Raw genomic sequence first — 144,179 nt, forward strand, 5'->3', positions numbered from 1 at the left:
AGCATTTGTAAAATCTGATTTTAAGTTTAACGCAATGTTATATTGCGGTCATAAAATATCGAGTACGATTATTGTACTCAGACTCAGAATTCAACCAATCAAAATACTGGATTTGGTGTTTCGAACACAAATTTTGCACTCAAGTACTCAGTTAAGTTTTATGACCGAGAGTCTAGTAGAACGCAAAATAAAATAGCAAAATTAATGATGAAGTTTAAACTTTACGAGTTACGAGATTAATGCAATATCTGAAGTCAAATGCTTACCTAACCAACTTCTTCAATGCGACTTCATCAGAACGGACAGAGTGGTGCAGATGGCTCTCAGTATTAAATTGTACCAACAAATAAACGCCTTGACAGAAGCAATTTATCAATAATATAATTTGCAATTAATTTTCCAAAATGACAAATCATATTTCCGGCCAAAATAGTGAGTTGGCTTACAAAATACATCTTTAGTGTTGCAAGGTTAGTGGTTGTTTAATCATAAATTACATCAATTAAACAAAAACAAGATCGATATTTGAGGAAAGCAATGAAAATATTTTTAAATTACCATAAATTAAAATTAAATTGTTTAAAAAAATTAATTTAATCAAAATAAAATTATTTGTTTAGATTTCCAATTTATCAGGTAGTTTTTGGAGCATGTTGATTTTATTTAAAATAATAGTTTAAACTGTTATTCTTTTCGATACTACAAGTAATTGATCATACCTAATGACGCTTCAAGGAACACGTGCGCACCGTAAATCAGTATAACTCTATTGTTCTTATAATTCTATTATTATTATTATCATTTTCAATTATGGGAACATGGAAAATTTTAAGACAGTCAAAAGGGTAAAAAAGCCAGCAAAGTGTTTGTACAATGTATTTGTTAATAAACGGTGTAAATTGTTTCTAGAAAATGATTTTGTAAATTAAAAAGCTTTAAAAACCAATGATACCACACCCGTAAGGGGTATTTAATTGATAAATCAGTTGGAACCCTTACTATTATTTTCTTACTTCAGTTTTATGAAATACATTATTGGGAAAATAGCAAGGGTTGCGATAGATATTTTACAAATATCAATATCCCACAAAGACACAAATCTCAGCAAAAGGACGGAAAATATGTTTTCCTTTACTTGATTTCTTCAATACTTTGGCTGTGGTGAGAACACACAAACAAAACATAGGCATTGAAAAGAACCATTCAACTTCATGGCAGAGTAAACAAGTAGTCATTTACATAAATAATCTCCATTTACAACTGTCTGACTGGTTTGGCAGTACTGGGTGGTCTTGGTGTCTATGAAGGAATCACTTGCGCCAGTAATATTCATAATTATACGTGGTAGCATGTAAATACACAAACGACACTCTTACTTAGATAATAGCCAGTCGATATATTAATTCAATGTCATTAACAAATTTGGTGGGTTCCGTGTTGCTCAATTCAGTTTTCCATTTTGTGTTTTGTGGACCGTTGTTTGCCTTTTGGTCGTTTTTCTTTTGTTTTGTTTTGGGTTTTTTGTTTGTAATGGAATGGTTAGTTCTTTTTCGAGTTTGATTATCCCTTTGGTATCTTCCGCCTCTCTTTTTCATTAGATTGAAATATTTATCATTAAACCAATTATTTAAGTCACTGTCTTGATATCTAGGCACCAAGCCTAATCAGAGGTCTTGTTAGTGATTTTAAAAGTCGGAGAACTGCATAAAACAAGGTACCGCGTTTGCCATGTTTATGAGATGTGCATGCAAAATTGACGCTGTCACAGACCAAGCCTTCGGATTTGTATAGTATACTATACAAATCCTTGCACAGACAACAGAAAAGCAACACACTGTCTTGTTTGGGGTATTCGGTAGCAGAATGGATGAATATGTAACCAAAAATATATTAAAGAAATTCTTATTCGAGTAAATAATTCTGGCCAAATTAGAGTTGAAGGTCATTTATAAATTTCATTAGTGTTAAAGACGAAAAACGTTTTATTGACGTCAAAATTGCAATACAAAATTAGGAAGTGTGACGCAAATTTATAGTATTATCACGCACTCTTTGAAAATAATATCATTTTAATTTGAAAACTGAAATTTAGACTAAATAAATTAACCTAAAATGTGTGGGTATCATTACATAAAAATAAGCTTATTTGGCCACTGTGTTATGCAGAAAGAAAAGCAGTCTATGGAAGTTGCCTTAATCTCCCGCTTAGATCGACAATGTGTTCTGTGAATTTTCACATTTCTTTCCGTTCAAATCTCTAGCTGAATATTTTAGAACACAATTAGTTCGAATAAGACAAATAAATATATTGTCAGATCGATTCTTTTATGTCATAAATGTTTAGTACCTTTATTATGATTCAAACCTTTCCAACTGATTTTTACAGGTTGCCTATTCAAGTGATGTTGCATTGCTGTCCAAGACTAAGTTTAACGCTAACAAAAATGGTTAACCCCGCCACATTTGAATGTGACCGTCGCAAGATATGAGCCTGTAGTTCAGTGATCGTCGTTTGTTGCCGTCTGTCATAACTGTTTTTCGTTTAATGTTATAGTCATAAATGAGACCGTCATATGTAGCTTTTTCTGTTGCATTATTTAACATTTTGGTGATCCGGTTCTTTTGAAGAAATTACTATATATATACGGTTCGGGTTTTGCTCATTGTTAAGTGAGGGTTCGATGTAGTTGTTTACATCTTTGTTCTTTGGTCTTCTGGTGGAGAGTTCTCTAACACATTGACATATATTTTAAATAGTTTAATTTATTGTTCTTCAGACTTTCTCTATTTTTCAAAAATTTAAACAGCAAAAACAAGTTGGTTTTAAAAATCCATTACCTGCATAAAAGTGAATTATATAAAATCAATTATTTTTCTAAATTCACAATCATTCATTCGTTTTCTTAGTAAACTTTTGTTTAACAAACGTTTCTAGACAATTTTTGGCGTTGATAATGTCTTAGTTATAATACAAAAGACCATTCCACACGGGCGAGTTAATGTAGCCACCGCTGAGCAGCAGAATATAACGACTGATTTATTCAGGTTATACAGCCAGGCGCGTAGCTGCCTTTACGCAAAAAATCATTTGCTTGCACATTTTTTTTTACAAAAAAAAAAAATTCTGAAATTGAATTACGGATAGTTTTTAGTCTTTACAGATTATCGTGTCGGCGGTGTTTAAAGCCCAAATCTCTGATGTCGTCTCTAGCAGTGACTAATAAGGAACTATATATCCTTCAATATTCGCAATCTTCTCAATTCTAGTTACAATGCCAGTAACTACATCAACTACTGAACGGTCATTTAGTGCATTAAGGCGACCGAAAACTTCTCCGTTCAACCATGGTACAGGACAGACTATCTTCGTTGGCGCTCATACATGTTCACAAAGAAATGGATATCAACACCGAAAGAGTTCTGCGATCATTTGCCTTGGCAAAAAATAGATATATTGACTTTCGATATTAATATACTTTAAGTCTTACATGCAGTATTAACATTTAATAATACAGGCTCAATACAATCACCTTGAAAACATCTCAGATTTATTTCCCTTACTTATAAGTCAAGACTTAAAGGTGGCCGTTAGATTTCGTATTCCTATTGTCCGTTCGTCCAAAAGACTATTAATTCACCTGGGGTATCTGTGTCCCAAATGACCTTCTACCGTTGTCGTAGAAACCTCTCATTTGATTTGAGAATGACTTTCGTGAGAAACACTACGGGTGTCTTGCAAGAAGCAGTAACTGCTTACCCTTCCGGAGCACCGGAGGTCGCCACATTGTTGTTTTGGGTCCGTGTTTTTCATCTGTATTTAGTTTTCAATGTTGAATGTTTTTGTTTCTCCTTTTGTGTCTTATCTGTTCCCGGGTTTGTCAATTGTCCATTGATTAACGCTTCGGTTGTCGACTCTTCCTGGTCTTCCCGTTTTATAAAATTTATTTTATATTTGAAAATAACCATGTTACTAATATAAGCAGCAAATTACGGAACTCACTAGACTTTAACTTTCGTTTCATGAAAATATGGTATAGTAAGAAACCGATAGGGTATTTTTCATGTTCAAAGCAGTCACTGTAATTACTCATATGCCCGGAGCTTCATGGGGATTCGCTTCCCTGGACCACCGTATACGATGCTGCCCTGGATCCCCGACTAGGGTGCTACCCTGGACCAGTTGGGGACTTTGAGCGGTCCATAGCCTCCTCCCTTGCCGAATCACTATAAAGTCCACAAGTATTCACAAAATAGGAGTTTGGGCGTGAAGGAGTGATGTGAATTTCAAAAGCATGGCATACCGGGAAAATGCCCGAAAAAATTAATCATTTTCTGCATAAAATGGTCCAAAAAAAAATTTCGCCTCGCTTCGCTCGACGATAGTTATGATTGCACTTTATTTAAGTCCAACTACGCCCCTGTCAGCTTTAGGTAACATGTGAATTTTAAGGCTGAATTTTGTCACTTGCTTCCTTAAACGCTTTTGGTCATTCTTTTAGTTTGATTTTCGAAAAAAATTACAATTTTCGTTTACGGAAATAGTAAGAAAATTTAAAAACTAATCATGATCAAAATATGTATATAAATCATTACTTAACTGGTGCTTTTGTCATCGCTGTGAAAATCCATATGATCAATTAATATAAATTTTAGTCAAATTATTACTAATACAAGTAGTTAAAGTGATTAATATCCTATCATTCGTCCAATTTCGGGAATCTCATATTCATTTGATGACATTTAGTTTAAGCTTTCTTAGATGATGTCAAAACGACAGTTTTTAGTTTAACTTCCTAATCTTGACATTTTGTATCAGCTTAACCACACTTATAGTTGTTATGAAAATTCAAAATACAAAAAAAATTGTATCTACCATTTATTCAATTTAAATGTGAAAATACTGCTTCATTACAACAGTTATGAGCCAAAGGCGTATGTGAACTTGTAATCGATTAGGGACAAAATAATCCCTGTCTGAATTAATTGAATATATGTCCTCATATGCACCTTCTCCTTTAGCTAGAACAGCTTTTTGTCTGAATAATTTAGCTCCGTCACAACATTGTTCGAGTCTTTTGTTTCTACATAAAAATGCTTCTAATTGTAAATAACGACAAAAATACCCTAAACGTGAAAGATTTTCCACTTTTTGTGAATTTGACCATAATTGAATATTACTTGTTGCCAAATATCTATGCTTATAGTTCTGGTTATATATTGTTCCGCACCAATCACCAAAGTATATAATTATTGTTCCAGAATAAAAAAAAAAAAGGTTTGAACTCTGGATTAAATAATATTCCCCTACAACTGCACTTGCTAAAAGTGGCAACTGGCATCAGAAATGAGTTAGAATGTTCTTTAAATACATATGTGGAAATATGCCAAGCTCATGAACCCACAAAAAACTTGCAGCTTATCTTTCTTAGGACGTCCTTCTTGATACCTTTTAGCTTTGTGCCAAATTGTGGGCTGCATAAATGCACATTTCACAGCTATTTTGCCATATTGACTTACTATCATGCAAGTGAGATGTTTGGCGCTGTAAACTCGTTTAAACCATCCACTTTAATTGGAATGTGTCTGTACCAATTTTAGGCTATAAAAGTATATTGCCACTAAATATTATGAGATCGTTTGAAATGATTTCCTAAAAGTAGTGAGAAAATAAATACTGGTTTTTTAAATAGTGCATTTGCAATAAACCATTGTTACTACAACCGAGTTGATCTCAATGTTTCCCTTGGTGATGATTTTCGTTGATATATTTGTCTTTTTGTGTTTTTAGTTAATACTCTTTAACATCACCTATTTAAAGTGTTCTTGCTCTTATCTTAATCTTGAGACTTGTCATCTTTTCAGTAAAGTTGATGCACTTTTACTCAAATTTGTACCATTTTAAACATAACATGGGGATTCAAAACAAAATTTGTTTTTAAAACAGGAAAACATTGCAATTGCCTCATTTAAGAGATTTCAGGTATTGATGCTTCCCATTTGGTGGGTTGTGCCCAACCTGTTGATTTCTACTGGGAATATAGAATTGGTAATTATTCAGGTAATCCTACCTACAGAGTAGAACCCTCTGTAACAAAGTGATTTTAGCTGGTCATAAATTGTTATAACATCTTTGATTGTTCCAGTGAACAAAACTAGCCACAACCTATCTTGCATTCGTTTGATCCTAAAAAAAATGATTTTTTTATTAAATTCTTAACATTTCATGCATATCATATTTTTTATAAACAAGAAATTACTGTGTTATGGGTATGAAATAAAGATCAGTTGACATAAAAAAAATCTAGTAATTAGTTCAATGGGAAAATGTTGAAGACTGTATGAAACACTCTAATATTGTTTGTTTGTTTTGTTTTGTTTTTTTTGGTTGCTGTCTCAGAAAGGTATACTGAACATCTCCTTTTATTTTTTTCTTATAGTAAGATTAAAGCATTAAACAAAAAAATTGCAAAAATCTTTAGAGCAATAGACTGACAGATCAAAAGATCAAGTGCAAAACTATAGTCCTCTTCAGCTTTGCTTGTATGAAAGGGGCTTTTAAATAAAGAATACAAGACTTTTTCAAGTGAACTTAGAATCATTTGATGCACACTAGCTAGGTGCTGTGAACAACAACTGATGAATCAGATGTGGATACTCAAAAATTCCAAAGATCTTTTAGAGTACATACAATTTAAGACTCTTTCATCTTGCAATAGTATTAAAACATTTGACTTTTCTACACTTTACACAAGTATTCCCCATTCAAAACTAAAAGACAAATTGAAAGAGCTGATCCTTCTTTGTTTCATAAGAAAGAATGGCCAATGTAGATACAAGTATCTTGTCTTAGGGAGGGATAAATTGTACTTTGTGAAAAATCACTCCGATTCAAACAAAAAATTCTCTGAAACTGACATTATCAAGATGCTTGATTTCTTAATTGACAACATATTTGCTACGTTTGGAGGACATTTTTTCAACAAACAATCGGCATTCCCCTGGGAACCAAATGTGCTCCTCTTCTTGCAGACTTATTCCTTTATTCACATGAGGCCGACTTCATACAGGAACTCTTAGGAAGAAAGAAAAGAAGTTAGCAGTATCCTTTAACTTCACATTCTGCTAGATATAGATGATTTTCTCTCACTAAATAATTCAAAATTTTGTGACTATGTTGAACGCATCTATCCCATCAAACTTGAGATAAAGGATACAACAGATACTGTTAAGTCAGCCTCATATCTTGACCTACATCTAGAAATTGACAAAACTTTACGACAAAAGAGATGATTTCAGCTTCCCAATTGTGAACTTTCCATTTCTATATAGCAACATTCCAGCCTGCATACAGAGTTTCCATTCTCAAGTTTATATATCTCCCAGTTGATACGATATTCAAGGACTTGTATTTCCTATCATGATTTCCTTGATAGAGGTTTGCTGCTCACAAGGAAGCTATTAAACCAGGAGTTCGAAGTAGTGAAGTTTAAATCGTACCTTCGCAAATTTTACGGACACCATCACGAGTTGGTTGACCATTATGGAATATCTGTTTCACAGATGACAATGGATATGTTCAAATTGTCGTAACCACAATCCCATCCCCTTTTCCTCGAATGCGACCTACCGAATTAGACTTATCACCTGGTTTGTACGATGGGTGCCACATGTGGAGCAGGATTTACTTACCCCTCTGCAGCACCTGAGATCACCCCCTGTTTTTGGTGGGGTTCTTGTTGCTCAGTTTTCTATGTTGTGTTTTGTGTACTGTTGTTTGTCTGTTGGTCTTTATCTTTTTCAGCCATGACGTTGTCAGTTTATTTCTGACTCATGAGTTTGAATGTCACTTTGGTATCCTTCAACTCTCTTTCTCTGACATATCATATGATGAGAAATTGGATTAAAGCATTTTTGTAAAATGCTGAACAGATTAAACCGAACAAATAAACAAAAAGACTGCAATTTACAATATGAACTGTATTCATATAAATATCACAAGTTTTCACAGTATAAAGCTACAATGTCAGTCAAGTTTTGAAAGTACTGATATTTTGACTAGCCATGGACTGTCTGGTCTGCAATACCTCTGTAGATGTCTTCTCAACCCCAAAGTATACTAAAAAAAAATATAGAAAGCAATTCAATACATCATTGATATTCATTGCTTAATAAACTTACAAATTTCAATAAAAGTTTACTGCAATATAGTATAATTTGATTTTGTCTTTTGTATTTCAATTTTAGAAATTATAAACTGATATGATGGAATATATGTCCAATAATTGATTCTTTTTAATGTTTTGAATATTTACATGTAGCTATAGGCAATTCATGCAAAATACATGCTATGTGCTGTTGATGAACACAAAAAAAGGTTTTTTTCTATATATTTTTCATAATAACTATTGTTGTCAATTCGAACATTTTTACCTAACCTTTTACTTGGATAATCTTCCAAAAGATTTACTGGTTAACAGGTATTAAAGTTGATGGTCAAAGACAATGCCTGCAGTACTTTATATAAGCTGTTACCACAGATATATGTCTCGCCTTTTTGAAATTTTGATAATGCAAATGTTGAAATTAAAATAGCAATACTTTAACATGTAAGTTATGCAAATATTCAAAGTCGAAGAACCATGACTGAAGGTACATGGCTAAAAAATCTCCATGGAAATGAGATGTGCCAATGCTAATACAACTGCATACCAAATACCATCTACTTATTATAAGTCGTTCCCTTTAAACAAACCTAAACACAAACATTAACTTGTAAACTATGTAAAAGTTTCAAAGTCAATGAACCATGATGAGGGGGTGGGGCTATATAATCTCCATGGAAACAATACTTGCAAATGCCAATAAATTTGCATATAAAATATCATTGACTTAACATTAGCAGTTCATCTTAAACTGATCTATAATCACAAACTAATACATGTAAACTTAGCAAAAGTTTCAAAGTCAATAGACCATGACTGAAGGGGCAGGGCCAAATATTCTCCATGGAAATGGGATGTGCTAATGCTTATACAACTGAATACCAATTAACATTGGCCTACCACTAATGGTTCCCCTGGAACTGACCTAATCACAAACTAATACATGTAAACTAAGCAAAATTTTCAGTCAATAGACCATGACTAAGGGGGTGGAGCCAAATAATCTCCATGGAAATGAGATATGCCAAATGCTTATACACTTTCATAACAAATATCATTGACCTACCACTAGTGGTTCCCCATAAACTGACCTAATCACAAACTAATACATGTACATGTAAACTAAGCAAAATGTTCAAAGTCAATAGACCATGACTGAGGGGGCAGGGCCAAATAATATCCATGGAAATAAGATGTGCTAATTCTAATACAACTGCATACCAAATATCATTGACCTACCAATTGTGGTCCACCATAAACTAGACCTAATCACAAACTAATACATTGTTGACGCCACCGCTGACGCCGGAAACAGCATACCTATGTCTCGCTTTTTGACTCTGTTAAGGCAAGACAAAAAAGCACAGTTATATGATATGATGTATTGAAGTTTATTGAGACATCCTTTTCTAGATCATTAATAATGATTGTACGAGTAACATGGAGACATGAACAATACATAAATTATGTATTGTTAATGTCTCCATGTTACCAGGTTACTGGTACAACCCGTATACACACAGAAAGGAATTTCACAATTTTTGAATCAGCATTTTGTTTGAAATATGACCAAGTCTAACATTTACGTCCTAACAATATAAAGTTAAAATGAATTACTAAACTTAATCAGCAACTTTGATCAGCTTAAAACTGCTCAAAGGGTATTTATTTTACACACCTTGTAAATTATGTTTACTTAAGTGTTTGCTTTCCACATGTGTTGCTGTTCTGGCTTTGCAACTTTGTTTGGTTAAATTGAACAGTTCGTCTCTGTTTATCAATACAATAGATACCTTTTATGTGTGGTCATAAAAAACACGGACATATTTTCTCCTCTATTTGTGTATAAATGAATTATGTCCATCTTGTCATATCGAACATGTGAACACAATACAATTGTATACCTTTACATGACTCTTAGTTTGGTCTGAGAAATGAGTATGAGCTCACTTACTTAACCAGGGGGGTCGGGAGATACTCTACAAATTTCTTATATGAGCTTCGTATTCCAGATACAACTTTTATTTAAATGATTCTGTTGTATTTTACCTGTGTTTGGCACAAAAGCATTATTTTTGTTTGCTGCAAATTAAATATAACCTTGTGGGGGAAATGAAATACTTTATTTTTCAAAAATAGGCGCAAATGCAATGTGCCCTACAATATGTCTTTGTGCTAATTATTTGAGTAAATGTGGAATGTTTTCAGTGTTATTCAAGCAATCAATAAACTGGACAATTGATTTCATTTAGTGCCATGATCATCAATTTTAAAATTTAACATTGTTATTTAAGAAATAATTCATGGCAGCTATAGATTTGTTTTCATCTAACCATGGGTTGGGCATTTATATTCAATTATTTTATCCCGAGCAACAGCGAGGGGTAAAATATGAATATAAATGCCCAACCCATGGTTAAATGAAAACAAATCTACGGCTGCCACGAATTATTTCTATTCTAATAGGACAAATTCTGTAATTTTGTCAACCATGAAAGCCCTATACACATGATGCTGTTTTGGCTGTTCCGTCTTACCCCACATATAATAGTATTAATAATATAATTTTATTCAACAATAAATAAAAAAAATTCACATTCTTCACCTAAATTTGTTCTTTTTGTGTTATTTTATTACATTCTGAGGCGTACAAGAAGCCTTAAAATGCCCGGTGTTTACATTTGATGCCAGAAGCATACATATGATGTCACCTTGTTTAGTTGCCAAAGACGATAACATCATTTCGTGGAATTTTCGTTTTATGACATTTTACATCAAAATAATAACTGAAATAGACTCATTTGTTTATATTGCATCAGAATTGAGATAACCACATTGTATTCGAAGCTTGGCCCAAGAAAAACTTGGGATTCACTGTCAAAAACTGAGTTTACCTGGTCGTATAAATAAGAAGGGCGTAACAGGGACAGCTTATTTTGTGTATCTATGCGTCTGCGCTAAAAGTAGATATACTGTGATTATACTGGTTGACGATATATAGGTCGTCATATAAGAATTATGATTTTAATACACATTTATATCAAATTGATCTTCATTGAAAAAAGGTCTGATTAACAGTTTCATGTTTAACATTCAATCATTCTGATGGTTAACCAGATAACTGTTGACAACACTACTAATAATGATATATGTATACATTTGTTCATTTATCTAAAATTAAATTATTTCACATTAACTATTTGATGGCTATAAACTGAATTTCTTTTCAATCTGACATCATGGAAAATAAATGGGGAATGTGTCCATGGGACACAGATAATGCCCCCGCTTGCATATAACATTATTAAGGGACATAACTCAAGCACTGTAAAAGTGACACTACCCAAATTTGTAATTTATCTGAGTTTTGTGGTAATAAGCATTGTGTATAAGTTTCATAACATTTGGTGGAGGCAAACTAAGATTAGAGAACTGAAATGAAAAATTCAGCAATTTTTCCATTTGTAAAGGTGTATTACTCTAGAACTGTAAAAGTGACGCCACCAAAATTCATACTTGACCTGTGTTTTTTTGTTATAAGCATTGTGTATAAGTTTCATAACATTTCGTTGAGGCAAACTAAAGTGAGAGAACAGAAACGAAAAATTCAGCAAAATTTTTCATTTGTAAAGGGGCATAACTCTAGAACGGTAAAAGTGACACCACCAAAATTTTGTGGTATTAAGCATTGTGTATATGTTTCATTACATTTGGTTGAGGCAAACTAAAGTTAGAGAACGGAAACCAATTCAAGGACGTACGTACGTACAGACGGACCAGGGTAAAACTTAATGCCCCCTCCGCTATGGCGGGGGCATAAAAATGTATCACAAAAGATGATGTCAAGGAAAAAGTCACCTTTTATTTTACGTATTTCTTACATCTGGAGCAAAATAGTTCTCAAACCAGTGAAAGTCAAAGATTTAGCCAGTGTACTTTAAAACCTACACCACTTTTCCTCCAAAGGGTACTATAAAGCTTGTTCAACTAACAGTTCCAAAATTTATATTTTAATATATTTACAGTGAAAGTCATTATTAAATTTATAAGTGTTTAAGGCTTACAGATTTTTATATAAACTTGGTAAAATTGTTGTAATCTGCCTAAGAATCAGGCAGTGGTGAAAACATGACAACCAAAACAAGTTACATTAATTTAAGCTCAAAATGTATAATGATGCATAAATATAACATTCATTTCCTTTTCCTGTTCACTAGCGGATTTAGGGGGGTTTGGGGGGGGGTTCGCAAAAACCCCCCCGCTTGAAAATCTTAAAATATTTTTTGTATTAACTATTTCTTGTTTTAATGTTATCTTTACTATAAATTGAATATCCAGTACTGAATAGGGTGACACGTTGTCACTACACTCCTTTAAATATACACATATCATAATTACATTGGCCTGAGGGAAACTTAACTGATAATTAGAGGGTGAAAGGATTTAATTAAGACAATCCAAGGCTGCTATCCCTATATTTTATTAATATTACTTTGTTGGTTTTATGATTAAAACGACGTTTTCTGTTAGCTTGATTTAAAGACAAATACTTTTTCACCTTATCATATCCATAAGAATTTTTTTTTAGAAAATGACAAAAGCTGAATTTAAGTATATTGCAAACTTTATTTCCACATCTGTACCTATAGTGCTCAAATGTATAGCATTCTAAATGAAAACTGGAATCCACCTAGTTCTTTTCCTTTTCATAAACAAGAAATGTACGGGTTTAAAAGTTTGACGACAACCCCGGACAGTTTGTTAAATAACCGTTCAGAATTGGGTTAAGCAAATGGTGAATGTTAATAAAAAAAAAAAAAAAAATACCACCAAACAGCCTTATTAAGATCACAAGACTTGACCAACACACATGATAAGACTGCTAGTGGAATAGATGCAATGGCTGATACATCAATTGCAAAACGGTTGGATACGATCTGTAATTAAATAATTAAACTAATCTAAAAAGTTTATTTTGAGTAACCATATGCCTGATGAACAAAAAGTGTGCCAATTATTGAAAAAAACATATATTGTTTGGTATAACAAGAAAACTTCTCTAATGTTCAAAAACATTTCTCACAAAACCCCCCCGCTTTAAGCTCTGGATCCGCGCCTGCTGTTCATGTATTTCAAGATATGATTTGGTAAAATGCACTAGAAATTAACAATTAAGGGGAGATAACTCAATACTTTGCTATCATTCTAACCAAAATTTATCTAGAGATTTCTAGAATTACCAGACATGCAATAAGGAAAGACCTACCATTTATAACTCAAGATGAGGGTAATTTCAAAATAGGATGGTTAGGCCGGCAGGTTTTTTTCGGCCATGTTTTGTCATTCTGCTAAATTGTCTGATTCTTACAAAGACTGGCAATTAAATTGAACAATTTGATAGGCAAATTCACAATACCAGGTATTTGAAAAACTGTTCAAAATCTGTATAAGAATTTTATTTTTTTAATACATGTATGGTTTTTTATTTGTATGAATGTCATATTTGCAAGGTCAACATATTTAAACCAATACTTTATCTTTCTGTCATGTGTCTGTATTACAGTGTAGACAGAATTGTGACTGTGGGACAAGCTTGGGATGACACTTAATTTAAAAAAAAAAATTTTAAATGATTCACCACAACAAATAAAACTTAACTAAGTGTCTTAACATTATTACAGTCATGTACCAAAAGAAAAATCAATAACTTTTTTCTCAATAAATTCTAGTGCACTTTAAAAAACAAGTGACTAAGGTCATATGACATTAAACAAACTTAATTCCTTACATGTAACAGAGCTGTCACAAATCTGTTTGACATGATGGAAGTCTACCAGTAGATTAAAACGGGCTCTGACATACTCTACAGAAACAAACAGTTTAGTCATACACTGTTAACATGTCAGAAATATGTAAATAGCAGGTCAATTTTTTTCTTCAAAAACTGACTAATTGACAAATTATTTAGTTAATCATAAAGGATTCTGGGTACAATGTTTGAACTGCATACTGATGTACACTATTTTAGATGTATGATACAAAACAGGATTCAACCAGTCTTACCACCACATCAATTATACCAATGATTTACATTGCTTGTTTTAAATGTATCCACATGATCATTCAAATTTAGTTGGTCATACCATAGTTTATAACAACTAACCTTGCTATTTCTAAGGGAGGCATTCCTTCATCAGCACCTCTCTTGAATCCTAAGAAATGAAAAATAAAACAAGGTATTTTAATACAGTTACCATGGTTACTTAACTAAATGTGTACCAATGACAAATGCATGCATGTCATTTATAACTTATAAAAAGAAATGTTTAGACTTTTTGTAATACAGATATCATCAATATGAAACTCAGACATGCATGTAGTACCCTTTTAAGTTTTTCGCATATACATATCTATAGAATAGAACATACAAGACCATCTCAGTTATCCCATCATGGGACACAATTAGCATTCCAAAAAATGTACATTGTACTAGTCTTATTAACATACATTATTTTTTTTCCATGCAAACTTGAATAATATACTTTTATACCAAAAATCAGATCATTATGTGCAGACATAGAAGAAAGTAAGCACATCTGTTTCATTTCAGCAACATAAAAGTGCAGACATGAGAAACACTATGTGCACTAGTACTGGCAAAAGCATACAAACAATTTTGAGAAAAAAAAAACAAATTGACAAATCAGAAAAATTTTGAGCAAGGGCTTCCAATTTGATTTGTAGCATTCCATAATAAACTGCTTCTCTGAGCGCAGCTGGATACAACCACAGAGGTCCAACCCTGAACAGTTGGGGCAAAAATGGACACAATATTCAAGCTTGATACAGGTCTGAATTTGGATTGTAATTAAATATTTGATATATTATAAGTTTCTAAATAAATGTATTCAAAGAACTTGAAATTGTTGTGCAATACACTGTGCTGTTGCGCAATACTTAGTAAATCTGTTGTCAGACTATAAACAAATAAAATCTTATAACTTGGAAACGCAAAATCGAAAATTTATAAAAATCAAAAGGGAACTTACAAAAATAGATATAAACAATTTACCAAAGTTTCATAAAAAATGCTGAAAGCATTTTTGAGTTATTGTCCGAAAACTGGAAAATCCCCCTTTTGGTAATGAATAAAACCTCATAAATCGGAAACGTATTATCTGAAATTCATAAAAATCAAAAGGGAGCTCATGTCGATAGAAATAAACGATTCACCAAAGTTTCTTGCAAATTGGTGAAACTGTTTTTGAGTTATTGTCTCAAAACTGGAAAATCCCCCCTTTTTTAATGAATAAAACCCCAAAACTCGGAAATGGTAAATCTGAAATTTATGAAAAACAAAAGGGAGCTCACATCAATAGATATAAACAATTCACCAAAGTTTCATGCATATTGGTTACAGGGTTATTGAATTAATGTCAGACATGTTGACGACGGACAGAGTCGGACAGACGGTCAACGGTATACCATAATACATTCTGTAAACGGGCATATAAAAACTGTGGAAAGATTGAAACAAATGCAGAAAATGGACAGGAATCTCCATTTACAGCTGTTACATGTACATGTATTTGGTAGGAGGCATGCTTCATATATAATTATATATTGTAATTTTGTGAAAAAATTTGCATTTTGAATTTAATTATTTATATTTTGCCACCCTTTCATCCCCTTAAACATGATAAATGCAGAAATGCAGAAATCCTGTTAGGTAATACATTCAATTATTTTTTTTAAAATTCAATCTAACCTGTGGTTCTGATAAAGGCAGTTCAACCATGCTGACTGTGATGCTGATGCTTTTAACAGATCTAGAACATCTCATTAACTAGAGGCTCTAAAGAGCATGTTTTGCTCACATTGATCTATGTGCATCTCCAATGTACACGTTCCAACATTATGGACTTGAATAGAATTCATGACAAAAACCTATTTTGTTGATCTTGTATTGCTGATCATTATTCTGTTTACATTTTCTCTCTTATTTTATTTTTACCCAAAACACAAAAAAGGGGAAAAAATTGTCATTTAAGGACAATCCCTCCAATCATGCCAATTAAGAGTCTACTAACACTTGTCACAAGTTCAGCAAAATTTGACTTATTTATAGATCTTGTCTTGCTGATCATATTTGCTATTTAAAGTGTCTATCTTGATATCTAGTTTTAAGTAAATAGACAAAAACACAAAAAATTGGTAAATCATCACTAAAGAGCAAGAACTCTAATAAGGAGTTGACCAATAATTTCGTACATGGTGACTCATTTCTATATCTTTCCTTGCTAATAATTTTTGCTATAGAATGTTTCTTTTTATCTATTATAGTTTATAAGATATAAGGCAAAAATGAAAAAAAAAATGTGTCAATAAAGGGAAATAACTATACATAACAAAGTTGTCTAACAGAAGGAATGAAAACTAGGTAGATCTCAACATTTTGAATATTTTCTGTATTTGTAGCAGTTTTCAAGACATCAGAAAAACTTGCATTTTACCTTTGTTCTATTTTTAGCCATGTACATGATGTAGTTTGGCATATTTTTAAAACTAGATACCAAAATGACGATTGTGGCCAAGTTTGAATAAATTTAAATTAAAAGTATTTTCAGAGAAGATTATTGTAAAAGTTAAAACAGACGACAGATGACAAGTGATGAGAAAAGCTCACCTGGCAAAAAAAAATGGCTATATAGGATGAGATCCATACATGTATCTTATACACATGTACAGACACCTGTAATTTTTTTGCAAATTTCTAAGCCAAACAGTCATTTTTGTTAACTAACAAAAAAGAGTTGTCATGAATGTTTTTATATCATCTGTAATCATGGTAATCATGGTAATTTCAGACACAAATATGACCCTACATTTGTATATCAGCATAATATCCCTTGCATTGCTGACCATGTCTCCCTGTACTTTTGATGACATTGATACATGAAATTCTTTGAGAATTTCAGTTGCCAATATTAAGCATGTTAAGTGTAGGATAGCATAATTTCATATCAACAGGTGAAGTACTTTTAGCTTGCTTTCAGTAAACTATTAGACTATGGGCATTCTTTAATACAACTTTTTTTTTATTGTTTTGCTAGTTCTTGTGTTTTTTTGTTGCCTCTTAAACCAGTATTGATTGTATTATAAGGTTTATAGGGTTATGCGCCTTTCCTGTAGGCGGCTAAAGGCTTACTTTAAAATGTTCTCTATGTACCTTTATTCACCTGAACTACATTCAAAAAGGGGGAGGATTGAGACCTAAAAAGCACCCTGCCACATGTTTATGCGCATGTCCCAGGTGAGAAATCTAATCAGTGGTTGTCTTCAGTTAATGCTTTTGTCAATAAGGGATTTGGTATAATGGTGGATCTTTGATAGTCTCTCAAATTTACTCACACCTTTTCAAACTATGAGCATGATCATGATGAGAGATTTGGAGCTTGATATTTTGTAAAATGTCCACTCTTTGCCAATGAACGCCAAAAAATGACTGAAATTGGTCAATTATGTCATAAGTTTTTTTTGTTAAACATGTTAAAAATTGGCAAAAAAAATATTGACTTTTCAATAATGAAGACAAAACAATTGTATGTATACTTTCAAATTTCATGCAAACTAACTATGGAATATGCAATCAACGATTCAAGACATTCCTTAAACATGTTAAATATATGTTCACATATTACTTCTGTAAACATCTTGTATTATGACATTATACAAAGGATTTAAACTTTACTCTAACCCATAGGCGTAGCATGTCCAAAAATAATGGTACGGTTTTGGTAAATTAGACAGAAGCATGATAAGGGACACGAAGTGTATGTGAAGCTGCATTATGTCATGGGGTCTGGGGCCACTGAAGGCCCCCAGAAGCTCTGGGGTTAATAGCGTTAAAATCCTGCATTCTAGGTGTTTCCTGGCACTAAAATTTGTTTTTGAAAAGCAGTATTTTTTACTCGACAACTTGAATCATTTATGATAAATAAAAATATGTGCCTGAACGACTTTGTATATTCCTTCCAGCTTGTTGACAGACGGAAGGACCCAAACACTTCATGCCCCAAACTTCGGTAGGAGGGGTATGCAAGTGACAATTCTAAACATATAGATTCCTGATTTTATTAATTAAGAGTATAAGAATCATCACTGAACTAGTACAGTCAGGGGTACTACTTGTACAAGTAATCTTTATTTACTTGAAGAAGTAAATAAAATAAACTTATACAAGTTAATTATATTGTTTGAATAATCTCCCCTTAATTTTCTAAAAAATTTACTTGTATAAGTAAATTTTTTTTACAATCCCACAAAAATTCTCAGTTTTGAGATGTAAAATCATGCCTTTAACAATTTTTCTCAGGTTAGCTCATAATTTTTGATAAGAGTTCAATGTTTCATCTCATTAATTCAACAAAGAAACTGATTGAGCAAAGATCTTAAGTATTTGGGCAAGGCCTTCAAAAATTGCTCCTTGGGGGCTTGTAAATGAGCAGTGTTCTAAAGATAACAGACAAATGAGATTTTCATTGTCCATGAAATTACACTTAAATGAATAGTAAAGACATCTGCAAAGGACAGACAATTCAAAATTCTGTTATAGCAAAGAATTTCTAAGAATTCAAGAAAAGAAGATAGGATGACTTTTTTACTTGTATAAGTAAAAAAATCTGAATGTCTAAGGGACATAACTAGGCCAAAAAATAATTTACTTATACAAGTAAATAAAATACACTTGTATAAGTATCCTACAAATTTACTTATATAAGTATATTATAATTACTTCTTCAAGTAAATAAAAATTACTTGTACAAGTAGTACCCCTGACTGTAGTATGTATACTTTATCAACAGAATGGAATGACTGAACCCTGCCTTGGGGTGTTGGGGCCATGGCCTGTTGTTCAAGACATATATGTATGTCATGATTTCACACCACGAACAGCGTTGGTCGTTGTGACTTCTGGGAAATATTATACTATCAAGATACATGTAGCTTGCTTTTAAGGGCTAGGCAGTGTAACCTTTTAATATAATTATTCAAATAATATCATGTCAGAACAAAGTATATATTATCATTTGATTATCATGATTATTGTTATCTCTAATTCAATGTAATTGGATCATTCTATTCTTATAACATGCATGTATCTGTATTCCCCACAATTGGAAATAAAATATATAGACATTTGTCAATTGTTGATGACTGTATGTTGACTTACAGATGAGTTTTTGTGAGGCTAGGATGCTGTAGTCATTTATGACATATGGCAATGTTAATCTGACAGTGAGTTATTAATTATACATTGTATCTTGGTTTCCAATTGGTCAATCTGCTTGCTAAAAATAAATCCAGAGAGAGTTGGAATGACATTGATGGAATATAAAAATTTGAGTTTAAAAATAGAATTTTGTAACTCATTAGACATACTTCAAATAACACTCAATAGGTTTTTCATCACTGTATCTTTAATAAATTTACTATCTGGATGATAAGTTCTATTCAGAGAAAAACCAACAGGTTTTTGGGAAATACTTTTTATAATTAGTGGTTAACTTCGTGACCGGATGTTATTTCTCAAAATTATAAGTTCGGCACCTTGTGTTATTTTAAAGTATATAGAAAATTTTTTTCACAAACAAAAGCAAGTGCCTGTGCATTTGACCTTGAATGCAGAAAATTTGTGATATCGTATTAGCTTTAGAAGTTTTCTCCATTGTACACAGTTAATTGCAGTGGCGGATCCAGAACTTTTCATAAGGGGGGGCACTGGCTGACCTAAGGGGGGGCCCGCTCCAGTCATGCTTCAGTGATTCCCTATATAATCAACCAAATTTTTCCCACAAAAGGGGGGGGCCCGGCCCCCCCCCTGAATCCGCCTATGAAATGCAATTACTGACCTGTTTGAGGTGTTAACACAGCCATTATAGCAATTTTGCTAAGGGTTGGCATAATGCATAGTTGCCAACTCACATGATATTCACGTGTAATACACGCTTTTTCAACTGTTTACACGCGAAGAATTTGTTACATGGCATGTACAAGCTTTTTGCCACTTTACACGCTTTTTCGTTGTTTTGATTTTTTGGTTGTTAGTGATATCACGATTCTCAGGTTTTTTCATATATAGACGACAAATACCGAAAATTTCGAAGTATTCGTTGGGTCGCCATTGTTTATTTTTTGATATGGACGAACTACAAAAGCCCTTCAGGTAAGTTTGTGAGTAGTTTTTAAGGTTTTGTTACTTTTTTTCTTTCAAATTCACTTTGGGGAAATGTCCAGCAGAAAGACATTGCTTTTTGGACCTGTACCGTCGTTTTAAGCGAGAACGATACATGTGTACGTACCAAAAAAGTTGGGAGTCTGAGTATAAATGGATCAAAGGCATATTAATTACAAAGTATTATGCTTCTTAAACATTATCAATCATTTGCAATCATAACAACATGTGTGAGAGGAGTACTAGCTATTTGAAAAAGCATTCAATGGTATTCAGAATTATAAAATTATTTTTCTTTTTCAGTTTCAAATCTAGGCTCTAGCCATCAGATTTCCACAGGCCATAGGGGATGGGAATATCACAGAACTGTTGGATCAGTTTTCAGAGTACCAGCTGTCTTCTCCTGATGAACTACTCAGCCAGCTTTGACCAGGAAATAGCAACATTCTGGGGAGCAATGGCAGACATAGATGACATTTTTAATGACAAAAAACGTTATTACATGTACATTCTTTCAAAGCTTGCTAAAGCTATTTTAGTTCTGCCAAATAGAAATTCTGACTGTGAGAGATTTTTTTCAATTATAAAGAAGATTTACACTGAATTCAGATCAGAACTCAACAATAATAAACATTGTGTGCATTGTTACATTTGTACATTGTACATGTATCATGTAAATTTAACCAAACTGGCTGTTGTTTTGAATATGTGCCTAGTTGTGTTGTTTTGAAAGCAGCAAAACAGGCCACTGTTGAATACAATAAAAGTTTACAGTAGAATATTGTTTTTTATATTGAGAAATTTGTATAATGTTCATATTAAAAAGTCTGCATCTACGTCACACTTTTTCACATGCTTTTTGACATGTCATGCAGGGGTTCAAATTAACATTTGGTATTGGAAGGTCCAGGACCTTTGACACTCCAAACTGAAAGGTCCACAACATAAATCCCAGGTCCTACTTTATTTGAAATATTTCATAACTCAGTAATTTAAGATACAAAATTAATGTGTTTTTGGTCTTAGGTTAGCTTGTTTAATTATATTTGAACTGCATGCAATATTTTGTTAAGTTTACAAATATATAGCCAGGCAACCATATAAATGTAGCACTAAACTGTCAGAGTCACTGTGGTATAACATGTATAATAATAAATGATGTAATTGTCTTACAAGTATATTATGAATTCAAATAATCTTTTTTTTTTTGGTATTGGGGATGGTGTCACTGTGGGTGGGTGTGCTGTCTCAATTATTGGTAATTATACCATTATCTCAGGGCTTACACTACTTCAGAATTATAGGGAGAAGTGACTTCTCTTTTTTTAAACTGATAGGGAGAAATGGTGAGATTTGAAAGAGAAGTGCTCACTCAAGGCGCTACAATGTTTGATTTTTACTATAATATAAAGGGCTATATGTATCTTTTTTTATATTGTTCAATTCATAACCGAGTATACAATTAAAGTAACAGTTCAAATTCATAGCTGTTTAAGTTAATCATATGTTGCACAATTATATTAGTTCCTCTCTTGTTAGAAACTACCAACTAAATATCTAGCACTAATAAAGAAATAACTTTTTTAACATAAAAAAAAAGACAAGAAAGTGATGAATGCTTAATTTTTCCCTTTGGGATCAATATTCTTCTGTCAGATGTGCCATTCATGGGTCCGTAGTCATTATCCCTAGAATCCAGATTTCATTCATAGCTGGTCCGTTTCCCGACTCCGATCAGTAGTTTGTACAAATATTTCAATGTGTAGGTTCGTGGCTTAGTGGTTAAAACCGATGGCTACAGTGCTGAAGGTCCCAGGTTTGATCCTGACTCTGGGCGCTGGAAATTTCAGTACATTAGTAGGGTGATTTTCACCCTCCCACACACATCTCTGGTACCTAGACCGGAGATTAAACTAGAATGGGTACTTTGGGGGCCTCGGTTGGTCAAAGTGGCCCCTGACTTTGACCTGGAGATCAATCTATAGAAATCTCTTCGGTTTGTCTGTTCCCGCCGAGAACCCCGGTGGTTCTCTCCGAGTACTTCGGCTTCCTCCACCATAATAACAGACTTCCCTGTGTCTGAGACTGTCTCCTAACACTACCTCTGTGTTGGGTTGGGGATTGTCCTGGTGATGGGTTGTATATAAGTTAGTGACACATCTCCATTAATCCCGATAGGGAGTGTGCATGGATTCCACTGTACCCTCGCAGCAATGGAGGGGTGCTCCGTTCACAGAGGGATCTTCGTACACACATACATACATACAATGGCGGACGAGAAAATTTACAAAAATAAATGATGTTTGAAATGCTATTTGTAAGGGAATATGACGTTTTTAATGCAATGAATGGATTACAAATTTACTTAAGGCAACTTTCATTACTTCTAATGGGTTAACAAACTTATTTTGACGACAGTTAAAATGGTTTGAAGTACGCTATCGAGGGGTATACCATGTCAATAGTAATATGGCTTTGGAATGACGATACTGATGGTTAAAAAGGTCGGCAAAGTCAAATTTTATTTTCTTTCAAACCGAAGGTCCGTCGGGCGTAGCTAGTAACCAAAATGAAAGTCTGGTTGCAATAGTGGAAGGTCACGGACCTCGGACCACCGCTAATTTGAACCCTGTGTCATGTCATGACATGACATGATTTGTCATTGTCAGAGGTTGGCAACTATGATAATGGTACATTGTTTTAGTGCCTGCTTAGGTTTACTGCATGTTCAGGGAGGAGCTTGGCAAGTTGGTAGTAAATGGTACTATAAATCAGCTAATTACTGACATGACTGACCAAATAACAATTTAAATTACGATTTTTTCTTGTTTCTAAAACAAAAATTACCCATGTATAAAACTGTTGGAATGAATCCATATTGAAATGTTACTCTAACAAGTTTAAGAACAGAAGAAAGTCTCTTTTTAGCTTCTGGACTCATGTCTGCCATAGTTTCACTTTTAAGATTAATGTAAAAAGAACGTAAAGTTTCATTGGTTGAAGATTATTTTGTCCAATCAAAACCGTCCTTTCTTCTGTCAACAAAAATGTCTGCGCCCATACACAACAAATTTTCAATTATATCAAATTGTTTTTATTCTTTATCATACTTATCATAACTCTGCTATTAAAGATTTTAAAATATTGTTCAATTATTAAGTAAAAGAGTTCCAAACGACTTTATGAAAGAGAGATAAATAATAGCATTTGCAGAAACACGTCTTTTCCATTCGGAGTATACAAGTTTTTACGTACTAAAACCATGATCAAATGACCTTGAGAAAACATACGCATGCCCCTGGGATTTTTCGTTACCCTGTGCAAAGCACACAGAGAAACCTCGTAAATAACAAATAATGTATAAAATACGAAATGTCACCGGCCGGTTCCTATGCAGACAAACATTACAGGTATTTTCAAACCGTGAACAAGAAATCGAGAGAATGCTATTTCCACGAACGCAGTCACAACAGGAAAAGTCTGTCCCACAAGACGTTTATATAAGTGATATAAACTTCTTCTTCCAATACAGTGCAATCCTCTAATTGAGTATTATCGTGTGACAACAAAGGTGCAAGAAAATATTTACAGGTGCAAGTAAAAAACACTCTGATGGTGTAATTTGGGGATGCTGCAGCTCATTACCCCCTGCTTGAAAGCATCTAGTGAGGTACTATCCACCAAAGGTTGTGGAAGGCTGTTCCATATCCGTATACTGTCTGGGAAGAAGGAATGCCTGTATGTTGAAGTTCTGGCATATGGTACAAGGAATCTTGTTGTGTGTCCTCTAGCTATTGATGATGTATTATGTAGCTCTAGCATTGGTATTGCTAAGAGGCCATGTACTATTCTGTACAGTCATCATTACTGCTTTACATCTGGCCCTTCACTCGGCTAGTGGTTGCCACTGTAGAGTTTTTAGCATTGATATTACACTGCTGGTTTGTTGGTAGTCATTCATTACAAACCGGGCTGATCTTCTTTGCACACTTTCTAGTTTCTGTATGTTAAGGTTGGTGAACGGGTCCCAAACTGAGCATGCGTACTCAAGTAATGGTCTAACTAGTGTTGTGTAGCATACAGCTTTTGTTTGTTAGGGATAGTGGTACAGGTTTCTTTGGATGAAGGCCCTGGTTGAATTTACCTTTTTAGCTATGCTCTCTACATTGTATGTCATGCATGTCATGTGTATGTGTGTTCCAATTAATGGTTTTATGGATTGTTACGCCTAGGTATTTTGCTGAGTCAACCAATGCTAAGTTATGCTCATGAATGTTGTCACTTGTGGGATGTGGTTTCTGCTTGTTGGTTACGTGTAGATGTTGGCATTTGCTGGGATGAAATTCCATTTGCCAATCATATTCCCATCTGAGCAAGTTGTTCATGTCTTCTTGTAGTAGTTTTGAGTCTACTTCATTTTGGATCCTTCTGTACAGTACGCAGTCATCTGCAAATAAACGAACTGTTGATGCCTGCATGTAGTCGGGTAGGTCGTTGATAAACAGTAGGAACATGAGTGGCCCAAGTACACTGCCCTGTGGTACTCCTGATTGGACAGGTGTAGTGTCAGATGTTTTGCCATCCACAACGACTCTGTGATTTCTGGAGCTGAGAAAGACCCAGATCCACTGAAGTGTTGGCCCGCTGATACCATCAGTCAGGGGACTTATTGAAATAAGTGATTTTTAAATCACTTATTTAAGTAGCAAATTCGAAGTTTTGTCACAAATTGTGATTTTGTAGTTTTACCAAAATTTTAAACACATAGGTTTAGATAATATCTTTTCATTAGTAAAATTGAAAAAAATAAACTTTTTGCTTCTTTTAAGCAGCAAGGTTTATGCCTTTGATGCAATCATTTAGCTGCAAATTCTATTTTAGTTGAAAAAATGCTATGAAAATGGCTTTACATAATGAACTGATACTTTCTTAACAGATTTTTCCCAGCAGTGGGAATATTTTTCCTGTAAAATTCAAGGTTTCATCTTATAGATTATGTAATAAAATTCTACTGTTCGCGATCAAAATTTCACTGTTCGGGGGTGTTGAAATTAGTGGGGGTTATTAAAATAATGATACTTAAAGAAGTGATTTTTTGGAAGGAAATTGAGGTATGATACTTAAACAAGTGATTTTTATGTCATTATCCTAGATTTAGTACAAGGTCATCACCTGACATGACCCGGTCATCCTATCAACACAGATGTTGGTTCTGATAATTTTAGCAACATAATTAGTCCCTTGATCATTAGTATTCTATATTTAAAGCTACAATAAAATTAAATCACTTAGTCTAGTGATTAATTTTACTACTTAAATAGGTGATTATTAAAGAAAGACAACTCTTACTTCCAACCTTTATGGACATAATGTTACTTGATTCAGTGATTTAGAAAATCACTCATTTAAGTAAGTCCCCTGACTGACCATAGTACTTTGCTTTATCTTGTTTATAGAGAAGTCTCTCATGAAGGACTTTATTGAATGCCTTAGAAAAATCAAGCAAGATAAGGTCAATATGTTCGCCGAGATCTATGTTCTTAGCCGCCAAGTCCTGTATTGTAAGGATCCGTTGTGACTCGCAGGAACATTTTTTTCTAAATCCATGTTGAGCGTCGTTTATGATGCAGTTGGTTTCAAGATGTTTTGCAATACTACTGCAGATTATGTGTTCTAGGATCTTGCATGTGACAACAGTCAAGGAAACTGGACGGTAGCTACTGGCACGTGATTTATCTCCTTTCTTGAAAACTGGAACAACAAAGACTTCTTTCCAATCTGATGGTATGGTGCCTTGATTGATTGATGCTTGAAAGAAATTGATAAATGTTGCTGCGAGGTATGGTGCAAGCTCTTTGAGAAGTCTTGTTGGGATCTCATCTGGACCAGCTGCTTTGTCATGTTTGTGGATATTCAAGTTACTTAACAATTTTAGTGTTTCATTTTCAGTTACATGTATTTTGTTCATTGTTGGATGTGGACTTTGTCCCTTATTAGGAATGGTATTAATATCCTCACTGGTGTTGAATACTGAGAAAAATTGGTCGTTCATAATATTTGCCTTTTTTTCACTTTCTGAGTATTAAAGTGAGTCCATCTTTGAGAGGTGAAACTCCAACAGATTCGCATTTCTTACTTTTAATAAGTCCCAAGAATCTTTTAGGATTTGCTGATAATTCAGGATTAATGATGTCGTTAATCATGTTAATGTAGTCTCTATAAGCCTTCCTACATTCTTTCTGTGTTGAGATTTTTAGTAGATGGTATCCTGTCAAGATCAGATTTTCTTTTGGTCTTTCTTGCTTTTTCAAACCTCTTTTTCTGTCTTGTTAGTTTTTTGATTTTCTGGTTTATCCAAGGTTGATTAAATCTTGAGGATGAAATTTTCGATGGTACTGTTTCTTCAAGTATTGTAAGTAAGTTGGATTTAATAAATTACCACATTACAGTTATAGGGCTGTCCAGGTTAAGTTTCTCTTTAAAGTTTGCATTCAATTTCATAGCCTTTTCACCTTGTTCTTTAACATCTGCCTTTTTCCCAATAGATATTTTTCTCTTCACAGGTTTGTTGATTTTAGCTGTTATATCAGTGTCGACGTATACGATGTCATGGTCGCCAATGCCTGGTAATGGCTCGCATCGATTCACTAATGAAGGCCAGTTTGTTAGAAATATGTCTAACATGTGGTTTTTTCTTGTGGGAAAAGTGACTTCCTGTTCCAGGTTGTGACCAATCACCTAAAATGAATAAAGCTCAAATGGAATATCTTTTTCCAGAATTAATATGTTATTTTTTTATTTTAACAAAAGGATTTAAAAGAGCATTTTTAAGGTCAGAATCCCAGTCTGTTTACCCTATAGAATCAATAGACCTTATTGCTATCTTTGACTCTGCAACACTTAACCTGTTAACTATTCTTTAGTTTAGGAAATAGTCAGTTTTTTTCTTTGATTGATTTTATTTAATGCTCAATGGTCATGTGATAAATTCAGGGTGAGGGGACCAATACAATATAAACTGCATGAAAACATAAACCTACTATCGTTGATTGGTAGCTAGGTTTTGGTTAGAATGAAGGGTTGAAAATAGAAAAAAAAGTGGTAGAATTTTTTTCGATGCAAGATGTTTCAGCCACACTGCCAGTTCGTCACAGTCGTTTTCAGGAATACTTTGTCAGTTTGTTTTTAGCCATGGTTTTTATTGTTTTAACAATGTTTAAAGGGAGGAAAATATAATTGATAAAAATGTGTATCAATATTTGTAAAAAATATGTAAGTCCATGATGTAATTCAAGACCATAAAGAATGAATATCATGACATCTCCTAGATTCAAGTGAAGATAAATTAATTTTTTCATAAACTTTAATTCAAATGCTTTCTTCTTCAGGGATACTGACAGATCTAATAACATCTAACTTGAACTTCATAAAAATTTTTTTAATAATTGTTTACCCTCAAACATGTCAAAGTGAATATTTTTCACTTCAGGTTGCACTTTGTAAATGCAGCTGTTTCACAAACCACACTCCTTTTGGGGAGATATATAATGTTCATGGATATATTGTTTTGTTTATGTACTGGTTTTCAGATATGAACTCTATGTTTCATCTCATAGAGACATAACTTGGGAATGTTACCAGTATAGATACACATGGATAGCGACGAAATTGAATTCTGAGGAAGACCCAAAGTGAAGGGAGGGGTAGTACAGAATTTAAGTATAAGATTAAACTTTTAGAAGTTTGGGGCATATAAATGTTGAAAATATGCCGCACAGCCCTATGTTTTGACCTTTGAATAAAAATTAAAATAGTAGTGCATATCAACTTTCCATTCTAGGATATAATTTTTTACGAAACTTCATAGTAAAAGTGGCACAGTTTTAACCGTAAAGGGGGTTCCTATGGGAAATTGCATTGTCTATATTTACAACCTTCAGTGCAACCTTCAGGTACAACGTACTTGTATATTCTCTCAAAAAACTACAAATTTTTTTCTTTTCTTTTCTGAGCCAATAAAGGCATTTAATGTGCCAGGAGGGAATAACTCCTGTGCTGCTACAATGAGATAGAAAGGTAACCCTGTTGAGAGAGCAGCGAACTCAGGGATGCGATATCATTTCTACTTTTGGACCTGTTCATGTTCCTGCTTCATAACTGTTTGCCCTGGATCTGTTTAACCTGATTGTGTCCACTGTCACAGGCCTACCAGCCCAGGGCCACATGGCTTGCAAAATTTCTGTCAGGTCTGTGAGAATTTCTTTTACAGGCTAATAGATTCTATACAAAAAGTTCCAAAAAAACTAGTTCATGTATGATATCAAACCTATGGCTGTTCAAGTTTATTGTGAAGAATTCTATCTGCTTACATCAATGTTTTGTTGATTGTGGTCTGTTTTATAAATGTTTAATGATATAACTTGTGTAAAACATGTTAAATAAGCATGTTTAAATAAATTTTGATAAACATGATAAAGGCTCTTTAAAAGAGTCATGTTGAAAACATAGACATGTTTGGTAATCTGGTTTTGTTTGAAATACATTATTGAGTTATGAATAGAAAGAATAATTCAGATGGACAAGATTAACATGGTTATGATGTTGATAATGAAAAAAAAAGATTACTATTATTATTGTTATTATTACCATCAATATGAACCAGGTGCTACAGGTTTGATTGCATTTTTTTTTTACCTTTAATCATGCATGGACTTTCAAACAATTAGATATATATACAAATTGGCAGAAATGGGTATGCTGCTCTATGATGTTAACAAAATAATCCTTAAAGAAAAATAAAAACCGGAAGGAAATTTTTCTAGGGCCATAGTATACATGGTATATCAACCCTCCTACCATATATATATGCTCCCTTCAGGGATGTAATGAGTTTATCACAATGATAATTCTGTCAGGTGTTCTAGATTGGTATTGAAGAGGGTGTCTCACCTGTTGAACTGCTTTAAAAAATATGCAGATATTCAGTCAAGGATTTTAGTTTTACATGTATTCAAACCCTTTGATGAGTGTTAAAACTTTCTTGGTATAATCTATGATTAAACACATACCTGCTCAAATGTGCCAAGCTGTGAAAAATAATCTTGTTTTATAATTCATACCTGGACTGATTTGACTGATTCCAAACTGACTTGTTTACTTTCTATAAAGTTGTTATTTTAATTAATCAACCTAAGCTATAGTTACAACCATAGTAATCAAAGACATACTCATAATGGGCTTTCATTAAAATATTAAAATTAGAAATATCAAAATTAATTCTAATACAGCAATCCATTAAGGAAGTCGACAGCCCTGAGTGAAGAATAATTATTATAAAAAATTTCAAAAATGTATATTCAAGTTTTCTTCCATATTTTTACTTTTACCCTTATGTTAGGGAATAATTAATGTACATGCATTCATAAAAACCTAAATACCATTAAAATAAATGTGTTTTTAATTTTTTAAAATAGGGCAAACAAAGCAAGGGTGACTGATCTCTGTGGGAGACAGAACCCTAGGTGAATGGACTCTGGGTGACTATGTTATTGAGGAGAATTGACCCAATTCCTTTAAATCAAGAGTAGCTTAGACCTGGGACCAATATGTTGACAGTTATCCTTTTTCAAGATAGCAGCAACTTTAAATATGCTACTTTTCCAGAAACTTAATAAGTAGCTAGATTGATCCCTCTGACATGCCTGAAAACCTCCATCTTCTAAGGGAACAATCTCAGTAACACACAGGTATCAAGAATGTGTGTGATGGTATGTTCCTTTGTGATTAACTAACAAAGACATTAACCAAAAGTTGATGCATTTTATTTGATAATTTGCCCTTTTATTTTCCCTATAATCCCAAATATTGTTTTTGGCACTGTAGATATCTCCCAAATGGGTTACATGTATATATGCTACCAAACATTGCATATTTTTGGCTTTCCTAAATTTTGAATGATGAACAGAAGGATATTCTAAAAAACATGTATTGTTTTTGCTATCAACTATTTCAAATACTAAATATTGATATATGGTATGTTGTGATCAGGAGCTTCACTAAATACCAGAAAGCCCCGAAAAGATAAAACCACCACTTAATTTAAGTTGGACATCAGAACCACCACTACAAAAACAGTGTACAGAAACATAGGAGGCAAAGCATCAATAAACATGATAAAAGAGGAGGCAAAGCATCAATAAACATGATAAAAGAGGAGGCAAAGCATCAATAAACATGATTAAAGAGTACTTACAGCTCGTTCAAAGGCCAATTTTGAATAATTAGTAAATCATGTTTTCCTAGATTAACCAGAACACCTCCATGGAATTTAGTGATTAGACATTTAAAGCATTCTGAGAATAGCATGACCTTGTGGATGTCTGCCTGTAGGTTGACTAAAGAGTGTTCATCTGACTTTGACTTCATAAGTTTTTGCTTGAACATTTCAACCTAAAATTCAATTATAATCAGTATCTAGAGCACTTGCATAGTGCATAGTTTCACAACAGTTGTTTAAATAGATTAGTTGTTAGTTGGTCTATATGCTTCTTTTATAGAGAACTACACCAGTTTGCTGTAGATGTTTACACAGAGAACCATTAGATCAGTCATGGAAGGAGAAAGCAAAGAAGGAAATCAAAGGAAAAGATCCAGATGATGTACTGATTTGGAAGACTCCTGAGGTAAACAGTCATCATTGGAAATACATGTACATACCAGCACACTGTATATCGTTTTTTTTTTGTGTGTGTGATTTTTGCATGATTTGATGACAAAATGGACAAGTCAAAATTACACTATGTATTATTTAATTTATTTTTGCTGATTGGAAAAATGCAAACGAAAAGAATCATTGAAGTAAATTGAGATGTACACAACAGAAACTTAATTCACTGACAGGAAATAAATGACAAATAAATATGAGTACTACAAACAAAAATACACATAATTTGGAGAACATTCAAGGAATGTAATTTATGAACCATGTGGCATGCGAAAAATGGAATGTTTTGATAAGTTTTTGTGATAGTATAACAGAGCATATAATTTCTAAAGCATATTTATGCAAATATCGGTGTAAACGTGATTTATCTTTATTTATTTTACATTATTTGCAAATTGTTGGGTTATGACAACAATCAATTGGTTGTCGTTAATTAACATTTATGAACATGTCACTGATTGCTGTATTGTTAAAAGGTATGACATGTATGATTATATTTTAGATAATTTAAATATTATGAAAACAGAGATCTCGATAAAATATGCTCTTTCTTGAGATCTGTTGATCAACACAATAGACTAATTTTCTATGGAATGTTATTTAACATTTAGGATGAAAAGAGTTTAAATACTTATTTTGTGTTTTCCCTATAATTTACAGTGAAATGTATGTATAAAACAGTGATAAATCTTGGAATATGCTTTGTATTCAAATTTTTCTAGTTTTTTTTTTAGCTACCATGAAATGAACAAAGGAAAAACCAAACACTCACAAAAAAATTGATATAATATGTTTAGGGTATATTTGAGAGATTTGAATACACATATATCCAAAATTAAAATCTCTACACCAACTTCTGTTTTTCCCCTCAAAATGTACATATAAGAATTGTTGCTTTTTGCTGATGTTTTCAAGTCTTTGGACAATCTTCAGGAAGTTAGCTCTGAAATTTGTCCATGATAGAATTGAATTACCATATAGTCATGGTATTTCATAAGTTCATTATATAATTACTAGATAACACACCAGGGGACACAATCCAAATAATTTGTATTCAATAAACATGGCTAACAAGCCTCCAGTTTTGACCATTTCATGTCATATCTATTATACATCAGTAACTTTGTGATTTTTTTATGCCCCACCTACAATAGTAGAGGGGCACTATGTTTTTCGATCTGTGCGTATGTTCTTTCGTTCGTTCGTTCGTCCATCCGTCCGTTCGTCTGTCTGTCCCGCTACAGGTTAAAGTTTTTGGTCAAGGTAGTTTTTGATGAAGTTGAAGTCCAATCAACTTGAAACTTAGTACACATGTTCCCTATGATATGATCTTTCTAATTTTAATGCTAAATACGAGTTTTGACCCCAATTTCACGGGCATCCTTGTACTCTGGAAACATTCATGTTTCCATTGTGTAAATTTTAAGCGGAGTTGCACAACATACAAGTTAGTTTACAGTATGATGAATGACAGGTTGGCAAGCTCGCATGATAAAAAGGGTAACTGTTTTATGTGACTAAATCCCAGAGCCTTCAGAGTATACCTTGTAGTTGTGCACCGTTTTTGTGAACACAATTTGAGGATTTTTTCAGATAAAAAACTTTATTTGTAATGAACACCTACAGTTTTTAACTCAAAAGACCCTTACTTTCTAGAATGTAAATAGACATACAATGTGCACCTCACTACTGCTCATTTTGTGTACACCTTTGAATTTTTTTGTAGATGATGACACCTACTCTTCTTTCAGTAGCATTCTTGATGGAACCCAGGAGGGTACCCATTTTGTGTAAAAAACTGCTCTTAGGTTTTTAACTCTGAGACCTCAAACTTCTTAGGCTGTTTTTTTAGATGTCTCCTCACTTTGTATACTTATTAAGGTGATCCTTGCAGACTTTTCAAATGGTGAAATTTAGTCAATGTTCTTGATGGAAGGTATTATTAATTAGATTTTGTCTATACTAACTAACATCTCCTGGAGATTTATTTTTCCCTTGTTTTGCAATTTTTTTTCGAAATCAGTACGTAGATATCAACTTTCTTTACTAGCATTATGGAATTAATTCAGAGTAATATACATCAAAACAAATGTACTAACAAACAATTATGCATCAGATAATATTGCAGTAAAGGAAACTTGAAAATATCTGAAATTTCAGGGCATCAATGTTAAGCCAGTATACACAAAGAAAGACACAGAACATGTTGAGAAAGAACTGCCTGGACTATTTCCTTACACAAGAGGACCCTATAGCACAATGTACACATATAGACCTTGGACTATCAGACAGGTAAGTGGAAACATCAGGTCTGTATAGTGGAAAGTATTCATACAGAGTGTTGACCTTCAAACAGGATTCCTATTCAAACAAGGTCTCTATATTAAAGTGTATACATGCAGACTATCAGACAGGCTAGTAGACCTTTTTATAAGAATACTGTAAATTCAGAGTATTTGTGTGCATTTTATTTCGCCATTGTTGAGCAGAGAATGGACAAAAATATGAGATTAATTGTGATTCAAGAAATGCAGCATAGAAATAATGCTATCAGAATGAAAATGTGAGTTTTTATTTTTGTGAACCCTATCCCATCACAGTTTTCACAATAATAAAAACATCGTAAAATTTCTGGCAGGAAACCTATCAATCCAAGTCAATTAAGATCAGAGTCATAAGCACCTTGTCAGGATCTTGGTTCCAAATCAAAACTCCAGTGTTGACTGGGTACTGATCATTGTAGATGAACTAAGAACACTTGACCACTGAGGCCCTACATAAAAGTAACTTATTGTACAAATAAAACTTTATACATACAGACCTTATCAGACAGGTTTAATAGTGGATGTCTTGAAAAAGCAAACCTTATAAAATACAATATATACAGCTAAACATAGACCTTTGACCTTCAGATAATAATTGAAAAATTGCCTGAGTAGAAAAGGTTGGAAAGTACAATAGAAAATGAAAGGATATGGAGTAAATGTACATGGGACAAAATCGCACACAATACATAGAAAACATAGAAAATTATCAATGAACAGGGCTTTTATTCCTGTTCTTCATCTTGACAGTTGATGTAGGGTCTTCAACAATGAACGAATCATTCATACCCTACAAAGTACAATGAATACATACAGACTGTTGACTGTAAGGTACAGGAGTGAACAAATTACATTACATTACATTACATTACATTACATTACATTACATTACATTACATTACATTACATTACATTACATTACATTACATTACATTACATTACATTACATTACATTACATTACATTATGAAGGTTACTTTCTGCTTCTCTTATTTCCTATCAATAAAAATCCAAGTAACAAACATGAAATTAAACAAATAGATATGATAAATAGAAGCTATCAATACCAAATATGAAAACTCATATCAATCAAAGTTTGTCTCATTTTATAAGTATGCAGGATTCAGTACTGTTGAAGAAAGTAACAAGTTTTACAGAGACAATATAGCAGGAGGACAACAAGGTCTAAGTGTGGCATTTGATCTTCCAACACATAGAGGGTGAGCTTAGTTTATTTATTATATCATTTGACCATCACTAGCTGGTTTTTTATCAAGTCTTTTTATGCCCCCGCCGTAGCGGAGGGGGCATTAAGTTTTACCCTTGTCTGTACGTAAGTCCGTCTGTACGTCCCAAAGTTGGTTTCCGTTCTCTAACTTTAGTTTGCCTCTACCAAATACTATGAAACTTATACACAATGCTTATTACCACAAAACACAGATCAAGTTTGAATTTTGGTGGCGTCACTTTAACCGTTCTAGAGTTATGCCCCTTTACAAATGGAAAAATTACTGAATTTTTCGTTTCCGTTCTCTAACTTTAGTTTGCCTCAACCAAATGCTATGAAATTTATTTGAATTTTGGTGGCGTCACTTTAACCGTTCTAGAGTTATGCCCCCTTACAAATGGAAAAATTACTGAATTTTTCGTTTCCGTTCTCTAACTTTAGTTTGACGCAACTAAATACTATGAAACTTATACACAATGCTTATTACCACAAAAGACAGATCAGGTTTGAATTTTGGTGGTGTCACTTTAACCATTCTAGAGTTATGCCTCTTTACAAATGGAAATATTGCTGAATTTTTGTTTCCGTTCTCTAACTTTAGTTTGCCTCGACCAAATGCTATGAAACTTATACAAAATGCTTATTACCACAAAAGACAGATCAAGTTTGAATTTTGGTGGTGTCACTTTAACCATTCTAGAGTTATGCCTCTTTACAAATGGAAAAATTGCTGAATTTTTGTTTCCGTTCTCTTACTTAAGTTTGCCTCAACCAAATTTTATGAAACTTAAACATAATACTTATTACCACAACACTCAGATCAAGTACAAATTTGGGTAGGTTCACTTTTACCGTTCTTCAGTTATGTTCGTTTATAATTTTATATGATATTCAAGCAGGGGCATCATCTGTGTCCCATGGATACATTCCACATTTATTTGTTGCTGATTTGACCACAAAATCTAAATCATCAATTGTGTCTCTATCACAGTCTTGTATGTAATATTTAGACAACAGAATTTATAAAAAGTAAGTGTTTTACAGGATCAGGTATTATTTATTATAAGAGCTATTACCTATTCCTATCCCCAAAAATTCTGAAAAAAGTTGAATCTTTAATCCTTTTAAATTTAAGTTATTTCGATTGTTAAATGGAAAGGATGATTATATCCAGACAATTAATAACAAAAATGTTAGTTTTGATGTCACTTTGATGTCATAAAATTATTTAAAATGTTCAAATTCAGATATTTGACCTAAAATTGGCCAATTTGCATATAGATTTTGCCAAAGTTAGAGATGGACATGAAACTAAACTTCTGTTTTTTCAAGTAACATCTTATACAAAATTCCTTTGGGGAATAGAACTTCATCATTTGTTCTTTTAACAGAGATAATGAAGCTGTAATGACCATAAAAGGCTTCTCATCAGTTACAATTTTTTTGCCTCATACTGATGACATTGTTTATGTATTCAACTTCTGTTGCTTATGATTAATTACTAATTGGTGAAATGCACATGAATAATTAAGGGGGACAAGGGTCCTATTTTGTATTTGTATTTTAGTATAGTTGGTTTTTATCAAACACAGTACAAATTATATTTACTGTGACAGTTTTATAATGATGGAATTCTTGTTATGGATTTCTTGGTTTACACACATCCTGAATATCCAATGATGAGGGGCCTGATGGGTTATTTTCGTTCTTCGTGATCGGCGCATTTTCGCTAGCGTGATCCGTTTTTCTACAGATTTTTTTTTTTTTAATATTTTCGTGATCTGTGATCATGGAAATTTATTTTCTGTGAATCGTGATTGACAAAAAAATCAACTCGTGAATCGTGATGAGACCCCCCATCAGGCCCCTCAATGATATTCAATATTTTCTCAGAATTTATTTTTAAATTGGCTGCTTAACAGTCAAAGTAAGCACCATATTTGTGATATGCTAAACAAAACTGAAAGCAATAAGTATAAATAAATGGCAAAATTTGGCAGGTTTCAGCTCATTTTGAAAAACTCTGTGCGTATTGATGTCTTTTTTAGTAGATCTAAAATCACCAATTCAATTACCCACTATTACACATTAATTTCCAAAACATTTAAAAATTTAAATTCTTTAAAAAACATTACATATATTAAAGTTGAATGTTATTTTAGTTATGATTCTGACAACCCAAGAGTAGTTGGAGATGTAGGTATGGCAGGTGTAGCTATAGATTCTGTGGAGGATACTAAATTATTGTTTGATGGAATCCCTCTCAATAAGATTTCTACATCCATGACGATGAATGGTGCTGTACTACCTGTTATGGCAATGTACATTGTGGCTGCTGAAGAACAGGTGGGTGTAACATACAGGTTATCTAATGTGTAATATATAAGTGATGTAATGTATACTTACTGGTGTGTGTATATAGTGTGAATAAATATGTGTAATATATAGTTGATGTAATGTATAATTACTGATGATAATTATGGTGTGAGTAAATATGTGTATTATACAGGTTATATATATGTAAGGTGAAGGTGTAATTACTAGTGGTAATATGGTGTGAAGAAATATATATGTAATACAGTTGTTATGTAAATGCATAACTGTTGCAACATGTAGAAGACAAATAACTAGTATGCAAAATATTTCGGATAAAACTAATTTCTGAGGAACAAAACATCACAATTACGATGCTTGATCAAGAATGTATGTGTTGCCTTGCTACAAATATACAACTTGTACTGATCTGATAGTTATGCTGTTTTTATTTCACTAATGATGTTTCTGACATGAAACTCCAGCATCTTAATAAAATCATAACCTTCCTTGGTATGTGTGGTAATAGAAAGTTTTTTTTATTATCTCAAAGTGGATTTTCAAATCTTTGATACTTTGCCATCTACCTAATGAATCATTACTTTGTTATAAGAAATATTTTTTCAAAATAGTTTTTTATAATACCAAATAATATATCTTATCATAACTGTTGATATCTTTCAATGTCTTAATAATATTGTTTGTTCTAATGCTGACAGGGAGCTAAGCAGTCAGAGTTGGCGGGTACAATACAGAATGATATCCTCAAAGAATTTATGGTCAGAAATACTTATATATTCCCACCAGACCCGTCAATGAAAATCATAGGAGATATCTTTAAATACACATCAGAGGTAAAGTAATAGTTATTGTTGAAATTGAAATAATGATTCAGTTGATAATCCTTAAAAAAATGAAAAGAACACTCAAAGTGGAATATTTGAAAGCCAAGGATGTATAAGAACTGAAAAATTTAAGAGCTATATGACCGAAAAGGACCTACAAATAATAGCCAAATTCATCTAAGATTAACTTTGCCTGAGAGAGAGTTGAAATCTTAGTTTCTTAATAATTTCTAAATTTGTAAAGAATTTAAGAAAGCTTGTTATATATCATTTCAGTACCAAATTATTGACTACTGAGTTGATGATACAGACACTTCTGACAGGAACTGATAGTCCATTAGCAGTGGTATTGACCCAGTGCTGAACTGTCTTAATATTCTAACCATACAGATTTCATAAACAGATCTATATAGATATACATGAACAACTTTTGATAATCCAAACTTAAGGAATGCAAATATATGGCTTCAATAATAGAGTGTCTTCCCTGTATCATGTAACTAGACATGGAATTTCATCTACTATGTATTATGAGCATGATGGACTTACATGTTTTCATCTTTCAGACATTATTTTTTAATTTGTTAGGATTTAATTCAATTTTATGATACAGGGTTTCCCCATGGTCAATTTTTTTTTTCACCACTTCTTTCGCCAAAACAATATATTTATTGCCACTTTCAATTTTTTTTGGCCAAATAACATAAACATATTTTTCGTTTAAAACTTTCCTTCTTTCTAACAAAAAAAAATCAGTTTGCCGCATAGTTGTTTCTACAAATCTTTTTTTTAATCTACATTGTAATAAATAAACACTTAACATTTACTTTTTAAATCATCACCAGATTCATCTTCAATTTATCGGATATTACTTCCCGTCTAGTTGAAGAATAGACTACGGCAGAGATTTTTCTTTTTTTTAATATCCTTCGTAGCAACAGATTTCTTTTCCGGACAATTGTAAAAAGAACAATTCAAACCGTAAAACTATGCTTCAAATACTTGCGTCGTCAAAATGATTGTAAAGTATCCATATTTTTATCAAAGTTAAAAGATAAGTTTAAAGTCAGAGATTTTCTTGATTTTGAACATTTTTCGTCGTAACAACAGTTTTCTCTACCGGATCACCATTAAAAGAAAAAGAGGAGATGTAACGATATGCTTCAACCATGAACGTCCCTAAAACGATTGTGATGTACCTTTTTCAAAACAATTATTTCTATCAAAGTTGTAAATAAATCCTTAAGTTGACATGTGAAACCATTTAACCACACCAATTCATTAAACAATACAATCAACATCTTTATTAGTCCCCTACCGACGAAGTCGAAGGAGACTTTAGGTTTGCACTCTGTCCATCTGTCTGTCCGTCCGTCCGTCTGTCCATCCGTCAGTCCGGCAACTCAGCTTTCCACACTTTTTTTCTTCGTTCTTGAAGATATTGATTTGATATTTGGTATATAGTTTTATAATGACAAGTTATAGATCAAGTTCGAATTTTGTTCCGGTCTGATGATTTAGTCCAGAGTTATGGTCCATAAAAAAATCCATAACTAATGTAAGAGTATACTATGTCAAACTATATATCTGTACAAAGGGAGATAACTCATTTTTTAAAAGACATTCTTTGGTAAATTGTTTGAGGAATTTTGTGGCAGATTTATATGTTATTTTGTATAAACTAATTTTCTGAATGCTACATGTATATATATATATTTTTTTTTTATTAAGTGAAATCCTTTAATTAGATAATAATCTATTTTTATTAAAGTTAATATTTTATTACATTACATTGTGTAGATAAAAGTTGTTGACATTGGAACTATTAATTATATTTGATTGTAATTCAAAAATAGATATACATTGTATTACATCATATCTAATGTTAGAGTGTTATAGGTTTTTCACACTTTTTTTCATCATGCTTGAAGATATTGATTGACAATTGGCATATAGTTTTATCATGACAAGTTACAAATCAAGTTCAAATTTTTGTTTCAGTCTGATAATTTTGTGCAGAGTTATGGTCCTTGGACTTGAAAAAATTCTCTCATATATTCAGTTTTCCACACTGTTTTTAGTCATGCTTGAAGATATTGACTTGATATTTTCTATTTGTTTACACCATGACAAGTTATAGAACAAGTTAGCATTTTGTTCCAGTATAATGAATTTTTAACCGGTAGGGGACTTTGTATTGCCATGCAATACTCTCAGAATGCTTGTTAATTAGTTCGTTGTTGCTTATAGCTAAATGCAATTAGCTAATTATTGATTTTCTGTCAAAATTGTAACTAGTTAAAGGTGAATTCCCAGTATTGTCTGATCAGATTAAGTCCGAGAAACCTGAAAAAAATAAACAAGATGGATAAAATCGAACTGTTATATTTCTTTCGCCAAATTCTTTTGCCAATAATGAATTTTGATCGCCATAATTTTTATTTTTTCACAAAATGTGAAAATGGCGACCATCAGCGGAAACCCTGATGATATATTATAAAGGGTCACTATAGATCTTGCAATACAATGTTTTGAAACAAAGAAACATCTAGATATGTGACATATATATATAATATATATTTCATGTGATTGTAATAGACTAAGAACAAGCTTCTTTTGCATCCTTCATATTACAAAACAACATTAAAGTGATACACTCATATACCACAAAAATTTCAAGAACTCATGTAAATTACTTTAGATAACATACATAGGAGTAAATCATGATTTACAAAATAACTGGTATACACATATAGTTTTTTGCACACATAAAAAATTGTTATGACAAAAAACTCTTGACATTTATTTATTAAAAAATACAAGGAATTTACATTATTTCAATATATACCTGTCTGTAGTAATTGGTTTTCTTCTCAGAACATGCCAAAGTTTAATTCCATATCTATATCTGGATACCACATGCAAGAAGCTGGTGCAGATGCAGTTTTGGAAATGGCTTTTACTTTGGCAGATGGTTTGCAATACATCAAAACAGGTAAATGGAGGAATATTTTAGACAAGAATATGGATAAACAGAGAAGAGTGATAAATATCATTGAGATATCAACCCAACCAAACAAGTTTAACAAAAATATACAAATAAATGATTTATAGTAACACTTCTTGAAAAATGTTTTAGTAAAAGTAGACATCAAAATAGTGATAAATTATTGCTTTACAACTCTCTTGTTTTATTTAGAAATAAAGAGATATAAAAGGTTTGTTACTTGAGCATAATCTAATGACTCTTTCCTTGAAAAAAGACGGTTGTCTTTTGAAATACCTTTTTATAGCCATTGTAGAATTAATTATAACCTTTAATCATACATGAAACACTGAATAACTGAGTACAACAGATTCATATACAGGATTTTTAAGTTTTAGTGTTTTTCAAATGAATTTAAATTTGCATAATTAGTATATCAAGGTATTTTTTGTATCGGTTAAGAGGACTTTAAGTAAGTAAGTAATCAGGTAAATACTGTAGAAACATTAATTTTCGTGGGGTTAAAATTTCGTGGTTTTGTCTCTTTATAAAATTTCATGGGGATTTTATTTCGTGGTTTCCAGTAAATGGAAGTGATATTATATGTATTTTAAATTTTAATGGGGGTTTTAATTTCGTGGATATATTCTTTCCACGAAATAAACGAAATTAAATCCTCCACGAAAATTTCTGCTTTTACAGTATTTAATTATAATGTCACAACCGAGTATTATACAACAATACTGTACATCAGATGAAAGCACTACAAAAATTATATTAGATTCCTGTTTTAAAAGACATGAGACACTTAAACCTTTACCCATTAAATGCATTCAGAATTTTGAAATAAAGCTAAATGTTAAAATATTACTAAATATGAATGTAACTAATTATTTACAATTGATAAGCATACTAAGAACAAATGTGCATTCCTTGCAATTCAGCACATGAAAAAACAAACTCACAAAACGAGATAGTAATTGCAAGAATATAGTTATGAGCTTTCCATGTATTCTCCATTTTTTTAAGTAAGCACTTTCAGTTTTAAAGCTGCCACAAATAGTTATATTGGAAAATAGACAAAATAAAAAGCTCTTTCACTGATTTTTGGTATGGTGCCCTTTTTAGAAGATGAAAACAGTTTCAACAAAATGAGTTTGAAAAATTTTTAGGATGAAGATTTTGTCAGCTAGGCTTTGAGACATATTTTTCAAAGAAAATTAAGAATTAAATTTTTTTTTTCATTATTTCATGAGGCAGTACAAATTAACTATGTGTTCTGATGAAATAAACAGTTTAAAAGAATATATATTTAGAAACAAGGTGACCCTCAAATACATTTATTTTTCAGGTTTAAGCAGAGGTCTTGATATCGATAAGTTTGCTCCACGTTTGTCATTTTTCTGGGGAGTTGGAATGAATTTTTATATGGTATGTCTTAATAAAACTTTAATAGTATCTAAAAACTTTGAAACTGAACTACACCAGATACTATGTAGGCCATATGCAACTATTCCAGTTTTAATTAGGTCCGATAACTCTGCATGTTACTGGTTAATTAGGATTATGTAAAATTTACTGGTTACCCGTGTGATGGAATAATTTAGAAAATTGAAAAATATAGACATTTCACCTCAGTTAACATCCATTCAAGGTTATTTTTTATTAATTTAAAATAATATCATTAAATAATTTCATTAAGAATCGTACAAAACTACATAGGTCTTGTCAAAACTGTGCATTGCACCTGATCATGGTGTAAGTGTAGAAAAGACATTGTTTGTTTTCTTTGATCACGTCGGTGTTATGACTTAACATCTCCTTAATCCAGCTATGTATTAGGGTATTATTAGAAAGACAATTACATGTCAAATTTAATTGCAATATTTACACCGAAATCAAATATAAATATTTGCATGGAAGAAATTAATGTCTAACATCGTCTACGTTTGAAAATTAATTGGTCGCCATGTTTTTCATAACTTCGAAATTTTATCACAACGAACAAAATGAATCCACTTTCTCAAAAAGAAACATTGTTTGATTCTATGCTGCTTTTAGGTAAGACAATGACTGAAAATGTATGCATCCAACAGTTATTTGATTTCCATCGTAAAAATCCTATAAAATATCTTTTCACAAGTCGAGTTACGATGTCAATGTAAGTCATGTAAACAGTGCACGATCGATGCATATAAATCTTTATTTTGTGTGCGAGAGACTGTTTATTTCTAATATATATAAACTAAAGTGAAGGTGAAATAAGTAATTTCTTAAAAATAATAAGACACACTTTAAATATTGCAATATTACTTTTTAATTAATAATAAATAAAACATGCTGTGTTGTTGTTTACGTCCAACAGCGGCCGCCATTTCCTAATTTTGCTAACGAATGCCAAAATGTGAACTTTTCAATCGAAACAAAAAGTTTATTGCCTAAAGTGATTTGGTTTTCGATTTCTTTGAAATAAATGTATTGTGGACCTTTTTAGGGGTTGGAAGGATATTATTTACAATAGAAAAGTTGAGAAAATTGATTATTTAAGAAGGTCCCATTGCAATTTTATCGAGTTTTAACGAGGAAGTTAATGGAGGCTGTGTGGTTATGGCACCTCAATTTTCAAACTTAATTTGAAGCAAGAAGTCATATTTCTGAACTGAATTTTAGAACATAATTAATTGTTAATAGGAAAATTCTTAAAAACGAGGTGTTGGAAGGTAAAATACACAATGTAATAAAAAAGCTATGATCATTTAATTTATGAGGCCTGTTCATTTTCATTGATAAAACGATTGGCCATAAATGATATACAACTGAATTGTAAAAGTCACTTGATGACCGCGATAGTTGGATATGTTTCCAGCTGAAATTTTAAAAGTTCAAAAAGTGATAGCAAAATGATGTGAATAAATAACTATCTTCAACAACAATTCAAAACGGCTATGTAAACCGTAATATTCCATTCCGTTACAGAGATTTTGAATATATCGTAAAAGCATCCACTTTATACATGTATTCTTTTTTGTTTAAATTTTTACTACTGGTTACAAGTTAAGAGCACAAGAACCATAGATCTTAAAACCTATCTATTTAGATGTAAATAAGTTTTATTATTGTGAGTGTTAATGATCTACTTTTGATAAACCATTTATATTTTGAATGTTGTTACATTAGCATCTAAAATAAATGTGAGACATAGGTACATGGTCATAGGGTTGATGGAAAAAAGTTTTTGTCTGTTTTACAGAAGGATTGTACGTTAATAAAAGTTACTTTTTGTGGAGTGAAATGAATAAGGATTCAAATAATGTATGATTTATCTTCCTAAAAATAGATATTACAATTTTGAGACAGAAACTTGTCACCGAAAGCTGTGTAGGTGATTACAATGTTTTCATATGGACTGCGCTCTGACGTCTGACTGCCTCAGCAGACAGTTAAAAGTATTCCAATCATACTAATAATTATTATTGCATGCAAACAGTATAATAAAATTAGATTAATCTGATTTTTTTTTTAAAGTGTAAGTAGATAAATATTTTATAAATGTTCATTTGCTTTTTTTTTTAGGAAATTGCAAAAATGAGAGCTGCAAGAAGACTTTGGGCAAACCTATTAAAAGAAAAGTTCAATCCAAAGAATCCTAAATCTTTATTGCTACGAACACATTCACAAACTTCAGGATGGTCATTAACAGAACAGGTATATGATCAAAATACTGAACCAATGTAGGAAGGTTTTATTAAGTCTCCCAAACAAAGTTTGGGAAGACTTATTGTTTTTGCTCAGTTCTTATTATTATTATTCTTCTTCTTCTTCTTCTTCTTCTTCTTCTTCCGCCGCTTTTAAATTTGAACTTGTCCGCACCCGTTCTCCAAAACCGCTTGTCAGATTAACTTAGGGTTTCACAATATGTTAGACTAACATGTCTAGTGGTGCAATCAGGGTTTTGTTTGTGCAATGGGGTTTATAAAGGGGTACTTTGAGGGGCAAAAAGAAAAGAGGGTTTTACTATAGAACCCTATGGGATTTTATTTTTTAAAATTTTCAAATGATTATAAATTGAAAACCGTTTGTGATAGACACAATCTTTTTAATTGAAAATGTTCTAAATGATAAAGCCCATTAAATGAAACACAGGGTTAGTCCCCAGGGGTCACCCCCACCCCCTGCCATTTAAGAAAGTTCTAATACCTTGTAAGTGGTCAAGATCCCCACCCCTAAACCATATATATTCTGGTTTGTCATGCTAAGATGGTTTGAATGATATACAGGGTTAGTCCCAAGGGGTCATCCCGACCCCCTGCCATTTGAGAAAGTTCTAATATCTTGTAAATGGTCGAGATCCCCACCCCTAAACCATATATATTCTGGTTTGTCATGCGAAGATGGTTTGAATGATATACAGGGTTAGTCCCCAGGGGTCATCCCGACCCCCTGCCATTTGAGAAAGTTCTAATATCTTGTAAATGGTTGAGATCCCCACCCCTAAACCATATATATTCCTATTTGTCATGTCTCGAACATTTGAATGACGTATACGGTCAGTCCCCAGGGGTTCCCCCACCCCCAATGTTCTAATATCTTGTAAATGGTTGAGATCCCCACCCCTAAACCATATATATTCCTGTTCGTCATGTAATGAACATTTGAATGACGTATAGGGCCATTCCTCAGGGGTTCCTCCCCACCCCCAATGTTCTAGTATCTTGTAAATGGTCGAGATCCCCACCCCTGAACCACATATATTCTGGTTTGTCATGCCAAGATGATTTGAATGATATACAAGGTTAGTCCCCAGGCATCACTAATGCATATAACTTTACTGGACCAAACCAATTTTCACTGGACGTTGCCCAATGTCAGGCGACCCTGGGAATTACGAATTATGGCAGCTTCATTTGGGAGACTTCGTAACAGCATCCTGTTACAATCATTTCTTGTTTTAAATGTTCTGCCTAGGATAGTAGGTAGACATAATGTTTTCTGGTTTGTGTGTCAGTCCATCCGTTAGTCCATCTGTTTTGCCCATGCATCTGTCCAGTATTATGTTAAAGTTGTGGTTTAAGGTAGTTTTCCATGAACTTGTGGTCACATGAACTTTAAACTTAGTAAACATGTTCTTTATGATGGGAATTTAAAAAAATATATGTAAAAATTAGAGTTTCAACTAACATGGATATGTGACTACTCTAATTCATCTGAATATTGTAGCCTATGTGAAACAAACCAAATATAAAGGCTGCTTATTTCTTTGTCAGTCATAATTACAATATACTTAGATTTATGTTGAAATATGTCTGAATATTTGAGTAAAATATGTAAGGAATTTTTTTCGATAAAAAACGAACCCAGCTGTTTATTTATGTTTCAGGATCCTTATAACAATATAATAAGGACCTGTGTAGAGGGAATGGCTGCAGTGTTTGGTGGAACCCAGTCCTTACATACTAACTCATTTGATGAGGCCTTAGGATTACCTACTCCATTCAGTGCTAGAATTGCTAGAAATACTCAGATAATACTACAAGAAGAATCTGGTATCACTAAGGTATCATTACCTTTGGTTTAGGAATAACTAAATGAAGGTTTATATTGTGCTTGATAAAGGAAATTTAAGGTGTCTAAGATGTTTCTTTCTGAGCGGGCAAGTTAAAAATTCAGCTTAGTTAGTTCGTTAAGTACAAAACAGGGTCAATATTTTTATCACTTAAATGGAAACAACACTTTATTTTTTTTGTGCGTCCAAAGTATTTTTCTGGATTTACCGTCATCAGGTACACTCAAACCCAAATGTTTGAAAGCCTAGGACAATGTAGGATGTATAAGACCTTAACATTTAAGAGTTATATGACCAAAAGGGACCTTAAAAAATACAAATTCATCTCAGGTCTATTTCTTCTGAGGAAGTTGGAACCTTAGTTTCTCATTAATTTCTTAAATATGTTCTCACCCAAAATATAGCTACAATAATCTGCTGGAGAATACATATAACCAACTAATCTATCAGTGGACCAACAGCTAAAATTTCACTGCTTTAAATGCTGTCATAAAACAAAAAAACAATTGAAGGTGTAATAAGGTTTGGATGAATTATTATAATCTGTAATTGCTTATTTACAGACACATGGAACTTTTGATTTTGTTATATAATGATACTTTATATAACACATTTCCCATTTATTTACATCTAAGGTTGAAATACACGCTTTACACTTTGATATTAATATACTAAAATGTTACTTTATAAAAAGACTATTCAGTTACTGGGGATTCATTACTATTCGTTGGATACCAATTTTCGTGGATACTGGTAAACCACGAATTCAAATGTTCAACTATTTACAAATTTTCCATTGGTTTGTATGCAGACTTTGGCAAAACCACGAAATTAAATATCCACCAAAATGCAAGTTTTCCTCAATCCACGAAAATTGGTACCCACGAAAATAAATGAATCCACAGTATATGTTCTTCTGAAGAATATAAAAATGAAGCTTACAGTAATATTTGAACAGGTGGCTGATCCATGGGGAGGATCTTACATGATGGAAAGCCTGACAGAAGAAATCTATGAGGCAGCACTTAACGTTATCAATGAGGTACTTCAGTAAGAGATGAACAAGACAAACTGTTGAATGGTGTCTAAATGTAGTTTGATGGCTAAAGTCTATTTGTGAATATCAGTCCATCATAATAAGAGGTCAAGTTCAATGTGATCCTTTGCTACAAAAATATAGTTTATATTTGATTTACAGGAGTGTGATTAAGTATGAAGTTATCTCTGTAAAGCAGTTGTTACCCTTTGCCCTCTGGTTTCTTTCATTTATTTAACAAACCCAGGAAATAATCTGAACGTACAGAAATTAGAAATGAAATTAATTAAGTTTTTTGTACAACCAACAATCAATCAATTAATCAGATCATTATTAAAAACTTAGTTAAAAATACTAAACCTTGCAATTACAACCCTTTTTTACAGATTGCAAGTATATGTGAATATATGAGGAAAATAACTTTCTAGTCGAGTTAACATAAAATTTTCTTTATGTAGCATCAATTTAAACACCTTTGTGTGGGGGTGTTAATTCATTTTTCTATATAAAAAAAAAGAAAGTATATAACTACATTGTAATTGTCTAGTTGTCGAGCCAGTGACTTTTGTCGCAGAAAGCTCAACATAGGGATAGTGATCCAGCGGTGGCCACTGCGGTGTTAACTAACTCTTAATATTTCAGAAGGTAGAAGACCTGAATGCTTCACATTTGTATATAGATACCTTATGTTATGAAGTTTCCATCTGTCATATTTCCTTTGTCCTTGACCTCATTTTCATGGTTCAGTGACTCCTTGAAAAAAAAGTATTTTTTGTAATGTTAATTTCTCTCCTATTATGAGTAATAGGATAAATATATTTGGTATGTGCATACCTTGCACAGTCCCCATGCCTGTCAGATAGTTTTCACTTGACCTTGACCTCATTTCATGGTTCAGTGAACAAGGTTAAGTTTTTGTGGTCAAGTCCATATCTCAGATACTATAAGCAATAGGTCTACTGCATTTGGTGTATGAAATGATTGTAAGGTGTACATGTCCAACTGCCAGGTGTCATCTGACCTTGACCTCATTTTCATGGTTCAGTGGTTAAAGTTAAGTTTTGTGTTTAGGTCTATTTTTCTAATACTGTATGCAATAGGTCAGCTATATTTGGTGTATGGAAATATTTTATGACATTCATGTCAGTCTGTTGTTTTATTTAACCTTGACCTCATTTTCACTGTTCATTGCTCAATGTTAAGTTTTTGTGTTTTGGTCTGTTTTTCTTTAAACTATAAGCGGTAGGTCACCTATGTTTGGTCTATGGAATGATTGTAAAGTGTACATGTCTGTCTGGCATGGTTCATCTGACCTTTAACTTATTTTCATGGTTCACTGGTTAAAATTCAGTTTTTGTGTTTTGATCTATTTTTCTAATACTGTATGCAACAGGTCAGCTTTATTTGGTGTATGGAAATATTTTATGATGTACATGTCAGTCTGGCAGGTTTTATTTAACATTGACCTCATTTTCACTGTTCATTGCTCAATGTTAAGTTTTTGTGTTTTGGTCTGTTTTTCTTAAAACTATAAGCAGTAGGTCACCTATGTTTAGTCTATGGAATGATTGTAAAGTGTACATGTCTGTCTGGCATGGTTCATCTGACCTTTAACTTATTTTCATGGTTCACTGGTTAAAGTTCAGTTTTTGTGTTTTGATCTATTTTTCTAATACTGTATGCAACAGGTCAGCTTTATTTGGTGTATGGAACTATTTTATGATGTACATGTCAGTCTGGCAGGTTTTATTTAACCTTGACCTCATTTTCACTGTTCATTGCTCAATGTTAAGTTTTTGTGTTTTGGTCTGTTTTTCTTTAAACTATAAGCAGTAGGTCACCTATGTTTAGTCTATGAAATGATTGTAAAGTGTACATGTCTGTCTGGCATGGTTCGTCTGATCTTGACCTCATTTTCATGGTTCAATGGTTAAAGTTACGTTTTTGTGTTTTTGTCTATTTTTCTAATACTGTATGCAATAGGTCAGCTATATTTGGTGTATGGAAATATTTTATGACGTACATGTCAGTCTGTTGTTTTATTTAACCTTGACCTCATTTTCACTGTTCATTGCTCAATGTTAAGTTTTTGTGTTTTGGTCTGTTTTTCTTAAAACTATAAGCAGTAGGTCACCTATGTTTGGTCTATGGAACGATTGTAAAGTGTACATGTCTGTCTGGCATGGTTCATCTGACCTTTAACTTATTTTCATGGTTCACTGGTTAAAGTTCAGTTTTTGTGTTTTGATCTATTTTTCTAATACTGTATGCAATAGGTCAGCTATATTTGGTGTATGGAAATATTTTATGACGTACTTGTCAGTCTGTTGTTTTATTTAACCTTGACCTCATTTTCACTGTTCATTGCTCAATGTTAAGTTTTTGTGTTTTGGTCTGTTTTTCTTTAAACTATAAGCAGTAGGTCACCTATGTTTAGTCTATGGAATGATTGTAAAGTGTACATGTCTGTCTGGCATGGTTCATCTGATCTTGACCTCATTTTCATGGTTCAATGGTTAAAGTTACGTTTTTGTGTTTTGGTCTATTTTTCTAATACTGTATGCAATAGGTCAGCTATATTTTGTGTATGGAAATATTTTATGACATACATGTCAGTCTGGCAGGTTTTATTTAACCTTGACCTCATTTTCACTGTTCATTGCTCAATGTTAAGTTTTTGTGTTTTGGTCTGTTTTTCTTTAAACTATAAGCAGTAGGTCACCTATGTTAAGTCTATGGAATGATTGTAAAGTGTACATGTCCGTCTGGCATGGTTCATCTGATCTTGACCTCATTTTCATGGTTCATTGCTCAATGTTAAGTTTTTGTGTTTTGGTCTGTTTTTCTTAAACTATAAGCAATATGTCAACTATGTTTGGTGTATGGAATGATTGTAAAGTGTACATGGTTGTCTCGCAGGGTTTATCTGACCTTGAACTCATATTCATGGTTCATTGGTCAATATAATATTTTCATGGTTTGGTCTGTTTCTTGTATACTATAAGCAATAGGTCAACTATATTCAATGTATGGAATGATTGTAAGGTGTACATGTATTTCTCACTTGGTTTATCTGACCTTGACCTCATTTTCTTGGATCATGATAAGTTAATGTGATACTTGTAGTAAAACTTTATAGTTAGGGCTATCAATATAAAATCAATGGTGGTAAAGTAGGCGAGACATTTCAGCGTGTGCACTCTTGTTTTATGTTTTGGTATGAATGATTTCTGTTTTTTTTTTTCAATAACAAAACTCTTAAATTATGTTTTATTTGAGGGGTTAGGCACTATTTGAAATATTTTTTCCACCTAAGAAATGATACTTCTTAGAAATATTTTAAAGATTTTTTTGGCTGAATGAAATGTTTTTCTAATTTCAATAAAAAAAAGTATACCAGTTCATCTTTTTATTATTTATCTATTGGGAGTGCATCTTTTACTAACAGAAACTTAGTTGTGACTGTACATTTTACTGTAAAATTCCAGGTAGAAGATATGGGTGGAATGGCAAAGGCTGTAGCAGCAGGCATGCCTAAGCTGAGAATAGAAGAATGTGCTGCAAAAAGACAGGCTAGAATCGATAGTGGTTCAGGTAATATCTAATATAGTAGACATTTACACCAAAAGTTGTGTATGTTTTACAGTTTCTGGGGTAAAGATTGTATAAAATGCAATCGAACCATATTGTCAATGGCTGGAGAGCTATATTTTCCAGGCCTCAACTCTACCTTTGAGAGCACAGACAACATAGTACAGTGATTTGAAAATCCTTTAATAGATCCTATCCATGTACATGTTAAGCAATTTTTTAGACAAAAACTAAATTTTCAAGTTATACAATGATGCGTAAGTGTTGCTCTTGTCTCCTCCTTTAAGATATTGACTGTGAACTTTCATATCCAATTCGAAAAAATAAAGTTCTATCAAGAGAATTGCTACTTGGTAAAAACTACTCCTCTTTAAGGTTTATTTTGGAAAATAAGTTAGTTTTTATTATACAACTGCCATTAAATAATTATCCAAATAGACCACTAGTACTGCCATATGAATTTCTTTAGATGTTTCTCTTAACTGTACAAATACAAATTTATATTTATTAAACTCAGGCCAATAGAGATCAATTCAAGAAATTCAGAAAAAAAAACAGCTTTAATTTTTAATTATAAAAGAAATGGTCTTTATTAGCATTAAAAAGTATTTGTTTATGTTACAGAGGTGATTGTTGGTATAAACAAATATAAATTGGCAGAACAGGGTCAAATTGATGTTCTATGTATAGATAATACTGTGGTCAAACAAAAACAGATGGAAAGACTGACGAAAGTCAGAGAGACTAGAGATAAAAAGAAGGTATGTTTGGCAAAACATGAGACATTTTTTTAGAATCAATTTCTTAAACATAACGCTGTAACACTGACAGCAGCAGTTGCAGGCAAGACAGAGGGTTCTTGGGCACAGTTTATAAGTTTTTAAATAGAAACTGCCTTTCCAACACATCAATGTGTTGATTTGTTAATATTTATAAAACCAAATTTCCATTTCCAATCATAACATCCTGATGATGTCATAGTAAGTGTAATGGGCATTACAGTAAATTGGCAACAGTTTATAACAGTCAGTTCAGGATTCCCTACATATTTCTCTGATATAACTACATTTTCTTTATGGTCAATACTCACCACTGGCACCATGTATCATTTTTACTGCCATAATTCATAATAGTTATTCATCACCTACAAGAATGTTATGGCCTTACCCATCAAAATAATACCCCACTCTATATTGCATTCACCTTGTCTGTCTGTATATTCGTCCTTTCATCTTTTCCTCCTTCTATTTGTTCAACAAATATTTTTGTCACACTTTTCTCAGTTTCTACTCAACAGAACAACTGTTTGCCAATACTTTATATTTTTCCTGTTGAAAGAACTTAAAAAATCTTGTCACACTTTACTCCGGTACTATTGAAAAGAATGACTTCATATTTAATCAGCAGCTTGATAGTTATGAGTTGTAATGTGTGTGCTCTTTTTGAATTTGTCAAACACCCACTACCTGTTTGCCAATACTTTGAACTTTTATGCCCCACCTACGATAGTAGAGGGGTATTATGTTTTTCGGTCTGTGCATCCGTTCATTTGTCCGTCCGTTTGTCCGTCTGTTCCGCTTCAGGTAAAAGTTTTTGGTCACTTCAGGTTAAAGTTTTTGGTCAAAGTAGTTTTTGATGAAGTTGAAGTCCAATCAATTTGAAACTTAGTACACATGTTCCCTATGATATGATCTTTCTAATTTTAATTCCAAATTAGAGTTTTGACCCCAGATTCACGGTCCACTGAACCTAGAAAATGATAGTGCAAGTGGCCACATTCTTGTTCAATATGTTGAAAGAACTTAAAGTTTTTGTCACACTTTTCTTGAGTACTACTGAACAGAATTGCTTCATATTTAGTCAGCAGCTTGGCAGTGATGAGTTGCAAAGTATGAGCGCTTTTTAGATCTGTCAAACACCTAAAACCTGTTATCAGATTCTTTGAATTAAGAGTTGTATGCCTCAGGGCTTCCAAAAAATATTTGTCCCAGCCGGACATTTTTTGTCTTATCCCGATTTTGATCCCTTAAGACTATGTAACAAAAGGCAATCATGCTAATCAGTTTGGTATCATATAAACAATGAACCTAAAACGATATTAAACTGGACTTTTGATACAAATTCGCTGTACTGACGTAAACTGTTAAATTGACAGTGCATCATTCGAAGTGTGCAACATTAGCGTACTAATATCTGCCTTAGAATCTTTATTTGTGCAAAATCATCCCTGTCGAAATTATACTTTCGTTATTGAAGTTACATTTTCTCATACCGGATGTTGACTTTACAATGGTAAAACACGGACTAGAGACGGATACGAAAAATCCGTGTACATTTAAAAAGCACAATCGAGTTGAAGTAGCTCCTTCCAACGTTATTTCTTCAAGAAAATACTTGAAATGAACGTTAGATAAAAGTATCAATGATAATTTTAGTATTTTTGAAGAATTTGGATGCATAATTAAATCTCACAACTGCGCACATGCACACGCGTGTTCTTTGCTCAAACAACGTGGTCCTGACGATTTTTTCTTTATAACTAGTTTTTAACAATTTTCATCAAATCATATTTATATACATATTTTTGATTATTTAAATCTTTTTGATTAAACTAATAATATGCAAACCGCTGAAATTTATAAAAATAACTTCAAATAGACCGATCAATGTCCAGTACATATTAGTTTACCTGTTACCTGAACAGGTAAATTTCAACTGTCTGACAACTAATTAACCTTGATTGTAATGAGAGGGTATTAAAATAGGATTTGTTTTGATAGTACTTATTCACCATGTCACTTTTATGACCGGAAATGTGGCTGTTTAAGGCAAAAGGTCAGGTCAAAAAGATCGCAAAAACTTCAATTTTTTTCTGAATTATGCAAAAATGGCAAACCTACGTTAAATGTCCGTTTCAGGTTTAGCACAATAAGTCATATTTATAATTTATCGGTCATGTCCAGAAAATAAGACCGTTTTGGAAGCCCTGGTATGCTTAGCATGATAATGTGTGCAATCTTGTATAATCTGTAAGATGTCACAAATTGAAATTGTTGAAATCCTGTCAGAGCAACAATACTCTTTGTGATTACAGTAGATGAAGGCAGAAGATAATACCCCTTACTCTTTGTGATTACAGTAGATGATGGTAGGGGATAATACCCCTTTTTAGCTCACCTGGCCCTGTGGACCAAGTGATCTTTTCTCATCACTTGGCATCCGTCATCTGTTGTCTGTCGTCATTGTCTTCGTCCGTTAACTTTTACAAAAATCTTCTCCTCTGAAACCACTGGGGCAAATTTATCCAAACTTGGCCACAATCATCATTGGGGTATCTAGTTTAAAAAATGTGTCTGACGACCCAGCCTGTTGACCAACATGGCCGCCATGGCAAAAAATAGAACATAGGGGTAAAATACAGTTTTTATACGACTGCAAAAATTAAAAAATTTTTGGTTGTATATTGGTATCAAGTTGTCGTCGTCATCGTCAGCATCGTCCGAAGACAGATGGTTTACAGATAATAACTTTAGTATAAGTAAATAGAAATCAATAAAATTTTAACACAAGGTTTATAACCACTAAAGGAAGATTGGGATTGATTTTGGGGGTTATGGTCCCAACTGTTTAGGAATTAGGGGCAAACAAGGGGCCCAAATAAGCATTTTTGTAGTTTCCAGACAATAACTTGTGTTAAAGTGTTTGAATCTCTCTGAAATTATACCACAAGTTTCCATAATACAAAGGGATGGTTAGGATTGACTTTGGGGGGGGGGGGGGGGGGGGGGGGGGGGGGGGGGGTTATGGCTCAAACCATTTAGGAATTTGGGGTAAAAAAAGGGGAAAAACAAGGGTTTTTCTGGTTAAAGGACAATTGAGACAATTTAAAAGCAGTGTAAGGGAGGTAATCCAAATCAAAATCCAAATCAATTTAAATAACAATGTTTGATTACCTCCCTTACACTGCTGGTAAATTATGTATTAAGAAATGATGATTGTCTGAGATACTGACCATAACTTGAGGGAAAGAATTATTTTTTGGAATAAGGGAGAGGGGGGAGGTTAAAAAAATTGGAGGGGGACAATCTTTCTCATTTCAGATTTCAGAAATTAAAAGAAAACTTCTTCAAATATTTTTTTTTTGGGGTTAATATTCAACAGCATAGTGTATTGCACAAACGCAAAAAAATGGGGGTAAAATTTTTTTTTCGGGGGGGGCGTGGGGGGGGCGGGGATCAATTCGCATAGTGTATTGAGCAAAAGCAAAAAATTGAATATGAATTTGAATAACCAATTTGAAGTTCTTTGACTACAGTTATTCTGTGTCAGAAACCTATTATGTGTCAAAAATTTAATTACAATCCAAATTCAAACCTGTATCAAGCATGAATATTGTGTCCATTTTGGCCCCAACTTTTCAGGGTTGGACATCCGCGTGTATACAGCTGTGCTCAGCAAAGCAATTTTTGATTTATATATAAAAGCAAATAATAATGATATGGTTTGATTTCATCAAAAATTGAAATATTGGGGTTCTTTGATATGCTGAATCTTACCGTGTATTTAGATTCTTAATTTTTGGTCCCGTTTTCAAATTGGTCTACATTAAGGTCCAAAGGGTCCAAAATTAAACTTAATTTGTTTTTAACAAAAATTGAATTCTTGGGGTTCTTTGATATGCTGAATCTAACCGTGTATGTATTTAGATTTTGGATATTGGACCATAATAGGTAAATTAAAATTTTTTTATGTTCTTAGACCATATTCATTCTGTGTCAGAAACCTATACTGTGTCAAATATTTAATCACAATCCAAATTCAGAGCTGTATCAAGCTTGAATGTTGTGTCCATACTTGCCCAAACTGTTCAGAATTCGACCTCTGCGGTCGTATCAAGCTGCGCCCAGCGGAGCATTTTATTGTCTTATACCTCTGAAATTAAAGCATTTAGAGTAAATTTGACATGGGGGTGAAAATGTTCATCAGGTTTAGATCTATCTGCCCTGAAATTTTCAGATGAATCAGATAACCCATTGTTGGGTTGATGCCCCTGAATTAGTAACTTTAAGGATATTTTGCAGTGTTTGGTTATTATCTGGAATATTATTATAGATAGAGATAAACTGTAAGCAGCAATAATGTTCAGCAAAGTACAATCTACATATAAGTCAGCATGACCAAAATTGTCAGTTGACCTCTTAAGGAGTTATTGCCCTTTATAGTCAATTTTTAACAATTTTTCGTTAAGTTTTGTAATCTTTTACAAAAATCTTCACCTCTGAAATGAATGAGACAAATTTAACCAAACTTGGCCCCATCATCATTAGGGTATCTTGTTTAAAAAATGTGTCCAATGACCTCGCCTGCCAACCAAAATGGCGGACATGGCTAAAAATAGAACATAGGGGTAAAATGCAGTTTTTGGCTTATATCTCTGAAACTAAAGCATTTAGAGCAATTCTGACAATGGCTAAAAATGTTCATTAGGCTAAGATCTATCTGCCCTGATATTTTTAGATGAATCAGACAACACGTTGTTGGGTTGCTGCCCCTGAATTGGTAATTTTAAGGAAATTTTGCAGTTTTTTTTTATGACGTTGGCGTCGTCGACGTCGTCCGAAGACACATTGTTTTTCGCACAATAACTTTAGTTTAAGTGAATGGATCTCTATGAAATTTTACCATAAGGTTCAATACCAAAAAAAAAGGAAGGTTGGGATTGATATTGGGGGTTATGGTACCAACAGTTGAATAAGGGCCAAAAAGGGGCCAAAAATAAGCATTTTTGTAACTTCCAGACAACAACTTGTGTGTTAGTGTATGGATCTCTTTGACATTGTACCATATATCAAAGGGAAGGCTGGGATTGATTTTGGGGGTAATTGCCTCAAAATTTTAGGAATTAGGGGCCAAAAAAGGGGGAAAAAAACAAGCATTTTTCTAGTTTCATGACAATAACTTGTGTGTAAGTGTATGGATCTTTCTGAAATTGTACTACAAGGTTCCATATCACAAAGGGAAAGCTGGAATTGAGTTTTGGGGTAATTGCCTAAAACGTTTAGGAATAAGGGGCCAAAAATAAGCATTTTTCTAGTTTCCAGACAACTTGTGTTCAAGTGTATGGATCTCTCTGAAATTGTACTGCAAGGTACTGTCACCGGGGGCCAGTGCACGTCAAGAATGGGGGACTATCGAACATGCACCAATTCATGAGACTGGAGGTCAGTCTTTCGCAAGACTTAAGCGATGGCAGGCATAACTATAAAGCAAGCAGCAAAGTTTAACAGTTTTATATAATAACAGATCTAAATGATGATAATAATTCCAAAACAATAACAAATAATTAAAATCCAAATGTTCTAAATTATAAAGTCATAAATCCAAAATCACAGTTGAAAGTTCTAAATGTCCAAAGTTAAAGTACAATTCAAATATTTCCACTAAATGTTTCGTTATCACTATTATTGAAGTCCAGAGATTGGTTGATATTCCCCTGGATGGCTTTGGTAGCACTCCTTTTTTTTTTTTTTTTTAAATGAGCACTCAGACTGAAGGGTTTGGAAATTAATTTTAACACGATAATCACAATATGACTTAAGTTATAATTAAAAGGGTAGCACTCCTTACTGGATTACACGAATGAGACTGACGACTTACTGTTTGACTGCGATATTTATGGCGAATGCTGAAAACTACTCAGAAAATGACAGACATTGAGAATATAATATGAGCATAATAAATTTGTTAAAATATCAACAGGTGAAATATGAGTAGTGTCAATTTGAATTTACTAATGACAGATAAAATGACTTATACTAATAAAACTAATTGAAAACAGAATATAGCTCAGACTAATTATGACAAATGACAAGATACAATAAGTGCTCAAAACAATCAGTACATTGAGAATATAATATGAGCATAATAAATTTGTTAAAATATCAGCAGGTGAAATATGAGTAGTATCAATTTGAATTTACTAATGACAGATAAAATGACTTATACTAATGAAACTAATTAAAAACAGAATATAGCTCAGACTAATTATGACAAATGACAAGATACAATAAGTGCTCAAAACAATCAGTAACGAGTGACATATTTACAAAATTTACCTGAGATTAATAATTAAAGTTTAACTAAAATTTGTTCTACAATAAATTTTTCTGAAATAAAAATATTCATATATTTTTCTAAAATATGAACTTAAAAAACTTTTACACAAAAGTACACCTATGATAGTACCATACCACAAAGGGAAGGCTGGGATTGATTTTGGGGGTAATTGCCTCAAAATTTTAGGAATTAGGGGCCAAAAAGAGCTAAAAAACAAGCATTTTTCTAGTTTTAGGACAATGACTTGTGTGTAAGTGTATGGATCTTTTGAAATTGTACTACAAGGTTCCATATCACAAAGGGAAAGCTGGAATTGAGTTTGGGGATAATTGCCCTAAACGTTAAGAATTTGGGGCCAACAAGGGGCCAAAAAACAAGCATTTTTACAGTTTCCAGACAATAACTTGTGTTCAAGTGTATGGATCTCTCTGAAATTGTACTGCAAGGTACCATACCACAAAGGGAAGGCTGGGATTGAGTTTGGGGGTGATGAATCATAAGGGAGTTCAAAAAATTGGGGGGGGGGGGGGGGATTTTTTTTTCCTATTTTAGCTCACCTGCCCCGAAGGGCCAAGTGAGGTTTTCTCATCACTTGGCGTCTGTCGTCCGTCCTCCGTCGTCGTCGTTGTTAGCTTTTACAAAAATCTTCTCCTCTGATACCACTGGGCCAAATTTAACCAAACTTGGCCACAATCACCATTAGGGTATCTAGTTTAAAAAATGTGTCCGATGACCCCGCCAGCCAACCAACATGGCCGACATGGCTAAAAATAGAATATAGGGGTAAAATGCAGTTTTTGGCTTATATCTCTGAAACTAAAGCAAAAATATAATGGTTGCATTACTTCATGCATCAATTGTAAGCAAAAATATCAGGTGAGCGACACAGGCTCTTAGGAGCCTCTAGTTAATAATGTATAGTTCTTGGCTGCTCGCTATTTGTTAAGTCTGTTTTACAAAAATGTTCTTTTATATAGAATTTTGGATTCAGTATAAAAATTAGAAACCATTCTTATCATTTAGGCAGAAGAGAGTTTAGAAGCCATTACCAAATGTTGTGAGTCAGGTGATGGGAACTTGTTAGCACTCAGTATAGATGCTGCAAGGGCAAGATGTACAGTAGGCGAAATAACAGATGCCATGGAAAAGGTAGGCAGATAGATTACAAATGTAATATCTTACTTTGGAAACCTGAAGTGGTGACTCTAATTGAAAAAAATCCAAAATATTCTATCACATTTGAACCATTAACATGTAAATCAAACAAAACTAAAATAAATGGAGAATGTGTCCATGGGACACAGATGATGCCCCCGCTTGCATATAACGTTATAAAGGGACATAACTCAAGAACGGTAAATGTGATGCCACCCAAATTTGAACTTAATCTGAGATTGTGGTAATAAGCATTGTGTATATGTTTCATAACATTTGGTTGAGGCAAACTTAAGTTAGAGAAGGGAAATGAAAATTCAGCAATGTTTCCATTTGTAAAGGAATATAGCTCTAGAACATTAAAAGTGACGTCACCCAAATTCAAACGTGAACTGTGTTTTGTGGTAATAAGTATTGTGTATAAGTTTTATAACATTTGGTTGAGGCAAAACTTGGTTAGAGAATGGAAACCAATTTTGGGACATACAGAAGTACAGATGGACAAGGGTAAAACTTAATGCCCCCTCCGCCTCGATGGGGCATGAAAAGATGTGGAAAACATGAGCAAATCTGAAATTCCAAAAGTTTTGAAGAATATATTGAAATAATGAATATCAGTGAAATAGAAACCTTATAATATTATAGCATTATGATAAAAAAACCTGAAACATCAGCAAGTCTCAATATAACATTCGTCAAGATGCAGACAATATTACAATATAAGATGCTTATGATGCCATGCTTCCTCAATTGATTAAAAACATAGATTCAATACCTGTCTTAGACAAAGGAAATATATATTTATAAGGATTTAATGTCATTAACACTGAGAAATAATTGTTAATTTCATGTTTTATACTTATTTCAGACGTATGATGATAAAAAAAAAAACATGTTATATATCATAAATAATGAACTTTTGGTTTACTACTTAGCCACATAATTAAAAAAAATCAAGGGGTATGAGAAATTGCATGTACCTAAATATTCTGTTTTCTGTAAGTCAAAGAATATTGTTGAATAAAACATTAATTTTTCTTGCTGAAGCGAGATAGGAAGATTTTTATTCCTTGAAAAGTCATATTTTACAGAAAATGATTCCCTTGGGAGATATGAAATGTATATTCTGCATTGTCTGACACCAGAAGAAGTGAACAAATTTAAATCTAGATTTCTTTTTCCATTTATATTATAAGTTTATAATTATTTCATTTGGTCATATTTTGTTTACTAGTATTTTAATTTAATGCTTACCTTCAATGAAATGCTTTTGGTAATCCTGTTTAAGGTGGATCATCACTTTATATTTCCTCAGATAGAAATTGTATACTTTGCCAAAATGTAGAATGTAGCATGCTTTTTTCAAAGATATGATAAACAATATGGGTCACCGTGCTATTTTTCAAAATACAATTCGTGTAAAATTTCTTAATTTTGCATAAATTATTCATGCTAAAATACTCTTTTGTGAATAAAAAGAAACCTACATGAGATAGAATTTTGAAATAAAATATGAGAAGATAGGTTTTATAATATGCTTCAAATTTATTTGTTCAGTGTATGTTCACTTGTGTTAATATGTCTTTTGATTGAGTTAAGCCATTTCAATTGATATTTTATAGTGTGTCTTTCTATGTTGTGATGTTACACTATTGTTTCAGATAAGGGTGAAGGTTTGGTACCATTAAAACGTTTAAACCCGTTGCAGTTGTTTGCACCTGTCCTAAGTCAGGAATCTGATGTTCAGTAGTTGTCTATTGTTGATGTGGTTCATAAATGTTTCTCATTTCTTGTTTTTGTCAAGCCTGCGAGTTTTGTCGCAAAAGTGAGACATAGCGATCCTACATTCCGTCGGCGTCGTCGTCATCGGCGGCGTCCCCAAAATTCACTCTGTGGTTAAAGTTTTTCAAATTTTAATAACTTTCTTAAACTATCCTGCATTTCATCGAAACTTGGACAGAAGCTTGTTTATGATCAAAAGCTAGTATCTAGAAGGAAATTTTGTAAAAATTTATTTCCTGTTTTTCCGTATATTACTTATAAATGGACTTAATTAGTTTTATTCCAGTTAATATTACTTACAGTCTGCAGTTTTTAAAACATTTATTAGATTCATAAACCTTCTTTGAATTTTACCAAACTTGAACAGAACTTCTAACAATCAAAAGATAGTATCTAGAGGAAAATTTTTAATAATTTTTTCCCCATTTTTGTTGAGCCTGGAACTAACAGCAAAGTAGGCGAGACACTGGAACCCTTACTAATTTTTTACATAGATGAGACCGTTGGTTTTCCCATTTGAATGGTTTTACACTAGTAATTTTTGGGCCCTTTGTAGCTTGCTGTTCAGTGTGAGCCAAGTCTCCGTGTTGAAGACCGTACTTTTACCTATAATGGTTTACTTTTATAGATTTTGACTTGGATGGAGAGTTGTCTCATTGGCACTCATACCACATCTTCTTACATCTGTTTAAGAAAATAAAAAAAAAAAAGATGTCACAGAAATTGTTTACTTGCTGCAAGTTAAAAATAAAAATTTATAAAATTTTGTGTTTTTTAAATTAAAATGTAAGTAAATGCAGACCAAATAAAACATTCATGTGCTTTCAGTAATCCAACCGACCTTAATTTTTGTGCAAATTCTTATATTGATCAATGAACAGGTTGGTTATCTTGGTAGTAAAGTCTTGTATGTAGACTAAATATGGTAATATCCAAAACACAAAACATTAAGAAGAAAATAGGAAGAATGTATTTACAATATTTTGTATGAATTTTAAATGATTAAATTTTTGAGATATTGCCTTGAATGTCAATGAATCAGCAACCTAATGACAAAATTAACCAAAAGACATCAAGAGGCTTATATACAGTCTTCAACAAAAAAACATGCGTCTACACAATATAACACACTCCAAAGCTTCTCAACGGAATAATGACTTGATTATATAAGATTCTTAAGAAAGCATTAGTAACAGGGCTTTATGGTTTGAATATACCGGTATTTATATTATAATCTAGCTAACTTTGTAAAATAATTTTTTATGGTAAGAGTTATGCTTCTTTACATTTAGATTGAAGAATAATTTTTCTTTAATTCTTACCTGATTTATCCTTTCCCTGACCTGTTGATTATTTTTATTTAATCAACATGTGGTTTGTTTGATCTCAGTTTGTCATTGGTCAAAATTAGATTATAACGTCAAATTTTCTTGCTTTTCTCAGAAATTCCTATTGTGACGTCACGAAAAAAAGTGATCATGCCTGATGACGTCACATAGAAATAACACATTTTTTTTGCAGATCATTTGAAGAGAAGGATTATGATTGTCTCTATATTGTCTAAAAATCATTAGAGAAACAGATTCCACCACCAAATCTCGTGCAATATGATATCTATCCACTTTCAACAGTCAAATGAAACCTGCCAGACTGACATGTACGGCGAGCCTCGCATTTTAAATTTGAAAATTTAACTGTCTCGAGTGTTTAAATGTTGTATCATACTCCATGCAGTGGTAGAATCTCTCAAAAATTAATTCGCATGTATCACTTGTAAAATATTATTTAAATATTCATTACAATGTAAATTTTTGTTCATAGTAAAATCAAAACTAGCTGTTATTTGTAAGAAAAATATTAGAATTTCAATATCAAATAATATGTCATGGTTTGCCACAGAGGTTAACTATAATATAGCCTGCCTATATCATGTAAAATAGTTGTCTTGTCAGTAGCTAATATGGACTATTCATAGATAAGCTACTGTAATTCATCAGATAATAACATCAGTAAAATTTTTGACATCTCTGAAGAATTCACTCCATTCATTTTTGTCAGTACCAATTTATGTGGAATGAGGAAAAATTTCTGTTTGCATGGATACTTGATTTTGTGGTTTTTACAAAGTTTGCTTACAAATCTCCAAAGAATTTGTAATTTGTTGAACACATCTTAAATTCCTTGTTAATCTCATGAAATGTTTTACTGCAATGGCCATGAATAATAATTTATTTGTCATGTTTTTCATTTAATGTTCAAATTTTATTGTAGATATTTGGAAGGCATGTAGCTAGTGACAGAATGGTCAGTGGTGCTTATAAAACTGAGTATGGCGATACTGATGATATCTCTAAAGTTATTAGAAGGGTTGAGGTAAGTTTTTAATGCTTGGTCCTCATATCTATGTGTTACCAATTTTTTTTCTCTGGAGTTTACTGAAGATTGTAGGTGGTAATTCTTTTGATTTCTAAAGTTAAACAATTGATGGCGATTAAATTATAAATGAATTTATCCAGAATTGGTTTTGATTTATCTTGATTATACATTCTTACAAATTCATTATCTGAACACTTCATACTGGTTTCTCCAAAATATACACACACTAATATAGGCATATATACTTTATATTATTTTGAAATTCATTACTTTATCTGCAATGGATGAGTGTTAAACATTATTATTATATACTTAGTAGTAAAGACGGGTGAATTGTATGTAGTAAATATGGGTAAATTGTATGTGTAATATGATCAATGGCAATCGTGTTGTACTAGCCATCCGTGATGACATATCCATAGCAGTCACGATAACAAAGGCTTTATCACACCCTGTAACTGGATGACGTCACCTCATCAATATCCCTCACGGTGGCAAAGGCTCCATTAAACCCCTAATCTGTATGAAGTCATGTCATGTGGTATAACATCTGCTTGAGGTATATAATAAAGTGTATATGATATGTTTTTTTTAATATCACACACCGTGTCAATCCTCAACCAATATAATCCAGTACAGAGGATCTAAACATAAAAGTGTTTTATGGAACATACGTTGATTATCAGTGATAAATGCACAATAATATTGAACATCAAGCTATAACATTTCTTGGTTAATACTGTAAATTCAGAAATTATAGAAGAATTAACAAAAAAGCGAGTTTAATTATTGCAATTTTAGGAAAGCTACATACAGATATATGTATTTGATATCAGAATGCGAGTTTTTATTATTGCGATACTCAAGTAGTCGCATTATTTGCATTAATAAAAACCTCGCAATAATTTCTAAATTTACAGTAGCTAATTTTCTTATCAAGCCTAAGTTTTACCATCATCTGAGTGATCATAGAATTGGCTTAAATTTCAAAAAATGTTATTTGAGAAACAGCAGTTCCAAAATTTATAGAAAAAAAAGAAGACTTTACAAAAACTGCTTGGACCATTGTATGGACACTAAAAAAAATTTCAAGTCTGTGTAACTCTTCAACTTGTAACACTTTTTGATAATAATGAAAATATGTAAAACTTAACATCATAAAGGAGGCATTTCTCATCATTTTATAAGATAACATATTGAGATATATAATAATTGACAAGATAATAAAAGTATTGAAGATCTATACAAGTTTAGGACTAAGGTGACGTCATTAATAAATTGATCTCTGTTTATGCTTGAGAATTGGTGTTAAGTTTATAATGGTTAAGATGTAGAAAAAATCATTACAACTGTGGATAGTCATAACTATGATAATAATCTGTGTTGAAACGTAACAAGGATACCTGATCTATTTTATTAAAATTGTTAACAACATTTAACATTATTTATAAAATATTGGTGAAGTTATGACATGTATGATGGATATTAAGCAAACAATAATCAAATCAATCAATATTTAATTATCATTTTTCTTTACTCATAGAAAATGTTGTGGTGTAAACATTGATATTTGTCAATACAATGTACCTTCTGTCATGACTAATCTATTATTTACTTAATGTATGCTCTGTGAAGTTATTGTTCCAAGAAAGATGCACCATTGTTTAGTTTAAATGATTTTTAGAATTGTGAAGTACTTTAAATTGTGAGAACCTGTGGTCTGATATTGAATGAATCTTTGAATACTTTTGTGGGTATTTGTATGTCTGTCTCTTATCTCATCAGTCTACGTGATTAAGTGGACTATTTTAGTCTCTGAAAACAGTTGTGATTTTATGGAAATAAATTAAATCAGTTTGTATCTGGGGAATTTTTAACAGGAAATATAAAACAAGTGTTCCATTTACACCCACAAACTTTTCTTATAGTCACAGCTACAGCGTAACCAAGAGAATTTTTAAGAATTAAAATTTATGTAATCCAATTTTCTAGAATTGATTTCATTTGTTGTTTAGAATGTTTGACTGATGAGAAGTCATTTAGAGCAAACCAGGAAAAAATTCAATTAAAATATGCAAGTTTTAAATAATTTTTTAAAGGATTGGTTACAAAAGTGTGAGAAACTGTATAAAAGGTGTCAGACCACCAACTACTCCCTCCAATTTAGAATGTATGTAAAAGTAGGCCTACTCGGACAAAAAATAGTGCATTTGATGTCATTGTTTACTGAAACTAACCAACAAATTTGCAGAAATGAAACTTTTGGTAAAAGAGAAATATATTAAGACCATTTTGAGCCAAAATTTACTTGCCTATGAGTTTGCATTAAACATTGAGGATTAATGCGCTCCATTGTATAGCAATTTAAGATTTCCAGAAAACCAGGGGTTATTAGCTCACCTGGCCCAAAGGGCCAAGTGAGCTTTTCTCATCACTTGGCGTCCGTCGTCCGTCGTCGTCGTTAGCTTTTTACAAAAATCTTCTCCTCTGAAACCACTGGGCCAAATTTAACCAAACTTGGCCACAATCATCATTAGGGTATCTAGTTTAAAAAATGTGTCCGATGACCCCGCCAACCAACCAAGATGGTCGCCATGGCTAAAAATAGAACATAGGGGTAAAATGTAGATTTTGGCTTATATCTCTGAAACCAAAGCATTTAGAGTAAATCTGACATAGGGTAAAACTGATTATCAGGTCAAGATCTATCTGCCCTGAAATTTTCAGACAAATCTGACAACCTGTTGTTGGGTTGCTGCCCCTGAATTGGTAATTTTAAGGAAATTTTGCAGTTTTTGGTTATTATCTTGAATATTATTATAGATAGAGATAAACTGTAAAGAGCAATAATGTTCAGCAAAGTAAGATCTACAAATAAGTTGTCATGAACAAAATTGTCGGTCGACCCCTTTAGGAGTTATTGCCCTTAATAGTCAATTTTTAACAATTTTTTGTAAATTTTTGTAATCTTTTACAAAAATCTTCTTCTCTGAAACTACTGAGACAAATTTAACCATACTTGGCCATAATCATTATAAGGGTAACTAGTTTAAAAAATTTGTCTGATGACCCCGCCTTCCAACCATCATGGCCGACTTGGTTAAATATAGAACATAGGGGTAAAATGCAGTTTTTGGTTTATATCTCTGAAACTAAAGCATTTAGAGCAAATCTGACAGGTGGCAAAAATATTCATCAGATTTAGATTTATCTGCCCTGAAATTTTCAGACGAATGCAACAACCCGTTGTTGGGTTGCTGCCCCTGAGTTAGTAATTTTACAAAAATTTTGCAGTTTTTTGTTATTATCTTAGATATCATTATAATATCTAATATCTAATACTATTAATTATGATTTTAACCTTATTTTACATGATTTCCAAAGCATCAGTAAATACAGGTGAGCGACACAGGCTCTTGAGAGCCTCTAGTTTTTAGTAGTACCTCAGTTTGGGAGGTCTCTTCTTTCTTATTAGATTTTAAAAGTTTACACTAGTAATTTTTTGGGGCCCTTTATAGCTTACTGTTCGGTGTGAGCCAAGGCTCCGTGTTGAAGACCGTACTGTGACCTATAATGGTTTACTTTTATAAATTTTTACTTGGATGGAGAGTTGTCTCATTGGCACTCATACCACATCTTCTTATATCTATATGTTGAAAATTGGCATGTAGAAAGGTGATACCTCTACAATTCAGGATAAACCTGGTTTCTATGAAGTTAAACTTAAGGTAAAATATTTAGAAAGCTATGAAAATTGCAAAATTTGGTTGAACAGATAGGGATTTTTAATTGGTGGTCTGACACCTAAACTTGAGAAATTAATGTCTACATTTCATGTATAAATCTTCCAAAGTTAATGGAAGTGTTTGATTTATTTATGCCACTTGTATTGATATTCAATTTAAATATGCATGAGTAAAATGAAAATGTGAGTTTTTATACGACCGCAAAAAAATTTTGCGGTCGTATATTGGTATGACGTTGGCGTCGTCTTCGTCGTCGTCGTCCGAAGACACATTGGTTTTCGCACTCTAATTTTAGTTTAAGTGAATGGATCTCTATGAAATTTTACCATAAGGTTCAATACCACAAAAGGAAGGTTGGGATTGATTTTGGGGGTTATGGTACCAACAGTTAAGGAATTAGGGGCCAAAAAAGGGCCAAAAATAAGCATTTTTGTAACTTCCAGACATAACTTGTGTGTTAGTGTATGGATCTCTCTGACATTGTACCACAAGGTTCCATATCACAAAGGGAATGCTGGGATTGATTTACGGGGTAATTGCCTCAAAATTTTAGGAATAAGGGGCCAAAAAAGGGGCAAAAAACAAGCATTTTTCTAGTTTCATGACAATAACTTGTGTGTAAGTGTATGGATCTTTCTGAAATTGTACTACAAGGTTCCATATCACAAAGGAAAAGCTGGAATTGAGTTTGGGGGTAATAACCCAAAATGTTTAGAAATAAGGGGCAAAAAATTGGCCAAAAATAAGCATTTTTCTAGTTTCCAGACAATAACTTGTGTTCAAGTGTATGGATCTCTCTGAAATTGTACTGCAAGGTACCATACTACAAAGGGAAGGCTGGGATTGATTTTGGGGGTAATTGCCTCAAAATTTTAGGAATTAGGGGCAAAAAACAAGCATTTTTCTAGTTTCAGGACAATAACTTGTGTGTAAGTGTATGGATCTTTATAAAATTGTACTACAAGGTTCCATGTCACAAGGGGAAAGCTGGGTTTGAGTTTGGGGGTAATTGCCCTAAACGTTTAGGAATTTGGGGCCAAAAAGGGGCCAAAAAACAAGCATTTTTCTAGTTTTCAGACAATAACTTGTGTTCAAGTGTATGGATCTCTCTGAAATTGTACTGCAAGGTACCATACCACAAAGGAAAGGCTGGGATTGAGTTTGTGGTGATGAATCATAAGGGGGTTCAAAAAATTGGGGAGGGGGATTTTTTTTTCTTTTTTTTTTCAATCCATTTTGAATTGGTTATTTCTGATTTATATATAAATGCAAATAATAATGATATGGTTTGAATAGGTAAATTAAAAATTTTTAAGTCATTCTGTGTCAGAAACCTATGCTTTGTCAAATATTTAATCACAATCCAAATTCAGTGCTGTATCAAGCTTGAATGTTGTGTCCATACTTGCCCCAACTGTTCAGGGTTCGACCTCTGCGGTCGTATCAAGCTGCGCCCAGCGGAGCATTTTATTGATTATTTGATCATTTTGCATTATTATACCCCCGCTTTTACCTCTGTCTGCCTGTCTGTCCATCCATCAGTCCTTCTGTCCGTCAGTCAGTCCGTTCGACCCATGAATATTTTTCGTCGCATCTTTCTCAGGAACTACATTACAAGGATTTCTGAAATTTAGTTTCAGGGTTTATATAAATCAGCTATACCGTGTGATGCGTTTTCAGATTCATCACTCAACAACTTCCTGTTTACCGAACACTTACATATTTTTACACTATTAAAATTATCCACTTGTGGCGGGGGTATCATCAGTGAGCAGTAGCTCGCAGTTTCACTTGTTGAAATAGCATTAATTTCTAAATTTATAACAATATAAGTATTGTAAAATAATTTTTTTCTTACATTAGAAATAAAGAAAATCCTCATTTACATATATGTAACAGGAAAGTTTTGTTAAAATGAATTAACAAGATCAGTTATTGACTTGTATACTAGCTGTGCATCCTTAATGAATTTAAGTTTAAATATGTAAACATCTGAAATAATGCTTTATCAGGTGATACTAATGAAGATGTCTGCATGGTTCTTGAGTACATGTGTATGTTAGTGATGTGACATAAATTTAAGAAATAATTCATGGAAGCCATAGATTTGTTGGAAATTTACACATGGCCTGGGTCGTGATATTCGAATTTTATCCTGAGCGTTAGCGAGGGATAAAATTAACGAATATCACGGCCCAGGCCATGTGTAAATTTACAACAAATCTATGGCTTCCTTGAATTATTTCGATTCTAATAGGACAAATACTGTCATTAAAAAACTGAAGCGAGGGTGGGTATGCCGTGTGTGTTGCTGTTCTATTTTACCCACTGTTAGATAAATGTAAAAAAAATCTAATAAATCTGTAGCTTGCATAAATTATTTCTTAAATAACCACTAGAAAAAATGTGATTGATTCTTTTAATTCTCAAACCCAACATTTGCCATTTTTAATTTACATTTTTTTCTCAAAAGCTACCGTCAAATTCACTGTTGACATTTTGTAACCAAAGAGCCGCCATGTTGACTTGCTGAAATTAGTAAATGTGCGAATAATGCAATAGAATAGAAAAAAAGTAACACCTACCTCAAAATTTTATTTTAATGCAATATTATCCGAGTTTAGAAGGTAAATGCAATGGAAAACCCTTCAGCATTGTCGTTTTTATTCATATGACGTCATGTTTTGAAATGACATTAATGCGCAAAAAACATTCATGGAATTTCGCAGAATTTTAATTTATTTTGATTTTGTACATTTTTTCCATCTCTAATGCATTAGTTCTTTTTGTTATGCCTCAGAATAAGAATAAAGGTTCTGTAGGGTTTTTTTAATTGTAATTTTTAACACAGCGAAATCGACATAGCGTTTGCACATAGGTTACGATTCATGTGGACTTACGTGGGAGGTATATTTTAAAGCCATTATTATGTACATCTCGGAGTCTGCGCTAAGTATAGATATATCGAGAATTTTATCACGGTGTTGTTTACAAAGCGAAAGAAGCACGTCATATTAGAATAATCACTAACATACACATGTAATCAAGAGCCATGTATAAATCTTCATTATGGATATCTGGTTTATGTCACATCACTAACATACACATGTACTCGAGAACCATGCATAAATCTTCATTATGGATATCTGGTTTATGTGACATCACTAACATGCACATGTACTCAAGAACCATGCATAAATCTTCATTATGGATATCTGGTTTAAGTTACATCACTAACATACACATGTACTCAAGAACCATGCATAGATCTTAACTATGGATATCTGGATTATGTCACATCACTAACATACACATGTACTCAAGAACCATGCATAATTCTTCATTATTGATATCTGGTTTATGTCACATCACTAACATGTACATGTACTCAAGAACCATGCATTGATCTTCATTATGGATATCTGGTTTATGTGACATCACTAACATGCACATGTACACTAGAACCATGCATAAATCTTCATTATGGATATCTGGATTAATGTCACATCACTAACATACACATGTTCTCAAGAACCATGCATAAATCTTCATTATGGATATCTGGTTTATGTCACATCACTAACATGCACATGTACTCAAGAACCATGCATAAATCTTCATTATGGAATATGGTTTAAGTTACATCACTAACATACACATGTACTCAAGAACCATGCATAAATCTTCATTATGGATATCTGGTTTATGTTACATCACTAACATACACATGTACTCAAGAACCATGCATAAATCTTCATTATGGATATCTGGTTTATGTTACATCACTAACATACACATGTACTCAAGAACCATGCATAAATCTTCATTATGGATATCTTTATTATGTAAAGTTACTGTCTACCTAAGTAACTGTCTGCCTGAAGGTTCTGCTTGCATGAAGTTTCATCTGCCAGAAGTTATTGTCTGCCTAAAGTTACTGACTGCTTGAAGTTACTGCCTGCCAGATTTAACTGTCTGACAAAAGTTACTGACTGTCTGAAGATGTCTGCCTGAAGTTATTGTCTACCTAAAGTTACTTCTGCCTGAAGTTAGTGCCTGCCAGAATTTACTGTCGTTTGAAGTTACTATCTGCCAGAAGTTACTGTCTATCAGAAGTTACTGTTTACCAGAAGTTACTGTCTGCCAGATGTTACTGCCTGCTTGAAGTTACAATCTGCCTGAAGCTGTCTGCTTGAAGTTACTGTCTGCAAGAAGTTAATGCCTGCCATATGTAACTGTCTGCCAAAGCTTATAGTCTGTCACAAATTACTGTCTGTCTGAAGTTGTCTGCCTGAAGTTATTGTCTGTCAAAGTTAATGACTGCCTTAAGTTACTGTCTGCCTGAAGTTACTGTCTACCTAAATTACTGTCTGCCTGAAGTTACTGCCTGCCAGAATTTACTGCCTGCTTGAAGTTACTATCTGCCAGAAATTACTATCTGTCTGAAGTTACTGTCTGTCTGAAGTTACTGTCTACCAGAAGTTTCTGTTTACCAGAAGTTACTGTCTGCCAGAAGTTACTGTTTACCAGAAGTTACTGTCTGCCAGACATTACTGCCTGCTTGAAGTTACTATCTGTCTGAAGTTACTGTCTGTCTGAAGTTACTGTCTACCAGAAGAAACTGTTTATCAGAAGTTACTGTCTGATAGACGTTACTGCCTGCTTGAAATTACTATCTTTCTGAAGTTACTGTCTGTATGAAGTTACTGTCTGTATGAAGTTACTGTCTACCAGAAGTTACTGTTTACCAGACGTTACTACCTGCTTAAAGTTACTATCTGCCAGAAGTTACGATCAGCCAGAAGATGTCTGCTTGAAGTTACTGTCTGCCAGAAGTTATTGTCTGCCTAAAGTTACTGACTGCTTGAAGTTACTGCCTGCCAGATTTAACTGTCTGACAAAAGTTACTGTCTGTCTGAAGTTGTCTGCCTGAAGTTACTGTCTGCTTAAAGTTACATACTGCCATTATATCTTTTTTTTTCCATATAATTTTTCATCTTCTTGAAATAATGTTTTTCATCAATTTTATAACAAAAAGAATCATATCTAGTTAGATTGATTGATTGTTGGTGTTTTAACGCCACTTTTAAGTGCCACTTTTGGGCTATTTTTTGGCGGCCAGTTTTTATTGGTGGAGGAAGCCAGAGTGCCTGGAGAAAACCACCAACCTTCGATAGGAAAACTGACAATCCTAGTCAATTAAGATTGGAGTCGAGTGCACCTGCACGAGCGGGGTTCGAACTCACAACCTCAGTGTTGACTGGCTAGTGATTACAGCAGTAGAACTACTTAGACCACTTGGCCACCGAGGCCCCATATCTAGTTAGAATACATGCCAGCAATCATTATCACAGGTATGATAGAACAGAAAGGGGAATCTTACAAAAACTTATTTTACTTTTTCACCATCTATGAGTGATAGTTACTCAGGTGACTCTCATTACATTAATACAAGTCACTCTGGAGTGTGAAAAAAAATTACTGAAATGTCACAGCTTTGTAAAATTACCACTAAAGAAAAACTTATTCTTTCAGCAATTTGCAGAAAATGAAGGAAGACGACCCAGAATATTGGTGGCTAAGGTTGGACAGGATGGACATGACAGAGGTGGAAAGGTCATAGCCACAGGGTTTGCTGACCTTGGTTTTGATGTTGATATTGGGCCATTATTCGCTGTAAGTTATTAATAATACTCCATCTGTTGCCTTAATACTGTCAGATTTAGCATGTGTTTGAGTAATTAATATTAACATCATCTTTATTGAAGAATATAATTTATGAAGTGGGAGTAGTACATAAATTCCAAATGAAAATTAATCACCATAAAAGCTATTAAAATTCATTTGATGTTAAAATTAACATGCAAATCTCTCATTTACTATGGAAATTGAACATTAAATTTGAAAAATGGTTCCCACATGATAAATTTCAAAGTAAATTTCTTATAGCAGTACATTGAATAAAGTAAAAGCATTAAACCAGATTAAGTTCACATTTCTTTGTTGACATTACCGGTTGTATTTTGTTCAGAATTTGCTTGATATTAAGTAATAATCATTTTCTTGCTGTATAGAATTGGGAGAGGGGAGTCTCAGGGGACATAGAGTTTCACATATTCATTAGTTTATTCATGTGTTTGTCCATTTAATTATCTGTCATCATAATGGTTTGTAATAAGGTCCATAACTAATCAACAACAAGTAAAAGAGGAATGATATTTTTGTCAGTAGGCTCATCAGAATGTTAGCAGAAAAAATGGTCACCTTAATCTACATTTTATGGAATTTTATTTGGTCATTTTATTTAACAGAAGTATGAAAAAATTCTATTGATTTTGATTTAGTGTCTTGAACAAACTTAGAAATGAAAGAAGGATGGAATGAAATTTTTTTACCTTAATATTCTAATATATTGATGGCCTGATTTCCAAATCAGTTGGAATACTAATGTGTCTGAGAAAGAAATTTTGATTTTAAATGTCAAATACTTATGTTATAGTAAATAAGCGTAATAAGGGATTACCAGTAATCCCAGGTTCATTCAGGGATTAAGTGCAATTCCTAGTAATTTTGATGATTTTATGTAATCTCTAAAATTCCAGTTATAACATGTAATTAGTGATCTCCCCAGGCCATTTTAGCGTCGCTGCACCGCAACACTATAATTTTTTCTTGTGACGCTTTAATAATTTCCGCGATTCTATAATTATTTTGAGAATGTATTTTTTCTTATCTCTAGTCTGCAAAACGATGTCCTAATTTTTGAACTTTCATCTAATTACCGCTTGTGATCATAAAATTATATCACCTTTAATTATAATCCCTTCAAGTTGGCAATTAAGAGTGATTTTGACATCGCGAAAATGTAATCAGAAAATCATAAATAATTCGAAATCTAAGTTTGCATCATGGCATAGCCGTCTTCAAAAGAAGAAAAAAACTATGCGGGGTATGTCGATGTTGACAAACTGGCTGACCAAACCAAGTTGTACAATTAGTTGTCATGTTTTCATGTCAATTAAACAGCAATTTTTCATTTATAAGTGATATAAACGATTTATTTCTTTAGAAAAGAGGTTTGGCTGTATGTTATTTCGAACTAACAACTTTTAAAGAAGTATTTTCTTTCCTTTCTGGTACTAATGTTACTTGAGAGCGTATAATAACATTTAATTTTCGGCAAAATAAGTTTGATACTTCATTAGAAAGTGATCAAAATTGCCTTTAGTTAATGTTTCATCCATTTATTGCATTAAAAGGGTCATATTCAATCCTAATCGCTTGTCAAACATTGTTTATTTTCATTACTTTTTCTTCGACCGCCATTGAAATATTTATAAAATCTACGGATTGGCTGCGGGAATCATCTGAAGCGGACCAGCTATGACCAAAATCCGCATTTTTAGGATAACAACTACAGACGCACAAATGGCACAGCTGACTGAATAATAATGATCCCAAAAGGGAAAACTACGCATTCCACACGCATTAACAGACTATTTGTTAGATCTTCTTGCTAAATGTATTCATTTTGTAAATGCAATATACTGATTAAAGTAGCTTAACTTTGTTAAAAATATATATAATTTTTATAAGAAAGAACTGGGACTAATACATTGAGTCCCAGGAAACAATGAATTTCATAGACATGATAAACAGAATAGTTTTTTGATTGAAATTTTATTGCCATGTGATACTTTCTCTTCCTTTTTGATGTAAAAAGCAGTCCTTTTTTATACTAGATATTTAGTTGGTAGTTTCTGACAAGAGGAAAAATATAATTCTGTAACTATAAATAAATATAGAAGACATAAACTGAAACAACTGTTATACTTTAATTGTATTCTCAGTTATGAATTGAACAATATAAACATAACTTAATGGAAATAGAGCATCGCTACAACGCGACAAATGACATCGGAAAAAATACAGTTTATTTTTTTTACGCCAAATGTGATGCTTGAGTCACTTGCGTGATTTGATTTTACACCCCGTTTTACATGCATATTTTGTGAATCCTTGTCCATCTATTGATTGAGCTTGTGCTGCCTTTAGAACACTTACAACTATGTCATTCTTATTGTCCTCTGCTATTTATACGTGTTAAGTTGTTGGGGTGAACTGGCTTCTTGAATATTTTGTAGCAAGGATATCATATATTGTTTCCAGTTTGTAATGGTCATCATCTTCTTCCAATATGGAACACAATAGGTTGCATGAATCCCCAACTGGGCAAGTCCTTTGTCAACATCTTCTTCAAATATGGAACACAATAGGTTGCGTGAATCCCCAACTGGGCAAGTCCTTTGTCAACATTTGGTACTGGAACCAATAAAGATACTACCGCCAATGTTTATCGTCCTCAGAATACGGTTGATCCTTATGACCAACTTACTTCCCTGGTTCTCCATAGCCTCACCACTCTGATGCCCTATGCCTTCTTCTTTTATCGACACAACTGCATAGGTCACCTAAATCACCAACAGCATCTTAATGAAATGCAGTTTTACATTTGAGTTTTTCTTCTGTTATAATTGTTGGAGTTGAATTAGCATGCGATTCTGTGTCATGAGCTTCTGTCTCCTCGAATTTTATAATTAGGGCCCCGCCTAATGGCGGACGCCCTATAGTGATCAGTCTGTCCGTCCGTCCGTCTGTCCGTCCGTCTGTCCTTAACAAATTGTGTCCGCTCTATATCTAGAGAACCGTTATGATTTCAAAGTTTATACTTGACATGTATATTAACCAACAGTCCGTCCGTCCGTCCTTAACAAATTGTGTCTGCTCTATATCTAGAGAACCGTTATGATTTCAAAGTTTATACTTGACATGTATATTAACCAACACCAGAGGGTGTGTCATAATGTATGTTCAACTTCCTAGGTCAAAGGTCAAGGTAAAAAACTTTGGTTTTAGTTGACAACCCCATGTCCTATGGTAAAGATCGTGTCCGCTCTATATCTTGAGAACCGTTATGATTTCAAAGTTTATACTGGATATGTATATTAACCAACACCAGAGGGTGTGTCATAATGTATGTTCAACTTCCTAGGTCAAAGATCAAGGTCAAAAACTGGTTTTAGTTGACAAACCCATGTCCTATGGTAAAGATTGTGACAGCTCTATATCTTGAGAACCATTATGATTTCAAAGTTTACACTTGATATGTATATAAACCAACACCAGAGGGTGTGTCATAATGTATGTTCAACTATCTAGGTCAAAGGTCAAGGTCAAAAACTTTGGTTTTAGTTGACAACCCCATGTCCTATGGTAAAGATTGTGACCGCTCTATATCTTGAGAACCATTATGATTTCAAAGTTTATACTTGATATGTATATAAACCAACACCAGAGGGTGTGTCATAATTTATGTACAACTTCTTAGGTCAAAGGTCAAGGTCAAAAACTTTGGTTTCAGTTGACAACCCTATGTCCAATTATAAAGATACAAATTTTTTACCACACATTATTCACAGTGGGGCCCACAGAGATGGCTCCCATCTCAATGATATCTAGTTATATCTATGATGAGTTTATTATACATGTAACAGGAACTGAAAACTATCTGATTGTTTGGGCAAAACATTTGTGGTAGTTGTGGCTGTGATTTCATCAAATGCATAAAAATAATCAGCTGTATGAACAAACTCTGAAACAGAGGAAGAATCCTTAGAAGTACTGGCTTTAAAAGGAAATACCGGGGTAAATATGTATCCAATATAAAAAATAAGGAGATGTGGTATGATTGCCAATGAGACAACTAGTCATTTTCCCTAGATAACATCTGAAGAATTTCATTAGGCAGAGATGACTTGGAAAGTCGAACTTTTGGAGAACATCCACATATTGCTTCATATTAGTCCACTTTATTACCTCATGTTGTCTACAATTTTTCTGGAATTGTAAAAACTACCAGTTGATAGCTACCTTAATTAATGATCACCAGTTAAATGTATACCAAAAATTAACACAAACTGTTCCTGAGAAACATTTTATAACCATTTTATTTTCAACATTGTCCAATTTGATAAGGTGAAAAAAACCTGACAAGGGTAAGGGAATATGTGTAATCTTAAGTAAAAATTCCAGGGCTTACATGAAATCCTTGTCAATATCCAAGAACTATGTGTAATTACTACATTGCTTAGGAATTAGATATAATCCCTGATTACACTGATTTCCTGTAACATATACATAAATATATTGAACTTCTTTTTAGTCGCCTACCAACGAAGTCAAAGGGGACTTTAGGTTTGCACTCTGTCTGTCTGTCTGTCTGTCTGTCTGTCTGTCTGTCTGTCTGTCTGTCTGTCTGTCTGTCTGTCTGTCTGTCTGTCTGTCTGTCTGTCTGTCCATTGGTCAGTCCAGCAAATCAGTTTTCCACACTTTTTTTCTTCATGCTTGCATGAAGATATTGATTTAATATTTGGTGTATTGTTTTAACACGACAAGTTACAGATCAAGTTCCAATTTTGTTCTGGTCTGACAATTTTGTGCAGAGTTATGATCCTTGAACTTAAAAAATTCACTCAAATAATCAGTTTTTCTAACTTTTTTTCATCATGCTGGAAGATCTTGATATGATAATTAGTATATAGTTGTATCATGACAAGTTTCAGATCAAGTTCGAATTTTGTTCCGGTCTGATGATGTTGTGCAGAGTTATGATCCTTGGACTTCGAAAATTCACTCAAATAATCAATTTTCCACATTTTTTTTCGTCATACTTGAAGGTATTGACTTGATATTTAAGTCTCCCAAACGAAGTTTGGGAAGACTTATTGTTTTTGCTCAGTTCTTATTAAGTCTCCCAAACGAAGTTTGGGAAGACTTATTGTTTTTGCTCAGTTCTTATTATTATTATTATTCTTCTTCCTCTTCCTCTTCCTCTTCCGCCGCTTTTAAATTTGAACTTGTCCGCACCCGTTCTCCAAAATCGCTTGTCAGATTAACTTAGGGTTTCGCAATATGTTAGACTAACATGTCTAGTGGTGCAATCAGGGTTTTGTTTGTGCAATGGGGTTTATAAAGGGGTACTTTGAGGGGCAAAAAGAAAAGAGGGTTTTACTATAGAACCCTATGGGATTTTATTTTTTTAAATTTTCAAATGATTATAAATTGAAAACCGTTTGTGATAGACACAATCTTTTTAATTGAAAATGTTCTAAATGATAAAACCCATTAAATGAAATACAGGGTTAGTCCCCAGGGGTCATCCCCACCCCCTGCCATTTAAGAAAGTTCTAATACCTTGAAAATGGTCAAGATCCCCACCCCTAAACCATATATATTCTGGTTTGTCATGCTAAGATGGTTTGAATGATATACAGGGTTAGTCCCCAGGGGTCATCCCGACCCCCTGCCATTTGAGAAAGTTCTAATATCTTGAAAATGGTCGAGATCCCCACCCCTAAACCATATATATTCTGGTTTGTCATGCTAAGATGGTTTGAATGATATACAGGGTTAGTCCCCAGGGGTCATCCCGACCCCCTGCCATTTGAGAAAGTTCTAATATCTTGTAAATGGTCGAGATCCCCACCCCTAAACCATATATATTCTGGTTTGTCATGATAAAGCACATGAAATGAAATACAGGGTTAGTCCCCAGGGGTCACCCCCACCCCACGCCATTTAAGAAAGTTCTAATATCTTGTAAGTGGTCAAGATCCCCACCCCTAAACCATATATATTCTGGTTTGTCATGCTAAGATGGTTTGAATGATATACAGGGTTAGTCCCCAGGGGTCATCCCGACCCCCTGCCATTTGAGAAAGTTCTAATATCTTGTAAATGGTTGAGATCCCCACCCCTAAACCATATATATTCTGGTTTGTCATGCTAAGATGGTTTGAATGATATACAGGGTTAGTCCCCAGGGGTCATCCCGACCCCCTGCCATTTGAGAAAGTTCTAATATCTTGTAAATGGTCGAGATCCCCACCCCTAAACCATATATATTCTGGTTTGTCATGCTAAGATGGTTTGAATGATATACAGGGTTAGTCCCCAGGGGTCATCCCGACCCCCTGCCATTTGAGAAAGTTCTAATATCTTGTAAATGGTCGAGATCCCCACCCCTAAACCATATATATTCTGGTTTGTCATGCTAAGATGGTTTGAATGATATACAGGGTTAGTCCCCAGGGGTCATCCCGACCCCCTGCCATTTGAAAAAGTTCTAATATCTTGTAAATGGTCGAGATCCCCACCCCTAAACCATATATATTCCTGTTCATCATGTCTCGAACATTTGAATGATGTATACGGTCAGTCCCCACTGGGTTCCCCCCACCCCCAATGTTCTAATATATTGTAAATGGTCGAGATCCCCACCCCTAGACCATATATATTCCTGTTCGTCGTTTCTCGAACATTTGAATGATGTATAGGGTCAGTCCCCAGGGGTTCCCCCCACCCCCAATGTTCTAGTATCTTGTAAATGGTCGAGATCCCCACCCCTAAACCATATATATTCTGGTTTGTCATGCCAGATGATTTGAATGATATACAGGGTTAGTCCCCAGGCATCACTAATGCATTAACTTTACTGGACCAAACCAATTTTCACTGGACTTTGTCCAATGTCAGGCGACACTGGGAATTACGAATTATGGGAGCTTCGTTTGGGAGACTTCGTAACAGCATCCTGTTACAATCATTTCTTGTTATTATTATTATTCTTCTTCTTCTTCTTCTTCTTCTTCTTCTTCTTCTTCTTCTTCCGCCGCTTTTAAATTTGAACTTGTCCGCACCCGTTCTCCAAAACCGCTTGTCAGATTAACTTAGGGTTTCACAATATGTTAGACTAACATGTCTAGTGGTGCAATCAGGGTTTTGTTTGTGCAATGGGGTTTATAAAGGGGTACTTTGAGGGGCAAAAAGAAAAGAGGGTTTTACTATAGAACCCTATGGGATTTTATTTTTTAAAATTTTCAAATGATTATAAATTGAAAACCGTTCGTGATAGACACAATCTTTTTAATTGAAAATGTTCTAAATGATAAAGCCCATTAAATGAAATACAGGGTTTGTCCCCAGGGGTCACCCCCACCCCCTGCCATTTAAGAAACTTCTAATACCTTGTAAGTGGTCAAGATCCCCACCCCTAAACCATATATATTCTGGTTTGTCATGCTAAGATGGTTTGAATGATATACAGGGTTAGTCCCCAGGGGTCATCCCGACCCCCTGCCATTTGAGAAAGTTCTAATATCTTGTAAATGGTCGAGATCCCCACCCCTAAACCATATATATTCTGTTTTGTCATGATAAAGCACATCAAATGTAATACAGGGTTAGTCCCCAGGGGTCACCCCCACCCCCTGCCATTTAAGAAAGTTCTAATATCTTCTAAGTGGTCAAGATCCCCACCCCTAAACCATATACATTCTGGTTTGTCATGCTAAGATGGTTTGAATGATATACAGGGTTAGTCCCCAGGGGTCATCCCGACCCCCTGCCATTTGAGAAAGTTCTAATATCTTGTAAATGGTCGAGATCCCCACCCCTAAACCATATATATTCTGTTTTGTCATGATAAAGCACATCAAATGAAATACAGGGTTAGTCCCCAGGGGTCACCCCCACCCCCTGCCATTTAAGAAAGTTCTAATATCTTGTAAGTGGTCAAGATCCCCACCCCTAAACCATATATATTCTGGTTTGTCATGCTAAGATGGTTTCAATGATATACAGGGTTAGTCCCCCAGGGGTCATCCCGACCCCCTGCCATTTGAGAAAGTTCTAATATCTTGTAAATGGTCGAGATCCCCACCCCTAAACCATATATATTCTGGTTTGTCATGATAAAGCACATCAAATGAAATACAGGGTTAGTCCCTAGGGGTTACCCCCACCCCCTGCCATTTAAGAAAGTTCTAATATCTTGTAAGTGGTCAAGATCCCCACCCCTAAACCATATATATTCTGGTTTGTCATGCGAAGATGGTTTGAATGCTATACAGGGTTAGTCCCCAGGGGTCATCCCGACCCCCTGCCATTTGAGAAAGTTCTAATATCTTGTAAATGGTTGAGATCCCCACCCCTAAACCATATATATTCCTATTTGTCATGTCTCGAACATTTGAATGACGTATACGTTCAGTCCCCAGGGGTTCCCCCCACCCCCAATGTTCTAATATCTTGTAAATGGTTGAGATCCCCACCCCTGAACCATATATATTCTGGTTTGTCATGCCAAGATGATTTGAATGATATACAAGGTTAGTCCCCAGGCATCACTAATGCATATAACTTTACTGGACCAAACCAATTTTCACTGGACGTTGCCCAATGTCAGGAGACCCTGGGAATTACGAATTATGGGAGCTTCGTTTGGGAGACTTCGTAACAGCATCCTGTTACAATCATTTCTTGTTGTTATATAGTTTACACCATGACATTTTATAGATCAAGTTAGCATTTTGTTCCAGTACAATGAATTTTTAACCGGTAGTGGACTATGTATTGCCAGACAATACTCACAGAATGCTTGTTTTTTTAACATATGTATTGAACTTCTTAAATTTTTCATATTGCATACCTGCCAACCTCTGAAACCTTCAAAGAGGGAGATCTCCCCCTCAGCTATGACAGCTGAGGGGGAGATTTTGCGCAAACGACATTTTCAAGTGAAATATATGACCTGTTTATTTATTCATCTACAAAACACATATAAGAGTTAATAGTTATACATTATTTCATATCCTGTGTTGGTTGTCTTCTTTCATCATTTTTGACATGAGTGTCCCATCAGGCCAGAAAATCACAATGATATGTCTCTGTTTCAAGTGATATATCACTTTGAACCTAAAGGTGCATTGTATGTTCGCACATTCACATTCAAATAGCATTAGTTCAATACATTCCTTATAAATTTCAATTAAAACATTGAATAGAAGTATCGATCTCTTAAATGATTTTCAAAATATAATTGTTTTTTTAGTCCTAAGGCATTTAAAATCATTAAATTACCATCCTTATTATGATTCTTTGTTCAATTTGTATTTAATTTATATTCTTTTATCAATTCACATTATTTTGAAGAGGGTAACTTAAAACATGATTAAACAGGGGAAGTAACCCGAAATTTCTTTAATGTTTTCAATTACACAAAGCTTGAGGTAAAAGTCGTTAATGATCGTGAATTAGTATTATGTTTGACACCCCAGCTGTCAAGTGAAGCCATTTAATTTCACATGGTCTGTGATTTACAGGTAACAGCCAGGGGCGGATCCAGCCATTTATAAAAGGGGGGTTCCTAACCCAGGATAAAAGGGGGGGGGGGGGGGTTTGGGGGTGTGTGTGTGTTCCAACTTTATGTCCCCATTCAAATGCATTGATCGTAAAACAAAATGGGGGTTTCCAACCCTCAGAACCTCCCCCACACCCCCCTTGGATCTCCACTGACAGCTACCCTCATCAGTGACACAAAAGGGTAATTAATGTTGACTGGTCATTCAAGGTTAAAATATCCAAAAGCGGGAGATTCTGTACTCCCGCGCGGGAGCGGACTGGCAAGCAGGAGATTTCCGGAATTTCGCTATTGAGCGGGAAGTCTCCCGCTCAAAACGGGAGGGTTGGCAGGTATGATAATGTATGTTTTGTTGAAGACCACAATTCTAAGCTTTAGCAGTTTTTATTTATCTCTTTATTTTGGGATATTATCTTATATACGGTGCAGTACCTGAAAATGTTTGATACCCAAATACCACTTACATCCATTATATAAAGTAATGTGGTCATACCAAGAGTTTATGTAGAATGCCATTACTATAAAGTAATTACCAAGAGTTTATGTAGAGTGCCATTATTATAAAGTAATGTTGTCAAACAAAGAGTTTATGTTGAATGCCATTACTATAAAGTAATGTGGTCATACAAAGAGTTTATGTAGAATGCCGTTACAATAAAGTAATTACCAAGAGTTTATGTAGAGTGCCATTACTATAAAGTAATGTTGTCAAACAAAGAGTTTATGTTGAATGCCATTACTATAAAGTAATGTGGTCATACAAAGAGTTTATGTAGAATGCCGTTACTATAAAGTAATGTGGTCATAACAAGAGTTTATGTAGAATGCCTTTACTATAAAGTAATGTGCTCATAACAAGAGTTTATGTAGAATGCCATTACTATAAAGTAATGTGGTCATACAAAGAGTTTATGTAGAATGCTGTTACTATAAAGTAATGTGGTCATAACAAGACTTTATGTAGAATGCCTTTACTATAAAGTAATGTGCTCATAACAAGAGTTTATGTAGAATGCCGTTACTATAAAGTAATGTGGTCATAACAAGAGCTTATGTAGAATGCCGTTACTATAAAGTAATGTGGTCATACAAAGAGTTTATGTAGAATGCCGTTATTATAAAGGAATGACCAAGAGTTTATGTAGAATGCCATTACTATAAAGTAATGTGGTCATACAAAGAGTTTATGTAGAATGCCTTTACTATAAAGGAATGACCAAGAGTTTATGTAGAATGCCATTACTATAAAGTAATGTGGTCATACAAAGAGTTTATGTAGAATGCCGTTACTATAAAGTAATGTGGTCAAACAAAGAGTTTATGTAGAATGCCATTACTATAAAGTAATGTGGTCATAACAAGAGTTTATGTAGAATGACGTTACTATAAAGTAATGTGGTCATACAAAGAGTTTATGTAGAATGCCGTTACTATAAAGTAATGTGGTCATACAAAGAGTTTATGTAGAATGCCGTTATTATAAAGGAATGACCAAGAGTTTATGTAGAATGCCATTACTATAAAGTAATGTGGTCATACAAAGAGTTTATGTAGAATGCCTTTACTATAAAGGAATGACCAAGAGTTTATGTAGAATGCCATTACTATAAAGTAATGTGGTCATACAAAGAGTTTATGTTGAATGCCATTACTATAAAGTAATGTGGTCAAACAAAGAGTTTATGTAGAATGCCATTACTATAAAGTAATGTGGTCATACAAAGAGTTTATGTAGAATGCCATTACTATAAAGTAATGTGGTCATACAAAGAGTTTATGTAGAATGCCATTACTTTAAAGTAATGTGGTCGTAACAAGAGTTTATGTAGAATGCCATTACTATAAAGTAATGTGGTCATACAAAGAGTTTATGTAGAATGCCATTACTATAAAGTAATGTGGTCATACAAAGAGTTTATGTAGAATGCCATTACTATAAAGTAATGTGGTCATAATTGTTTTAAATGTGGTGACTATTTCGACTGTAGTGCAATACCTTTCACCCATTGTCCTTCTAGCTGTGGAACCGTAGCTATTGTCCTTCATGCCAATTTTGAGAATGGAATTGTTCATCATATTGCTGTCACTGGATAATCAAAAATAAACTTTCTATTGGTTGAATTTAGTAAGTTATGGCAGAAAACTTGAACTGAAAGTAATCTCTATATTTTCTGGTATAAGTTGCATTCACTTTTAACAGTGCTGTTCTTAGTACAACACTAAGAAAAAAAGATTGTACATAGCATGTGTTTGTCCCAGATTAGGAAATCGTTTGTCATATTCTAATGTTTTTCTTTATTTGGACAATATGGTGTTGATTTGTTTCTGTTAAACCTATTCCAAACTTTTATAAACTAGGGAATAAATAGGGCTTGACATATTACATATACACCTGTCTATTATTGAAGACTTTATCTTGCCCTCTAAATATCATTTGGATATATTTGTGGTCGGCTGTTGTCTGCTCTATGGTCGGGTTGTTGTCTCTTTGACATATTCCCCATTTCCATTCTCAATTTTATTGTTGTTTTGATGATGTATTATATATAACCCCACATCTCCTTGCATTCATATAAGTAATTGATCTGGTAGTACATTTACTAAAGCAGTTTATTTCCTTGCGTAATAAGATTTTGTGTGAGTAAATGTGAAATTTAGTATAATAGAGATGAAATTAATTTTCAGATTATGCAAGCTTCATGAGGGTCTGGAGTGGGTCCTTCATGTATTAGATTTTTAACTAAGTATAGACTTTGTTCACACAAGCTTAATATTGAATATGGTAGATTCATAAAAAGAGCAAGAAATGAAAGATTATGTATTTTATGTAACCATGGTGATATTGAGGATGAAATTCATTTTAGTTTAAAATGTCCAAAATATGACAATATAAGAAAATTGTATATTAAAAAGTATTATTATACAAATGCATCTGTTTTCAAATTAGTTCAGTTATTGTCAACAAAGAATGTATAGGAATTGTCTAATTTAGGAAAATATTAAAATATGCCACAGATATAAAATTTTCAGAACAATCCATTGAATGATTTATACTTTGTAGTCTTGCGGCAGGGCTTCCAAAAAATATTTGAGCCAGCCAAACAATTTTTCAATCCTGTTTTTATCCTTTTAGACAGGTTACCCCAAAACAAAAGATGGACATATGATAAAGCCATTAAACTATTAAAGGACGATAAACTTCATAGACATCATACTTTTTCAGCTTTTATATAAATTCCATTTTTGACATTAACAATTACATTGATAGTGCATGGTTCGAATTGGCATATATATATTGGCAGACTTAAAAAAGTGTATTAACTGGGACATAACATATTAACGGTAGTTCAATAGTCCCAGGTATTAGTCAGTCGAGGACCAGCTTAGTTATTTGATAAACACGTTTTCCAATACCGGATATTTACTAGACAACGATAGAACGCGGAACGGAGACGGTTGTGCAAAATCCATGTATTTTTATCTAGCATTATTGAGTTTAAGCAGTTCTTTCCATGTTATTTCTTAGGAAAAATACTTGAGATGAACGTAAGATAATGGTATAAATGACATTTTTATCATTTTGGATGAATTTTGACGCATTATTGAATAATAAATATCACACTTGTGCACATGCACACACTTCTAATATTTCAATCGACGTGGTTCTGTCTGTTAAACTTTTTTACCACCTTTGTAAATAATGATCTTATCGTTTTAAATACGCTTTTCTGATAGTCTAAATCTGTTTTGCTAAAAAGTAGTTAGATTTAAACCAGGAATATTCTTAATTTTGATAAAAAAAATAACTTCCAAAAAGATTGATTGATGTCCGGTACAAATAGTTTACCTGACTCAGGTGATCACAGGTAAATCTCACCTGTTAGAAACTGAATTAACCTTGATTGTAATGAGAGGGGATTATAGTAGGGCTTGTTTTTAAGAGTACTGTCACTTTAATGACCGGAAAAGTGTGGCTGTTTAAGGAACAAGGTCAAGTCAAAATGGTTGATTTTTCTGAATTACATGAAAGTTGAAATGGCAATCCCCCAAAGGATATCCGTTTCATGCTTGGCCCAATCGGACAATGTCCGAAAAATTTAGATTTGTCCGGCAAATATGACAGTTTTGGAAGCCTTATTCTTGCCTCTGATTGTATTTAAAATGTTCTGTCAGGGAGCTACCATTTGATTTTTATGGGGGGCTAGGATGAAATTTGAAAAAAAATAGGCAGGACAGGAGTTTTGAGTAAAAAAAAAATGGCAGGATGACAATTTATGTAAAAAAAAATTAGGATAAACTAAAAAAAATAAAGGCAGGACAGAATAGAGTGAAAAATAAAAAGGCAGGGCAGAGATTACAACTAAAAATAATGCAGGACAAAATTTTTCATCCTAGCCCCCCCCCCCCAATAAAAATCAAATGGCAGCTCCCTTATGATGTATATGTTTATATTTATCATATACCTATAAGCTGTATTACATCTGGTTTGAAATAAACTGAACATTTATTGTTTAATTTTTTTAGACCATTATTCTCTATTCTTTATTTTTTTCACCCATTATTCTCTATTCTCTATATTTCATCACCCCATTATTCTCTATTCTGTAAACCCCATCCAGACCCTCCTTCATGTCAATTTATTATATAAATATAATAAATTGTACTCTATGGAACTTACATTAGTGTTCAGGATATCATATTCACTCTTGCATGCTAATTAACAATTAATTTGTATGCAAAAAATAAACAAGCAAAAAAATTGGGTGGAAATGATTATTACTGGGAAGTTTTTTAAATATTTAATGGTTTGTCATAACTTAATGTTTGACTGTGAATTATTAATTAACTTAGAAAGTGCACTTTCCTCTCATTTTACATATTAGATATACCCATGAGCCTGAGGCAGTTAATAACCCAATGGAATTTATCTAATTTACACCATTAATATATTATGGATGAGACAAAATAATAGCTCTAATTAATTTAAAAAAGGGGTCTTGCAGGAATTTGACTTTATTTAAGGGTAAGTATAGATTATCTTTTTTTCTATGTTTTGACATCTAAAAAAAAATCAGACACATGCTACATTGTGAACCTTTTTGGCAAGTGAGTGCATCAAGCAAGCTCAAAAGCTTTACTGTGTGTCGAGCAGCTGATATTTTACAATATTTATATGTAGAAAACCAGATAATCTGCTTACTGTTCTATTACTGGTCTTCTCCCCCTCCCTTAGACAGTTTTATGCTTGATAAAGTCTCATCACACATTATGATGTTGCTGATAACTTCTCCTCAGACATTGTGACGTCGCTGAAAATGTCTGCCTACATCTCAAAGTCAAGATACTAGAATTACAGAGCGACTTAGCAAGGTGATATAGGGGTAGGGAAGGACAATAAAGGGTGACAAATGCAGGATATCCAATTAAATTAAATACTACTGGAATAGTGAAAAAAAATAGGACAGTAGTTTCGATTTCCATGCGAATAGAATGTTTCTTTATACACGGTACTTTCGATTTAAAAAAAGAATATTGTAAATTTTACAAAATTGGAATTAACTGCAAATTCAGACATTAATTGAACACTTTAATGAACCACTAATGATAGTAGGGGCCAGTTTGTGTTCCATTCTGTGTTTCCATCTTTCTGTTCTCTTGTTTCGTTCATCCATCATGTATATGGTTAAAGTTTCTGTAAAAGTATATTACCATGAAGCTGAGGTCACATCAACTTGAAACTTATTATGCATGTTCATTATGATGTGAACTTTTTATAATTATATTATAATAGGGTTTGGACTGAGATTTCCCATTTCACTGGCAATGGAAAATGTGAAATATGCCTATATGGACTGGCATGATGTTCTATGAACAACATTCTTGTTATTAATGAATTTATAAATGCTGAAGGATGCACTTATTTATCCTAAAATTTGATATCAGTATTCTAGCTAAACATTTATTAGCTCACCTTAAGTTTATGTAATCACATGGTGTCTGTCATCATTGTCCTTCCGACATCCATTATAAAATTATTATTAAAATCTTCTTCTTTAAAACCACTAAGCCAATTGTTTTTGATATTTGGCTGTATGTCCCAAAATTGGTTTCCATTTTCTAACTTTAGTTTGCCTCAACCAAATGTTATGAAACTGATACATATAATGCTTATCACCACAAAACTCAGATCAAGATCGAATTTGGGTGATGTCACTTTTACTGTTCTCGAGTTGTACCTCTTTATAACGTTATATGCAAGCAGGGGCATCATCTGTGTCCCATGGACACATTCTCCATTAATTTGCTATAATCCTTGAAAACTAAAATAGATAGAGGGAAGCTTTAAACAGCCAAAATAATCAGCAAGACACTAACTACAATTAAGTCAACATGGCTGAATTCCTTAATCGTCTTCTTATAAGAGTTATTTTCCTTCAATAATGATCTTTACCCTTGTTTTGTTGACTTTGAAAAAAACTATTATAGTAGTATAGAGGAAAACTGTAAGCAGCAAAAAATTATCAGCAAAATAAGGTCTACAAATAAGTCAGCATTACCAAAATTGATTTTTTTGTAAATAACTGAAATTGTCAATCAACTCCTTACATTTTTTCTGTAAAAAAGGAAGAAAAAAAGAGAAAATTAAAAAAACTGTCTCTAGTGATTTTAATGTTGCATATTTTAACCAGTTGAGTGAATGATCCAGCCTCCTAGGAGCCTCTAGTTAAACATGCATTTTTATCTGTTGTCAAAGATTCACAAAATCAATATATACAGAGTTAGTCCAGCATATTACATCATAAGCCTAATGAATAAAACACTACAGTCCATTAAGTAATATTTGACAAAGGTTAATATGTACTTTATGATGACATAATTAGTTGTCTTTGATAATTATCTTTCTGTCTGATACCATTACAGAGTTAACATTACATTGTAGTACTGAGTCTTGTCGCTGTCAGAAATAATTTCCACATCATTTTTCACAACATTTCACTGAACTATTAAAACTGGACATGTTTAAATGAGACTTTCCTATCCCTTATTATCAGAATAATTATATGTCACTCATACTGGTAAGACAAAGACAAGTTTTCAGTTTAAATTAATAATGATAAATTGGTTTGTAGTACATATGATAGTATTTGAGATAGATATTTTTACTCTTAATTGACTATTGCAAGATTGATATGCACTGAGGCTAACATTTTTTACCCAACAAGTAAGACCTTTTGTGAAAAATGTTCATCCAATTTTATTAGTATCAATGAAAAGGTGGGGAAAAAAACAAACAAGAAGATACCTTTGGGTAAGATTTCCTGTCATCTGACTTTCCTAACCTTGTCAGAGACTGGAAATTAAATTACAATTAGATGTGAGATATTTGTGGATCTTCCTTCTGTTGTTTTATATTACTTGTAGTTATTATACTTTATGTATGTATCTATATTGATAGTTATTCTCTTTATATTGTAAAATTATTGTTTGAATCTTCAGTGAAAACATAATATATGAAACTGTCATTACCTTGAGTACTTGACATCTTATCCAATACCTGGCTGATTTAAACCATGATAAGAACTGGTGTTTACTGATGAAGAATAAGAGAAAAAATTGCTGGTTTTGAATCAAAATGATATATTGAGGTAGGGCGATGTGTCTACCTAAAAACTGATACCTTCCTACCTTGTAATTCTCCTGGTCTAGATCAGAGCAAGATATTGACATGCTATTTACCTTTAAAGCTGTATGTTATATTTGCTGTTGCATGTTAAGTAAATAAAATTCAGTAAATGGATATATAATAAACTGAAATATTTCACTTTTCATTGCGATGTTGTAAACAGTTACATTGATTTGACAAACACAAAATATTGAAGTTATTTTCAGTGGGTCCCTGCTCCAAACGAGTGGGGTTATACTGTATTATTTCTATCTGTCCCTCATTCCATCTGTAAATAATGCTTTTTTGTTGCATTTTTCTTAGCAACATTATTTACTATAAGTCTTCTCGATATTGCCACCAAACTATATCTGGTTGTGCCAAATACCAAGTCACACACTTCAGTTTTTCCAATGTTCTTATTTCTCCTGTTTTCCAAAATTTAATATCTTAATGCCATACAGATATATAAAATTTTCTCAAACAAACAATATCCATGCTGCAATATACTGTTATATTCTCTGATAAGGTTTCCTTATTATTTATTTGCTGACATTTTTGTTCTTGGCTTTGCTCTCTGATTTGATGCATCTTATTTTTTTTATTTGGTTATTACCTTATTTAATAAAGATTTCAATGTTCGAATTACCAGAGATAGATAAGATAAGACGTCTAATTGTATAATCACAATGTATATTGATGTTTTTGAAGAAAAAAGATTTACAATTTAGTAAATAATAGATGATATTGTCATTGCATTATGGGAACTGTCACGATAAATGTCATATTATATGAAAAAGAATCTTCTTTAATCTAATATTTGCTTTTTTGATTGTTTTTGGTTGTGTAAACTATACAATCCCATAATTGTACTGGAGTTTATTTTATGGCAAATCAATATCTCTTTGTTTAATTGCTAGAGAGATTTATTTAAAACTTTTTCCAGTTATTCTTTGAGATAATTTCGTGCTAAAACACTTACATAAGTTAAACTTTTAAGCTGACTGAATTTGAAATTTGAATTAAAAGCTTCTGGTGATATAATCTGTTAAGTAGTTTTTATTTTCATGATTGTAGCATTTAATGTTGAAAATGTGGATGAATTTCTAACTACAGATTTTGATGAGAGTGTTGCCCTATTGCAGTTAACTAGTTCCTCAAATAATCATTTATTTAGAATTGGATTTTAGATGAAAATGGCTTTATTTTTTCAAGTTGATTTTTTAGTTATCATTTTGCTGTTGGTTGGCACCAGGGTTGTATTTGTTTTACTGATAAGTGATTTAACTTCCTGTATCTGTTATTGTCACAGTAACATTGTCATACTTTACATGTAAGACCCATCGATAGAATTTCATGGGGGGGTTTCCAATCCAAAATCCCTCAAATATCTCTAATTGTAATAGATTTAAAATGCTTAAAATATTTTTAAAATGTATTTGAAATATCTTGTAATTAATAGCAAACTAAATAGCTGCCGAGCTTACAGAGATTAACATGGTTGAATAGGGTTTAAGAATGATTAACACTTTGGGATTGATGAGGATGAACCATACAGGCTTTATTTCGCTTTAGATGAGATCTACTGTCCTTTGTAACTTTGACAGGAGGAAATAGTAGAATAGGTTTTTTTGTCAAAAAGAAACTTGATTTTTAGATACTATTGATTTATTTATTGTGGGTACCAACTTTTTTTGATAGAAGAAAAACTTGTATTTTCTTTGATATTTGATTTTTTTCTTGTCTTGAATGAGTTAAAAAGTGAGAGTTAAGTATGCTGTTTCTGGGGACAGCGTCGTCAATTTGGTTGAAAATTTGTGATTAGGTCAGTTTAAGGGGAACCACTAATAGTAAATCAATGATATTTGGTATGCAATTGTATAAGCATTGGTACATCTCATTTCTACAGAGATTATATTGTACTGCCCCCTCGGTCATGGTTGGTTGACTTTAAAATTTTACAAAGGTTACAGTTTAAAGTTTGTGATAAGGTCAGTTCAAGGGGAACCTGACTTAAGTTAAGACAATGGTATTTAGTATGCAGTTGTATTAACATTGGCATGTCTTATTTCCTCACAAATTACTTGACCCCGTGCCTTCAGTCATGGTTCATTGACTTTAAATGTTTTACATATTATACAATATTTTCAATATTTTCACTTTACTATCAACAGTTTATGTTGTATATTACAAAAGTTTCCATAGGTCTATTTGAAATAAATTAATACATTGTTGACTATTTGAATTCTTTGTTTGCCTCTACCCATAAAAATCTACAAAAATGTTTTTCCAACTTATAATAGTTATTCCACAGTACGAGTGGTCTTCCTAAAACCAATAAAGGTTCCTTTGACTTTGGGAGAAACCTTGCTTTTTTCCTGCATTAAAATTTGATATACATGTTACTCAATAATTTTTATCAGATAAACAACTAAATGATATCAGTTAAACAACTAAATGTTATCAGATAAACAACTAAATGTTATCAGATAAACAACTAAATGATATCAGATAAACAACTAAATGTTATCAGATAAACAACTAAATGATATCAGATAAACAACTAAATGTTATCAGATAAACAACTAAATGATATCAGATAAACGACTAAATGTTATCAGATAAACAACTTCTTGTTATCAATAAACAACTAAATGATATCAGATAAACAACTAATTTTTTCAGATAAACAACTAATTGTTATCAATAAACAACTAAATGATATCAGATAAACAACTAAATGATATCAGATAAACAACTAATTGTTATCAATAAACAACTAAATGATATCAGATAAACAACTAAATGATATCAGATAAACAACTAAATGATATCAGTTAAACAACTAAATGTTATCAGATAAACAACTAATTGTTATCAGATAAACAACTAAATGATATCAGATAAACAACTAAATGATATCAGATAAACAACTAAATGTTATCAGATAAACAACTAAATGATATCAGATAAACAACTAATTGTTATCAATAAACAACTAAATGATATCAGATAAACAACTAAATGTTATCAGATAAACAACTAATTGTTATCAATAAACAACTAAATGATATCAGATAAACAACTAAATGATATCAGATAAACAATTAAATGTTATCAGATAAACATCTAAATGATATCAGATAAACAACTAAATGATATCAGATAAACAACTCAATGATATCAGATAAACAACTCAATGATATCAGATAAACAATTAAATGATATCAGATAAACAACTAAATGATATCAGATAAACAATTAAATGATATCAGATAAACAATTAAATGTTATCAGATAAACAACTTATTTTTATCAAATAAACCAAATTTGCATCTCTGATTATCTATTTTTCTAAAAGAAAATGGTTATCATTCTATAAAAATAAAAAAAATACCTATAGCATTTAAACTGGGTATTTTAAGGTTCTTTATATTAAATTTCATATTGTTTATATAAGTTAAATCTGTTTAATTTGTAAGTAATCAGTATCAGATTAGTTTTATCAGAATTATTTATTGCAAATTTATCATCATAAATTCCCAATTCTATGAATTTGTTGACGTAAATCAATATTTACATGTAAAAATTGTATAAATGACTAAATATTACAACACAATTATTTCATATGTGCTCACATGCTATTAGTTTTCTCATTATTGTAAAATTAAACTTGTTGTTTAACTTCTGCACAATTAATTTCAGATATTCCATTAAATGTTACATTTAATATTTTATGAGGTTTGTAATAATATAATGCATATTATTTCTGTAGCAGATATTTGTTGTTAAAGTTCTGTCATAACACAGTTAGTCAGTTGGAATGCAGTAATTGGTATCAGATGAATAATTTGAGTTCCTAAATTTTCTAACTTTTGTTTACTTGTCAAGGATAGAATTAGACTCATGATTCTTCTAATGAATGTTGCTAAAGATTTAAACTTCTTTGTCATTAAGGAAGCTGTTGCAATGTTTTTCATTTTGTTATAGAAGACCCCCCATTAGGATGTTGATCAATGCTGTTGGGCTGCTTCTATTATGTTTTTGACGGGACGTATTATGGTATACAAAGGTCCGGCTTCCGTCTGTCTGTCTGTCTGTCTGTCTGACGTCTGTCCGGCGTCCATATGTCGCACCGTAACTTGAGAACGACTTATCCAAATTTCATGCAACTTTACATAGTTGTTTCTTATGATGGTCAAACGATCTGTATACTTTTTGGTGAAAATAAGATTAAAACTTTTTGAGTTACGGGACTTTGTAACTAAAACAGGGGGGTGTTTTTTTCACATGTCGCGCTGTATCTCAAAAAACGATTTAGGATTATTGCTTAAAACTTTACACACTTCTTAATTTTATTAATCTAAAGATCTGTATACTTTTTGGTGATGATTCAAAATTTTATTTTAGAGTAACTGATTTTTTTTCGCGCCGTATCTCAGAAACGATTCATGATTATTACATAAAACCTCACACACAAGACGACGGGCGTATCATGCGCTCGTGGCGCAGCTGTTTATTCTGATTTATTTTCTGATTGTACCTCTGGCTCACATTTACAACATTAACTCAAATGACCTTAAAATATCTCTAGTTTAAAAATGTTTTGGAATAAATGATAGTTATCTTGGTTCTTTTCCCCTCACTTATCATATTTATGAAGATCAATACTGTGTCTATGAATCATTGTTATACTTATTTTTATAGTTTGCTTCATTTTGAATATTACCATAAGTTTGCATTGACAAATTTTAACGATATTTTTTCTAAATTTTTGGATTGATAAAAGAATCCTTGAAATTTCGACAATCAGTCTTTCCAGAGTTATGGAACTTTGTTCATCAAAAATGATTACTTTTCTGCAATTGGTTTACATGTAATAATAAACATTTGCAGAGACTAAATCATATAGAGTATGTAATACATAATAATAATAATAATAATTTGTATTTTAAAGTGTCACATATTGATTGAATAAAAAGAATTCATACACAATATACGTACATAATAAAACAACCAATATCCTGCCAAAAATCTGACTTACAAGATACTATAAACCAAATAACTATTTACAAATTATTACAGCATAAAAATAAAAATAAAATATATATGTGTTTTACACAAAAGAATAAACTTAAGCATAAATCTCTTATAATAAGTTATATAAAACATTTAATCATTTCACATTGAATGATAAAAATTCTCCAAGTATCCTATTTATAATAAAAATATCTGTTTTTAAATCACATAATCTAAAAAGAGAAGTAAAAATTTAGTTATATAAAAATATAAACTTTAAAAATTTAATATCCCTATTATTTGGTCAAATAAGACATAAAAATGTTAATGATCATTATAAAAAAAAATTCTATAGATAAAAATTTATGTGGTCTTTTACAAAAATAATGCTGAATTTCTGTGCAATTCATAATATTTTGAAATTTATCATTAAAGTTCAGATTTTTGTCAAAATTTGTAATGTGTTTAGAACATTCGTGAAACAAGTCATATCTTAGATCACTGTTCAAAGGACATTCAATTAGGAAATGTTTTTCATTTGCAATGGCTCTACAGTCACACAATACACATAAACATTCCTCTGTAGGTGTAACTTCAATTGCGAGAGGAAGAGAGCCTGGGCAGAAAAGGCCCATAGTTCTTCTTTCATTCTAAAAATGTTTAACCTAATTAATGTATGGTTCAGTTTTCACAGAGTTTTTGTACATACGAAACATCCAAAGCTTATTCCCATTTTGAGTGTTAGATCTGTCATTATAAAGTTCTGTATATTATTCTGTATTGTCAAGGTCGACAAGTTTATCACTCACCAATCACATGGTACATTTTGTTGATATAGATAAGTCAATAGCCGTATCTCTAACATTCACCCGATTAATGGTCTGTTCAATTTCTAATGTCCACCCTTTTCTTCGATGTGAAATCCACTTCAAAATTTTTTATGATTTTTTGCATTTCATTAGTACTTAAAAGTTGGCACAAAAGTCGACAAAAATGTATGCCTTGATTAGTCAATCAAGATGTTCATCTCATATCACCTCTTGTCGCAATATTTGATGTATGCTTTATGACAGAGAGAAAGTATTTACAAGTTCTTTTTTGGACAGCAGTGATACAACTAAACTCCTTTGTGCCCAAAACACGGCTACCATACCTCATTTTATCATTGTATCATTTTTAATTTTAGTTTCTTGTGTATAATTTGGAGTTTAGTATGACGTCCATTATCACTGAACTAGTATACATATTTGTTTAGGGGCCAGCTGAAGGACACCTCCGGGTGCGGGAGTTTCTCGCTGCATTGAAGACCCATTGGTGGCCTTCGGCTGTTGTCTCCCTCTATGGTCGGGTTGTTGTCTCTTTGACACATTCTCCATTTCCATTCTCAATTTTATCAATATCGGTTCTATTGTAGATGGGTATAGTTTGGTAAATACTTTATGCGTCATACCTCCCCTCTCTACTACTTTTGCAAACAACGTTCATAACACATGACTAGCAGCATTTGACAGTTCCTTTGCATTTTTCAAAAAAGTCAAATGTTCATCAATCCCTACTCGAAGGAACTTGTAACTGTCAATATAGTCAATGACTGCATCAGAGCAGTGGAACATAAAATCTGATTTACTGCAAGATTGTTGTTGAAAATGAACAATCTTATTTTTATTAATGTTGATAGACAACTTCCACGCTGGAACCAATCTGTCACCACATTTAGCATACTTTGCAAACTGATCTCATCTGGTGCTATCAGCGGGATATTGTATGTGTACTGGAGAATACTTAATTAAATATCGTCTATCCTCACATCACAGTTTAGAGAGTTGATACATTCTGTCATATCATTTATGTACACAGAAAAAAAGTGTAGGCGACAAAATGCAGCCCTGTTTGAAGGCACACCAGCCTCCACTTTGTACCACAGGGTCAGGTTGTTATTAACACAAACAGTACTTCTTAAATCGTTGTACAGTGATTGTATGGCTGTTAAATACTTCCTCAACACCAGCCCTCTTTAGCTTGTACCACAGTAAATAATGTTCAACAGTGTTGAACGCCTTCAACATGTCAATGATACAAGCATAAGATGATTTTCTTGATATTTTTCAGTCATTTAATACTGAGCAAAGCGAGTGTATATGTTCCTCACAGCTTCTACCACCTCCAAATCCATTTTGCTCATTGCATGAAATATCATTTTGATCAAGCCAAGCACTTAAATTCTAATTTAATATGTAGCAATATATTTTGCATGGAACTAAAGTCAGAGTTATTCCACAATAGTTTAAAGGTTTTCTGTCTTCATTTGCTCCTGGTTTAAGAATCAGATTGATAATACCACTACTCCATTGAGATGGTACCTTTCCTAGGTTAAAGCATCCGCTTATGATTTGAAAAAGCAAATCAATTGCTGCGTCATATCATTTATTCCTGCTGGTTTACCAAGTTTAGCATGAAGTATGGCTTTTAAGATTTCTTCTCTAGAAATTGGTTCATTTTAACATGTCACATCTATTTCAGTATTACATATTGTTTTGTTTAATTGATCATTTATAACTTTGTTACGCTTGAATAATGTTTCAAAGTCATTTTTCCATGTATTTTAAACATATGCCTTGTCATTTGCCACATTTCCGCAATTATCAACCACTGCTAATGGAATCATTCCTTTTCTATCCTATACATATATGTCTCCCAAGGACAGTTGTGTAATGGTTTACTTTTGTCTGTGACTTCATTTTTCTGTCTGAGCAAGTCTAATGAAATCTTCAACTTTGCTATAAGAAAAACCTTTAGTATGCTTCCATGACACAGGCATTCGTCTCTGAAAAAAAAATACCTATATACTTTAATATGTATTTTTTTTTCAGAGACAGGTGCCTGTCCTTATACATGTAATTCGATTTTTTGAGTCTGAATTTCTGACTGCTTGTTTGTTTCAGATTATTTGACCCCATCCATTTTGGGCACCTTCCTTCCATTTGTAGGGAGCAAAGTTTGATAGCTAGAAGCACTGTTGAAGCGGCGATTTATGTTTGATGCATTAAATCTTATATTTTAATAACCAAAATCTAGTTTTGAATATTTACCCTTCAACCCAATGTAAAAGTTTCAAGTACGCTACATTAAACATGCAATTTAAGTACAAATACAGCAAGCTTTGCATACTTTTATCAGATTAAGATCAACAATTGATTTCTAATTCATTACAATAGTAGAAGTTAAAGAATGAATGATTTTGTTTTAAAATGTCAATTTTAAGGTCTTAACTTAAATTGTCATTCAGTTTTAGTGTGAAGAGAAATTGAATGTAAATTATATAACTAGTTTAACATTCTTCACATTGGATTTTCAATAAAACTATGAAAGAGTGAAATGTCAGTAGGGTAATACCATTAGGAAACCATCAGAAAAAAACAGCTTTATCAATTTATGAGGTGTGCCAGCAAAATTTTAATTATTTTGTGTTGAGTTAGCAAAATTATGGAATGTAACATTTAAGGAATGATGTAATATTGCTTTATTGGAATTAATATTTCAATAGGGTTTAATCCATATTTTATAAATTAAACAACATATTTATTATCAAAAATTATTCTTCATTTTTGTTTTTACAATTGTTGAAAATAAAAAATGTTGAAATATTGTAAGGATGATTGCTATCCTTCTTTGGTTCTGTACTTTGAACTGAGCATCCATAACAAACACAATGTGAAAGTGTATTCCCATACTTCTCATTTTATTAAAAATTATACAAGTTGCATTCCCCAAATGTGACCTAGCAAATAAGACTTATTACCTGATTGTTCTTAGTTGAGTGACACGACAGGTGCCACATGTGGAGTATCTGAGATCACCCATGGTTATTGGTTGGGTTCGTGTTGCTCAGTCTTTAGTTACCTATGTTGTGTTTTGTATTCTGTTGTTTTTCTTTTGGACCTTTTCTTTTTTTGCCATGGTCAGTTTATTTTCGACTTATGAGTTTGAATGTCCCTTTGGTGTCTTTCACCTTTCTTTTGCAGAATGAAGTGTATGAATCTATCTTTTCTACCTTCATTTATTGAAAAGCGAGCTATCTCAATTCAAAATAATGCCGTGTGTGTTCACTTAACAAATTACAATTTTCAATTTTCAAAGAAAGTTTGATGATGCCAAAGGGATATTGGTCCAAGGACACAGTTATTGTCCTTTGATTTTCTTTGTCTACAAATATAGTCCCTAGTGTGGACAGTGTTATAAACCTGCAAATTTTTTTCATACACCTTCCAAATTTCTTTCTTAATATTTTCTGCATGAAATATTAAGTAAGGGGATGAAATTACATGTTTAAAAAAAATGGAGTGATGAATTTTTAGGTAAAGCAGTGATTTGGTCCAGTTAAAAAAGATAAGATATTAGTATGTCTGAAGTTGTCAAACTGATTTATCACAGAATTTTCTATATATTTTGAGTTTAAGATATGGTAGACTTTTCTATAATTTTGATACAATTTGTCCCAAAAGTAGTACACTACACCGTAAAAATCAATATGAAATAGGTGAGATTATTAGTCCCCTAGGGACGAAGTCGAATGGGACTTTAGGTTTGCACTCCATCTGTCTGTCTGTCTGTCTGTCCATCTGTCAGTCCTGCAAATCAGTTTTCCACATTTTTTTTCTTCGTCCTTGAAGATATTGATTTGATATTTGGTTTATTGTTTTATCATGACAAGTTACAGATCAAGTTCGAATTTTGTTCCGGTCTGATGATTTTGTGCAGAGTTATGGTCCTTGGACTTAGAAAATTTACTCAAATAATCAGTTTTTGGCACTTTTTTTCGTCATGCTTGAAGATATTGATTTGATGGTTGGTATATAGTTTAATTATGACAAGCTATAGATCAAGTTCAAATTTTGTTCCAGACTGATGATTTTGTGCAGAGTTATGGACATATAAAATTCACTTAAATAATCAGTTTTCCACATTTTTTTCATCATGCTTGAAGATATTGACTTGATATTTGTTATATAGTTTACACCATGACAAGTTATAGAGCAAGTTAGCACTTTGTTCCAGTACAATGAATTTTTAACCGGTAGGGGACTATGTATTGCCATGCAATACCCTCAAAATGCTTGTTTTAATTTGAATTTATGGTCTAAAAGAATGCACTACGAATAACTGTGTTCTCGGGCCTAAGAGATGAATTCAGTAAATGTAAATTCTGTACTTTGACAACTTCCATGAATGGTTTGCTGGTAATAATTTGTCAAACTGAATAAAAATAAGGAATTTTCATCTCTATTTGCTAGAAATCCTGTAAAAATTACCCATTTTAGCATTATATGGCTGAAATAAGCATTTTAAAGCAATTTTCATTGTTATGCCTAAGTGACATGCTGACTTTCTATCTGACAGGTTTTCATGTTTTGATATTTGTGTTTCTATGCTGAATTCAAGTTTTGTGAACTCTGAATCTTGAGAAAAAATGTGCAAAATGTGTTTTATTCATGTTCCTCATCATACAGCCTGTTTGATGCATGTGAAATGTGAAGAACTTTGTACATAAAAATTGAAGTCCATCATAAATATTTCACTAAATCTATAAAAAAGCACTTTAAAATGGTAAGTTGTTCAAATGTATGCCTGTTCAGACTAAATTTACATGCATATGAAAAAAATTATTGAAAAAAAGGGAAACCATACTGTGTGCAAAAAAATAGAATGCAAAAGACCTTTTTCCTTCAGATTTCTAGTATCATGACATCGTAGCATAGAAATTAGCAAAAAGGAACAAATTTCTATTTCTTATAGCTTCTGTATGCATTTTCATATGTAAATATGTGTTACCGCCTAAATTGATCCAAAGGAACTAAAGACTGCATGAGTACCACAAACCTCATCAAAAATGGGGGGTGATCTCAAGTGCTTCAGAACAGTAAGCAGTTTCTGCTTTACGTGCGTCACTTGTTGTGTTGCCCATGTAAGTTCAGCGAATAAACCCTGAAACATACAAATTAACCAAAATCTTAAAAACCATACAAGACTTAAAAAGCCTACAGGTTCCTGACTTGGGACATGTGCTAAAATGCGGCAAGGTTAAACTTGTTTTGTGAGATCTCAAACCTCCCCCTATAACTTGGGCCAAAGTGGAATAAACAAACACACAGAGAAACGCACAGTAAAACTGGTGATAAGTCTTATTTAGTAATGGCATTTTCGAGGAAAAGAAGATAAGATTGTGGTTTCTACAACTGGAACATTTTAGTCGTCATTTGTGAAACAGATATTAACTAAAGGTCAACCAACTCATGATGGTGTCTGTAAAATTTTGGAAGGGATGACTTCAACTTCATATAATAGCTTTCTTGTAAGCAGCAACCTTCTATCAAGGAAATCATGATAGAAATTGCCAGCTTTGGAATATAGTATCAACTGGGAGTTAAATACTCCACATGCAGGAGCACATAAAAAATATAAAAGCAATGTTACGCCTCAATGCTCACAAGCACTTTATCTTTTTTCAAAGGATGAATAAAATTCTGCTTTCAATTCTACAATATTTTTTTTTTATTTAGATATAAATCCAAAGTAGATTTAAGTCATACCATTTGTACAAAAAATTCACTCAAAAATAATAGCTTTAAACTGCATTGTTTGCATATCTAGGATAAAATAGAAATAATATTGACAAGAAATATTTATAACCTCTGAAGTTTTGATTATTTTACTGCAAAGTAGACTCAGCCTTATTCTCTAAAGAGTTGATGCCATTTGTGCACTGCATGTCTCTGGTGTCCTGTGTTTTAATGCCCTTTAAATTACCGATGAAAGATTATGGTGACACAATTGATTTTTGTAACCTGATTGGTTTAAGTCAATACCACCAGGACTAAAATGTCATATTATGTTTTAATTAATTTTGCTGTGTAATGACTGCTGGTTTGGATCTTAATAACTGGATTGTCAAGACTAATACATCATTCTGTAATCAAAATAAAATGAAACATCCATATGACAAAATAAACTTTATATAACAGCAATGATACTTTAGGAAGGATTGATTGATTGTTGGTTGCTTAACGTCCAGTGGCAAATATTTCATGCATATTCAGGACGAGAACAAATTAACAATAAACACAATAGTTAGGTTCTGTAATAGGGGCTTCTGGGATCAAGGTCGGAGAAATTTAGACTGCCACGGGAAATGAGGGTATATTGGATAGGGACAGAAATTTAGCCTTGTAACAGGTCACCTACGGACCCCTCAAAGAGTTGTTGCAAGGGTTCTTAAAGTGCAAAGAGCGTGGCACTCTCTTCACACGAGGCATCGGATTTAACGTCCCCATTCTGACCGGACGTGGCTGCAAATTTGTACATCCCGCACAGCCAAACGGACGCCCCACTTTAGCAAGGGTTTTACTGCCGGTCGGAGGAAGACCAATGGTGACCATACTTCTATTCCCCAGTCACCCTTGGGGGTCTTTAGGAAGGAGCACGTTCAATATCTGTTTTCTAACTGACAGAGAACCCTACCCAGAGGTAAACAATCATTCATAAACATTATTGGTGTGACTATATTGATCTTACCATAGAACTATATGTTAGGAAATAACATCATGTGAAATCTTTTTATAACTTGTTAAAAACTTCTATCAGCCAGAGTATACTTTGTTATTGCTGGTATTGTTCTTGTTAGATTTAGTATTGTACATGTAATATTATATTCAGACCCAGTGCTTTTGTTAATTCTAAAACTTATCCAAACTGGGGAATGATGATATAACATTTACTTTATAGGCCATATTGAATTTGATCAAATATGTAAGGTATAAAATTGACTACTATAACAAACTTAATTATTAGTGTTTATTTTTTAATTTGAATGGTATTGGGATTGGATATAACTTCAATATCCCCACACTTAAAAGAAGTTGGGAGGTATATTAGTTATGAGTTTATTTGTTGGTCTGCCTTATATTCAGCCTCACTTCTATGATATGAAACTTGTTTCGAGACTTCCTGTAATTTTGTTTACAGTCTTCTATTATTACTGGATAGTACTATCACCATTATTCGCATATTCAGATGTGAACAATTTTAAGTAGTTTGTAATCTAGATCCTTTCTTTCATTATTTATTTCTGGACTTTCATTATGTTCTTTACCAATTTGTGAGGTAAGGTTTTGAATTGCATTGAAGGGTCTAATTCTAGACCAAAAATGTAAATTCTGAGTAATTTGGATCTTAGCTTGATTTAAGTTTTCTATTTGTTGTTAAACAGTAAGGTTTTGAATTATTGACCTATATATATATATATATATGATTTTAAACTGATAGTTTTCACTAGTACCATACTGACAAAACATTATATATATATTGGCAACAATTCTAGTTCAGAAATATACTTGCAGATTTTAGAGGATCATCATTTACAATAAAAACACATCATGACACATGATAAGAAGTGACCAAACATTTCTTGTTTAAACATTAATCTTTATTGGCAGCTTATGTTTATATTGTTGGTGCCTGAACTAGACAGAACTTTGCAGTGTCATTGAAATAATACCCATCTCAGACATAATTTCATAATAATTGACATAATCAAAACAATAAAGCCAAGTTGTATGTAGTTTATAGTCACGGATATGTTATTATTCAATTTTTTATAGCATAGATCTATTATCTAACTAGAAACTAGTCATTTTTCCATTACCTCCTATTGAATATTCTGTCATGAAAATAAAGAAAATGGGTGCTTTACGATCTATCGTGATTAAATGTGAATTTACATTTTGGTTTGTGATATGATTATGTTTTAGTTAATAAGGATAATAGCTATCAATGTTTTATTCCAGTCTGTAATCTAAGGGAAGGTTATTGTTGACAGAGCATTAGTCTATTTAAGGAAGACATCCCAATTACATTCTCATTTAGAGTTATCTGTAGTTTTTACTTTGTTTGTGCTAGTAATTGTAGTACGATAAGATTTTCTTTCAAACTGTTTTTGTTGATAAACAACTTAAGGAAAGTCTCAATTGCTAATAACCTATAGTAGAACGGTCTAATTTTGGTGCTTTCTCACTGAGGCTTGAAATTTGAAACAAAATTGACCAAATTTTTGAACATTAATTTTAAATATCAGTCCATTATTTGAAGCTGTTAATTGTCTTTTGATAATGGAATTGAAAGCACATCTAACAATTGATTAGTTATTATTACATAGAAATGAACAAATTTGTGTAAACCAACATGTTTCACAAGGGCAATATGTGTATGAAGGGCCGTTCGGGTCATAATTCATGGAGGTACGCGTAACAGGTCATTCACGTACCCTAGAGGTACACGTAACACTTTGTTCACATACCCTAGAGTAGAGATACACATAACACTTTGTTTACGTACCCTAGAGGTATGTGTAACAGTTTGTTCACGTTCCTATAGGTGCCCTTAACAGTTTGTTCATGTACCCTGGAGGTACGTGTAACTGTTTGTTCATGTACCCTGGAGGTACGTGTAACAGTTTGTTAACGTTCCTATAGGTGCCCTTAACAGTTTGTTCACGTACCCTGGAGGTACACGTAACAGTTTGTTCATGTATCCTGGAGGTACACGTAACAGTTTGTTCATGTATCCTGGAGGTACACGTAACAGTTTGTTCATGTATCCTGGAGGTACATGTAACTGTTTGTTCATGTATCCTGGAGGTACACATAACAGTTTGTTCATGTATCCTGGGGGTACACGTAACAGTTTGTTCATGTATCCTGGAGGTACACGTAACAGTTTGTTCATGTATCCTGGGGGTACACGTAACAGTTTGTTCATGTATCCTGGAGGTACACGTAACAGTTTGTTCATGTATCCTGGAGGTACACGTAATAGTTTGTTCATGTATCCTGGAGGTACACGTAACAGTTTGTTCATGTATCCTGGGGTACACGTAACAGTTTGTTCATGTATCCTGGGGGTACACGTAACTGTTTGTTCATGTATCCTGGGGGTACACGTAACTGTTTGTTCATGTATCCTGGGGGTACACGTAACAGTTTGTTCATGTATCCTGGAGGTACACGTAACAGTTTGTTCATGTATCCTTGGGGTACACGTAACTGTTTGTTCATGTATCCTGGGGGTACACGTAACAGTTTGTTCATGTATCCTGGGGGTACACGTAACTGTTTGTTCATGTATCCTGGGGGTACATGTAACTGTTTGTTCATGTATCCTGGGGGTACACGTAACAGTTTGTTCATGTATCCTGGGGGTACACGTAACAGTTTGTTCATGTATCCTGGGGGTACACGTAACTGTTTGTTCATGTATCCTGGAGGCACACGTAACTGTTTGTTCGTGCAGCTAAACGCAACAGAAAACCTGTTTTCCCTTTCCCTGAATAATGGATTATCTTTGTCAACATCATTTCATTATCCAATCAAATTCCGCCTAACATTCACAGAATAATATAGGATGGAGTATACGAATAACCTTGAAATGACTGATGATAACTTTTCATCACTAACGGGATCTTCATATAAAACCTCTCTAACGCAGGCATTAAAATGTTGTTTTACATTTATTTAAAAATGTACTTGCATCCTCCATTTAAAATGTTGTAGAAAAGGCCTGATTTAATCGGTCAATTTGTATTATTATTCCGCATACGTGAACAAACAGTTACGTGTACCTCTAGGGTACGTGAACAAATAGTTATGCGTAACTCTAGGGTACTTGAACAAAGTGTTACATGTACCTCTAGGGTACGTGAACAAAATGTAATGTGTACCTCTAGGGTACGTAAACGACCTGTTATGCGCACCTCTAGCGTACGTGGAACAAAATGAATTATGACCCGAATGGCCCTTCATAAGTGTGAAAGCAGATATACTTATTTCAGCTTGGTCAGAAAATTTTACAGAATTAAGAGTTCTAAGTTTCTACTTGATGATATCTGCCTGAATCAGGGTGCCCATAAAACATTCAAACTAAATATATTTATCTGTACTATGTGTGCTTACACAACATGTCAGTATATCTATATGTGCTTACACAACATGTCATTTTATCTTAAAACATATCTGTAAATGTCTCTACTTTGCATGCTTACATAAGAAGTCTTTTTTTCTTTAAACACATCTGTAAATATCTCTACTATGTGTGCTAATGCAACATGTCTTTTTCAGTAAACACATCAGTAAACATCTGTACTAAATGTGTGCTAATTAATAAATACAATGTTTTTGTTCATACTACAGACTCCAGAAGAAGCAGCACAGCAGGCTGTTGATGCTGATGTACATGTGGTAGGAATAAGTTCTCTTGCTGCTGGTCATAAGACTCTTATTCCTGATCTTGTAAAAAAGCTGAAAGAGATGGGAAGACCGTAAGTAATTAATGATATGATTTAGAGCTCATGTTATTATTGTTTAACTTTCATCAATCCTGCTAACATTATAGGCTACTCTTTATATAACTAAACAGAAATCATTAAATAATTGTATAGACTCTTCTCTATTAAGATATTGATTTTTATCTATTATTATTACCTTATATAAAAGTGTTGGCTATATTTCAATCACCTAAGAATCAATAACCATCAAATGTGTGTTCATCCTTTCATCAAACAAATAGTTTGTTGATTGTGAAATAATTTGATAATAAGATAATTCCATGCATTAAATACTTTTAATTTACAGAATGCAAGAGTTCATGAATTCTATAAAAAGAAAAACAGGTCAAGCCTTCCTACTAGAATTTAGTTTCATTTTTTACCAGAAAATACAATTTCCCAGGAGATGACAAAGTACATATATTTACATCACTGACCATTTGAAAGTTACTACAGATACACACTGTATTTTTTTTTCAAACAGAAATAGATGATTTAACTGATGAAGCTGTAAATGGATAACACCTGACACATAATTATTGTGCATCTAAATTCATCTATATATACTTTGCTATGTTTGTTATTGTAGGGATATTTTGATAGTAGCAGGAGGTGTTATTCCTCCTCAGGACTATGACTTCCTGTATTCTGCTGGTGTATCAGCCATCTTTGGACCAGGTAAGGCCAACTTTAAATAAAGATAATGCTTTATAAACTTGTGTGTCTGAAGTGTTAAAAATAAATGTTGGATTGTATACCTTCATCACACTCAAACCCAAATATTTGAAAGCCAAATGTATAAGTACTTCAATACATAAGAAGCTGTATGACCAAACAGGAACATAAAAAGAATGGTCAAATCAATCAAAGGTCAACTTAGGCTAATGAAGTTGAAACCTTAGTTTCTTAATAATTTCTAAATTTATCAAAGGAGAATGTGAGAAAAGTATTTTATAAATGGTGTCAGTACTAAAGCACTGACTACTGAGCAGATGATATGCTTGGGGACTAGAGGTCCACTAGCAGCCATATCAGTTCAATGCTAGTACTTTACAAACATGGTGCGTCCACAGCTCTTTTCTGGAATCACCTTCATCAGGAACTCTCTAACCAAACAATGTTATTAAAGCCAAGTATGTATCAGTACTGGAATAAGTGAGGAGGTATGTGAGCAGAAGGGGACCAAAAAGATTAACCAAATCATTCTAAGGTAGGTTTGGCTTCCACTGAATTACAAATTCTGGTCTTGGTAGGAAGGTAACGGAAATATTTTAGATTAAATTTTATTTTATGATTGTGATTTTTACAAACATGATTATATTACAAAACAAAATAAAAGGAAAAGAATTCCATCAAAGATATATAATGATATACCCCTTTCCATTCCCCTGTCCATTATATAATGATATACCCCTTTACATTCCCCTGTCCACTATATAATGATATACCCCTTTACATTCCCCTGTCCATTATATAATGATATACCCCTTTCCATCCCTCTGTCCATTATATAATGATATACCCCTTTCCATTCCTCTGTCCATTATATAATGATATACCCCTTTACATTCCCCTGTCCATTATATATTGATATACCCCTTTCTGTCCCTCTGTCCATTATATAATGATATACCCCTTTACATTCCCTCTGTCCATTATATAATGATATACCCCTTTACATTCCCCTGTCCATTATATAATGATATACCCCTTTACATTCCCCTGTCGATTATATAATGATATACCCCTTTACATTCCCCTGTCCATTATATAATGATATACCCCTTTACATTCCCCTGTCCATTATATAATGATATACCCCTTTACATTCCCCTGTCCATTATACAATGATATACCCCTTTCCATTCCCCTGTCCTTTATATAATGATATACTCCTTTCCATTACCCTGTCCATTATATAATGATATACCCCTTTACATTCCCCTGTCCATTATATAATGAGATACCACTTTCCATCCCTCTGTCCATTATATAATGATATACCCCTTTCTGTCCCTCTGTCCATTATATAATGTTATACCCATTTACATTCCTTTGCTCATTATATAATGATATACCCCTTTCCATCCCTCTGTCCATTATATAATGATATACCCCTTTCCATCCCTCTGTCCATTATATAATGATATACCCCTTTCCATTACCCTGTCCATTATATAATGATATACCCCTTTCCATTCCTCTGTCCATTATATAATGATATACCCCTTTCCATTCCTCTGTCTATTATATAATGATATACCCCTTTACATTCCCCTGTCCATTATATAATGATATACCCCTTTCTGTCCCTCTGTCCATTATATAATGATACACCCCTTTACATTCCCCTGTCCATTATATAATGATATACCCTTTTACATTCCCCTGTCCATTATATATAATGATATACCCCTTTACATTCCCCTGTCCATTATATAATGATATACCCCTTTCTGTCCCTCTGTCCATTATAGAATGAGATACCTCTTTACATTCCCCTGTCCATTATATAATGATATACCCCTTTCCATTCCCCTGTCCATTATATAATGATATACCCCTTTCTGTCCCTCTGTCCATTATATAATGATATACCCCTTTACATTCCCCTGTCCATTATATAATGATATACCCTTTTACATTCCCCTGTCCATTATATAATGATATACCCCTTTACATTCCCCTGTCCATTATATAATGATATACCCCTTTACATTCCCCTGTCCATTATATATAATGAAATACCCCTTTACATTCCCCTGTCCATTATATAATGATATACCCCTTTCTGCCCATCTGTCCATTATATAATGATACACCCCTTTACATTCCCCTGTCCATTATATAATGATATACCCTTTTACATTCCCCTGTCCATTATATATAATGATATACCCCTTTACATTCCCCTGTCCATTATATAATGATATACCCCTTTCTGTCCCTCTGTCCATTATAGAATGAGATACCCCTTTACATTCCCCTGTCCATTATATAATGATATACCCCTTTCCATTCCCCTGTCCATTATATAATGATATACCCCTTTCTGTCCCTCTGTCCATTATATAATGATATACCCCTTTCCATTCCCCTGTCCGTTATATAATGATATACCCCTTTCCATTACCCTGTCCATTATATAATGATATACCCCTTTACATTCCCCTGTCCATTATATAATTAGATACCCCTTTCCATCCCTCTATCCATTATATAATGATATACCCCTTTACATTCCCCTGTCCATTATATAATGAGATACCCCTTTCCATCCCTCTGTCCATTATATAATGATATACCCCTTTCTGTCCCTCTGTCCATTATATAATGTTATACCCATTTACATTCCTTTGCTCATTATATAATGATATACCCCTTTCCATCCCTCTGTCCATTATATAATGACATACCCCTTTCCATCCCTCTGTCCATTATATAATGATATACCCCTTTCCATTACCCTGTCCATTATATAATGATATACCCCTTTCCATTCCTCTGTCCATTATATAATGATATACCCCTTTCCATTCCTCTGTCTATTATATAATGATATACCCCTTTACATTCCCCTGTCCATTATATAATGATATACCCCTTTCTGTCCCTCTGTCCATTATATAATGATATACCCTTTTACATTCCCCTGTCCATTATATAATGATATACCCCTTTACATTCCCCTGTCCATTATATAATGATATACCCCTTTCTGTCCCTCTGTCCATTATATAATGAGATACCCCTTTACATTCCCCTGTCCATTATATAATGATATACCCCTTTCCATTCCCCTGTCCATTATATAATGATATACCCCTTTCTGTCCCTCTGTCCATTATATAATGATCTACCCCTTTACATTCCCCTGTCCATTATATAATGATATACCCCTTTCCATCCCTCTGTCCATTATATAATGATATACCCCTTTCCATTCCTCTGTCCATTATATAATGATATGCCCCTTTACATTCCCCTGTCCATTATATAATGATATACCCCTTTCCATTCCCCTGTCCATTATATAATGATATACCCCTTTCTATCCCTCTGTCCATTATATAATGATATACCCCTTTCCATTCATCTGTCCATTATATAATGATATACCCCCTTTACATTCCCCTGTCCATTATATAATAAGATACCCCTTTCCATCCCTCTGTTCATTATATAATGATATACCCCTTTACATTCCCCTGTCCATTATATAATGATATACCCCTTTCCATTCCCCTGTCCATTATATAATGATATACCCTTTCCATTCCTCTGTCCATTATATAATGATCTACCCCTTTACATTCACCTGTCCATTATATTATGAGATACCCCTTTCCATCCCTCTGTCCATTATACTGTAAATTCAGAAATTATTGGGAGGTTTTTATTAATGCAAATAATGGGACTGGGCGAGTATCGCAAAAATAAGAACTCGCATTCTGATAACTGAAACATAGACCTGTATGGCGATTTTTTGCGAAATCACAATAATTAAACTCGCATTTTTGTCTATTCTTGAAAAATCGCAATAATAAATGCACGCAATAATTTCTGAATTTACAGTATAATGATATACCCCTTTCTGTCCCTCTGTCCATTATATAATGTTATACCCCTTTCCATTCCTCTGTCCATTTTATAATGATATACCCCTTTACATTCCCCTGTCCATTATATAATGATATACCCCTTTCCATCCCTCTGTCTATTATATAATGATATACCCCTTTCCATCCCTCTGTCCATTATATAATGATATACCCTTACTGTCCCTCTGTCCATCTAGTATCAACCTATCATACACTAGTTTGAGTGTGCTTGGACCAGTTGAAATATACTCCAAAGCTTGTGAGATTTTTCCTCTTTACTTTTTGTACAGGCATTTTATATATAGTATAACTTTACTGTCATAATGCAAGCAAAAAAGCCTCACTAACGCTCCAGATCATGAGCACATCTTTGTAAATCTTTACAAAATTCACACACAATGTTTGGTTCTATGAAAACAAGTACCTTTTCCTTTTGAGGTTTTGAGAATTGTCCTTTTAGGGTTATGGAATTTTAATTGTTAAGAATTTAATTATTTGGAGCAGGTATCATTGCAGCTTAGATTTGTTTCTATGGATATTTCTGTAAATACTAGCTTCCTTTTGATTTTGATGGTTTTTAGATTAGTTGTTCTAGAGTTATGGGACTTTAATTGTGAAAAAATTCCACACTTTATTCAATTTATATGTAAAGCTTGGTTTCATTTGGCTAGCTTCTTTTCCATTTTCATTATTTTCTCCTTTTTATTTCACATTTATGGGACAAAATTTGTCAAAATGCTGACATTTTTCACCCTTTTATCCTATCAATCTTAGGATGAGAGAAAGTGTCCTTCCTCTCAACTTTTTAATATTTTCTGGAGTTACAGGACTTAATGAGTGACATAAAGAGGATGAGTGTATCAGCTTTTTATTCTTACTGTTTTGCTGTACTAAGAGTTTTCAACAACTTTATTTGGTTATAAGGAATGGTGGTTTGAGCATCTGTATACTGTCATGGCAGTTTTCATTACTATCTATGTAGAATTGTGGGACATAATTTGATGAAATAGTCTCATTCATAAAAATTTGAATGCAACTTTTTTAATAGTTGCTCTTGTGCTAGTTTATCTCCTGTCCCTGGAGATGTTTGTTTATCAGTTAAGCTGATTGATTCATTCAGTTTTGTTGTTTTTTGAAAAAAACAAGTAAAATTTTTGTGATGGCCTTAAAATAAGAACTAATGAATGACAGTGTACTTTACAAATCAACTGAATTCCTTTCAACAGAAGATCATTTATTTCCAGTGCTATACTCTTTTTTTTTTTAACATTAAAATTTATCGCACATAAAATGTACTCCTGGTTACAATGTTTCACTGCAAATTGTAACTTAATTAAAACATTTCACATTAGTAAGACTACATGTTGGTTGCTTTCCTAGATTTACCAGTTTTGTTAAGTTTTTTTTTAAGTTTTCTTTTTCGCAACAAATAATGCTAGTTGTTAAACAGCATTAAAATCTAGTAAAAAATGAAAAGACATTTTAATGTGACATATTAAATTGTATTTTACCAATTAACATGTTACAAAGTTAATGGACTGTCTCGCTTCTTTGGCAGTTTCTATTTACTTTTAATTTAATTTTCTGATAAATTAATTAGACTTTTTCAAGGACAGAAGCAAAAGAACTAAATTAACAGTATTTATACTTCTATCAAACTTTAAAGAGTAGTAATTGCCCCCCCCCCCCTTCCCCCCCCCCTTCCCCCCCCCCCCCCCCCCCCCCCAACCCTTCACCCTTCACACTGCAGGGAAAATTGTAATAGTTTTTGTCTGTATGGTTGTCCAAAACACAGCAATACTTAAGTGACTATTTGTGAGAAAGCTTGCATACTTTGTAGGAATATCTGTCATCATATTCTCTTGACCACACTATACCAGTCTACAATATAAACTTTTGCAGCCATAGGCACTGTACTCATTTTTTGGAAACAAATTTTATCGATTCTATTGGTCTTTTATACTCAAAATTCTTACAGGCCTAATTATAGTTTTACAAGCCTGGCATGGTGGGCTTGTGACTAAAAATGAAAACTGCTATACCTTCAGTTTGATTCGACAATTTTTACTGGCATTCTGGGACTTTGACAATTTTTTGGACTATTGTAACAAACAGACACTTTGTAACACATGTCATTTGAGGCTGTTTTTTTTTTTAGAAAACTCTCATACTTGGTAGGAATGTATGCCATCATCTGTAGTTGACCACTTTGTAATGTCATTATAATTTGACCATTTTTACAAGAGTTATTGGCCTCTGACCTTTTATTTTACTATCCTTGTAAATTCAATTCATCTGATACCCTTTGACAGAAAGTTTGCATACATGGTAGTATGATTTGCCATCATATGTAGTTGACTATATTATCGTCATTTGGATTTGAAGATTTTATCAGAAGTTATGATACTTCAGCTTTATTTGATACATCCTTCTACAATAACACTTTGTGAACACAACTCCTCTGAGACTGTTTGACAGAAAGCTCTCAAAGTTGGCAGGATTGTTTTCCATCATATATGTTTGACAATAATGTACAGTCATTTTGATTCGAACAATTTCACACAAGTTAAGGACTGGCTATTTTTATGACACCATGTTATGCCTATTGATCGATGATACCTTGTGAATGCATCGCATTCTTTATGTTAGGATAATGTCCATTTACATGCAACCAAATGAAAATAGGACAAAGGTTTTTGCTTATAGCTGTCACATACAGTACTCCCAAAAAGGAAGCAAACATTTACAAGTCTGCTGCTAAATGAATTATCACCACAACCTGCTTGTTGGTGACTTCAACATGCCACCACATGACACTTGCATTTCTCAAATTTGTCATAAGTTGTTTTAGTGTCTACAGGATCCTATCCATCACCTTGGGGGCACTTTTGATCTCATATTTATTTCAAATAATTTTAAAGAATACCAAACACTCGTCTTCCCTGTCCTCTACACTGACCATTTTATAACATCAATATCATTCAAATGGTACCTTGATATCAGAATCCTTATTTAGATAACTTCCCAATTTTGTCTCTTATAATTCATTGTTCATTACCAGATTTCCTTTCATATATAGGAATCCAGTATAATGCCTAAACCATAGTTTGCAGAAATACCATATTTACCTTGAAATGACGAGAATAATTAACAGCAACAAATACAAAAGCTCCAAATACACTTTATAATGTGTTCCTGTTGTACAACTCTATACTTTACACACAGTTTTGTTCCTCATGTACACATTGGCAGCAGACATTTTGCTATGGCATAGCATTGTCTTATTTATTCTAAAAAATCATGTTTTTGTGCTATATTAACTTAGTTTTCTGTTTATCCAATCAGGAACCAGAATACCAGATGCTGCTGAAAATGTGATAGACATGCTGGAAAATGGTGGTCAAAAGAAGAGAAAGCAAACATCATAAAATAGCTTTAGACAGTTTCTGACAACATTAACTTTAAGCCTTCGTTTCTTCTGATACAATGTTATAATCTTTAATCTCAATGTGAAGATGCAAAAAATCAAAAAAATACATTCAACAGAATTATGACATTGTAAATGAAAAGGGGAAAAAAGCCTGTTGAATGAAATATGCTTTCTCCATGGTGATAATTGTAGTAAGAAACTAACAGCTTTGAATTTCAACAAATATGGATTGTTAGTATGTTTTAAATGTGATGGAAATTGGATACTGCTAATTTTTTAGCATTTATTTAAAAATTCATAAATTAGAATATGAAATAAGTGTTACTTATCTGGTTTAATGGCAGAATTCACAATGATCAAAATATATGGTTAGATAAGTTTAACAGGAACTACATGTCAGAATTCAGAGTTAATTGTTTGTTAGTCCTGTCAAAATTACTACATATCCAATTGATATACATTATGTAACCCTTTCTCTTTGGTCACGTTTTTGTCTAGTTTCCTTTTACAACAAATATATCTTTGGAATTAGTTAACCCTAATTCAAAAGTCATAGTTGAACTTTGGACTGTATTGTTATTTATATGTTTAAGTCTTGTGTGTATGAAGTTGTCATAATAATTCCAATGTGTTACTGATGTCTCATCTTCAGTTAAAATGATCAATTTTACCATTTTGATAATAACTGAACATAGGACAAATATATGCAATAGTAGATACAGATTGCTAGTTAAGTGTTTTTATTACTTTGAATTGTAGTTATAAATGAGTGTAAAAAGTTTTATGGGGTGTATTTTAGGAATATGATATAAGGCATGGATGGCATGTATTGTGTATTGTACACTAATTGTTTTCTTATTATAGCTATATTTTTCTTTGGTATATTGTTATGATTATATTTGTATGTGATATTGATATTAAATGCTTTGTGTTAAATTTTTACTGTTGTCAATTGAAACAATCTCAGAACTCTGCTTAGATCATGGAAAATTCCTTGTTCCTGGAGAGGCAGTAGATGAGATCTGCCAAACCCTATTTCATTCAATGGGGAATTTCATGTTTTGCTAACCTCTCAAAACATGGATGTCACTATTTGACATGGAAAGCACTGAAAAATAGAAAAACACTTTACTCGTTTAGTTAGAGTTGAATATTGAAGATAAGGACAGGAAAATGGAAATCTCCATCACCATTAATATATTGAAATATTGCTAATAGTTGTATAAAAGATGTACAATTTCCTCTTTAGAAATCCATATACACATTGTTACTTATAGAAACAATGTAAATTTAAGCTTGACATATGGTATGGACACTTGTCTATTATTAAACACAACATGTTGGTGTTTAGATGTTTTTTTATTTGGTTCTTTATGCTGTCACAAACCTTTATCTGTTTTAATTCATATATTTCATGATGATTGGAAAATATTTATTCAATCAGGTTGTATATATCTACTTTGGCACACCATCATTTGTCATACTTGAAACAACAAACTGAAGTGAAAGTTAGATAACACAATTCACCCTGATCCAAAAACAAGAAAAAAACAGTTTATATCATCCATCTGTTATTGTCATGTATTTTGATGAAAAGCAAATATGATATCAGCATACTATTTCAACAATGGTTACTTTAAATTGGAACTACCTAGTAAGCTTATGTTAAATGATTAAAAGGTTTGCTTGACCTCCAGTTCTATGCTTCAATAAAAGAAAAACCAGTAGTATGAATATATGATATAAGTAATGAGTAAAACCAATAACAGTTTGGTTTAATTGCCTCAAAATATGTTAAAATTGTAGGACAATCCTAGTTAATGTTTCAGATTGATCCTAGTTTAGATTCAGTTATGGATTAGGTGTAAGAAGGATAAAGGTAAAAAGATGGAGCGGAAAAATAAAATAATACATAGAATAGAATGAGCTCAGAATAATCTTCCAGTTTTAGTGGCTGTCTTGAATTGCACCAATTCATCAAATTGTATTAGATGTGATTTAATGAAATACACATGGTGAATGAATGTGCTCATTTCAGTTATATGCTTCATAATTGTAAATTTATATAGCTTAGGGTCTGACACTGATGCAAGGTGTGCATATGTCCTTGGTCCGATAAGCATGTGTGAGCTATAGGCTGTCATTGCATGGCTTTGACTAACACGTTTTCCATTCATGTATGAAATCAACTTGGCCAAAGCTTGGACTTCATCTTCCTACTGCAGTCCCTTTTGATGAATTAAAAATGTGTTAATTAAAGCCAAGCTATGACAATAGCTCACACAGGCTTTTCTATGAGCAGCAGGACAACTATATTTGGTCTATAAAATGGTTGTAAGGTGAGCATGTACGTCTGGCATGAGTCATCTGACTATGCCCTCTTTTCATGATCATGTGAGCAATGCTAAGGTCAGATTCTTATTTACTGTGATGATGATTGATGGCTGTTAATCGTCCAATGACAAATTAAATGCATATAGAATGAACAGCACAATCTACTCTTTTTTTATGCCCCCGCAATAGCGGAGGGGGTATTAAGTTTTACCCTTGTCGGTCTGTATGTCCATCCGTCCGTCCGTATGTCCCAAAATTGGTTTCCGTTCCCTAACTTTAGTTTGCCTCAACCAAATGTTATGAAACTTATACACTATGCTTATTACCACAAAACACAGAATTTTGGTGGCGTCACTTTTATCGTTCTAGAGTTATGCCCCTTTACAAATGGAAAAAATTGCTGAATTTTTCGTTTCCGTTCTCTAACTTTAGTTTGTCTCAACCAAATGTTATGAAACTTATACACCATGCTCATTACCACAAAACACAGATCAAGTTTGATTTTTGGTGGCGTCGATTTTACTGTTCTAGAGTTATGCCCCTTTATAAATGGAAAAATTGCTGAATTTTTCGTTTCCGTTCTCTAACTGTAGTTTGCCTTAATTTAAATGTTATGAAACTTATACACAATGCTTAATACAACAAAACACAGATCAAGTTTGAATTTTGGTGATGTCACTTTTACTGTTCTAGAGTTATGCCCCTTTAAAAATGGATAAATTGCTGAAATATTCGTTTCTGTTCTCTAACTTTAGTTTGCCTCAGCCAAATGTTATGAAACTTATACACAATGCTAATTACCACAAAACACAGATCAAGTTCGAATTTTTGTGGTGTCTTTTTTACTGTTCTAGAGTTATGCCCCTTTACAAATGGAAAAATTGCTGAAATTTTCGTTTCCGTTCTCTAACTTAAGTTTGCCTCAACTAAATGTTATGAAACGTATACACAATGCTTATTACCACAAAACTCAGATCAAGTACAACTTTGGGTAGCATCACTTTTACAGTTCTTGAGAGTTTTGTCCCTTTATAACGTTATATGCAAGCGGGGGCATCATCTGTATCCCATGGACACATTCCCCATTTATTTTAATAGATTGTTTATATGCGCATCGAAAAGTGGCAGAATGCATGTAATCAGTTTGTTGATGATGGCCGCTTTTACTTTAATGTTATGATGGCCTATATACTTTAATGTATTAAATCTGTATTTTTTTTTCAGAAAATGGGACTATTATACTAGTATAATAGTAAGTGCCTGTGTTTGGGCACCTGAAAAAATAGTTCCCCCTAAACACGTTTGTGTAAAAAAACATGCTATCTAACACACATGATGTACTTTAATTGACAAAAAGTGGTGGTTGCGGAGTTGTAGACTAAATCCAATACTTTGATAATTCCTTTTATCATTTTTTATGTAATTTCCTATTTCAGATCAAGCTTCTTAAAATCACGATGATTTACTCTCTAGTTCTACCTTGTCTGCAATTTTTGCCTTGTAATAAAGCAAAAGAAATATTACATTATATATAATTGAGTATATTCCGATTTACTTGCTTCTGAACTAATGGGTCTCCTTTATGGGTTAACGGGCTTTCGTTTTCCACATCTTACTTGTTACTGATAGGAACGTTTTTTGTTTGTTGCACTATAAAAATAAGGAGATGTGGTATGATTGCCAACGAGAACGTTTTTAGTTAACTATAAATGTCACTCTATTTCTCAACTTTAATTTAGATTGAAGAACGATACTTTGCCATAGGTGTTTATTATTTTCCTTGAAAATGTATCACCCAATAACTCATTAACCGAAAAAAGGTGAAAGGTAGACATTGATGTCATAAATCAGCTGTTGACTTGTTTTCGATGGAAAAAATAAATACATTTCTTTGCAGTAGTACAAATAGAAATCAGGACATATAAATGCCTAAAAGAAATGAACTTTCTATATGGAGTACAAGAAAGTTCTTTAATCCCAACAAACGTAATATTTGTATTCAATTTCTTTTTAGGCAATGTTAACACCTTCATTTTCCAAGCAATCAAGGCAGACTTGTTTTGTTTCTCACATTTCATCAACAACATCTGTACATTGAATGAATAATGACAACATATCAGACCCATAGACACTAGAATTAATAATAAACCACAATTTACGTAGCCACATTAAATTATATGTCAAGAACATTTAATGACAATTTAATACGTTGTCTGTTTCAGTGACAGAGGTCATAAAACTCACAGAAAGTTAATATTTCAATTAGGAATTTACTTTCCAGATAAGTTTCCAATTTTCAATGGAAAATTAATCTTATAAATTTCAATTAATTATTTTAACAATTCCAGGAAATATAATTATTTATAATATCACTAAGCAACATTTATATTGTCTTGAGACATGCATTTCCAATGGTTTTGATGGGTAAGTATGTCACCAGAACAAGATTTATTTAAGGTGTGTCTGTAGAGAACACAAATACAGACTAAATCTAATATATACTTTAAACTCAATATTAACAGAATAAACTGGGACATAATATATATTGACGTTAGAATAATAGTCCCAGGAATAACATACAACCATTGAAGATATATATATATATGTGTGTGTGTTTGTGTATTTGAAAATCGATTCCTAAATTTCTTTTCAACAATTAGAAGAGCTGGACAAGTAAAAACAAAAACAAAACTCAGCAACAAAAAAATACCATAAGCGGAAGTGATCGGGCAGTAACACTGAAATTAAAAAAAAATAAACGAGTTTTTTCTTAGCAACTTTGATTCTAGGGAAATTTTAATGCTCTCAAAATAATTCTAATACGACCGATAATACCTAATAATTTTATATTTTATTTCTTTTTTAATGCAAAAATGAAATGTATGCAAACTTTTGCCGTTTTTCCTTCATTTTTGTTTAAAGTTTTGTATGACAAAAGCAATTTTTTTGTTAGGCAATATAAGGCCACTAAAGATGAGCTTTTAAAAAAAAATTGAAATGAAAATCAAATTGTATTACTACTTAATTACCCAGCTGATCACACCTACCATTAGGAGTATCAAAATCACAGATTGATTACATACTGATTAAAAATCTAGAAAATGATAAAAAAAAAACCAGGAGAGCTTATCCAGGTGAAAATTTTAAAAGAAGGACACAACAATTCGGATCGTTTGCCTGTGTCTGTTGACCTCTTGATTAATTACTGGACAAAATAAAGCAGTAAATCAATGTTATCCGCAAAGAAAATCAAATTCAAGTGAAGGAAAAAGATGAGCTGGTCACCTAAATTAGTTCAAGCAGTTAGCGAATCAAAAAAGGCTTTCTACCTTTTGAAAAAAAGCTGGGTCGCCTCCCTCTAATAACAACATATATACCATATGGAGAATTGATACTAAACGAACAGTTAAATCAAAACAAGGTCAACAAAGTGTTAATAAAAGAACTGAGTTACATGAAGAAATCATGAAAGCTTCAGACGGAGACAAAGATATATTCTTTCGTTTAATAAAAACTCAAAACTCCTCATCATTCCATTCTACACATACCCTACACACTGAGGAAAAGAATCTTCAGCCCCCAAAGACATAAATAATCTCTTTAAGGATTATTTTCCAATGCTAGCTCAAACCATGGAAGTATTATACTTCCATGCTCAAACCAATTCAAATTCTACTTTCAATCAGAAACATGACATCCTTGTCAAGCTAGATGTAGAATCAATTCTAAACATATGTGAAAATGAAGAAATAACAATTCAACCGGTTACTTCATCTGAAATTTCGAAACTCATTTCTTTATTAAAAAGAAAGAAGCCCAGTGATGTGGATGGTCTACTTCTCGAATTACAGAGGCATTACTGTTATCTATATTGTATGCAAATTATTAGAAATTTGTATCAGAGCAAGGATCGAAGGCACCCCCAATAAACATAAAAGCAAACTTCAGAAAAGTCTCACCAAGGATGCCTCTTTGATAAACATTGCTCTCTTAATCACAGAAGCAATTAATGAGGCTAAACATAAAAATGAGCGTCTCATGTTGATTACTTTAGATGCCGAAAAAAGTTTTCGATGTTGTAGACCACTATACACCTATTTTTGGAAATTATACCATCAAGAAATCACCCTGGTTACTGATAAAAGAATTGTATAAAAAAACAAGCACACAGGTTAAATCTCAAGGCTGTATCTCAAAACCTTTAACAAATCAACAGGGAGGAATTCTCTCTACTGACTTCTATAAGGTTTACAATAAGAACATACTGGATACACTTGAAACCACAAACATTGGATTTAAGATCTAAACTAATTATGTAGGGTATCCCATGTGCGCAGATGACATAATGTTATGCAAAATTCAGAATATGATGCCTTAACCCAACTTCGTATCATATCGTTTGCGGTATCAACTGTACCGCAAAAGACAGACTTAAGATCAATCGTAAAAAAAACTGAAATTCTGTTTATCAACCAAAAGAACAAAAAAGTTAAACTTAAACTTTTTAAGGATGACATCAGTGAAAAGCAGAACATCAAACATCTAGGCATAGAAAGACAGGGACGAAATATTCCAAACATAGAGAAAAGAATCTCCACTGCAAGAGCTACTATGTACTCTCTTATGGGTGCAGGTCTACACGGTATCTACAGAATTAATCCATTAATATCATACAAACTTTGTCCTCTCTTATAGGTGCAGGTCTACACGTAATCAACGGAATTAATCAATTAATATCATACAAACTATGTACTCTCTTATGGGAGCAGGTCTACACGGAATCAACGGAATTAATCCATTAATATCATACAAACTATATACTCTCTTATGGGTGCAGGTCTACACGGAATCAACGGAATTAATCCATTAATATTATACAAACTTTGTCCTCCCTTATGGGGGCAGTTCTACACGAAATCAACGGAATTAATCAATTAATATCATATAAACTTTGTCCTCCCTTATGGGTGCAGGTCTACACGGTATCAACAGAATTAATCCATTAATATCATACAAACTTTGTCCTCTCTTATGGGAGCAGGTCTACACGGAATCAACGGAATTAATCCATTAATACCATACAAACTTTGGAGAACATATGTAATACCCAGAATGCTTTATGGAATTGAAGTTCTCAATACTACTAAAACTGATATCCAAAAATAAGAATATAAAATTAAAAAAACATTCAAGCAACTATTATCTTTACCACAAAGAACTGCTGATGCTGCAATTTATATCCAACTCAGTGCAGAATCGGTTGAATAACTTATTCACAAAGCAATTATCTCCCTATTCCTCAGAATATCAAAAGATGAAAATTCAATCTAACATAGAATAGAAATTAGTAGTACGGCGCCATGTGAAAAATTGTGCACATCCTGCTACAAGCATGAAATTTGGCATAGACCTTCCTCAACTATTACTCTTTTATATCAGATAGGGAGGCATTCGAAAAAAAATTCTCACTTCCGGTAAAATCCAAAATGGCGGACATCATACTTAAATCAGCCCAATATCGATGGCTAGTATGTGAAAAGGTGTTATTATCAAGCTACTATCTTAATATTTGGTACAAACCTTTGTTATGTACTACTTTTGGATATATTATATAGATTAGATGTCTTCAAAAACCCTATTTCCGGTAAAATCGAACATGGCGGACATTGTACTAAAATAAGCTTATTTTTAGGGAGGGTAATTGAAATGTGTTTTAAAGTATTGCTTCTATCATTATATTGTGCAGGAACCTTTCTTTGGTGCTTCTCGTGGATACAATTTATAGGACATATGTCTTTAAAACCCCTACTTCCGGTGATATCCGGACATAGAAATATCAAATTTTTATTTTAATATTAAATTTTTTTCAAAATGTAAAGAAAATGTTTTTTTTTTGTGCTGGTCATTTAATTTTTGGATTTAAGTTATCCTCAAAACCACTAATTTTATTCAACTGTAAATGTTTAAATACAAAGATACAAAGATAACACTTCAGGTAAAAAAACCCAATATGGCGTAAATTTCAAAGATGAGTCTCAATCCATATCTTCGATGTAGAGTTTTGGATAGATTGATTAAAACAAAATAAAATCACTGAAGTACTAAAACATCTTTTGAATTACAAATTTATGGCCGCAAATACATGTTTATTCACAATCGGAGAGCTGATTTTCCACATTTACAAAGACCGTGATATTGTTTTTTACATCCAATGTCACAAGCTCCTGATAAGATGAAGAGGCCTCACAAAGAGTTGTCCAAAAGGGTTCCCATGGATTATATTTTCCCCTTCGTCATTCATAAGCGTCTGGACTAGTTAGCATTGGAACCAATTCAAAGCTTGTTACTCATTCACACCCGCCATGGTATATTGCACGTTTTACATGCTGAAAAAGACTAGACCGAGTCGTGGGAATAGCCTCAATAAGTCTTTCCTCTTCCAAAAACACATGTTTTCTTGCTTCGTTAACCCCATCTGATAAATTTGTTCGATCTTACAACAAAACCACGTATCGTTTTATCAATGACATTATCAAATCCATATCTGGTGATGTTGGCTGATCAATCATCATTCTAAATGATAAAGTCACATCTTCAAACGCCATCCATGTCACCAACGCAGTTCCTTTTCCAGCAAACGTGTAATCTTTCAATGCCTAGTGCATTTGAAAGGTCATGGATAGATATATATCTAAAGCTTTTCCCACTTCCAAATGCAAGCCAAAGTTCGTCTGCTCCTATGTCACGGAATAGCGAAACAGCAATGACAACAACATCAGTATCGACTATTCGCGTCATGACTCAGTTAAGTCTGTGTTTCACTGCATCAGACACATGCATCTTGATTCTAGTGTCAGCCTCTTCATGTGAACATGGTGCTAAACTTGAAACATCATCATGTGGTGGATAACACAGAACATCCTCAGCATTTGTTGCTACAACTACATTTTCCTCAAAATCTATTGAGCAATCTGCTGTAAATGAAAACTGAAAAGTTCTTTTTTATTGTCGTCATCTCTCAGAAAACTTTGCCAATTTTGAGGAATTTGTTTTGACCCTGGATTCGCCTGTGTATTCCCTTTCCCCTAAATGTAGCTCTTGCTTCTTGTAGCAGCCTGTAAACTATCGGTATTGTCTATGTACGCATTCGAGACTACATCCACTGTTGTTACAGTTTCAAGGTGTTTCATAACGAGTATGCTGATAGGGTATTATGTCCTTACCTTAAAAAATACCTCAAAACTGTTACAGGAGTGGATGAAGTCTTGGATATATGTATGGTAGTTGTAGCAACAAATGCTCAGGATATTCTATCTTATCCACCACGTGAAGTATTTCAAGTTTAGCACAATGTTCGCATTAAGAGGCTGACACTAGAATCATGGTGCATGTTTCTGATGCAGTGAAACACGAACTCAAACGAGTCATGATTCGAACAGTTGTTACTGATGATGCTGTCATTACTATTTCGCTATTCCGTGACATAGGGGTAGACGAACTATGGATTGTGTTTGGAAGGGCAAAAAGCTTTGGATAAATATATATCAATGACCTTTCAAATGCACTAGGCAATGAGTGATCACACAGACTTATTGTGATCCATGCCTTAACCGGTTGTGATACGGTTCTATGTTCGTTTGAAAAGGAAAAAAGACTGCGTGGGAGACATTGATGGCATTTGAAGATGTGACTTTAACATAAGGAATGATGATTGATCAGCCTAAATCACCGGGGTTTAACTGTTAGATCGCACAAACTTATCAGATGGGGTTAACATGGTCAACGAAGCAAGAAAATAACTACCGGTATTTGCGCAAAAAGGAAGGCTAATTGAGGCTATTCCCTCAACTTGGTCTAGTCTTTTCCAGCATGTGAAACGTGCAATATACTAAGGCAGGTGTTAAGGGGGACGAGCTTGGAATTGGCTCTTATGCTACCCAGTCCAGGCGCTAATGGATGGCGAAGGGACAAAGAGGATCACTTTAAAAAAAACTCTTTCTGAGGCCTCATCATTTTGTCAGAAGCTTGTACATTGTGGATGTAAGAAAGGATTCCGTGGTCGTTGTTAATGTGGAAAATCGGGTCTCCCGTGCACTGCTTTATGTGCATGTGGTGGTGACTGTGAATAAACATGTATTTGTGGCCAAATAGTAGTATTTTTAGAAATGTTTAAGTACTTTTATTAGTGATTTTATTTTGTTTTAATCAATCTATTCAAAACTCTACATCGAAGATATGGATTGAGGACTCATCTTTGATATTTTTTTACCGGAAGTGTTAACTTTGTATTTAAACATTTACAACAGAATAGAATTGGTGGTTTTGAGGATAACTTAAAGTCAAAAGTTTAAGGACAGCACCAAAAAAAAAACATTTTCTTTACATTTTGAAAAAAGTTGAATATTAAAGTAAAAATTTCATATTTCTATATCCGCCATTTTGGATATTACCGGAAGTAAGGGTTTTAAAGACATATGTCTTATACATTGTATCCATAAGAAGCACCAAAGAAAGGTTCCTGCACAATGTAATGATAGTAGCAATACGTTAAAACACATTTCAATTACCCTCCCTAAAAAATAAGCTTACTTTAGTACAATGTCCGCCATGTTCGATTTTACCAGAAGTAGGGTTTTTGAAGACATCTAATCTATATAATATATCCAAAAGTAGTATATAACAAAGGTTTGTACCAAATATTATGATAGTAGCATGATAATAACACCTTTTCACATACTAGCCATCGATATTGGGATGATTTAGGTACGATGTCCGCCATTTTGAATTTTACCGGAAATGAGACATTTTTTTCAAATGCCTCCCTATCTGAAATAAAAGAGTAATAGTTGAGGAAGGTCTTTGCCAAATTTCATGCTTGTAGCAGGATGTGCACAATTCGTCTGAAATATGATTGTAGCCGCTGCACTATAGACAACTGGCAACAAAAGATGATAAATCCAATAGTTGGTTTATTAAGGTGGACAAAATTCTCAGATCACAGCACATGAAATTATACTTAATCTAAAGAAAAATAGAGTAAAAAATAACCCACGATATGATCGACTCAACCTGGAAATAGGATGGACAGAAATAACTGAAACTAAATCTACTCTTGAACACACAGACATAAACAATTGGAATTTTCGGAAACCAAATATCTATTGGAGCAGTTTCAGAGACCACAAAATAGATTTCAGTTAAGGAATAATTAAATCTAGAGTACTCACAGGGACTTATAAAACCCAAAGTGTTGTTTCCCGTTTTGATAAAACAAAGTCGGCTGAATGTAAGTTATATATGGATGGCCCGGAAGATTACAAACATTTCCTAGTTACTTGTAAAAGCCTAGGTAACGTGAGAAATACTCACCACAGCAGATTAAACAGATAATGACGGACTACCAGATTATTTATAATCATGTCATTAAATCAGAAGTGGACCTACATAAACTGTTAGTCGACTGCAGCACCAATACCTACATACCAATATCTCACTTGGCTGTTATAGAAAGAATATGCAAAGATTGGGTTTATACATTGCATACCAAGAGAGCTGAACTACTGTGTTAATTAAAAGAACCGAGTAAATAGTCTCCACAACTATACAATAGCGGTTGTGCTATCGGTTACGAGAAACGACAACTACTAATGTTTTATCACATTTTAATCTATTTTACTTTTCCCATACACAGGTTTTGAGTTTATTTTGTAAATAATTTATGTTCGTTTGAATTTATGAATTAGAACATAAATATCTTTATTAAAGTTATGTACACCAGTATGTTAACATTACCACGTGTATTTGTTTATAATTATACACGTGTTGAATGTATATAATAGGTTAAATTTGGTGGCATTACTCTTTTAAATAAAATTAGTTATTTTAAAAGACAGGCGAAAGATACCAGAGGGACATTCAAACTCATAAGTCGAAAATAATCTGACAACGCCATGGCCAAAAAAGAAAAGACAAACAGACAAACAATAGTACACAAAACACAACATAGAAAACTAAAGACTGAGCAACACGAACCCCACCAAAAAACTGGGGCTGATCTCAGGTGCTCCGGAAGGGAAAGCAGATCCTGCTCCACATGTGGCATCCGTCGTGTTCTTCGTGTTAGTACAAACCCGGTAATAAGTTTAATTCGGTAAGTCACATTGGAGAAAAGGGGACGGTATTGTAGTCGCGCAATTAGGAACATATCAGCTATCATTTGTGAAACGGATATTCCGTAACGGTCAACCAACTCGTGATGGCGTCCGTAAAACTTACGAAGGGATGATTTCAACTTCACCACTTGGAACTCTTGGTTTAATAGCTTCCTTGTGAGCAGCAACTCTCTATCAAGGAAATCATGATAGGAAATACAAGCCCTGGAATATCTTATCAACTGGGAGATATTCTCCGTTTGCAGGCGCTGCTGGAATGTTGCTACATAGAAATGGAAGGTTCACAATTGGGAAGCTGAAATCATCTCTTTTGTCGTAAAGTTTTGTTTTCAACCGACCCTCATTGTCAATTTCTAGATGTTAGTCAAGATATGAGGCAGACTTAACTGTATCCTTTATCTAAAGTTCGATGGGATAGATGCATCCAACATAGTCACCAAATTTTGAATTATTTAATGAGACAACATCATCTATATAGCGGAAAGTAAAGTTAAAGGATACTGCTAACTTATTTTCTTTCTTACTAAGATTACTAAGAAGCTCCTGTATGAAGGCAGCCTCATATGAATAAAGAAACAAGTCGTCACAGTTTGTTCCCACGGGAATGCCGATTGTTTGTTGAAAAACACGTCCTCCAAACGTAACAAATATGTTGACAATCAAGAAATCAAGCATTTTGATAATGTAAGTTTCAGAGAATTTTTTGTTTGAATCAGAGTGATTTTTTACAAAGTAGGATTTATCCCTCCCTAAGACAAGATACTTGTATCTACGTTGGCCATTCTTTTTTATGAAACAAAGCACGACCAACTCTTTCAATTTATCTTATAGTTTGGAATGGGGAATACATGTGTAAAGTGTAGAAAAGTCAAATGTTTTAATACTATTGCTAGATGAAAGAGTCTTAGATTGTATGTACTCTAAAAGATCTTTGGAATTTTTTAGTATCCACATCTGATTCACGCCACCTCTAGAATAGGTAGTTTCACAATAACTTTGAAGCCCGGCTTTGATTGCTAATAAAATTGATGTTAATAGTTTAGAAAGAGGTTTCGTGGAGCACTTGGAAGACCCAGCAATATAACGTTGTTTGTAGGGACACTTATGTAGTTTAGGTATCCAATACAGTGATGGAAGATTTACAGAGAAGGGAGGGATGTAAATAAAGGGGCATGATCTGCCAAATTCGTGCCAACAGAATTGATTGAAACTATTTTTTTTATCTCAAATTTGAATAAATATATACTTAAACTTAATTTAGAACTACAAAGTTCAAAAGAAAACAATACTAATATAATATTTCGACATAACCAACGAAAACAGTTGATGGGCGTGTGACCCGTTATGATTATAGAGATAAACAGACCGGTAAACATAAATACAAATAGAAAAGTTAGCACGCGCAACAATAGTATGCTGATAAACTGTGATCCTTTTATCATTGTGTTGGACACTGAAATAAGTTAAAACTAACAGTACAATGTCGATTTTCTTAGTTCTGTTTGATCTCATTTCATAAAAAAACATAGAAATAAAATGAAAAATCATTATTAATAACCTGTACAAGACTTTTTTTGCAGGTCGAAATGAATCTTCCTGCTGCTGCCTTTTCTAATTATGTTTTTTCAGCTGCCATTCATTTCAATAACTGGACATGCTAAACACATGCACAACCCATCTCCAACTAAGGATCAAATAAAGTTTGCATGCATACGCCCCGAAAATCAGGTGCAGCTTTTGTCTTACAAGACATAGTATATCAGCAATGGTTTTTGTCGAGCCTGCGACTTCGACATAAGGCGGCGGCCGCAGCGGCCACGGCGGTGTTAACTAACTACTTAAAAGCTTAATATTTCAGAAGGTAGAAACCTGTCAGACAGTTGTCACTTGACCTCGACCTCATTTTATGGATCAGTGAACAAGGTTACGTTTTCATGGTCAAGTCGATATCTCAGATAAGTAATAGGTCTACTATATTTGGTGTATGGAATGATTGTAAGGTGTACATGTCCAACTGGCATGTGTCATCTGACTTTGACCTCATTTTCATTGTTCAGTGGTTAAACTTAAGTGTTTTTTTTTGTTTTGGTCTATTTTTCTAATACTGTATGCAATAGATCAGCTATATTTGGTGTATGGAAATATTTTTATGATGTACATGTCCGTCCGGCAGGTTTTATTTTACCTTGACCTCATTTTCATGGTTCATTGCTCAATGTTAAGTTTTTGTGTTTTGGTCTATTTTTCTTAAACTATAAGCAATAGGTCAACTATGTTTGGTGAATGGAATGATTGTAATCTTTATATGTCTGTCTGGCAGGTATCATCTGACCTTGACCTCATTTTCATGGTTCATTGATCAATGATAAGTTTTCGTGGGTAAGTTTTTTTCTTAGATAAAATTGAGAATGGAAATGGGGAATATGTCAAAGAGACAGCAACCCGACCAAAGAGCAGAAAACATCAACTATATTTGATCCATGGACAGATTGTAAATTGTACATGTCTGTCTGGCAGGGTTCATCTAACTTGGACCTCATATTCATGGTTCATTGGTCAATATAAAGTTTAATGGTTTGGTCTGTTTCATGTATACTATAAGGAATAGGTCAACTATATCAATGTATGGAATGATTGTAAGGTGTACATGTATTTCTGGCATGGTTTATCTTTATTTGACCTTGATCTCATTTTCATGGATCATGATAAGTTAATGTGATACTTGTAGTACAACTTTATATTTAGGGCTATCAACATAAAATCACTGGAAGTAAAGCAGGCGAGACATTTCAGCGTATGCACTCTTGTTTTTTAAAGTTTGTTTTGAAACAAATTGAACCAAACTGACTGCTGATAGCGAATATTTTTTTCAATATTCCACTTTTATTAATGTTTGAAACAAAAAGATATCATACTAATGCCCTTTTAACCAAATATAAATAAATATATATGTTCAAATAAAAAAAACAATTTACAAAGAGTTTTTTGACATTAGTACATGAAAAAAATTTCAAAACTTTTTTATAACATTTTTTTCATTGTCCTTGTTGTCTGTCGCACGGCCTCAGTTTGCATGTCATACACAATAATTACATTACAATGTACATAATTCAAATTAAATTACACTTTTCCGAGCATTACGCACAAATCATTGCTTGGGGAATTTTAATATCGTTTGAATCAAAGTAAATGATGCACATTTATCAAACGTGAATGAACAATTTATCTTTTTAAGCAGAAAGTACATGTTAATGACATTTTGATATGGAATTTAGTTTTAGAATTTGATGGCCTTAATTAATGCTCTTCAACTTCGTTCTTAATTTGGCCATTTTAACTGTTTTGATTCGAGCGTCACTGATAAGTCTTTTGTAGACGAAACGCGCGTCTGGCGTACAAATTTTAATCCTGGTATCTATGATGAGTTTACTTAAAGTACATTTCCCCCGAATATCCGTCAATCGTTTAGATATCTCCAGCAAAAAAACTATTCTTAAAAAAAAACAAACACAAGTCTAGAGAGTTAGATGGCAAATTGTTTAAGTCCGTCTGTCTGTGAACAAATGATTCTTGTGCGATACGTGTTAGTGATAGTTTACCTGACGAATTTTTATAGAAATGAGAAGCACTTAAAACAACTACTCCCCAACAAAACTGGACAATACATGTGGCCTCTTGATGGGAACAGGTCTTCATGCAGTAAACCAAACCAAACTTTACCTTTTTAAAATTTAATAAAGACGTGAACAAAGAAGACCCAAATGAATCAGAACAGATATGTGATAAAATATTTATTCCAAATATATATAACTAGTTGGAGATCTATTATTTTTTTTGGAAGGTGACGGCGTACCATGGTAACATTCTTACGTTTCAGTGTGGGTGACAACTCCACCGCTGTAGATTTAAAGAATGCACAAGTTGGGGCCGTCACCTAAACCTAATTCACCAATTCGAGTAAAATATTATACAGTTTAATTTTTGAATATGATAAATGAAAATTATCTGAATAGAATATTATTTTTTCCAATTTATTATTCAGTATACGAAAATGATTGTTTTCGTACGGTCCATATCTATATTTAGGCTGGTCAAATCTTACACCGGAATAACAATTCATAGTTGAGTTAAGTTTTTAGTGCAGCTTGATAAATACTGGTGTCACAAATACATTATCACTGACAATAAGAACATTAAAGATCCCATGCGTTGAATACGATGAACTATTGCCTTACAGGCCAATACAACATGAGCGTTTTAGTTTATTTTGACAAAATTTAACGAAACTGACTGCTTACAACGAAATAATATTATAATATTTCAATATTCCGTTTTATTATTGTTTGTAACAAAAAAATCAGACTAGTGGGGTCTGAATCGTAGCTAAAGCCCATTCAAGAAAACAACATTGCCTCATTGTGCAAGTGTACACCATCATGCATGAACACATCTCATTCTTGAGCTGTTAAATAAAATGACAAATTACAAAACCTTTATTTATAATATATATCTTTGAATATGTTTTTGAAAAGCAAATTATAAGTCAATTCAGAGCCGACTATCCACAAAATGACAATACTCACTCCAAGGACAGATTTGGCATAAATGTATGTTAATGATTTAAATATCTAAATGTATTTGCTCGATAAGATACCTTCATTAAAAACGGATTCAAATTGTATAAACAGAATTCGAGGATTTGGATAATATCTTAAATTCTCTTCAACTTCAGGTAATACATTTTCGTGTTTCATACCTCGCTTTAAACAACTTTAATCTTCAAGGTCCCTCCTCCCTCCCTCTTTTGCTTTACTATTAGCACCTTTTGTCCCTCAATATACTATAAATGGTCCCACGACACAAACAATTATGTTTCAACTTTCAGCAAATATATAAATTAGTTTAGCACGCATTTTTTTTTTCGGTTCTAAATTCCCTTATCTGCAGAAACGTGAGGATCTCCTTATTCTTAAGTTATGTGACCTAATGTGGTCACACAAAAAAGCTTGCATGTTTACTTTACAAAGAAAATAAATCACCCTGTTCAATTATAAGTTAATCAAGACGGATGGAGCCTGTTGAAAAGACATTGTCGTCAATATCTGCATTCTACTGCGAGCAAATCGGCTTTATTAGCAGTTATGGTCATTAAATGAACATTTATTATTTTGAATGACTGCACAGTTTTATCTCTAAATACAGTTGTAAGCGACTTATATTTTCTGACCAAATAATCTGTAAAAGTACATGTTAGCAATTAACTTGGTTACAAATTTATATGTAACAGCTAAAAAGGTATGTTTTGTTATTCAAACCATTTTAATTGCAAGATTGTTCCGTTTAATGTAATTTCCTCCTGCATTTTTTTTAAATTTACATTTAAAATCATTTTTCCTTATTTTTAACTTTCTTATTATGATTCGGATATTTATTCTTACATTATAACAAAAAGGCAATATTAGTCTATTAATAATTACCCTCTCGAAAGTTCTAAAGCAATAGAAGAAGGTAATTAGTATTTAGCATGACAACATCAAACTTTAAACGAATTGGTAATTTATTGTCCAGTCTATTAAGAACTGTTCAGATCAAAATGACCATTTTAGACCAAAATTGGTTTACTAGTATAATTCATTGAAATAAGACAAACGTTTCGCAACAATTATGACTTTTAAGACAAATGAGCTATGTGTATTGACTTTAATATGTTTATTTGTTCTTCTGTCATGTTATTAAGATATATTGTATTATATATTTGACCTCATGTTATACGTTTAAATGTGTTGAAGTGTTTTCTAAAAAAACGTTAAAAAATTAACCGAATACAGATGTAGTATGAGTGTTCAGAGCCCCATTAAGTGTTGTAATACCGATATCTATCAATAGTTTCACAACCTTAACGAACGCGAAAGGATTATCTATGTCTCCTTCTCATTGTCTAGTATTTTCCTTGACTGACTCTATCAGTATTTTACTGAGTCTATACTACTGTTGGTGGACTGTTGTTCCCAGTGGGTTTAGTAAACCTTTACTAAATTCTTTCATAGATACAACGATTTGGTATGCAAGTTTGGCTGTACCTGTAGAAAAATCATTTAAAACGGAATAGCACATCCTAAATTTTACGGTGAGGTTGTGAACCGAGCTCGGAAATTTAGAAACGATCCGTGTAAACTTATCAATGCTTTAAATAAACTGATTCTAAAAGGTTACCTATTCAACTCTGTAATTGAATCTTTGAATATTGTTTTTATTGGTATAAATATTGATTTTGTTATCAGTAAATTAAAACCATACTTAATATTACACATATGTACTTTCACGGTACTACAATCTGTCGATACCTATAGTTTGGCATTACATATGGTCATGTTTTTCTCTGACTGCTAATGACGTCTTTATACTAAATTCATTTGGATGTTGGATGTGTACTGATTGATATTTTAGTCTTAGATACATGATTTTTTCATAAGTTGGATTTGAACTAGCTGTCAGTAACTGCGAGTACTCTCAAATCTGTACTTAGTGTCTTTTTGTTTTTGGGATGTATAATTACCCGTCCACGACTGATATGATTTATGACATATTTTTCTGAAATTCTTCGTTGATAAATTAAGAAATTACTAAGGTTCCAATTTCCTCAGAAAAGGTTGACCTAACATGAATATGGCTACTCATTTCAGGTCACTTTTGGTCATATCATATCGCTGATAACGTTACGTATTTATACATCTCTGGCATTCAAATGTATGGGTTTGAGTGTTTCTCTTCAGTATTAAAAAGGTCCGTAACAGACAACGATACGGTGTCGTCTAAAATGGCAGGTGTCCCCGCATCACCAGACATGACAAATACCTCGAATATGACACATTTAGATAATCATACCAATGACAATAGCAATAATGTTCGTACGCTCCGTGTTCAGTTCTTCTAGAAGAAATTTTGGACTTTAATGATTTAGAAAAACACTGTCTCATTTCTAAATGTAAAACCAATAACTGCCAAACATGTTAAACCTGTAAAATTTTAATAACAGATGCTCAATTTACTAGCAATTTAACTAAAAAATCTTACTTTACCAGAAGCTACGATAATCTGAATTGTAAATCAACCAATCTCTTTGCGGGTTAGAATGTAACCTTTCAAGTGACATTGTTTACCGCCATTTTAATCTGTCTGATCATTCAGTCCTTTCTATGCAAGTTCGCATCATCGAAAAAATACTACATTACTTACAATCCACGTCTTGCAACACATCACCGTAGACAAAAGGAAGATTTCTGGATTCGAGAATTAGGAAGTTCGACACCATATGGGCAACGTTGCAAAGAAAAAAATCATGGTATAAGTATTCTGTATAGTCCTTCCTGTAGCTCGGTGAATGTGATGAACATTGTCAACTCTACTCCTCGACGTAGAAACAGTCATGCTCATCGTCATTATACATCACCTACTCTCCATGATGTCTATATTAGGGACCTGCTGCCATTTATGCACAAGCCGTTGGACATTTATCACATTCGTACGAAGATTTATTCATTACCGTTTCAAAACTTTATTCTCTCTACAGCTTATGTTCAATTCATTCCTCCATTCAAACCAATACAAACTTACATCTATCATTTCGAATAACCAATTCGCACTGGAAAAGATGAAAAGGAGAAAAGATCTTTTCTAGAACGGTCCTTTGCTAACAAAGGTCCATCAACATGCGCAATATCCTTCATCATAAATCAGGTCATTGGAAAATACCTAACTATTTTAAAGACCAGTCTGTACCTATCATTTCATATACCTATACCAAACCAATTGCAACTAAAATTTTCGATTACAAACACGTGTTACAGGATCTCAATATTGGCGACTTTAAGTCTAAACCTCCTGATAGCACCTGGGCTAGTACCCCATTCATATATAATCCGACTGGTAACCTTAACATTGTCAAAAACACTTCTATGCGAAATGCGTTATCCAAAGACCCAAAATATCGTGAGCCTAAATCCATCAATTGAAAACACAACTTCAAAATACTGATGGATTCACGCGAGGTTTATGACAGGCAATAGGTTAAACATGAGAGAAAAGAAATAGGTACTCATTCCGAGTGGAATAATGTTGTGAGGTCGTTGATAGAAATCAGAATTAGAAAAACTGAATGGGTCTATGAATACCCATGCTACATCAATCTTAAAAAGACTCAAATGTTACAAAACACCTGTCCTACCTCCATGACAAATATTTTGTTGTCCCCGCATACAAAGCCCCAAATAACATCGTTTTTGTGTGTAATTCACACTACATAAACTACTTGATAAATGAATTAGGTATTGACAATTCTCTTGGAAACTCAATATATACCTCCATGATACTTATCAAGGGGGAAATTCTGGATAGTCATAGGTCTGTTTTATGTTCCTTTTGGAATTTCAACCAAAGGTAAAGATCTTCCTTCACTCGATGGATACCTAAATTACTAAATACCTATGGTCATTTTTTGTATTCTTGTCTTACATTAGAGTGTCTATATGTCATTTTTGTTTTTTTTTTGCTGACATAGGTGTTTGTTTTTATAAGGATTAAGATTATAAAACAATGTTGACTGCTGTACCCCAATTTTTGACATTTTACCTACTATGTCTGTTTGTTTGATCACACATTGTTGTCGATATAATGGAATTATATGCGACTGTCATACAAGTGAGAGGTTTAGCTAGCTAAAAAACCAGGTTTCATGCACCATTTTCTACATGAGGAAATGCCTGTACTAAGTCAGGAATATGACAGTTTTTTCCATTCGTTTGATATGTTTGAGCTTTTGATTTTGCCATTTGATAAAGGACTGTCCGTTTTGAATTTTCCTTGGAATTCGGTATTTTTGTTATTTTACTTTTTACAATTTAGTGTCCTTACAAACAATGTTATATTGCTGGGTTTTCCAAGCAGCGCCTGTATACTTATATCTCCTATTCCAGGGCGTGTATTTCCAATCATTATTTACTTGGTAGAGCGTTGCTGCTTACAAGGAAGCTATCAAACCAAGAGTTCCAAGTGGTGAAGTTTAAATCACCCCTTCGTAAATTTTACGGACGCCATCCATCACGAGTTGGTTGACTTATGGAATATCTGGTTCACAGATAACAACGGATATGTTCCAATTGTCGTAACCACAACCTCGTCCTCTTTTCCCCGAATGTGACCTACCGAATTAAACTTATCACTGAGTTTGTACTTACATGATCAACATTACGGGTGCAACATGTGGAGCAGGATCTGCTTACCCTTCAGGGGCATCTGAGATCACACCCGGTTTTTGATGGGGTTCGTGTTGCTCAGTTTTCTATGTTGTGTGTTGTGTACTGTTATTTGTCTTTTGGTCTTTTTCTTTTTTGTTTTCCCATGGCGTTGTCAGTTTATTTTCGACTAATGAGTTTGAATATCTATTCGTTTCTTTCGCCTCTCTTCTATAAACTTTACAGTAATTTATTAGATGTTTTATCAATCAGAAATTGGCTGATCTAATAAAATGATATTTCGATATACTAGTAATCTTTTTCATTAAACAATAACTTGAAACGCAATGTAATAATTACCTTTGTTTAAAATATGAGGTTTATCGTCAAATGATTAGTATTCCGAGGGGAACTTAATGTGTCCTTTTCATTGCATATCTTTCCTTTATTGTCGCCGCATTCTGCATTTGTATTTTGATATTCACTAAACTATGAACAGTCAAATGATAGAACAGACTGATTTTGTCAGAACCTATCTGCACTTAATTTATTCCAGTGTCAAAAGATCAAATATCCAAAAGATCTAAGAGTCAATATACATGTACCATTATCGATATTAAGAAGTTCAATGCATAACATTTCTATTATTTATGACGTTCTTCAGACAAATTTGCGTATTTGATGAAAAAGTGATATGATAACGTATCATAGAACTGTTCATTAAAATGATTAAGAACTATCTAAGTATGTCTGGACGTTAGAGATATGAATATGACATCAAAATAGCATTTATCTGACCCAAAATAATTTGCGTATTGCATAATTATTGATACAAATGCAATGTACATTTCAATACCGGTTTTATTTAGTAAAATTATAGTTGTTGCTCATTTTGTCTTTCTTATAGTTGTTGTGTTCTACTTAGTCAGGTAGTTTTTCGGTATTTTGTCTTAATATGCAATTTTTTTTATCTTTAAAGCGTCAATTTTTATGTCAATTCACATCAAGTTTCCATACTCTTGATCATACGTCTTAAATGATTATCTCGATAATGACGATCACAAACCGAGTGCATACATTTAAGCCAAGTATTAACACACTAGCTGAGATAGATATATGAAATTCATCACAGCAAGGATTTTTTAATAGTACCGATGAAAGAAAAGAACAAATTCTCAAGGAAAATCAAGCACTATCTTTTTTATGCACACATATTGTTAGTGTGTCTAATAGTATACAATATATATGAATCAACAAATTAGTTTATGGTTAACATTCAGTGTGTCAGTGTCATGTTTTGATTGATTGTTGTTTCTGACCCATTCAAAAACTCGGAGGTTGTGGATGGTTTAACCTCGTTTCATGACAAAGATGTCGTTGTTCCAGCAGATAAAGCCTCCAATAATATTATCTTCATATGTAAAAACCATTATTTGGAATGTCTCACAAAAGAGCTTGGAATAAACAGCAAAACTAGCAATCCTACATATTCTTTAACATCATTTACAAAGGATGAAATTTTAGAAAATCACAAATCTGTCCTTCTTTCTTTTGGTATAAACATCAAAAAGGACGAAGACAATCTACCATCATTATACTGGAACCCAAAACTTCACAAAACTCCTTATAAAGAACGATACATAGCTTGATCATCAAGATGTTCGACTTCTATTCTTTCTACAGTAAAAGATAGCCTTCAGAAATATTGTGATGAGATATATTCAACTAGTGGTGTCAATCAGGTGTGGATTCTTAAAAATTCTAAAGATCTACTGCTAAATCTTAGATCACAATCACAACATTAAGACCTTAGATTTTTCTCCACTTTACACTACTATTCCCCATGCTCTATTGAAAGATCGACTTAATCATCTCATTAAAGAGAGATTTTTTCTATAGAATTGGGAATCGTAGATATACATTTCTTGTTGTGGGTTATAATAGTTCTTATTTTGTGAAGAAGCATACAAATTCTATCAGAAAATACATTGAAGATGATATTATCAAAATGCTGTACTTTTTGATCGACAATATATTTGTTGAGTTTGGAGGATTGATATTTCTCTGTGCTGAGTGTTATTGCGTTTGTCTGTACTGTATTCCTGTCACGTAGTGTTGTCATTTTAGCTGTATGTTTAACATTGCCATATAAGCGGGAAGTCTGGCTGGCCATAAAACAAGGTTCAACCCACCATTTTTCTTCAAATGTCCTGTACCAAGTCAGGAATATGGCAGTTGATATCACACAGTCCGTTTCTATGTATATTGGCGTTTGCTTTTGTTGTAGTTCAGTGTTTCTGTTGTTCCGTTGTTTTCCTCGGCTTTAGTTTGTTACCCGGATTTGTTTTTGCTTAATCGAATTATGACTATTGAACAGCGGTATACGACTGTTGAATTTATTGTTTACCTAAGAACAAATGTCAAATATTTGTTGCATATTCAAGACGATAACAATTTAACAAAATAGACGGACGATACCAAAGGGATATTCAAACGCATAAGTCGATGCAAACTGACAACGCCATGGCTAAAAACGAAAAAAAGGACCATAAGACATCATGCAATTAGAAGGCTTTGCTGCGTTTTACGACCGAGACAAAGGTTGAGAATGTTAACTGTCCTGATAAAGAAGGCTATGTTGGATAGGGTCCCTGATAAATAAGGCTATGTTGATGTGCAGAGAGCATACCACGCTTCGGAGAGATCTGAGGATTGACCATATTTCTATACTAAAGACGGCCATTTGGGTGTGTTGTCAGTTTTGCATCGACTTGTGAGTTTGATTTTACCTTTTGCAAATATTATTATTATGAGGTAGTTAAATCTAAATTTATATATATCCGCATAATTTTAAATCATATATGTCCGTCATTTCTTAATATTAATAATATATTATCATTATATGTTTATGTGTAAATGAAGAAATATACCAATTAAATAAGAAATATTGCATTTAAATGAAAAATATCAAATTTTTGCAACCAATACCATGCCATAGTTTAAACGGTATATTAAGAGTCTTTGGGTATATTTTATTATTGCAAGTGTCATGACTACGAAGCTGTTGACAATAAAGACATTTACATAGGTACTTTTCCAAACCTAAATATCATGTGTTAACGCTAATTAAAAAATATAATTTGAAACAGAGTGCCATTCAAAATTAAAAGAAAGCAGGGCAAAGTGTCAGATCAATCAATTGATATTAACACACTTATGATGCTAACATGGGTGGTTACTCTAGGCAAATGATTTATTGCGTCTATTAATGGATTGTTATGCAAGAGTTTGCAATTGCTACAAAAATATTCCACCAAACACCTCAATATTTTGATGGTATAATTGGATTAGTTATACCATTGGGATTGGCAGATGCAGCGGGATGTCACACATAACAGATTGCAGGTCTATTGTTTTAAATTAACTGTCAACTTGAACGGGTTAATTTGTTAATGTTTCGGAGAATATACCCAAGGGAGATCCATTACCGACTACATAATTAAATTACTTTTAATTATTTTCATGTTGACAAAAATCTTCAAACAAATCTCCAGAACTATCAAACCTCAGTTCGAAGTATTTATTTAGAATGACAAATACATAATTTGACAGTCTTATTTTGATATAGAAATTAATTATAAAAGACTTGAATGGGTTTGTTTTTAGCTATGCTGCCCGAATTACCTCTGGTAGTAAAAAAAATAATAAAGCAACAAACAAACTTTATTTGGTGCATTTTAGACCTATATTGTGCATTATTGTTCTGTGCCCGTTTATGGTCAGGACTGAAATAGTATTTGGGTGTTTTATACGTATTATTGTGTTAATTCACAAACTTGATTTGTAAATGATTGTTCATTGGTGAACGACTTGATCGAACTCCTAGTGACCACAAGCTTAATATGCGGGCGCACACTTCTTGTTGATATAATTTATAAACTATTGGTAACTATCAATGCTAACCTTGAGTTATTATGTGCCTTTCATTGACATTTACCCTATTTTTCCCTTTTATTCATTATTCAAATACATTTGATCACGAAAAGTTCAATATGTATCGAAAGGGTATTTATGTATATTGTCTTTGTATCAATACTATCAATGCACGTAAATCTGTAAAGGTTTTGTTCGCTCAGTGACCATCTCGAGGGACTTCATATTGCAATTACTGAATGAGAATTGAGAACATGAATCAAATAATATTATAGTACGATCAAACGTGAACCAAACGTGAACAGAATATAATCATTCACACTACCAGTGCGAAATGAAATGACAGGTCATTACAGGATATTCTCAGTGTACTATTGAATATTTAAACAGCTTTAAAGTATATTTCCAATTTTCTATACAAAAGAAGAAATGTTGATATAACAATCATATTGAGTGGAAACCTTTTCATGGACCGAGTACATAGTGGAGTATGCAGATATCTTAACTTCATGAAAAACATATCATTTGTCTAATGTCGTCTACGATTTTCATAGATAAGTACTTTAATGCAAAAAGAAACGGCTGCTACAGCCCTATTCGACAATGAATTGAATTTAGTTTTTTTTTTAAATTAGACTTTTTCCTTGTTCATTACATCGCGAAATATATGTAGGTATTTACGATCGTTTTATGTATTATTATTATCAAACTAAAAACTATATAATCATATATGCAACATTTATAAGAGGGTAAGAATTCCCTTTACCGTCAGGCGTCAAACGGTCATTTTCGGCTACCTTTAGCGTCAAATGAGTTAAAATTTTACCATGATTCGTCAAAATATCCTTATCGTGATTCGTCAAATGTCTCAAAAAATTATCGTTACAGTTATTATTGGAAAAAAATTAACGTGATTCATCAAAATTAGTTGATTTTTTAATCGTCTAAAAGAAAGTGTACATTTTATCGTCATGAACCAAAAATTACCCTTAACGTCATTTGGCAAGAATTTTTACCGTTATTCGTCATGAAGGTACCCCCATTACGACCCTCTTATAAGTACCTGGCTCAGAGATAATTGTATTTTTGTTAAGAACCAATGCCTTTAATTGTGCTTTTCTATTTTATATCGCCTGACATGCTAGTTACCTTTTTAAGGTCAAAGTTGACCTTAGGTGCATTTGACTATAATTCATTAACAAAAACCCCTCCCTTTGGTCACATAGCTACTCAAGAATTTAATTATTTATCCATTCTTGGAATTCTAATATTTGGGTTTGATTGATTCTGATGAGGGTAATTCGGAAGGGCACGTCAGAGGCACGCCTTTAAAAAAGTATTATTTTTATTTTCTAGCAGTACATCGATAGTATTGCTTCCTGTTGACATCTTGTCTTCCAGTGTAGCATCAGCCCAGTAGACAGTGCTTTGGTACCTAAATGATCTATAGCATACCTCTCTTAAAATCCCCGTTCATAATTCTATTAACTATTCTAAAAGTAAGGTTCCAAAACACTCAGGCAAAGTTGATCTAAGGTGGATTTGGCTATCCTTCTTATGTCCTTTTTGGTCATATAGCTCCTAATAGTTCAAGTACTAAAACAACCATGGCTTATTTTTACTTTAAGAGTCCCCCATGAAGGTAAATCAAGCAAAGCGTATCTCAGGCACCAAAATTGTAAAGTGTTATTTCCATATTTAATATCACTCTGAAGGAACATATGGGAAAATCGATAAAAACAGGAGAAACTTACATGAAGCTGAAATCGAAAATAGTATAATTAATCAATCACTATAACACAACTGGAGTCTTCCTACAACATTCACTGTTTTATTCTTTATTATTTTCATTTTGCTTTTTTTAAGTGATTGTTCGTATTGTAAACTGCATGACATAGTAAAACAACCGAGTCCGTCACTGTTCTGAAAGTGTCTGGTTTATTTGATATAATCTATCCCCACTATACACTCTTTTGTAACTAATTGTGTAAAGCTCGGTGTCATGTTCTGTTCAATGCCAAGCAATGCTATGAACATATTTTTGTTAATCCAAACGATGCATTTATTTACTTTATTAATGACAATAACACTTTACACATGAGTTCGAAACGCTTTTATGTTATACCTTCATTGCTCAAAGCAAACATTTGAAAGCAAGGGATCTATAAATACATAGAAACGCCAGGAGCTATATGATCAAACGGGACATCAAAAGAATAGACAAATCCATCAAGGATCAACTTTGTAACCATTTTTTTTAATTTCTTAATTTATCTACGGGAGTTTTTAAAAAAAAATTGGTCATAAATCATATCAGTACCAAAGCACTGATTGTTGAGCTAATGATACAATCTGGGACTCACTGATCACCGGCCGTTAAATTAAAACAAAAGTGGTAGATATTATTTTTTTTGATAACGGCGACGACGGTTGCGCTAAGCAATAGCAAATACCTACATATTTTATTCCCACTTTCACTTAGGTAAACCAAAATTTCGAGGGAGACTGGTTTTATGAGACCTTGTCAGTCAGTTATTTGCCTGATTTTGATCTCAATTTAAGCTTCAATGGTAGCATTTTTCTCAACTTTCAGACTTAATTATTCATTATACATTTACATAGATTATTTTCATGATGAGATGAAAATTTGCATTTACAGGATTCAATGATCTCCAGTATCATTGATCTTTAAGGTAATTCATTATTGCAATAAGCGAGACAATTTAACGTGTTAACTTTTGCATGATTTAGTCTCCTTATGTATTTTGAAGCTTCAAACTTATCACTCTCTGCTTATCTGCTCCATCAAGAGAAACTGAATGTCTATTACCAAGAGTTAAGTGATGTACAAAATAGTATAAATTTAGATAATCAAAACTCTTTTGCTAGTTTTGCTGAATTCTTGAGTTCTACTTTTAAACGTTCCAACAGGGAAGGAAATGCACATTTATAAAATGTAAAGGCCTTATATGAGTCATTATTCTGAGGCAAAAAAGCCTTTCAAAATTATATTAAACGCTTTCAGTGTGTGTAGGGGAGTCGGAGGCGGCAGATATTAAAAATAAACGATTTTGAAATGTAATAAAGGCAATTCTAAGTTCACTAAGGTCACTATGGCACGATAATATTGACTTTATCTAAAGAATAAAAATAAGCAAACTGATAATTCAAATCGTATTTAAAATGCCAAGTAATGTGTTTCTTGTATGTATACAGAATAAAAAGGAAAAATACATCTACACATATTTATATTTACAGAAAATTGGTCGAATATACAAAGAACCAGGGATATGAAAGGCCGTAATTGGTCTTAATATATCTGACATTTCGAGATTTCTTTTAAATGAAACATGCATAATGGAGAAAGTTTGATAAGCCACCTTATGGACCATTTGAATTCAACAATTGAAAAGCATTATAAAGTTACATTTAAAACACCTTTCAGTTTTTCTTACGACATTTGCCATTAGGGTTCGTGCATTTGGTACAAAACTGCAAAAAAAGCCACATTTTTAGATATTGTCAATAATATTAGATATACAAAGTTTAACCTCGTCATATATTATGTTATGCTAACCCCTGGAACAAAACGATTGCAGTAATTTACTGAAAAAAAAAGAATATATTCAATATCTGTGTCACAGATGACAGCGCATATGTTCAAATTGTCGTACCCACCATAAACCCGCCCTCTTTTCGTCGATTATGACATCTTTGAATGAGATTTATCACCTAATTTGTACTATCCATGACCGACATTTAACTTTTACAGCACTTGGTCGATAATGCTGCTTGTGGGGTATCACTCCCTGAGGGTATTATCAGCTCATTTAATTAAAACATGATTAAAAACAAACCTTTCTTAAATTGACCTTGATTATTAAGAAACTAAGGTTTCAACTCCCTAACGCAAAGTTGACCTTAGATGGATTTGTCTAATATTTGGTAATACAGCTTTACAACTGTTACGGTTCTTATACATCCTTG

The 144,179-nt window shown here is 33.0% G+C and overlaps 1 protein-coding gene and 1 long non-coding RNA gene across 2 annotated transcripts; one reads left to right on the plus strand and one right to left on the minus strand.

The window, feature by feature from the left end:
* Positions 1-7,962: 7,962 nt before the first annotated feature.
* On the minus strand, positions 7,963-23,374 carry LOC127728423 (uncharacterized). The gene is made up of 3 exons (XR_007994113.1): positions 23,245-23,374; positions 14,326-14,374; positions 7,963-8,116 (listed from the first exon to the last, which is right to left on the minus strand). It is a non-coding gene; the product is annotated as an uncharacterized LOC127728423 (long non-coding RNA).
* Positions 23,375-23,679: 305 nt separating this feature from the next.
* Positions 23,680-115,459, plus strand: LOC127728380 (methylmalonyl-CoA mutase, mitochondrial-like). The gene is made up of 19 exons (XM_052235730.1): positions 23,680-23,807; positions 30,954-31,079; positions 33,281-33,412; positions 34,557-34,663; positions 36,834-37,017; positions 37,704-37,838; positions 40,707-40,824; positions 42,167-42,246; positions 44,389-44,520; positions 46,193-46,369; positions 47,337-47,420; positions 50,903-51,008; positions 51,630-51,766; positions 59,145-59,270; positions 63,330-63,431; positions 72,716-72,856; positions 106,359-106,486; positions 107,082-107,170; positions 114,439-115,459. The coding sequence occupies exons 1-19, from the start codon at positions 23,754-23,756 to the stop codon at positions 114,519-114,521; spliced, it is 2,241 nt and encodes a 746-aa protein (XP_052091690.1). The 5' UTR covers positions 23,680-23,753; the 3' UTR covers positions 114,522-115,459.
* Positions 115,460-144,179: the final 28,720 nt, after the last annotated feature.

This window comes from Mytilus californianus, unplaced genomic scaffold (assembly GCF_021869535.1).
Source record: "Mytilus californianus isolate M0D057914Y unplaced genomic scaffold, xbMytCali1.0.p SCAF_2, whole genome shotgun sequence".
NCBI classification, from domain to species: Eukaryota; Metazoa; Mollusca; class Bivalvia; order Mytilida; family Mytilidae; genus Mytilus; species Mytilus californianus.

What these genes read in the sequence shown, in the direction of transcription:
- LOC127728380 (XM_052235730.1), top strand. Translation starts at nt 23,754, where the DNA reads ATGTATAAAATACGAAATGTCACCGGCCGGTTCCTATGCAGACAAACA. An exon ending in CACTTAACGTTATCAATGAG is followed by an intron (nt 47,421 to 50,902) that starts GTACTTCAGTAA and finishes GTAAAATTCCAG; the next exon opens with GTAGAAGATATGGGTGGAAT. An exon ending in TAACAGATGCCATGGAAAAG is followed by an intron (nt 59,271 to 63,329) that starts GTAGGCAGATAG and finishes ATTTTATTGTAG; the next exon opens with ATATTTGGAAGGCATGTAGC.